Below are 129,430 nucleotides of genomic sequence, written 5' to 3' on the forward strand. Positions count from 1 at the left end.
TGGGTGCAATTTTTTTTTAACATTTAGGTCATTTTTGGGCAAAAATGGCCGGGGGTGAGATTTTGGTAATTTTAGACAATTGTTGGGGCAAAAGGGCCGAAAGTTTTCATCATTTTGGAAGATTTTTGGGCTAAAAGGGCCAGGGTGCGATTTTGGACCATTTACAGGCTAAAGGGGCCGGGGGGGGGGGGCGATTTTGGACCATTTTTGGGCTAAGAGGGCCGGTAATGCGATTTTAGTCATTTTGGACAATTTTGGGGATAAAGGGGCCAGGGGTGAAATTTTGGTATTTTGGGACCCTTTTGGGGTTAAAAGGGCCAGGGGTGCGATTTAGGTGCATTTTTGGTCTAAAGGCGCTGGGGGTGCGATTTTGGAGCATCTTTGGGCTAAAAGGGGCCAGGGGTGCAATTTTGGCCATTTCGGACTATTTTGGGCTAAAAGGCCTGGAGGGGTGCGATTATTGTCATGTTGGATTTTTGGGCTAATAGGATTCAAGGGTTGCCATATTAACCACTTCCCACCCGTGGGATGTCCATGGATGTCCTTGGGTTTCAGTGGTTATACCGGGATGATGCACCTACAGGCATCTTTCCGGTGTCAATCTTTTCAGCCAGAAATTCCCTAATATACAGAAGTGATCCGAGTGGCTAATTAGTCACTCGGATCACTTCTGTGAGTGGCCTTTCCTGGGCTCTCCTGTCCCATCGTGGAGGCCGGTAATGATGTGGCCGGTGGTGATGGCTTCCCTGTACAAAGATAGAGGAACTGATGTTGTTCCCCTCTCTCTGTAACCCCAGAAAGCGGGAGCGATGAGTAGTTCATCACTTCCAGTTCAGACCCTTTGTTCACCTGACCAACAGCGGCCAGGAAAGCAGCCAATCAGACCGATCTGTGTCTGATCGGCTGTATGGGAGGCATAGTAATATATTAACAATTTGTGAAGAGACGTTCACCAACCCATCTTCCTTTTCAATGCCAACATCAGGTACCGTCCAGTTTTATAAAGTTCACTAACTGATTATTCTTTGCTCGCTCAAAAGATTATTTCTGATGGGTTGTTTTGGGTTACTTCCACTATTCATTATTTCATTATTTCTCTTTGCTGGATTGCTAAGCATTTCTAATACTGGTACATTTTTTCAAAGAAACAAGACAAAAATAGAAACAAGATGAAATTGTATTGTAAATAAGATGTAATGTTTAATAAAGTTACATGCATTTAACGTTTTTAAGGAAAATAATGCTTGTTAATTGGAGGCACCCAAGAGAATAAAGGTAATGTGGCCTCTAAAAGTTCAGTTTTTGAAAAACGATCAAAGGCGCCTTTGAAGAATAGAAGAGGTGCCTTCATGGATTCACAGAATCTTATTTACATTGATTTAAAACTCACAAACAAAAAGTCGTTTTTCTGCGCAATTCTCGTCATTCCACTTTCCAGTTTCACGCATCTCCACGCAGTGCTCTTTGCCACGAACATTGTTGGGTTCACCTGGGCCCCAGTTGGAGTAGATGATGGTTCCTCCAGACGGATATCTAAAATCACCCTCTTTCTGCAGGTCGTTCATACCCATGAATGCATGCTTATCAACTTGCTTACGGAGAGAGAAGATGGCTTGGTTTTCTTCGGGGGTCCGAGGAGAGGCCAGCTGACCTCCACTACTGGCACAACTAGCTTTGGCATCAAAATAAGTGGCTTCAATGCCGTTTATAATATAGATTTTGTCACCACTTCTAACAAATCCTTTTGTAAAGGATAAAGCTGTAACAGTGGGAATAAGAGAAAAAGAAAATAGTTTCATCAGGAGACTTTATTGGACATATAGTAGAAAGTAAAATCTGCCACTTTTTGTTAGGTTTAAAGAAATCCTCTAGGTGGACAACTGTGGCAACCATTGACGACCCCCTATACAAAAATTATCATTTAGAAGGCTCAGCTTCCTAAAATCTAGAGATCTAAACTGAAGGCCCAGCAGAAGCTCTTGTGCACTTAAAGCTGAACTCAAGGATCCCTAAAAATCCTTCCTTAACGTAAAGCTGCGTACACATGATCAGTTTTCTCGTCGAGAAAACTGTCATGTTTCCTCTTGGACGAGAAAACCGGCCGTGTGTGTAGGCTCTCCAGCAGTTTTCCCGATGAGAAAACGGCCGAGAATCACGACGAGAAAACGTAGAACATGCTCTTAATTTTTCTTGTCGCGAATCGCGGCGGTTTTTTGCTCGTCAAAACACTGCTAGGGAGCCTACACACGGCCGGTTTTCTCGACCAAAAGAAAACCTGACGGGAAAACCTGTCGTGTGTACACGGGGAAAAAAGACCAAGCCGGTCCTCGGTTTTCCCGTCGGGTTTCTCGGGGGTGTTTTCACCGCAGAGAAACTCGATCGTGTGTGCGCGGCATAAGGCTGTGTCCGCACTGCAAGGGAACATTTTTAGGTTTCCTGGAGTTGGGCTTTAAAGTGGAGTTTCCATCCCAATTTTTTTTTTCATTATTGTGCTCATTAGACCTAAAAAAGTAAAAAAATAAAATAAAACATTTTTTTTTACTCATCTGGAAATGCCTGTTGCTATGCGGTCCCACAAAATCTGCCTTTGAAACCACCTAGGATTCTGACATCATCTCCCTCTAATGCTCCTGGGAAATGTGTGTCATAATTTCCCAGGATGCAGTGCGCTGTCCAATTATCACTCCCCATCCAATACTTCCAGGAAGTAAGTGCTTGTAGGCTTCACAATGCCCACAAGAAAAATGACAACGGTGTAGACATAGTTTTATAAACTATCTTTTTTAAAAATCTATGCGGATTGGCGGCGGATTGTAAAATAGTAAGTGACCAGATTTATATTATAAAAACGCAGGATGAAGGGACATACATTAAAAAAATGCTAATTGTGGTTGGAACTCCGCTGTAAGTTTGTAATTTTGAGCATTTGTATTATAGTAAGGCCTGGAGCGAGAGAAAAATAAAATGAAAGATAGTGCAGGGCTGGCATGACAGCGTGAGAAGGGGTAGCAACTATGGGGTTAAGGATTGTAGGTGGAGAATGGGGGAGAGGTGGATTGGTTAGAGCAACAGGATGAGGAGGGGTTTGTGGTAGTTAGTTAACCACTTGCCAAACAGCTCACGCCGATACACGTCGGCAAAATGGCACGGCTGGGCATATTAACGTACCTGTACATTGCCCTTTAAGACGCGGCATTGTGGGCGCGAGCGCCAGCCACAACCTCTGTGAAACTGACCGCCGGGAGTCCCGCGATCGTCTCATGGAGAGGAAGAATGGGGAAATACTGAGGTAAACAAGCATTTCCCCATTCTGCCTTGTGACATGACACTGATCACCGCTCCCTGTGATTGGGAGCGGTGATCAGTGTCATGTCACACGTAGCTCATCCCCCAACAGTTATAACACATCCCTAGGACACACTTAACCCCTTCAGTGCCCCCTACTGGTTAACCCCTTCACTGCCAGTGTATTTTTTTTTTGCAGCAATCGGTGCACTGATAGCACTGATCGCTGTATAAATGACAATGGTCTCAAGATGACATCAAAAGTGTCCATAATATCGCCGTCATTACTAGTAAAAAAAAATATTATTAATAAAAATGCCATAAAACTTTTCCCTATTTTGCAGACGCTATAACTTTGGCGCAAACCAATCAATAAACACTTATTGCAGTTTTTTTACAAAAAATATGTAGAAGAATACTTATCGGCCTAAACTGAGGAAAATTTTTTTTATATATATATTTTTGGGGATATTTATTATAGCAAAATGAAAAAAATATTGCTTTTTTTTTCAAAATTGTGTCTCATTTTATGTTTGTAGCACAAAAAAAATAAATGCAGAGGTGATCATATACCACTAAAAAAAAGCTCTATTTGTGGGAAAAAAAGGACGTCAATCTTGTTTGGGAGCCACGTCGCACAACCGCGCAATTGTCAGTTAAAGTGATGCAGTGCCGAATCGCAAATAGTGCTCTGGTCTTTGGGCAGCCAAATGGTTCGGGGCTGAAGTGGTTAAGGGATCGCTGGAGTCCCCTGGACAGCAGAGAAGGGATAAGTGACAAGCAGGCAGTTAGCAAACCCACCCACCCTCCCTGTGTTTTGTTTGGTTGGTTTGTTTTATCTCTTTTCAGGTGCAATATGAGCAAAGGACGTCATGGCAGCTGATCGTGTGGCGGTGGTTGGTCTTTTGACGGTGGAAGAAAATACGGTTGAGATGGAAGTGTGGGGGCTCATCTGTTTAATGCACCCCTCTGGTGTATTCCAGTTACTATGATAGCTGGAATATGGTCATGGTTGCACTGCGGGTGTGGGTTGTCTCCGAGCTGGTGTGTCACAGCTGGAGGCCTGGTATGGTAAAAGGTCCCGAAGTGTTACAAGTGGAACAAGTTGAAATTCTGGGTGCCATCATAAGATAAGTTGTTTTTGTTAATAAAAAGGCTGCTATGGCCATTTATACTCAATTAATGTGTGGTCTCATTAATTTAGTTAATATCAAGGGGCGTGGTGAGTACTCATGGTCGGGCAGACACAAAACAAGATGGGACATCTTATCTACACTGCTCATGGGTTAACAGACTGCTCCTAACCATGCCATAAGTTGTGGACTGCTTCTACAGCATAGGATGGGCTTCCAATCCTTTTAGCTTTCCTCCCCTCACTGAAGAGCTCAAGGCAACATCTGCCTACCTACCCATTGGCCCCAAAGACGACATGTACATTACCCAGGTGAAAGTCACCCACATCTAAGGCATCCAGCTAACCTTTTCCATGCTTCTCAAGGTTTGATTGCAGATCTCTCATCCGTCTATCCAAACCAGTCACTTGTAATTTAAGATTTTCGATTGCTAAGAAAAAAGTTGACATGATTAAGGTGTGATTAAGGAATGTAAGACAAGCTAAATAATTAGTTTTTTTCTTTTACATGCTCAGGGCCAAAAATTGTAACTTTGTTTATTTCTCTTTGGTCAGGAAACATTGAGAATTTGAGACAAAACTTTTCATTACAGTCTTCCAATCTGTACCTCTAATTGACTAATGGCCAAATCTAATGAGCATTCCCACCATATTACCCAAAGCAGAAACAATCTATAGACATGTCTAGACTAAAAAAATACCAATATATCACGGACTAGAACAATGCCTCACATCGATAGACAGTGGGATGACGGAGAGTTCTCTCAAACTTAATGGATCCAAAACAGAACTTCTTTTACTTCATGCAAACTGGAAGACAAACTCTAGAACTACATGAACACCACCCCCCATCCTGGGACAAACCATCACCCCAAGCACCAAAGTCAAAAGTCTAGGAGTCACCTTTGACTGAGACATGACCATGGATGCCCAAATAGGATCAGTAGTCAGCAGATGTCACCATCTTCTCCACTTGGACAAAGACTCATCCCCTTCATCCCGGAAGAGGATACAGCGGTAGTAGTTGGAACAATTATCAACACCCAACTCGACTACGCAAACTCTCTCTACATTGGACTACCCAAATACCAGATTTCTCATCTACAAGTTGTCCAGAACACGGCAGCCAGACTGGTAACAGGGAAAAAACCATGGGAATCAATCACCCCGTCCCTCAGGACCCTCCACTGGCTAGCCATTAAGGATCGGGTTACTTTCAAGATCCTCTGCCTCACTCACAAATGTACACAAGGAATCGCCCCTCAATATTTATTCGAGAAAATAAAAAACTACAACCCCAATCGGGTTCTTCGATCAACCAACCAAAACCTCCTCCAAATCCCCAAGTCCAGCTACAAGTCTAAAGGAGAACGAAGATTTGCAATCCAAGGATCACGGCTATGGAACGCTCTACCAACTAACATCCTTATGGAAAAAAATCATCGGGGCTTCAGAAAAAAAACTTAAGACCCACCTCTTCTAAAGGTTAGGAGGACTATGGATACAAAGCGCCTTGAGGCGATTTAGTTTACATTTGTAGCGCTATACAAGTTATTCACTCACTCACTCACTATAAAACTTTTGACTCTTTACTATGGTCAACTATTCCATTTGACTTTTGTGGTTCCCAAGATCTGAGCATTTAATGTATGGACTGCATGTGTTCTTATGCCGCGTACACACAGACAGACTTTTGACCGGACAAAACTCTGTCGCAATTTCCGACGGAAAAAATAGAAAACCTGCTCTCTAACTCCGTTGGAAATTCCGACGGAAAAAGACCGATGGGGCATACACACGGAATTTACCAGATGAAAAGCTCCCATCTGACTTTTTCAATCGGAAATTCCGACCGTGTATACGCGGCAATAGGGCTTTAACATCAGTAGCAGAATTATAAAACCATTTTACAGGTTACTTCTTTTTTATCCCTGAACATAATAATAGTTTCTTCGGCCAGTTAATTGTCAAGCAAAAAAAGAAGGATCCTTGAACCCAAAAGCAATGTCTTGCGTGTTCTGCCAGTGAGATCTCCCTGCCATAGTTCCTAACATAGCAAACAGGTCATGAAGGCTTGACAGACTCTGAGAGCCGCTTGCAGCACCTTGCGTCTTAAACTGGCATGGGATGAGGCCCGAACATTCACCTGGTAGAACTTAAACATGTGAACAGAAGCCCCGCTGCTAAAAATCTCATGAAGCAATAACAGATCTATTTGAGTGCACCTTAACAGGCTCAGGGAGTGTAGCCCAGCCATGGGAAATAATCCCTGTGTATGCCTGGGACAGCAATAGGACACCATGACTGGCTGCAGGATAGCCTGGGAAAAGGTAAGCCTGCCAGTGTAACGCTATTAGCGTTAATTTGTGTACAAGGAGCGCAGCTTTACCTGCAATGACAGCTGCGCTCCATTCAAGAAGACATCCGCGTCACTTCCGGTACGCGGACGTCTGCGCTCCACGCTGGAACGCGGAAGTGCGTTCCAGTGTGTGGCGCTCGGCGTGGATGGGAGACCGGGCTATTTAAACCTCCAGCACTGGCGGCAGGTTGTTGGAATATTCCTGTTGGACCCTGCCGCCACCTGGAGACCCTCCACCAACCCACAGCAACCTTGAAGTTCCCCCTTTGTGGGACACTTGGATCCAAATCTCATTGCTATACTGGATAGAAGGACCACCACCGCTGCATACTGCTAAGGAGATACCATCAGCACCTGTGCTAACTTTCCCAGTCTGGACTACCTCCTAACCGCAAGTATATTCTGATCATATTACTGCATATTGGGATTACCATCTGCTCCTGTGCAAACAGACCTGGTCCACACTACCTCTTAAACTGCATGAGTATATAGACCATATTACTGCATATTTGGAAATACCATCTGCTCCTGTGCAAACAGACCTGGTCCACACTACCTCTTAAACTGCATGAGTATATAGACCATATTACTGCATATTTGGAAATACCATCTGCTCCTGTGCAAACAGACCTGGTCCACACTACCTCTTAAACTGCATGAGTATATAGACCATATTACTGCATATTTGGAAATACCATCTACTCCTGTGCAAAGAGACCTGGTCCACACTACCCCTTAAACTGCATGTGTATATAGACTATTTTGCCACATAGATAGTGTTGCTATCCATACTCAGGACTGTCTCCTTCTCTCTCTCTCAGAATGCATATTAACTATTGAGATACTTGCTCTAATTATATTGGGGTTCTTTCTATGTGTTATATCAAGAGTGCTAATTTTCTACATGACTCAAGTTCACTACCTATATATGCAGAAAGCACCTACTAAAGACTTATCCTTGTTATTTTCTAGATAAAAGATACAACATAGTTTAACAAGTATTAAACTATTACTACATGTTTTGCTCCAATCAGAGGATATGATGATATAGACCCCATACTCTTATAGTTCAGTGAGAGTGAGCTGGCGGTTAATTCTGATAGGCCTCTACAGCTGGAGTCTAAACTTGAGACAGAGTGTTCTCAGAATCAGGGTCGTAACATAATATTCCAACCCTTAAAAAGAAAAAAGGAACATTCAAGATGGATCCAGCTGAACTTGCAAATCATTTAGTTACACTCTCTCAAAGAGTGGATAACCTTACTGCTAACATGAATGAATTGCGTGTTCAGAATGATACCTTACGCAATCTGAATCATGCACAAGCTAGAGACAGACCTGAAGCTAAGGTCTGCCCACCAGAACTTTTTTCTGGTGAAAGGAAGAATTATAGACAATTCATTAGTTCATGCCGTTTGATGTATGAATTACGTCCGCGCACTTATTACTCTGATAGAATAAAGATTCTCACTTTAATTACCTATCTCAGAGGTGAACCCAGAGTGTGGGCTGATACATACATAGAAGAACATGGAGATCTTTTGGGAGCTTTTGATACTTTTATTAATGAGATGTCTCTCTTATATGAAGATCCTAACAAACAGCTAACAGCTGAAAATTCAATCAGAACCCTCAAACAGGGAAAGAGGCCTGTGGAGGACTTTATTTCAGAATTTAAATGCTGGAGCAGGGAGACCCAATGGTCAGATATTGCTCTTAGAAATCAATTTCGTTTGGGATTATGAGAGGCCATGAAGGATGAGCTTGCTCGCGTTGTGCTCCCTGATACTCTAGAAGATCTCATGCACCTATCAGTGACTATTGATCATCGTCTGCGTGAGAGAAAGGCGGAACGTGCAAATACATACCCAGTCACTTCCTTCAGGAGATTCAGATCGCCTTCAAAAGAGTCTCCAATGGAACTTGGAACTATAAGAGGACCTTTGACTCCAGCAGAAAAGCAACGCCGTAGAGCCAATAATCTATGTCTTTATTGTTCAGCTCCAGACCACATTGTCTCTACCTGTCCTCTACTTAAGAAAAACTCTGAAGGTAAATTTTCCCACATTAATAAATTAGACTCATCCCTTTCCACATCTAATCGATATATCTTTATCCTTCTTACTCTACAGTGGGATCAAGAAGAGATTTCCATTGAAGCAATGGTCGACAGCGGAGCCTGCGGCAACTTTATAGATTCAAGTATTGTAGAATCAAATAAAATCCCCTGTGTGTTTAAGCAAAATCCAGTGTCACTCACTTTTATTGATGGGTCCAGTTCAACTCATGGTCCTGTTATATCTCAGACATCTCCCCTAAAGGTTACATGTGCCACTGGTCATTCTGAGACCCTCAAATTTGATATTATTTCATCACCTGTCTTTCCCATTGTTCTAGGCCTTCCATGGTTGCTTCTCCATCAGCCTATTTTTTTATGGTCCACCAAATCAATTTCTTTGCAGTCTGATTATTGTAAAGAGTTCTGTTATTCGCCATGTATCATCTCTTTCTCTGACGCCATTCCACATGACCTACCTGAATATTTACATGACTTCATTGATGTATTCAGTAAGACTAATGCAGATAAACTTCCTCCACATAGAATTTACGACTGTCCCATAGACCTCATCCCCGACAGTCCTATCCCTACTGCTCGAATCTACCCCCTCTCACAACCAGAGCTTGTACATTTAAAGAGTACCTCGATGAGAATCTCAAAAAGGGGTTTATTAGGAACTCCACCTCTTCAGCAAGTGCAGCTCTCTTTTTCGTAAAGAATAAAGATGGTTCACTCCGACCAATCATTGATTATCGTTCTCTCAATAATATCACTATAAAAAATAGATACCCATTACCACTCATTCCAGAACTCATTGAGCGTTTACAGAACGCCAAGATCTATACAAAACTGGACCTCAGAGGTGCATATAATCTGATCAGAATCCGTTCGGGTGACGAATGGAAAACTGCCTTCAAAACCCGATATGGACTCTTTGAGTATTGTGTAATGCCTTTCGGTTTATGTAACGCTCCAGCAACTTTTCAGTGGTTCATTAATGATATTTTTCATGATCTACTTGATATTTGCGTTGTAATTTATTTGGACGACATCTTAATTTATTCTGAGAATCAGGATGAACATCACAAACATGTGCGCTGGGTTCTGGCTAGGCTTAGGACACACTCTTTGTATGCAAAACTTGAAAAGTGTGTATTCAATCAAACTACTATTTCCTTCCTGGGATACCAGATTACTCCTAGTGGAGTTCAGATGGATCGATCTAAGGTAGATTGCATTCTGTCCTGGCCTTCACCACAAACTAGGAAAGCTCTTCAGAGATTTCTCGGCTTTTCAAATTACTACAGAAAGTTCATAAAAAACTTTTCAGCTATTGTGAGACCACTAACCAGCTTAACCAGTTCAAAGATACCTTTTGTTTGGACTGAGGATGCACAGAAATCCTTTGACACACTCAAGAATAGTTACACTTCAGCTCCTATTCTTCAATTGCCAAATCCATCATACCATTTCACATTAGAAGTAGATGCTTCGCATTTTGCTCTCGGCGCTGTACTCTCCCAACAACCAACATTATCAGAACCACTACATCCAGTTGCTTTTTTTTCCAGGACACTCTCCTCAGCGGAAAAAAATTATCCTATTGGTGAGAAAGAATTACTAGCAATAAGAGATGCTCTCTCTAACTGGAGACATTTGCTGGAGGGTTCAACACATACTATCACCATCCTCACTGATCATCGAAATTTACAACACTTAAAATCTTGCAAAACTCTCTCTGCCCGTCAAGTCAGATGGAGTCTATTTTTTGATAGATTCAATTTCGTTATTTCCTACCTTCCTGGTACTCAAAATACTAAAGCAGACTCTTTGTCTCGTATGCATGAAGAACAAACATTGGAGATTCCACCACTTTCAATTATTCCATCCAATAGGATTCTGGGTACTACTATGACCTTTAATAAGTTGCTTATTCAAACCCTTACTAAAGAGAGATCTCATTTACCTATGGGTTTACAACAAGAGTCTAACGGACTATTAACTTTTAACAACAAGATATATGTTCCACCAAAATTGCAACTTATGTTACTAAAACAACTTCATGATGCTCCACTTGCAGGACATCCTGGAATTACTAAGACCCTTCATTTAGTCAAGAGAAATTACTGGTGGCCAAATCTCACAAAGACAGTTCAGGACTATGTTAATTCTTGTCAGACCTGTGCCACCAACAAACATTCTAGAAAACCTCCCTATGGCCTATTAACTTCTATCCCAATACCAAATAGACCTTGGGACATTATTTCTATGGATTTCATAGTTGACCTCCCAAGGTCAAATGGAACAAACACCATCATGGTCACAGTTGATGTTCTAACAAAGATGGCCCATTTTGTACCTTTGAAGAGGTTACCAACCTCTCAAGAGACTGCAAAGGCTTTCATATCCAATATTCTTAAACTTCATGGCTTACCATCTCAGATCATTTCAGATAGAGGCTCACAATTTATTTCTAGATTCTGGAAAGCTCTCTGTCAAACTCTACAAATAGATCATCGCATGTCTACCGCCTATCACCCCCAAACTAATGGGCAAACAGAACGGGTAAATCAAACACTGGAACAATATCTGCGCTGTTACTGCACTCATCTTCAAGACGACTGGTTTCATTTACTTCCACATGCAGAATTTGCTTACAACAACGCCTCCAGTTCATCCTCCCAGTTTTCACCTTTTTACGCAAATTATGGTTTTCATCCTAATAATTTACCGTCTACTTTTCCTTCAACTAATGTCCCTGCTGTTCAGAATCTTTTATCAACCATAAAGGATACTCTAGATACTCTCCGTTCTAATCTTGAAGATGCACAGATTAGACAAAAGAAGTATTATGATTCTCATAGAACAAAACCCCCTTCATATAAGATTGGAGATTTGGTATGGTTATCTACTAGGAATTTACGACTCAAGATTCCTTCAAAGAAACTTGGCCGTCAGTACACGGGACCTTTTCCAATTTCCCACATCATCAATAATAATGCTGTCAGATTAATTTTACCCTCCGATTGGAAGATTCATCCATCCTTCCATGTTTCATTAATTAAACCTTACAAACCAAACCCTTTTCCAAACAGAGATCCACAACCTCCTCCACCAGTTCAAGTTTTTGGTGAGACTGAATATCAAGTAGAGAAGATTTTGGATTCTAGGAGGAGAGGTTCTTCCATTCAATACTTGATTCGTTGGAAAGGCTATTCTCCCACAGATGATTCCTGGGAACGTTCATCAGATATTCATGCCCCTAGACTCATTAAGCAGTTCCATCACAAATATCCTGATAAACCATCTCCTATTAGGCGCCCCGGATGGGCCCCCTTGAGGAGGGGAGTATGTAACGCTATTAGCGTTAATTTGTGTACAAGGAGCGCAGCTTTACCTGCAATGACAGCTGCGCTCCATTCAAGAAGACATCCGCGTCACTTCCGGTACGCGGACGTCTGCGCTCCACGCTGGAACGCGGAAGTGCGTTCCAGTGTGTGGCGCTCGGCGTGGATGGGAGACCGGGCTATTTAAACCTCCAGCACTGGCGGCAGGTTGTTGGAATATTCCTGTTGGACCCTGCCGCCACCTGGAGACCCTCCACCAACCCACAGCAACCTTGAAGTTCCCCCTTTGTGGGACACTTGGATCCAAATCTCATTGCTATACTGGATAGAAGGACCACCACCGCTGCATACTGCTAAGGAGATACCATCAGCACCTGTGCTAACTTTCCCAGTCTGGACTACCTCCTAACCGCAAGTATATTCTGATCATATTACTGCATATTGGGATTACCATCTGCTCCTGTGCAAACAGACCTGGTCCACACTACCTCTTAAACTGCATGAGTATATAGACCATATTACTGCATATTTGGAAATACCATCTGCTCCTGTGCAAACAGACCTGGTCCACACTACCTCTTAAACTGCATGAGTATATAGACCATATTACTGCATATTTGGAAATACCATCTACTCCTGTGCAAAGAGACCTGGTCCACACTACCCCTTAAACTGCATGTGTATATAGACTATTTTGCCACATAGATAGTGTTGCTATCCATACTCAGGACTGTCTCCTTCTCTCTCTCTCAGAATGCATATTAACTATTGAGATACTTGCTCTAATTATATTGGGGTTCTTTCTATGTGTTATATCAAGAGTGCTAATTTTCTACATGACTCAAGTTCACTACCTATATATGCAGAAAGCACCTACTAAAGACTTATCCTTGTTATTTTCTAGATAAAAGATACAACATAGTTTAACAAGTATTAAACTATTACTACATGTTTTGCTCCAATCAGAGGATATGATGATATAGACCCCATACTCTTATAGTTCAGTGAGAGTGAGCTGGTGGTTAATTCTGATAGGCCTCTACAGCTGGAGTCTAAACTTGAGACAGAGTGTTCTCAGAATCAGGGTCGTAACAGCCAGTTGAGTATGGAAGAGGGGGTCAAAGAGTAATAGGGGATTTAGCTCACAGGAAGGTAGATACATTAGTAGAAGAACTATGTGGGACTACAAGCCCCAGAAGTAGGGTGAGCTTGAGCAGCTAAATTTTTTTGGAAACTACCTGATAAGGAAATTCTCAAATGGAGAGCCAGGGCTGCTGAGGCTGGTGACCCTGCTAATTACCAGTTCTTAACTGTGTTACTAGATTGGCACTATGCTGTTACACCTGTCTACAAACCACTGCTGCTAGAGGGACCATTGAGTGTGCACAGAGGACTTTTCTTTGGATGTTTTGGAGCAAGATATAAAGAGGGAAGGAAAATATCCTGCATAAGGTGGAAAGCAGAGGCCGCATTTAGGAAGAAGGTGGACTTATGTTTCAAGATTACTTTGTCCTTGTGCAATAGTAAGAATGCCTCCTTATAGGATAAGGCTGCTAACCCATAAATCATCCAGCTTCTCACATGACCAGTTTAAGACCCTAAATGGACACCAGAAAGTCCACAGATGGAAAAATTTCGGACTAGTCCCTGTACAAAGGTGTAAGAGTCCAAAGGTCTCTGAAAAAGAGAGGCCAAGTCTGATGCCACGTACACACGATAATTTTTCGGCATTAAAAAAAAAGTCGTTTTTAAAAAATGTAATTTTAAATGATCGTGTGTGGGCTTCACATCATTTTTCAGGTTCTGAAAAACGACAAAAAAAAAATTCGAACATGCTGCATTTTTCAACGTCGTTTTAAACAATGTAGTTTTTCGGGTTGTAAAAAATGATCGTGTGTGGGCTAAAACGATGTTAAAAAACCTGTGCATGCTCAGAAGCAAGTTATGAGACGGGAGCGCTCGTTCTGGTAAAACTACCGTTCATAATGGAGCAAGCACATTCATCACGCTGTAACAGACAAAAAAACGCGATTCGTCTTTTACTAACACGGAATCAGCTAAAGCAGCCCAAAGGCGAATGGAACTTCCCCTTTATAGTGCCGTCGTACGTGTTGTACGTCACCGCGCTTTGCTAGATAATTTTTTAAAAATGATGGTGTGTGGGCAACGTCGTTTTAATGATGAAGTTGAAAAACATTGTTTTTTTTTTTCATGCTGAAAAATTATCGTGTGTACGCGGCATGAGATTTGGCATTTGATGGTACTCCAAGCCAAATGCTAATCCAGAAGAGACTGGAGGAAAGACAGGATGCATCACACAGACTACTTTCTGGAATGATAGTTTCTTGACTCTCGCACAAGAAAGTAGGATGACAAAGTCTAAATGGCCCTTGTCTCTCAGGACCCTCACTTCCACAGTCATGCTACTAAAGCTAGTGACTGAGAAGCAAGATGGAAAACTATGCTTTTGGTACAGATGATCCATTCAATGCAATAAGAATCACCAGAATGCCCTTCAACTCAATCCTACAGATTAGATGAGCGAGGATCTAGAGGAAAAGAAAGGCTAAACCAATGAATGTCACCAGAAAGTCCACTGCAAAGGCATGGGGGTCCCTGGACCTGGCAAACACCTGTCCAGTTTGACGTTGAATCTAGACAGTAGCAGATTTATGTTTTGTGTCCACCACCTGTGGCTACAAGCTTGAAATACCTCTGGAAGGGGGGGAACATTCTTCTGGATCCCAATGCTGACAATTGAGAAAGTCTGCCTGGCAAGTTTCCATGACTGGGATGTTTACTAAGAACAAGGTTGAAACCTGCAGTTCTGCCCAAGAAAGGATCAAGCCAGCTTTCTTTTGCGTGGCATGACTTTTGATACCTCTTTAGTGGCTGATGTAGGCCATGGCCATGGTATCATCTTACATTTATTGGGCGACCTCATGAAAGTGGAGACATCTGAATTGCTCTGAGCTCAGGAATTTTAATAGGAAGGCGAGAAACCATCAGAGTAAAGGTTACAAGAGTCCTGAGTAGGTAAACTACCACCAATATTAGAGCTAACAGCTGAGCTTGAGCTATCAAGACCATCTGATCTTTTTTCCTTGCTCTTAAGATCTGCCATGCTAGTGAATATATGGCCCCCAGAGGGGTACTCATTGTAAGGGTTTAAGGTTCTAAAGCTAGTGTCCTTCCTTAACTGTTACACATGATTGTAAGGGGTTAAGACTTTTAGAGCCAGTGTTATTTCACTCATTATTAGTAGAATTCTAAAAGGCCTTACATACATAATTTCTTGTAGTTTTTATCTCTGAACAAAAGATTATACATGCAAAACATTCCTTACTAATTGCTAGAAATGTATCTTTCCTTTTTGTTATTGTTCTCACAGGTGTTGTTTTTATATATTCTATTACATGTGAGACATTCCTTTTTAATTGCTAAAACTGTATTATATATTTTGTATCTATATTTTCCCTATCTTGTACTTTATTATTTAAAATTTAAGGTTCACATGCAAAATATTCCTTACACATTGTTAGGAATGTTTCCTCCTTTCCCAATTATATTATGCAGCTGTTGTTTTTTCACTTACTAAGCTTTTTTAATTAATAGAAGTCTGTTTTTAACGAGTAAGCCATAATATATTATCTTTACAGAACATGTACGTAGTATTTGTATTAACCAATCACATATTGCCAACATAATAATTCTTTATTTCTTACCCAAATTAATGTATTTCGTTTCCTGCCCTTTTTTGTAATGCATATAACTGTCTTAATATTATCAGTAAAGTTAGAAAATGATTTCAGATACATCGTGTTCAATCTTTTTCAATTGTGTCTCAGGGAGACACCTTAAAAGTTTCAGGGAAACTTAATCTCTTTCCAGGAAGGAGATATGACTGGGAGTCTCATTGGGGCAGATTCACGTAGAATCGCGAAAATTTAAATTTCGATGCGGGAATGACGGCCATACTTAACATTGGCTAGACCACCTAGAGGGCAGGTTTAGTTTTATTCCGCATATCTCTACGGAAACTACGTAAGTTTACAGCGACGGGCAAAGCGTATGTTCGTGAATCGGCGTAACTAGTCATTTGCATATTCTACGCCGACCGCAATGGAATCGCCACCTAGCGGCCGGCCTAGAATTGCAGCCTAAGATCCGACGGTGTAAGTCACTTACACCTGTCGGATCTTAAGGAGATCTATGCGTAACCTGATTCTATGAATCAGGTGCATAGATACGACCTTCGTATCTCAGAGATACGACGGCGTATCAGGAGATACGCCGTTATATCTCTTTTGTGAATCTGCCCCATTGTGTTTAAAACCTGCGCTTCTTTTTCTATCGCATAAAGTGTAAGATAATTTGTTTGTGTGATACGAGTGTCACAGACCAGGATCACTGAAATTATTGTTCTTTTGTACTATCCCTTGTTGAGAATGATTTCAGATACATTGTGTTCCTGTGTCTTTACTATTCCTGTACTGAAATCTCTCTCAACGGGGGGCACCCGAACAAACACACTGGGACTGCCTAAAGTCAATCAGCGCCAGTCTGCACCCCTACACTCATGATCTCCACAGCAGTAGAGAAGGATGCCACAGTAACAAATGAAGCATGACAACAACTGCTATATTGTGCCCATAGGAGAAAGCCAGGAGACGTTGCCGTTCCAAAGTCCTACCCAGAAAAAGGAAAAGGCAGGGAGCACAACAACCATAATAACCCTACTGAAAGAAAGACAGCACAGGCACAGCGTGTGCCTAGTTTGCAAAGGCACACTTGGTGCCACAAGGGGGGGATCCAGTCTTAACAATGCCAGTGACTGAAAGGGGCTACTCAGACCACTTCTTACAGGTGTGCAGACATGCTACAAAACAAGTTAAGAAATGCGCTAAAGAAAAGCAGACCAAACATTGCAGATGTGAACCTGGCCTAACCGTTTAATACGGAATGAAATCAATGTAATATGTGATTATGTAAGGAACAAATTACATGGCCTGTTACCTGGAGCCGCGCTGTCTCCTCTTTCCCCTTTCGGTCCTTGGGGTCCTGTCAGTTATAGAACATATTTATTGAAAGAGATAATTAAACAAAACCCATACAGTTAAAACTATAAATAATCTGTGCAGAAAAAGGTCAAAATAAATTGTAGCCTATGAATATCTGTTGGTCGAAGATCAATATTTTAAACAAATGCATTGATGATAGGCTGTCTGTTTACTTTCTGCTAATGGATGTGTGAGGGTGTCTAGGCATTCTTGCACCTACTGCCCAATAACTGTATATCTGCAGTGTGAAATGTAAGGCACTGCTGCCTCTAACTATGTCACCAGGTAGGGAGTGAGATTTGATGATATTACCACTGTGCTACTCACTTTTCTCCTTGCTGAAGGCCCTGCCACAAGAAAGCAAAGCCCTGCCTGTAGCAAGGTGGCCACCTCCATACAGAGACACAGTACAGAACATGGACTGGCAACTCAGTAATGGGGACAATCTTTTGCAGAGAGACCACAGGCCATGCTGGTGATCAATCTTTTGTCCTCTCACTCTCGTTTGGTCTATTACATTTACCATTGAAAGCATTGTGTTATACTGTATCTATTCAATAGGTGCAGATCCCATTTTCTAGAACCCATTTAACCCTAAAGAAAATTGATTTCCCATGACTTCTTGTCATGAAAAGTGAGGGATGAATTTAACTATTAGGGACACAGACAGCAATAAAAACAGAGGCTCTCACAGTGATGATAATAAGGTGTGATGAACCTCAAATTGAGGGGGTAGCTTTTTATCCAAGATTCAAAAATCGGTAAAACAGTCAGATTAGAATATCCTGTTTTCGCTAAGCAGTCATGGAAGGCACATATTTCACAAAGGGCATTCCAGTGCAAGAGAATGCTGAGACATCTGCCTTCTAAGGACTTCTACTAAGGCCCTGTCCTAAAATGGTCCCATTGTATATGGTCTGTTGTGCAGTTTAAGAAATATATACCGTATTTGCCGGCGTATAAGGTGAATGGGCATATAAGACGACCCCCTAATTTTCCAGCTAAAATTTGGGTTTTGGGATATACTCGCCGTATAAGATGACCCCCTCCCCCCCTCACTGTGCCATTGCCTCACCTCACCCCACTGTGCCATTGCCTCACCTCACTGTGCCATTGGCTCACCTCACCGTACTGTGCCATTGCCTCACCTCACCTCACTGTGCCATTGCCTCACTGTGCCATTGCCTCACCTCAATTCGCCGATCTTCATTATGTCTGGCAGAGTGAGTCAGACTGCGGGCGTCCATTTTTTCAAAGCCTCCTCCTTGTGCTGTTCCGTGATAGGTGGAACACTCGGTTTCCCAGAAGAGCCTGTGTTCAGTTCTTCTGGGAAATCACGGAACACCACGAGGAGGCGCCTCCTGCAGTCTGCATCCGGTGTATAAGATGACCCCCCTTTTTTTAGTCATATTTTTAAGTGTAAAAGGTTGTCTCTTATGCCGGAAAATATGGTAACTATGAGGCTAATGTAGTAACCTTTACTGATTTCGAGCTGAACTCCCCAGAACTAAATTTCATAAATTTTCTATCATTTTTACCCTAATGAGGTTCCCAAAAAGTAGTTACATTCATTTAGTAGAGAACACCACTCTCACTACTAGAATGCTAGTAGGACTAATTAGACCTCCTAGGAGAAATATACATCAGATACTGTATACAGCATATCAAGTTGTATCTCTTACAAATCATAAGTTTCTTCTGATGAAGGATATGATGCTTTTCTGACTGTGGAGCATTGTCCTATGAAAATAAAGTATAGACTTACTCAGGACTGTGGGCAATAACTGCCTCCCGCCTACCATATTGTCAAATGATGGGCAGGTAGTGGCTCTCTCGTTCTAGGAGCACATCATATGACGCCCTTCCACTCTTGTCACGCATGTGCGACCATGGAGGCGAGTGGCTCTATGATCGGCGGTGGGTTCTGACCCTGAGACACGGGGCATTACCAATCCCTGTAAAGAACCGATCACAAGGCTCTTTACCCATGTGTTCAGCTGTGTCAAACCACAGCTGATCACATGTAAATAAGGAAAGGCCGATTATCAGCATTCCTCTCCACACGCTGACAGCGTGTGACAAGAGGAGAGTCGTTTCGCGGCATTTCCTTACTGGAGAGATCTGCACAGGAATTGAGGGCACTGATGATCAGTGCCCTGATTATCAGTGTAGCCCCAACAGTGCCCAGCAGTGCATTCTCATCAGTGCCACCAATCAGTGTCCATAAGTTCCACCCATCAGTGGCCATAAGTTCCAGCTATCAGTGCCCATCAGTGCCACCTATCAGTGTCTATCAGTGCTGCATATTAGTGCCTCCTCATCAGTGCCACCTCATCAGTGCCCATCAGTTAAGCCTCATCAGTGCCCATCAGTTAAGCCTCATCAGCACAAATCAGTGAAGGAGAAAATTACTTAGTTACAAAATGTTATAACAGTAACTAAGAAAAACTTTTTCTTTCAACATTTTCATTATTTTTTTTGTTTGTTTTATTTATAAAAAAAAAAAAGAATCCAGTGGTGGATTAAATACCACCAAAAGAAAGCTTTATTTGTCTCAAAAAAATTATAAAGCTTTTGTTTGGGAGCAGTGTTGCATGACCGCAGAATTGTCAATCACTCCAGCACACCTACAACACACCCCTCGGACCTTTTGATTGGGTGTAGTTAGCTTTGCACAAATGGCTGGGGGCACTAATTTTACCATTGGAACCAGACTCTTCTTAACTATTTTTTCATTTTTTAACCCTTTTATTTTACTGTCGCTTATGTCTGTTTTGTAAAAACCTCTCCCCTTCCTAGTTGGGCACTTTCACAAAGGAAGAGCCGTGGGCCGAATACTGGACGCTGCAGTGCTCAGTCCTTCTCCTCAGTAGGGATGAGCTTCGTGTTCGAGTCGAACTCACGTTCGACTCGAAATATCGTATGTTAGACAGTTCGTCGAAATAAGAACGTTACGGGCCGTTCGCGCCAATTTCGAGTGGCGTGTCACGGCCCATAATTCATTGCGGCATCGCAGTGCATTACTGGCTGATGATTAGCCAAGCCTGCATTATGACCCGCATGCTTGGCCAAACAAAACTTGCAAAAAACGGAGAGCTATAATTGGCCAAAGCCAGGGTGTTTAGGACACGCCCCACACTATAAAAGACCGCCTGCAAGTCGGCCTTGTGTAGTGTGTTGCGGCAGTGGTTAAAGATAGAGACAGAGAGAGAGAGAGAGAGAGAGACAGTGTCATTTCAATTGAGTTAGATAGAGCAGGCAGGCAGGCAGGCTAGTCAGTTCGAATTACAGTGTGTAGAGGATATATATGCATCCTAGGTGTTGTATATATATTTATACACTGTATAGTTTAGCTAGATCCGCTCTTCCTAATTTACTGACAGGCAGGCAGGTGATTGTGCTAGCTGCAGTATTCTCACGTGGTGTACTGTCTGTATCCTCTGCAGTGTGCACCTAAAGCTACGTGGTGTGTGTACTGTCTGTGTCTGTGCTATTTTTCTCAATGCTTTTCATCCATATTGCAGGGACCAGACATTACATTAAAGCCGCAAGCAGTTTTAAATTACTTTTTTCTTATAGTAATCTCATTTTGTGCAGGGACAGTTCTAAACACGTGCCACATCACAGGCATACTATAGACACCCAGCAGATACGATATTTAAAGGAATTGTTCAATGGGGTTCTAAATGTTCGCACGAACGTTCGGACTGTTCGACGATTCTGGTGCGAACCGAACGGGGGGTGTTCGGCTCATCCCTACTCCTCAGTGTGTTACAGACATTAAGTACCAGTAGTTCCCTATGGCTGAATTTAGTATTGTGCATGGATTTGTACATATCGAGTAGGGGAAGCTCATTTTAGAGTTTTAATTTTTTTCTAAAGTATGTTTTTTTTATATGTAAATTTAGTGCCTTAGATATAAAGAGCATTTGTTTAATGTATGTTAGCCGAACATTGAAAGAACATTTACATTCATTGGCCCGGATTCACAAAGCACTTGCGCCGACGTATCTCGAGATACGCTGCATAAGTGCAAATATGTGCTGTCGTATCTGTGCACCGGGCCAACAAAACTAAGATACGCCTAAAAACAGGCTTCGTTCCACCGACGTAACTTGCCTACGCCGGCGTAGAGTGGGTGCATATTTACGCTGGACGCATTTGGCGCTCCCATTGATTTTCTATTCAAATATGCAAATGAGGAAGATACAGTGATTCACGATCGTACGTGCACCCGACGCAGGCATACGTCCGGCGTAAAGTGAAGCCCCATAAAGGAGGTGTCACTTAGCAGCATACATGCAAAGGTCTGCACCAGGGAACACAAGCCGACGTGTTTTACGTAGTTTACGTTGGACGTGAATATGACTAGATGTAGGTTACGTTCACGCCGTAGGCAGCGATCCAGCGTATCTTAGGCAGTTGTTCCGACGTATTTGTGAGCATGCGCACTGGGATGAGTCCACGGGACGGCGCATGCGCAGTTGGTGATACGTATCTATCTGGCGCTCGGCCCATCATTTGCATGGGGTCACGCCTCATTAGCATGGCTCACGCCCACTTCCACTTACGCCCACTTACGTCTTGGAAACCCAGCGTAGTTTTGGGAGGAAGTGCTTTGTGAATTCCATGCTTGTCTCTCTGCGCTACGTCAGCGTAGCATACAGGAGATATGCTACGGCGGCATAAATGTGCGCCGCTGACTGTGAATCCGGGCCATAGAATCTAAGTGGCTGCCTGCAACTGTAATGTCAGGCTAACATACATGAAACAAATCCTTTTTTCTATGTAACGCACTAAAGTTGCATATAAACCTCCACTCCACTCTCAAACACGGCCATCCACCGACTGCATTGTAAGCCGAGTGACATTTCTTAAATCAGCAAGGGGCGGGGCCACCCGGTGACATCACATGGTGGCACCGCCCCCTTGTGACGTTACCGACCGTTGCATGCTGGGGGGAGGGGTCTCTGAATGTCAGTTTGGAAATGTGGTCACCCTAGACCAGGGGTCTCCAAACTTTATAAATAAAGGGGCAGTTTACTGTCCTAACTTTAAGGGGGCCGGACTGTGACCAGTGGGGCAAGAAAATGTCCTGGTGTCAGCGGGACTAAACAATGCCCCACCATCGGTATTAGGTGGAAGAATAGTGCCCCATCATCGGTATTAGGGGGAGCAATAGGGCCCTATCGTTGGTATCAGTGGGAGATATATTGCCCTATCGATGGTGTCAGTGGGAGGAATAGTGTCCCATTGATGTTGTCATTGGGAGGAATAGTGTCCCATCGATGGTGTCAGTGGGTGGAATAGTGTCCCATTGATGGTGTCAGTGGGAGGAATAGTGTCCCATCAATGGTGTCAGTGGGAGGAATAGTGTCCCATCCATGGTATCAGTGGGAGGAATAGTGCTCCATCATTGGTTTCAATGGGAGGAATAGTGCTCCATCGTTGGTTTCAGTGGGAAGAATAGTGTCTTATTGCCAGTGGCACGAGTTATGCCCTACTGTTGCTGACAGTGGAGGGAATAATACCTCAAGGGCCGTATAAAAGCATGCAAAGGGCCACATTCGGCCCCGGGGCCGCAGTTTTCAGACTATTGCCCTAGACTGACAATGTGTACCTCACACTGACCTTCCCTTGTTCTATCCAAAGCAAAAGATTTTTTTGCTGAAAGTGGGTTTTGAGTTACAGCAGAGTTTGGTGAGATAGCATTAATGGAAGAAAAACAAGAAATTAGTTTTAATTTCCCTTATGTACACAAACAATATGTTCCTTATTTACCTGAAGGCCCACTGTTTCCTCTTTCTCCTTTTGGGCCTGCTGGTCCGGCAACCCCTAGTGTACCAGGTGCTCCTAAAAAGCCATGCAATACAGTGACCAAATGAATTAAAGATAGAATAATATATAGAAAAATATTTCTATACAACAAAAATATTGCAACAAGGATTGCTAAAATAGTATTTACCAAAAAAACTTAAATGCAAACTACAAATTCCAGGACCCTATAGCAAAACTTTAGTTGCCCCCATCCATACCACCCACCCAACTCTAATTTGGTGGCCAGTAGATAATGTTGCAGATCTAATGATAGCCACCTTTAAAACATTACACCTACAGGGATCGCCAAACTATGGCCCTCAAGCTGTTGCGGAACTACACGTCCCATGAGGCATTGTAAAATTTACAGACATGACTAGGCATGATGGGACTTGTAGTTCCTGAATAACTGGAGGGTCATAGTTTGGAGACCCTTGCCCTAGAATAAGCCCCCCATGAACATCGGGGCCCAAGGGCCTATATTGCAGACCTAGAAATAGCCTACATTCATCTTATTTATTCTAATATGAGACCTCTCAAAATGTTGGTAAACCCTAAAAATGAACTTCTCTTATTTTAATTGCATTTGTAACAGGCCAAACTAAATCAAAGTGTTTTATTATCTGTTCAACAAGGCAAAACAATGCCCATTGATTATGTCAGACATTCAAAGCTGTCCTGTGCACTTTTCCTGTGTTAGTTCAATGAGAGCAATTAGCCCTCCTAGTTGCTAGGGCTAAAGCGGAGGTTCGCCGGTAAAAAGCTGTTTTTACCCTTAGATGTATGCTCATTTAGTCTAGGGGAATCGGCTAGTTGTTTTCAAATCCGAGCATTACTTACCGTTGTAGAGGGCGATCTTCTCCGCCACTTCCGGGTATGGGCTGCGGGACTGGGCGTTCCTTCTTGATTGACAGTCTTCCGACAGGCTTCCGAAAGGCTTCCGACGGTCGCATCCATCGCGTCACGATTTTCCGGAAGTAGCCGAACGTCGGTGCGCAGGCGCAGTATAGAGCCGCACCGACGTTTGGCTTCTTTCGGCTACTCGTGACGCGATGGATGCGACCGTCGGAAGCCTGTCGGAAGACTGTCAATCAAGAAGGAACGCCCACTCCCGAAGACCCATACCCGGAAGTGGCGGAGAAGATCGCCCTCTACAACGGTAAGTAATGCTCGAATTTTAAAACAACTAGCCGATTCCCCTAGACTAAATGAGCATACATCTAAGGGTAAAAGAGCAAAAACAGCATTTATGGGTGAACTCCCGCTTTAAATAAAGATGCTGGAAAAGTCCCTTTTTACCAATAGCTGCCAAATGGCCAATATTGCAGACCTAAAAATATCCCTGATTTGCCATATTATCTCTAATAAGCGCTCTCATAAACACTGATGCCCAAGCGCCTATTTTACAGACCCAGCCTCCATACCATATAACCTGTAATAGAATATAATAAATATTGCAAACACAGTTATACCAGTTCACATCCAGCTATGGTGCATATATTCCTCTCTGTGGTTTCATTTAAAGTCATACAAATCATTCATGTAAGCAGAGAGGGTTCACTTTATTGGGCAAAGTTCCCAGTTACCTGGTGCCCCATTGGCTCCTTGTTCTCCTTTTGCTCCAGTTGGTCCAGAAATTCCTTGTAATCCAGGAGGGCCTAATTAGTCAAGAAAGAGTAAAAGCTTTAGTTTAATCTGCTTGGTTTTTTACTTCCCTGGTTTCTTCTTCATCCCCAACAAGTTTCTAATAGGCAGGGCTGGACTGGGACAAAAAATTGGCCCTGGACTTCATCCAGACTGGCCCACTTTGACAGGTCTCTCCCATGGTGGCAGGACAACTCCCGCACCCCCCCCCCCGGCCACCCAAGCCCCCTCTCACCCTTCACTAGCCACTAGCCGTTCTACTTTATTAGAGTAAAACGGCTGGTACTGGTACTTTTATAGGCAGTACCAGTGGGAAAACTAGACATTATTTCTCTCGGGGCAAAGAATCAGTTTGGTTCCCCCCCTTATGGGACAAGATTAGGCAGAAGTGAGAAACTCCCAGGCCATAGCTGTTGAGTCAGCTGTCTGTCCCCTTCCCCATGCTCCTCTGGTCCTCCCCCTGCTTCTCTGTTCCCCCCAGGTGAGCGCTGCGGGGAGGGAGAGGAGGTGAGCGCTGTGGGAAGGGAGAGACAGAGGAGCGGAGGGGGTGGCGGTCTGCTGTCACTGAAGCTGGCCCACTGAGCCATCGGCCACCCAGGGAAACTCCCGGTAGTCCCAATGGCCAGTCCATCCCTGCTAACAGGACCTGTGGTGCAAATAACCTCTCCTCATAAGCCTTCAAAAGAACCCTACAGTTGTGTAAGCAGTGGAAAGGAAGCGGTCTTTACGCACTAGTGGATACAACATAAATTATGAACAATATATAATGTGCAATGTTATGTGTAGACAATAAAAAAATCAACTCTAAAGTGCATATGTGTGTGTGTTTGTATGTTTGTATTTGTGTGTGTTTTGTATGTTTGTATTTGAGTGTGTGTTTGTATGTGTTTGCATGTATTTGTGTGTGTGTAGAGGTTATGGCTGAGGAGAGGTGCAATAGTGAGAGGTGAATAGATGAATGGATTCTGTACCTAGCGCTCTCTTAAATCCTGCAGCCTGTGTACAACTTACTCCAGAACCCTGGTGGGTGTCCTACATCTACCTGATCATGTGCAATTATTAGCACATATAAATATCACCTTGTGAAAAATAAAAATAAAAATGTCTTTCTTCAAAAGAAAAAAACACATAAATATACCATGCACGTGTTAATGGCCCAGATTCAGGTAGAATTTGCCCCTTTCTTACGGAGGCACAGGGCAGCGTTTTTGCCTGCGCCCCCGCAAATTTACTGCGCTACCCGCGATTCACGGAGCAGTAGCTCCGTAAATTGCGGGGGCGCTGTGTAAACTTGCCCTGCGTAAGGGCGCCTAATGTAAATGATCCCGTAGGGGGCGGGAATCATTTAATTAGGCGCGCTCCCGCGCCGAGCGTAGAGCGCATGCTCCGTCTGGAAACTTTCCCGACGTGCATTGCGACAAATGACGTCGCAAGGACGTCATTTGCTTCAAAGTGAACGTGAATGGCGTCCAGCGCCATTCACAAATTACTTACGCAAACGACGTGAAATTCAAATTTCACGACACGGGAACGGCGGGTATACTTTAGCATTGGCTGCCCCTACTATTAAGAAGGGGCAGCCTTACGCTAAAGACGCCGTACGGAAACTCCGTAACTTGCGTACGCAGGGCCCGCGCAACATTGTGAATCGGTGTTAGTATGCAATTTGCATACTATACACTGAGCACAATGGGATCGCCCCCTAGCGGTCATCGCAAGAATGCAGCCTAAAATCTGCGTGGCATAATAGCCTTATGCCACGCAGATTTTAGGCTGCAGTCGGCGTTACGATGTTCCTGAATCAGGAGCATTCGTAACGCCGGAGCAAGTCAGCAATTGCGCTGCGTAACTATGGTTACGCAGGCGCAATTGCTCTCTGAATCCGGGCCAATGTGTCTAAATAGTGCTCTTTACATTTAAAAAAGCATGCACTACCCTGCCACGGGTTCACAAAGAATATCATGTCACAAAACCACAAACAAATACATATAATAACAAGTAAAAAAATAATAAATATTTGGGGAAGAATTCCTATATGAATCCTTTCATATAGGAATCAGGAAGCTTCATTTGCGAAACGCGTAGAGGCTGCTGATACCCACAGGACAATATGCCGATCGCAAGAAAGGCTCGGGGGAAATACGAGAGAGGTACACTTTTTCTTTCACATGTTTGCATACACGGCTGGAGAAGCTTGGTGCCGGCATACAGGCACAACAAAATGTGAGTGCAATATATGCGTTGTATTTTAAACTAATAAATTCTTTTACCTATTACACTATGAGGGGCACTCTTTTTCTGTGAGCTTTTATAGAGAAAGAGAGACCATACTATGATACCCAAGACATTTGACAGCTGTGGTGACGCATAATAGGAGTGGTTATCCTGGGAATGAACCAAAGGCATTTTTTGAGTAGGATCTGGTGAGTGGCCATTTTTAACGGTGATGGGATAATCATGGAAGTGGTGAAATCGCGTTGTTTTTGAACACCCCACAGGAGGAACATTTATTTCCTAGGAGCACTTGGCTATCACATTGGGACTCTTATATTATACAGTATTAAAGGGAAGAGGATTCATATAGGAATTCTCCCCCACATATCTATTATTTTTTTACTTGTTATTATATATATTTGTTTGTGGATTGGTGACACGATATTCTTTGTGAACCCGTGGCAGGGTAGTGCACGCTTTTTTAAATGTAAAGAACACTATTTAGACACATTAACACGTGCATGGTATATTTATGTGTTTTTTTCTTTTGAGTTAAGAATTTTTTATTTATTTTTTCATATAGATCCACGGTGGATTGTCATTTAATAGTAAAAACTTGTGGTGGAATAGCACAAGGTGATATTTATAGGTGCTAATAATTGCACATGATCAGAGGGATGTAGGTCACCCACCAGGGTAGCGCAATCCATATACTACATTAATTATACTTTGGGCGAGCCACCATAGAGTGACTTGCACATTTTTTTGATTGCAGCAAACCATCCAACATAGGCCTAGTACACACGAGAGGATTTATCCGCGGATACGGTCCAACGGATTTGGATCCGATAGAGTGTACTCACCATAGGATCGAAATCCGCGCCGAAATCCCATCGCGATGACGTGTCGCGCCGTCGCCGCGATGATGACGCGGCGGCGTGCGCGACGCGGTCATATAAGGAATTCCACGCATGCGTCGAATCATTACGACGCATGCGGGGGATCCATTCGGACGGATTGATCCGGTGAGTCTGTACAGACCAGCGGGTCAATCCGTTGGGATGGATTCAATCGGATAGATTTGAAAGCATGTCTTAAAATTTTTATCCGCTTGAAATCCATCCCGGGGGATAAAAATCCGCGGTAACAGATCCGCTGGATTGTACACACCAGGGGATCTATCCGCTGGAGCCGGATCAATTCCAGCGGATGGATCCTCTCGTGTGTACGGGGCCATAGAACAAATTTGTTTTTTCCATTTGCGCCAGTAACATCCGTCCCACATTATTCCAGAACCCACCTTTCTGTACATAGCACACTCCAGAACGCTGCACTCTGTACGTAACAATCCAGAACCCTGCATTCTGTATGTAACACACTCCAGAACCCTGCACTCTATATGTAACACACACCAGAACCTTGCACTCTGTACATCAGACATTCCAGAACCTTGCACTCTGTACATAACACTTTCCAGAACCCTGCACTCTGTAGGTAACACATTCCAGAACCATACACTCTGTACGTAACGTACTCCAAAACTCTGCACTCTGTACGTAACACTCTCCAGAACGCTGCACTCTGTACGTAACACACTCCAGAACCCTACACTCTGTACGTAACACACTCCAGACCCCTGGACTCTCTACGTAAAACATTCCAGAACCCTGAATTCTGTACATAATGCACTCCAGAACCCTGCACTCTGCAGGTAATGCACTCCAGAACCCTTCACTGTGCCTAGCACTCTCCTGCACTCTGTACATAGTGCACTACAAAACCCTGCACCCTGTGCATAACATTATCCAGAGCCCTGCATTTGTACATAGCACACTCCAGATCCCACCTTCCTGTACATACAGTAATGCACTCCAGAACCCTGCACTTTGTACCTAGCACTATCCTGAGCCGTGCACCCTGTGCATAACACACTTCATAACCCTGCACTCTGTATGTAGCACTCTCCTAAACCCTGTACTCTGTACTCATTAAGCCCCTTCCACTGTTACAAGTTTGGCCACACCCACATTTGCCGTTGTGCATGTATAGTGCTGCCAGTCGCTTCCTCCCTTAAGTGACTCTCATTCTGAAGTTCAAAAGTTGGGAGGTATGCAAATATCAGAATTATTTGATGGATGAATGTCAGTCTGGAGGCGTGGATGTTCCTAGGCAGACTGCATTTGCATGCAGACTGCACTAATTAATGTGCACATGTGATGTTGAGCCACAATGATTAAAATAACTGAAATCTAAGGATTGAAAGCGGTTTCTCCTGTTTTCCACCAATGAAAACTTCTATACCATGGATTTAATTTTTGAGTTGGCAGGAAATTTACAGTTCAGAGATTACCTGAAGCTCCTCTCTCTCCTCTTTCTCCCTTTGGTCCTGCTGGCCCCTGCTCTCCTCTTGGTCCAGTTTGTCCAGTTTTCCCCGGTGTTCCAGGCAGACCTAATTATGAAATACATGCAAAGAGCTAATGTGGACCTCCCATCAGATATCATTTTTCAAGTTAAGCAGGGGCATAACTACAGCTCATGGGGCCCCATGGCAACATTTTAATGAGGCCCACCTCAACGATCTAATACACAAAAAATACATTTTAATGAACACAAAGGCAATTTAATTAAAAAAAATAAGATAAAATAAAAGATGAGGTAGTGTCAACTAAATAGATGCTAAACATGTCAAGCCTAAAAACTGCATGCCTGTGAAAGGGCAAAAAAATTACCAAAATCAAATTTATTAATAGGTAACTCTTTAAATGCCTTCACAGCTCAGCAGTTTGGTTAACCATAAATGGAGGACATTATGCATTTTATGTCCCCAAAAGAATATAAAAGTGATTTGACAACTCTATAGAGGTCCAAATCAATTTTAGACAAAAGCGCAGAGTCTGCTGAGCAAAACTGATCCATTTCAGACTTTCAATTTATTAGACATGTCCAAAGAGGTCCAACTATGTTTTTTTTTTTTTTTAACTACAAACATGTATAGATTTTAAGGAAGACTGTGTCAAGATGACCAGAATCCCTGAGGACAATAAACCTACATTACTAAGACAGGCTCTTCCTGTACTTTTGACATCAGCTCTTCTTGATTGAATTTGTCACATACAGGGTCTTGTGTTGGTACTACTTCCAGGGGCATTTACTAGCCTCCAGAATCCACCTGCTGGATTGTGGTCTGGCTTGGGCTACAGGTCTTAAATTGTAATAAAATTGTGTCTATTTTTACCTGGTTCGCCCTTTTCCCCTTTCGATCCATTTATTCCATTCATGCCTGGTAGACCATCCCTCCCGGGAGCGCCACATGTGATGATTGAGTAGGCATTCTCATCAGGGTCTTGGCATATCTGTACACCTGGAGTAACTAAAGCCACATGGAGCAGAAGTAGACCAAGAACCTTGAAGATTGACATACTCCAAATGCAGCCGGTCTACAGGGGAGAAAAAAAAACATTTTGAGGTAATAATAATGGTATATAAGCGATTATACTGCTCTAGGACTACTCTAGGACATCTAAGACTACCCTAGGATATCTAGGGCTAAGCTAAGACATCTAACATGACTCTAGGACATCTAGGGCAGGCAATTGCTTCCCCCGAAGCTTAAATTCACATTCTGTTTGCTCCTCTGCCATACTGTTCACCCACCAGAGACAAACTGATGCTTTTGTTACAGTAGAGTATGGGTCTCATTATCTTACCTTTTATGGCACAATGCTAGGTGCCTGAATATCACCAGGCATGAGCACCATCTGTTAGGCCTCGTCGAGTTTTGGGATGAAGCCGCCGAGGAGCTCGGCGGGCCGCCTTCTCCTATAGAACAACGAGGACAACGAGAAAATAGAGAACATGTTCTCTATTTTCTCGTCGAGTTCCTCGGCGGCTTCATCGAGCCAAAACTGTACAGACGACAGAGTTTCTCGGCAGAATCCGGGTTTTGACCGAGTTTCTCGGTGAATTCTGCCGAGAAACTCTGTCGTGTGTACGAGGCCTTAGGGTTATATCTGTAACCTAGGGCTTATATCAAGGGCTTAAAGCTAAAGTTTCGGTATTGCAGATTTAATTTAGTTACATTGGTCCATCTACTGATCATTGAGAAGAATGTCCCTTACATTGGTGATCATTGGAATGAATGCCCCTTACATTAGTGATCATTGAGAAGAATATTACTTATATTGGTGATCAGTGTGAAGAATGTTCCTTACATTGGTTATCAGTGGGAAGAATGTTCCTTACATTGGTTATCAGACATGTGCACTCGTTTTCGCCTAAATGCATTTTCGTTCGAATTTCGGGTATTTTCGTTATCGTTTTAACAAACGAAAATTAACGCCCAGAATTCGAAATCCAAAAGATCCGTTTTCATTGCTACAACAGTTCGATATAGATGGGATATTCAACATGATGCTGACAATAGAAATCTTGGGTCTATCGAACCTGTGGTCAAATGTGCCTAACCTAACTCTATTAGTCCAAGATTATTCTACATTGAGAGACAGTGTTGAGGTCGACCATTCGACATGAACGACGAAGATTCGACGAAGCAGACAAAATCATACAAATGTTGAATCTGTTATTGAAGGCTTATGGTGTCTGTCGAAAGTTCTAAGAAGATTTGACAAGCAGCTAAACTGTACAACGCCGCAATCGTACATTTACGGTCAAATGCTCGGCTCATAGACTATAGAAGAATTTGAATGTTGGTTGACTAGTAATAATAATTTATAAATATAATTATTACTAGTGTCATACAACATTAGAATTCTACTATAGCTTGTTGGCGGAACATTCCACCGGAAATGTACGATTGTGGCGTCGTACATTTTAGCTGCTCCGTCGAATCTTCTTAGAACATTCGAAGGAAAACCATAAGCCTTCAATGACAGATTCAACCTTAATTAATTTGGATTTTCCGACGAATGCATTTTTTAACGAAACAAAAGAAATAAAAACAAATTTCGAGGGTAACTAAGTAAATTTGTTTTTCAGACGAAAACTAAATTCCGAAATGAAGTATTTCAGTGTGCACATGTGTAGTTATCAGTGGGAAGAATGCTCCTTACATTGGTGATCAGTGTAAAAAATTTACCTTACATTGGTGATCATTGGGAGGAATGCCCCTTACAATTGGGAAGAATTCCCAGTGGAAAGAATGTCCCTTACATTGGCGGTCAATGGAAAGAATGTTCCTTACATTGGTGGTCAGTGGGAAGAATGCTCTTTACATTGGTGGTCAGAATGGCACACTTACCAACAGCTAAAAAAGTTAATTGGCATTATACTGATGATTCTGCCAAATGGCATTGGACATTGTGGCAGTGGACCTGGAACTATAATGCAAAATCAGATGGAAGGTCAATCAGCCACAGCTCAAGAAAACCTCAGCAATCTCTGGAGGAACCCTGGTTGGGCATGGCTGCTCTATACAACTGCTATAATAACAGTTAGTATTTTGTATCACTAGAGGAATAGTCTTCCAGATTAAAGTTAATGGGGGGCCCCTTTATTGGTTTGGCTATGGGGCCTCACCACAAATATCTACAGATTTGGTCCTTGTATAAGCTTCAACCACATCAAATTGGAATGGGCAAAGTATATGTTGACTTTAAGCCAAATTCAAACTAACTAAACCATCTAAAGAATCAGTAAACTAAAAAAATGTGACCGTAAATGTAAACTCAATCACTAAAATATTATAATACATTTCTAAATTTTAATGTAATTTTAAAAGTAATTTTAAATTTTCTCAAATCAGCAGTTTTCCGTAAAATAACCCCTGATGATCCTGCCATGAAGGTCTTTTCTGAAACACTAATTGTTAAGGGTGACAGGATTCATTGCTCCTGCTTTGTAACCCCATCACACAGGCTTCCAACAGAGCATGATCTACTCTTGTCACCATCTGGAAACCATCCCATGTTGGAGTGCATGTTTAAATGGTTAGAAAGAGGTTTCAGGATTTATTCTGTGTTGCAGCTACAGCACGTAGAAATAGAATCATATAAATATAATTCAAATAGTACCTGATCGTGTAATTTTACTCACCGACATACGCAGTTAGAAATCTGAATCAGGTGTAGCACAACATCTCCAACATACCTCTATATATACACTGATAAGTTATTGGCTTACTTGCATAATCCAACTAAACAAAAGACTGTTAACAAACATGATGTAGAAACACAATCTACAAATATTTATCAGGAAATACTCTCTAGTGGATGACATTTCCTATAGAGTTATTGTGTCCCGGTAATGAGGAACACACCCTTTTTCAGGAATGTGTGTAAGAAAAACGAAAGTGAAAATTGTTCTGATCCTTACATGAAATGGATGGCATTAAAGGTCAAGTAAATCAGCAGAGGTAACTAGATACATCCCAAAATAGGTGGACGTACCAACGGGAGATACATTTTCAGTCCAGTAGCTAAACAGCTCTCGTCTAAAAAATAAATTCTCAACCCTACATCCCACCCCCTCTCCCTTACCTTGTAATGACCGATACACTCACCTTTTCCAGTTTTCTTGCCACTGCCAACTCTGGGGGACTGCAAAACCATTTTGACAGTCCCATACTCCCCCCCTTTGATGTCAGTCCTCTTCTGGATCATGACAGGTCCCGACCCCTGGACATCCAATAGGAAGTCTACATAATGAAGGCAGTTAAAAACCCAAGCAGAAAGCAAATAGAAGAGAAGACTTGGGGTTGTGGCAATGCATGACCATAGCTTAAGGTGAGTACAAATGAGCATTTAGATAGGGATTTTTTGTCCAGCAATCAGATGGGGGGGGGGGGCACCCTAAAAAGTATTCAAAATCTCAGTCTAAAATGTAAATGTTACTTATGGGAAACCTGGGCCTGGGACAATGTATAGAACTACCTTGATGAAATTACTTCAGAAGTCCCCTTTACATCAGAGGTCTCCCATCATGTTGGAGGTCCCGCCATCATGTCAGAGTCCCTTCTTCACACCAAAGGCCCCAATCACATCAGAGGCCCCCTCTACATGAGAGTCCCCCATCACATCAGCCCCCCATCCATGCGCCCCAATACATGCCTGATGAAGGGGTCATCTGCGGCTCTCAAATGTTGTACTCTTCTGTTTATGATATGATCGTTCTTCAATAAAGAATCATTTGGACTCAATTTAAGATAAATTTTGTGCTGCCAATTTTTTTCACTCCTCCTTTACATCAGTTCCTCCCAACCACATCAGAGTCCCATCAACACACAGTCCCCTATCACAGAGCCCCCAATCCCATCCAGAATAGAGCCTTTCAATCACACAGTCCGCTCTTCACATCAGAGCCTAAACATTTGACTCCAGTACAGTAAAAAAGGTTGGAGGGTGCAGGAGGCCCTGTATCAAAGTCATAAATTGCCATGGTCCTAGTGAGCTGACCTCCATCCCCATAGTGGCCAATGATGCTGTTTGTCCTGACACATGTTGTTTTAGTGCTGGCAGCTGGCCCACCTGCACCATGGCAACTCATGATGCTAAACCAGGGCAAACTGGGTTCTGTGCTAGCGGCAAACTGGGAAACCCAGGTGGCACCCTGATTGAGAAACACTGGTCTAAAGAAGGTACAATGACCATTTCATGAGAAACTGGCAAGACATACAGTGGTTAGTGAGAAAAATATTAATATGTACTGGGGAAAAGAAGTGGGTGATGAGATGAACACGGTTTGTTTTGAACATATGATCAGTGAAGCACTGGGGAGGAGTTACAAGCACCGATCTCCCTGTATACATTTCAATAAAGCTGCTGACAGACGCTTTTCCTCCTCTCCCTCCTGCGGCTTTCAGGTGATTGAAATCTATACAGGGAGATCGGTGATTGTAACTCCTCCCCAGCACCGCACCGATCACCCCTGACTGTCCAGGTATTGGATTAGGAGCATTGGAGCATTCGCTCTGAGTACAAGTACTCGGGCAAATGCTCGGTATCGGCACCGATACTGATACTAGTATTGGTATTGGAACAACCCCATTTTTGGCGATCACCCTCCGTTTTCCGGTCCCCTTTCATGCTCCTTGGTCCCCCGCGGTGCTCCAGTCCTAAACCATGCTTCTTGGTCCCCCTCTGTGCTCTGGTCCCCCTCTGTGCTCCGATTCCCCTCCATGCTCCTTAGTCCCCCTGTGTGCTCCGGTCCCCCTCCATGCTCCTCGGTCCCCCGCCATGCTCTGGTCCCCCCTCCGAGCACCTCGGTACCCCTCTGTGCTCCGGTCCCCCTCCATGCTCCTCAGTACCCTTCTGTATGCCGATATCGGCATCTGTGTCGGCGTAAGCCCGCCTAATTCAAATGTGGATAATGTGAGTGTGTTTTATGTATATTAACTGTGCCCCCGCGTATTTGACGTTTGTGAAAAAATCCCAGTGCGCATGCTCGAAATTCCGCCGCAAATCGTCATTGTTTCGACGTAAACGTAAATTCCGTCCAGCCCTATTCGCGAACGACTTACGCAAACTACATAAAATTTTCAAAACTCGACGCGGGAACGACGGCCATACTTAACATAGGATATGCCTCATATAGCAGGGGTAACTATATGCCGAAAAAAGCCTAGCGTAAACGACGTAAAAAAATGCGCCGGCCAGACGTACGTTTCTGAATTGGCGTATCTAGCTCATTTGCATATTCCTCGCATAAATATACGGAAGCGCCACCTAGCGACCAGCGTAAATATGCAGCCTAAGATACAACGGTGTAAGACACTTACGCCGGTCGGATCTTAGGGAAATCTATGCGTAACTGATTCTATGAATCAGGCACATAGATACGACCCCGCACACTCAGAGATATACAACGGCGTATCGGGAGATACGCCGTCGTATCTTCTCTCTACCCCATAGTGTATGTTGTTGCCCACTACTTACCCTTCTCCCCAACACATAATGACACTCAGCTTGCTTCTGAGTTCAGTCCAAACCTAAATTCAGACCAAACTCGTGTCATCTCTACTTAACACATGGAATAACTGAACGACTGTTTTGGCGTCCCCGCCCTTTCTCAAGTTCGCCTTACAGATATACCCATAGATATCTATAAGGATGTATATTTTATACAAAATAGCAGATACAGTACTGTACATGTCTTTCACAAAAGTCTTGCTAACCTACAAATATAACACAATTGTCAATTAGCTGGATGGGTGAAGGGTGGTTATTCTTATTGCACTGTTTCTATAGTGCATATATTAAACCTATAAGCCTAGTATAGAGTCATTTAGATCAGATGCAGTGAAATAGTTCCAATATGCTTTTAAATCTACTGATACGTTATTTACTTACTTGCATAATCTAAACTATACAAAAGATTAGCAAATACCTACAAATTCAATATGCAAATATTGACAATGGAATTACCGGTAGCTCCAAGAGGTTTCATTTCTATCGATTGTTTGTCATTTAGCTGAATGGTTGAAGGGTGGAATTTCTCTTGTGCTGTATTTATACCGGGATATCTCTGTGTACACAACCCTCCATAATCCTATTAAAGGTATTCTCCATGATAAATGCATTAGGGTGAAAAGTGTCCTTATCAGAGGTTATTCTAAACATTCTCTATTTCAATTCTAGAAATAGCTTCAGTTGCCACCAGTAAGATCTAAAGTGTTAGCAGAGAACACCATTGTGTTACAAGAGATTGATAGTGTACCATCAGAGTGCTTCTGTGTTACCAAAGAGTTCTATTGTACAATCAGAGTACTGCTGTGTTATATGAGAGTGCTACTGTAATATAAGAGTGCAGTTATACAGAGAGAACTGTCATGTTACCAGTGTAGTGCCCCCTTACTTTCAGTATGGGCACTACGCTAAAGTTAGTGGGGAATGGGAGAGTTAGTTTGCTCCCATTCACAATTTACTAAATTGGGACTTTCTGTCATTCCAGAAATGTCCACTGGGTCAGTCTGTACTCCAGGGATGTGGTGCCATCCCTGGCCAGCAGTTGGCACCAGAGGGGTTCTGGCAGAGCAAGTTTTTCCCCAGCAGCCAATCAGAGGAGTTTTTCCCTCGCGGGGCATGCTGGGGGAGAGTATATCTGTGACAGGTGTCATGTGCTCAAAAATCTTTGCGGGGTCCCAGTTCCAGGTGCAGCATCCACCTTCAGGGTGCGCGCATCCATGGACCCCTCTGATGTGGCCCATCTGGCCAAAATTGCAGGCTACACCGAACCTCATCCGGAGGTAAAAGGGGACTCCAGTGACTTACTGGGTCCTCAGTTCTATTGAGAGGATCACAGGCTGGGTGCCGTTCGATTAGGGTGTCGGCTTGAGGGGAACCCGGATGGCAGGTTGTCCAACAGGGCTTGAACGAACCAATCAGGGATCTGGTGACCGGAATGCTGACAGGTACGCATTGCTGTCATCTGGTGACCTATGCAAAAATCTACTGGGAGGATTCGCTCCATTCATCGATTTAGCTCACTTAAAGTAATTGGCCTGTGGCAGAGGCCCTAGAGCCAGGTCTGTGAGAGAGATCTGTTCCTCCCAGAAATCCAAAGTGACACCTCGGCTGCCAGGCTTACGATAGGGGTCTGTCCGGGTGCACTTCACCCACTCTGTCTAGAGTGGCGACGAATTACAATTTGATACTACTGAGAGCAGGACTGCTCGGTTCATATCCAGGCCTGATACTGCAAGGTTCTCCCTTTCTCTTCATCAACCTTTCCTTCCTAGTTGATGTTGGCCATGTTGGCCTGGAAATAAAGCACTGGAAAACTTTTATTCACTGTCTGGACCTTCGCTCACTACTTTGTTTCTACAACTGCACCTCTGGGCCACATCAAGGTAACTTAATATGCCGATCCCAACAACAAATCAGCGGCTCCTTCGGGGGTAGCGCTACACCAGAAATAAGAGACTGCTATAAGAGCCTGATGCAACTTTAGACACGTGAGGTTTTTATGGCACAAACCTAAAGGACTACTGCCATGTTACCAGAGTCTGCTAAATGGGTTTGCTATGTTGCTACAAGGGCCATTGTAATTTGTTCTGGGAGAAAGCAATGTGAGCTTGCCAAGACTTGTCCATTACTAGAGAGATTTCCATACAGGTAAGGCTGCCATGTTCATAGAGAAACTGCAATGTATCCAGAGACTGTTATGTAAGGCCACCATGTTCCAAAAGACTGATTCTGCCATATTTACCAATGTCATGGAACCCGTTGCGACCTATCTGCAGACTAGTAATTTACCAATGTCATGGAATCCACTTCCATCTGTCAGTAGAATGGTAATGTACCAATGTCATGGAACCCACTTCCATCTATCAGTAGAATGGTAATTTACCAATGTCATGGAACCCACTGCCCTCTATCTGCAGACTAGTCATTTATCAATGTCATGGAACCCACTGCCCTCTATCTGCAGACTAGTCATTTATCAATGTCATGGAACCCACTGCCCTCTATCTGCAGACTAGTCATTTATAAGGCTCCATTCACACCTAGGCGTTTTTACGCCTGACGCTATTGCAGCCTGAAATACACTGGAGGGGTGATTTAACATTGTCGGCTATGGAGATGGTCCACAAACGCCGTACGCCTGAAGCTCAAAACAAGTCCCGGACCCTTTTTTTCAGGCGGCTTAGGCGTTCGGCATAGCCGACAATGTTAAATCACCCCTCCGGCATATTTTAGGCTAAAAAACGACGCGTTTTGTCGCGGCAAAACGTGGGATAAAACACCTCAATTTGTCGCGGCAAATCACGGTACAATACGCCGCGTTCAGGTGTGAATGCAGCCTCAATGTCCTGGAACCCACTGCCCTCTATCTGCAGACTAGTCATTTATCAATGTCATGGAACCCACTGCCAACTATCAGTAGACTCATAATATACCAATGTCATGGAACCCATTGTCAACTAACAGTAGATTCGTAATTTACCAATGTCATGGAACCCACTGCCAACTATCAATAAACTTGTAATTCATAAATTTTATGGAAGAGCATGAATTGTGGTAGTTTGAGACTGCAGCCATACAATGGGACCAGTGGACTATTATTATTTTTATTATTATTATACAGAATTTATATAGTGCCGACAGTTTACCAAGTGCTTTACAACTTGAGGGTAGACAGTACAAATACAATACATTTTAATACAGTAGGAGTCAGAGGTCCCTGCTCATTAGAGCTTACAGTCTATGTACACTACAGTTCCCAGGAGGCACTGAGGAGCAGAGGGAGTGGCGAGACAACTTTTACTGAACTGCCCAGAATAACTTTGCTCTTTTGGCGCCACAGACTTGGGAAGCGAACATCTTCAGGTCCTGACAGACTGTAGCAAGGCCGAGTCCTAGGGAGGACGGGAATCAGGTGGAGGCCCAGGAAGAGAGAGATGCCTTTGCTGTACATCACCTACCACTGTGATAGCACTGTACCATTGCTGTAGAGCAGGCATATCCAAAGTCCGGCCCGCGGGCCGAATGCGGCCCTTGTTCCGGTTTAATGTGGCCCCCCTGATAATTTGGATATATATATCTTTTGCGGCCCCCGGGCTACTAAAGATACATAGCCAGATTCAGGTAGAGCGGCGTATGTTTGAGTCGGCGTAACGCATCCCATTTGCACTACGCCGACATAACATAGTAAGGCAAGTACTGTATTCACAAAGCACTTGCCTCCTAAGTTACGTCGGCGTAGCGCAAATGGCCCGGCGTAACCCCGCCTAATTCAAAGTAGGCATGCAGTGGGCGGGCTACATTTAAATTACCCGTGACCCCATGTAAATGAGGGCCGTTCGTATGGCGCATGCGCACGCATGCTCAGAATCACGTCGCAAAAACTCCTTACGTCATGACGTCGGCTCAATGCTTTCGACGTGAACGTAACCTACGCCCAGCCCCATTCACGTACGCTTACGCAAACGACGTAAAATACAACGGCTGTTCCGTCGTCCATACCTTGCATGGGCTGCACCATCTTTTTGGTGGTTTATCTTTACATCGGCGTATGTCTTACGTAAACGTCGTATCTTACTGTGACGGGCGTACGTACGTTTGTGAATCGGCGTATCTTGCTCATTTACATATTTGACACGTAAATCCACGTACACGCCCCTAGCGGCCAGTGTAAATATGCACATAAGATACGACGGCGTAGAAGACTTACGCCGGTCGTATCTTAGCCAAATTTAAGCGTATGTGGTTTCCAGAATATGCTTAAATATACGACGGCGCGCATTCGGACTTACGACGGCGTATCTACTGATACGCCGTCGTAAGTCTACCTGAATCCGGCTAACATACTGCATTTATCAGCGCTACCTCAGAGGGGACAGGGAGGGGGCATAACAAGTGTTTACTCAGCGGCATCTGTACTAGGAAGTTCTGTCTCCTGGGCTGTCATTGGAAGACTGTTCTGTCTATCATAGAATGTAGGACTTGCTATTAAAAGACGCCGCTGAGAAAACAGGAGATTCTCCTGCATGTAATCTGTTAGCGCTCGTCCCGCCTCCTCCCTGTCCCCTCCGAGGCTGCAAATGGGCATGGATCAGGTTGCACTGATGGCAATAGTGAGGCTGCATTCATGGCAATGGGGAGCCTGCATTGATGGGGACTGACCCTTATTTTTCTTCACAGTTCTTAATTTAAAATTGTTTTTTCCCCCTGAAACTTCCCTCTTAAAGTGAAGGTGCGTGTTATACACCGATAAATAAGGTATACATAAAATAACACTCCCGAGCTCATCCTTAGTCTTGAGTGGCGCTCGGGGATTCATTGGGGCCACAAAAGATATATATCTATATAGATATCTATATCTACAGATAGATACAAATAACACGCCCAAGCTCAACTCTTCACCACACAGCCACAAAGGCAGGAGAATTCTTATTGGGCTGTGTATTAGTGCTCGGACAAACACACTTAGAGCAAATTTTAATAGTTCAAAGAATGTCAGGCAAAAATGGTCGGCCCTCACGCATGTTCACTTCATCAAATCTGGCCCTGAAAAAAGCTTGGACACCCCTGCTGTAGAGGGACCAGAATGTGTGCTCACCTGCTGCTTTTCACCACTGGATTTCAGAGGCATTTCCAAGGGAGAGAGTTTTTTCAAGCAAAGCTCACAGCCACATTACAGAGACTGGTGAGGGGTCTCATTGCCTGTCATTCAAACTATTAGCAGGAACTAAGTCATTGGAGCAAGACATTAAATATATCACATCCACACTGCTCCTGTGCTTTGTCTAATCCGCAGTTATACACTACGTCTGTGCCATATACTTTGCACTATTAAAGGAGTAATCTATGCATTAAGGTGAAAAAACATCTGATGCTGCCGAGCCCCCGTTATACTTACCTGACCCCTCGAAAGTCCCGCGCGGTCCGATATCCTCTTCGCCGCTCAGCCTGGCCACTGATTGGCTAGAACGGATGGATTGAGAGCAGCGCAGCCATTGGCTGGCGCTGCTGTCAATCACATCCAGTGATGAGGCACGCCGAGGGGCGGGGCCGAGTGATACAGTGAGCAGCTATGGCCGCTCGCTGTATCACGGGAGCGTATACGCAATTAGTGACCACCATGCGAGCTCTCGCATGACTGTGGTGACTAATTGCGGGGAGGACCAGAGACAGCCGCCAAGGGACCCCAGAAGACATGGAGGTTAGTATGACATGTTTGTTATTTAAAAACAAAAAAAAAATTCCTTTAGTGACCCTTTAACACCCTATATAGTATGCTGGTTGGTTAGGATGACAGATAAGTGCACCAACGCTTCCTAAAGGGCTCCAATGATAGCCAGCAGAAGAATAGTTTAAAAGACTGCCCCTTGTGTTTAATCATCCTACAAGTCCCTTTGTGTTCCCCTTTCTACCATTTCTCACTTTCAGTGAATACCAGTCAGTCTAGGCCTACTATAACTGTTGATAATGCACTATGGCAATATAATTCCTGTATTTGCTAGCTTAAGTTTTATTACTGTTTACTGCTGCACCTAATGTGGCCTTGCTACTGCTTATGGTGATCTGGACACCAAACATTATCTTAAGCTTGGTCCTTGCCACGTATCATTTTGTATTCTAAAAAGTGTTATTACCATTGTTGATTCAATTTAATACTTGCTTTGTTTAGTGACAATATACCATGTTTGCTTTTACTAGCTTGCCTAGTGCCTGCTTCTTTTTACAAGGTACTACTGCTGAGTGCCAATTGCTATTTAAATGTATTTGCTGTGCTATTGCATGTTTATACATTCAACCTAGTGTTTAAGAAGGGCTGAGGCTCTTGAGGAGGTCAAGTAAGGAACAAACAACCAGCAGCTCTTATGAGAGTAGTGCTACACTCACATCTTGTTTAATGTCAACGGTTCAGTAAGTAAAGGAACATATACTAAACAAGGACACAAACAGAAATGAAAACCCAACACAAATACTATTCCATCACCCCTCTGTCCAAAACTTGAAACTAATATTTTGGTTTTGTGATGGAAGCATCCAGCACCCAGCTTGGGCGCCTCCGTCAAGATATAGCTTCCTCCAGTCTGGACCCAGGAACTGGGTATTGTAGCTGAGCACCCAAGACTAGGCGACACTAATTTAGATGCAAACTGGATTTCACTTTATTGAAAACTCACACAGAATTTATAGCACAGAAGATCAGGTAGAACTTAATCACATTACCCTAACAATGCAAACTGTAAACAGGAATATAATGAACATAGCTAAGAAACAGACAAAATGAGCAAACTACATTGAAGTCTATAGGACCAGAACTTGAAAAATCAAAAGTCCCCATTTCTAAGGCTTATATGCAAATTATGGATTTTAGGGGAACCTCACGCCAAAGAAAATGGCGTGTGATCCCTTCCAAAATCCATACCAGACCCTTATCCGAGCATGCAGCCTGGCAGGTCAGGAAAGGGTCGGTCAGTAGGCAGGGGGATATCGGACCCCCCGCCATGTGAATAAGTTTGGGGTATATAGTACCCCTACACATTCACCAAAAAAGTGTCAATTCCTTTATTAAAAACAAAACAAAAAAAACAATGTCCCCCGATGTAGATCCATTATCAATCACGACGCATATATGTGAACCCAGCCTTATTGTCCTTATACAGAGAATTAATCCAAGCCTCATGTAAAGAATAATCTAGTTTCTCCATGGGCCATAATTAGTGGGTAAGAAGCTTGCTCCTAGTCCCCTTTAAAATCCTCTGTCCCAGTTGGGTTTGTCACAGGCATATTTCCCTTCACACATTTAGGCCCATAGTGAAGTCAGTGCACGGTCACTGCAAAATATGCATTCAGCCTTGCCAGTCATGAAGAACTGCGTATCTATGGAGATCAATTCATAAAGATAATACATTTATTGATAATCCATCGGGTAAATAAAGAATTTGCCAATGGCAAGTCAAAACAAATTATTTGACAATCACAGGAAATTCTCCATTAGCTTGTCCGTAATCTCTGGCAAGATTGAAGGCTTCATTAATTAAGTATACATTCCCAACAGTGTTTAATGAATTGTATTTACATGCCATCATACCAAGACAAACATTTATCAAAAGATAATAGAAAAGTTTATGGAGTGCCCATTGTATAGAATGGTGTTATGTAGTTACATAGTTAGTCTGGTTGAAAAAAGACACAAGTCCATCTAGTTTAACCAATAAAAAGGAAAAATAAATCCTAAAATATAATCCCATATACACAATCTTATACCCACCGTTGATCCAGGGGGAAGGCAAAAAATCCCAGTAAAGCATGATCCAATTTGCTACAGAAGGAGAAAAATTCCTACCCCAAGAGGCAATTGGATATTCCCTGGATCAACTTAACCCCTAAATGTCAGTATGCATTTATATTTTGTACATTTAAGAAAGAATCCAGGCTTTTTTTTAAAGCAATCTCTACTGAGCTGGCCAGAACCACCTCTGGAGGAAGTCTATTCCACATTTTCACAGCTCTTACTGTGAAGAAACCTTCCCGTATTTAGAGATTCTGGGGTAGATTCACGTACCTTTAGGCGGGCGTATCGTATCTCCTATACGCTATGCCGCCGTAACTTTGAGAGGCGAGTATGGTATTTTCAAAGATTTTGCCGCCGAAGTTACGGCGGCGTAGCGTATTAGGGTCGGCGTAAGCCAGCCTAATTCAAATGTTGAAGCTGTGGGCGTGTTTTATGTATATTAACTGTGACCCCACGTAAATGACATTTTGATCGAATGGCGCATGCGCCGTCCGTGGACGTATCCCAGTGCGCATGTTCCAAATGACGTCGGCAAATCATCATGCTTTCGACGTGAACGTTAATTTACGGCCAGCCCCATTCACGGACGAGTTACGCAAACGACGTAAAATTTGAAAAATTTGATGCGTTCCGACGTCCATACTTAACATTGGCTGCGCCATCTTTTTGGTGGTTTATCTTTACGCCTGAAAACCCCTTACGTAAATGGCCTATCTTTACTGCGACGGCTGGGCGTACGTTCGTAAATAGGCGTATGTAGCTGATTTACATATTCTAGGCGTAAATCAGCGTACACGCCCCTAGCGGCCAGCGGAAATATACAGTTAAGATACGACGGCGTAGGAGGCTTACGCCGGCCGTATCTTAGCAACATTTAAGCGTATCTCAGTTTGAGCATACGCTTAAAGTTGCGACGGCGCGGATTCGGACTTACGACGGCGTATCTACTGATACGCCCGTTGTAAGTATTTGTGAATCTACCCCTAAATCTTTTTTCCTCTAGACATAAAGAGTGCCCCCTTGTCCTTTGTGTTGACCGTAAAGTGAATAACTCAACACCAAGTTCACTATACGGACCCCTTATATATTTGTACATGTGGATCATATCCCCCCCTTAATCTCCTCTTTTTAAGAGTGAAGAAATTAATTTCCTCTAATCTTTCCTCATAGCTGAGCTCCTCAATGCCTCTTATCAGTTTGGTTGCCCTTCTCTGCACTTTCTCCAGTTCCCCAATATCCTTCTCCGATATGAATTTGGTGCTGTAAAAACATCTTACATGGTCTTTCACACATGGATTGCATTGACATTTCTTGAACACGACAAACTCTATCAGAAGTTTGGCCCCCTCCTCCTTTCCCCACAGCCGGACCATTCACGTGATTCGCGCATGTGCATTAGGGAACCGGCTGTGTGCCGGTTTCCTATAGTGGAGTTGGCGGCGGCAGCACCCGATAGCCGATTAAAAAAATGGCTTAAGTGAAGACACTGCTGGATCCCTGAACAGGTAAATGTCCTAATATTAAAAGCCAGTAGCTACAGTATTTGGATTTTTTTTTTCTGAAGGAGCCTGGATATAACATAAAATCTTTTCTTAATTAAAGTGTTACTAAACCCACAACAGTAAAATCAGTGTGTATATGCAGTAAAGCATGCGTGTTATACTCACTGTGGTACCTAAGGGGTTAATCTTCTGCATTGTGTAAAAAGGCTGTTTGGTCCTGTTTTCTCTGATCCTCCCCTCCTTCCACTGTCCCCTAATAATTTCCTGATAACACAGAGTCTATGAAGTCAGGCTGCGCATGCTCAGTTTGGTGTGTATTACTAGAAAGCAGTGGCGGGTGGTGCTCAATATTTTGAGGGGGGGGAACCAATGGCACCCCCCCGGCAGGGGAGCGGTAGACCCTCCCCCATCCCACCCCCCCAACGGGAGAGGGACAGATCTATCTGAGGCCTCCTTGCCTTAGATGATGAGTCCTGGCTGGGATGACACGCTGATCTCCCCTCCTCCTCTCTCCACTGTCCGAGCCAGGGAGTGCTGGGTGTGGCTTTGAGTGAGCCGTTGCTGAAGTACAAACTCTGGGGGCCTTCGCTTCTCCTTCAGGCAAAACAGGAAGTGGGCCCTGGTCAATCGGGTATTAGGACCTTCTTCCTGATTGGCTGGGAGGAGAATCAGTAAGACAATTGTGAATATTAATTTGCTTTTGTGATGCAACTGGGTAGGCTCAGGGTGCAGTGCTCTACACCCTAGCCCACTCTTTTTTTAAGCCAATTGGAGCCTCCAGGCTCTAATCACGTGCTTAAAAAAAAGGATTGAATCCATGTGTCCGGGACCCTGCATGTAGATTACGGGCCGGGAGCATGGGTTAAGAGGGCGGCGCCCCTGCACCCCTTATAGACGGGCCGCCACTGCTAGAGAGGTTTTCGTTTTTTTTTTTCTTGGGATGCATGTGATCAGCACAGGGCCAATCAGCACTGTCCAGACAGAGGGTCAGGGGTCTCCTACAAGCTTTAACCAGTGCTTGGCTGGACACTGAAAGAAGTCACAAGACTGCTTTATACTGCTGATGAGAAAAGGTTTTTATCAGTTTATATTTACTAAAATAATTGAATTTCCATGTTCTGTGTACTATGGGAGACCAGACATAGTGAATGCAGGTTCTGGGTTTACTAACACTTTAAATTGGAAATAGAAAACTTCTGAGACTGTAGATGCTCCTATACTGACGGTCAATAATGCACTGTGCATTGAACATGAGACATTAAGTGCAAGTGCACCTAATTTTAGTAAATGTGAAACATTGCATACAAAGTCGCATGAATTGTTAAGGCGCACAGCAGAGACATGCATTTAAATCAGATGTGAATATTTACAGTTATTTCCTTTAATATTAGGTGCTATTGAATTATAATGGTGTAGAGGTGGTTAGCACTTACACCTAGCAGCAAAAGGACCACTGGTTCAAATCCTTACCACACCACAACACTACCTGCCTGGAGTTTGCATGTTCTCCCTGCGCCTGCGTGGGTTTCCTCTCACACTCCAAAGACAGGCTGGTAGGTTAATTAGCTCCTGTCTAAATTGGCCCTAGTATGCATCACTCCCAACTGTCTCTGATTTGGAACAAAGTCCCTCATTTTGGTCTGATCTATATAGTTTTAATAATAAAATGCATGTTTTATCTTTCAAAAAAGTGTTTCCCAGTGCTAAAAAGGTGTATTTAGTACCTTTGTAAATTTCATAAAGCCAGTTTAAAGGAATAGTATTGTTAAAAAAAAATCACTTGTGGGTTTAACCAATCATTTTGTGTTTAATTCGCTAACAGGGTTGACAAGGGGTGTGTCCTATATTTACATATTTTTGATAATAAACAAGAGAGTTTCACCAGATTTTTGCCAACATCCCGCTATTGCACATGTAGAAAAGCGCCCTCCATAAAGGGTTGGGACTTTACCGGCAATTAAAGGGGTTGTAAAGGTAATTTTTTCCCCCTAAATGACTTCATTTATTTTAGTGCAGTCCTCCTGCACTTACCTCATCCTTCGATTTTGCTTTTAAATGTCCTTATTTCTTCTGAAAAATCCTCCCTTCCTGTTCTTCTGTCTGTAACTACACACAGTAATGAGAGGCTTTCTCCCTGGTGTGGAGAAAGCCTCTTGAGGGGGCAGGGGGCGAGCAGGCAAGTCAGGACACTCTCTACTTTGCAGATAGAGAAAGGAGCTGTGTGTTAGTGGGCGTCCTGACCCTCCTGCTCACCCCCTCAAGAGGCTTTCTCCACACCAGGGAGAAAGCTTCCCTTTACTGCGTGTAGTTACAGAAAGAAGAACAGGAAGTGAGGATTTCTCAGAAGAAATAAGGACATTTAAAAGCAAAATGGAAGGATGAGGTAAGTAAAGGAGGACTACACTAAGGTAAAGGAAGCTATTTAGGGAAAACAATGTTTTACCTTTACAACCCCTTTAAGTGTGAACTTCAAGAACGTAATGTAAATATAACAAAAGGTTTTTATTCAATTTCTATTAAAAAGTCAATGGGCCAGATCCACAAACGAATTACGCCTGCGTAATTTCAAAGTTCCCGCGTCGTATCTTTGTTTTGTATCCACAAAACAAGATACGACTGAATGAGGGATCGTAGGTGCATATTTACGCTGGTCGCCAGGTGGCGTTTCCGGCGAATCCCGCGTTTAGTATGCAAATTAGCTAGATACGGCGATCCACGAACGTACGTCCGGCCGGCGCATTTTTTTACGTCGTTTGCGTTTGGCTTTTTCCCGCGTATAATTACCCCTGCTATATGAGGTGTATCCTATGTTAAGTATGGCCGTCGTTCCTGTGTCGAATTTTGGAAATGTTACGTCGTTTGCGTAAATCGTTCGCGAATAGGGCTTTGCGTAGAATGACGTCACCGTCGTTAAAACATTGGCTTGTTCCGGTTTAATTTCGAGCATGCGCACTGGGATACCCCCACGGACGGCGCATGCGCAGTTGAAAAAAAACTTAATTTACGTCGGGTCAAGACGTATTTACATAAAACACTCCCCCATCACATCCATTTGAACCCTTACGCCGCCAAAGTTACACTACGCCGCCGTAACTTACTGCGCGCATTCTTTGAGGATACAAAAAAAATGTAAGTTACGGCGGCGTAGTGTAACAAATACGCTACGCCCGACAGAAATATGCGCCAGGGTACGTGGATCTGGCCCAATATGTGCATACATCACCCTATTCGACTAGTTAAGAACAATATCAAATACAGTGGATATAGTATAACAGTGAATGAGTTTCGTTTGCAGAAATTAAACCTGACGCATTTCAGGATTTTGTCCTTTCATCTGGGGCATATCTTTAAGGAGAAAAAAACTTACTGTACATCTATAACAACGAAACAAAATATCACTGAGAACAAGAATACAAAGACAGGAAATGAGCATAGTTGAGAATGGAGAAGAAAACACAAACCCACCATCTGTCTAGATACATAGCATACCTACTGTCAGATATAGGTAGAAAAGGACTGTAAACTGAATGGTATCGCTCACTACTATCTACAAGGCGAACGTAGAGTCAGAGATCTCACATCACCGGGCTACGGCAACCCGAGAGTTAATGGTTCCAATCTAAACTGGATACTAGCTGTATTCATGTTCTCAGTGATATTTTGTTTCTTTGTTATAGGTGTACTGTGATGGAGCTAAATAAAATGTCTATGTTATCTTTCTCTTTTAACCACTCAAATATTACTTTCCTTTCTTTTATTCTTTTTTTTATATTCTTTTCTTTCATGTTGCGATCTGTGTGTATATATATATATATGTGTGTGTGTATTTTAGTATTCATGTGACAAGACAGTGGTATTTGTCTTGACCAAGATATATATAGATGAAAAACAGATGTTCTTTTCAACCCCCTCCTTTTTCCCCCACTCCTTAAACCATTCCTCCCCCCTCCCACTGAGCAAAGGAATATGGCGACTGAATGCTTGCCTCGTGGCCAGGAACAGATGTAACAAGAGAAGACCATACGTGGATGAGCCAATCAGATGCACCCATATGTGATGACGTTTGCTTATGTCACTTTGGCTATAAAAGCTGTAACCTGAATAAAGGGTTGCCTGTTGGAGTTGATGATGGAGACTGAAGCAGTGTGATTTCTTATACATGCATGTATGCTCACATCATCATGGATTTGGCTCAGTGGCAGAATAGAACATGTATCCTGGAATTGGACCAGGGATAAATCTATTACAGTACGTTGTTTTCTCTTTAAAGAAATGCCCCTGATGAAAGGACAAGATCCTGAAACGTGTCAGGCTTAATTTCGGCAAAGGAAACTCATTTACTTTTATACTATATCCACTGTATTTGATATTGTTTTTAACCAGTTGAATTTGGTGATGTGTGCACATATTGACTTTTTAATAGAAATTTTATAAAAAAACTTTTGTTATATTTACATACGTTCTTGAACTTCACACTTAGTTTCTTTTCCTTTATGGGGGGTGCTTTCCTACATACTTTTGATAATAAATGTCCCTCGTCCCCTTCTCAAAAAGTTGGGAGGTATCCTAGCATGTGTATGAATGGGAGTTACGGACCGTAGATTGTAAGCTCCTTGAGGGCAGGGACTGATGTGAATGTACAATATACAGTATATGTAAAGAGCTGCGTAAATTGACGGTGCTATTCGGGTTGCCACTTTTTCTTCAAGTCAAACAATTTAGCGACCCAAAGGGGACACCTGCGGACAGCATCGCTTATCAGCTACAGCAGACCAGAGGCTGTTCCAGGTCTTCCAGCGACGCCTACACTTCAGATCCAGGTAGGCCGTGGCGGGGTGTGACGGGAGTCAGATGCCATTCCCAGAGCCAGGATAGAGAGGGAGTCTTCATTATTACCTGCATCACTGCCAGAAGCTTCTGTAACCAGTGTGGTGAGTGGAGATTTTCCAATTTAGTTCTTTAAGACACTGCATATAGACATCACTTATTTAGCCCAGTTTCCTAGTACTTGTGGTGCTACTGGAAGCCAAGCTTATTCACTTCACTGAACATTGTATGCATACAGTACATCTGTGCCCTATTTGCGTCCTTATTGTATCTCGTGTAGCGCTCACCCCCGAAGGAGCTGCTGGTTTTTGTTTGGGATCGGCCTATTAAGTTACCTTCTTGACCTGGTCTAGGGTGATAGCTGTGAGTGTGAGTAAAGAGCAAGTTTCCAGGCGTCAATTGAGTTTTCAATGCTTTATTCCAAGGCCCAACATGGCCAACATCAACATGACACACAGTAGAGAAAGGTTGATGAGCGTAGAGAAACTTTAGTATCAGGCCCTGGATATGAAAGAGAGAGCAAGCCTGCTCTCAGCAATAATGTAACCCAATTCGTCGCCACCACAATCAGGGTGGGTAAAGTGCCCCCGGACAGGTGTTTATCACAGGCCTGTCAGCCGGAGCGCCACTTAAGGATCACTGGGAGGAAACAGGCCTCTCTAAGTTGGGATGAGGCTCCGCATGTTGCGTGACCTCAGTAGAGCAGGCCACGGTGGCGGGGCCCATGGATGCGCGCACCCTGAAGGATGATGCCGCACCTGGAACTCGGGCCCCGCACAGAACAGAACGGCCCAAGGGCGGTTGCCCAGATATATCCCCCCTCCCAGCATGCCCAATGAGGGGGAACTCCTCTGATTGGCTGCTGGGAGAAGGTGGGTCTGTCAGATACCCTCTAGCGCCAGCTGCCGCCCGGGGGTGATAACGCACCCCCCCGGAGCGCAGACTGACCCACAGGACAAATTCTGAAAATGGCAACAGCCTAAACTTCCATAAACCGTGAATGGGAGTAAGTTAATCCTCCCATTCCCCACTAACTTTAGCGTAGCGCCCATACTAAAAGTAAGGGGGCGTTACACTTATTTGTAATCTTACTAGATACAATCATACATAAGCCATATAGGAAGAGTTTGAAGTGAACAAGGATAGACCACCGATCAACTCAATTTGCTCTACCTTACCATTAAGGATTACTCTATTCTTAATCCTTCAAAGATAGCTGAAGATTTACCGGATTCCAAGGAGTTATGCCGCGTACACACAATCATTTTTTTCGGGATGTAAAAAACAAAGTTTTTAAAAAATGTAATTTAAAACGATCGTGTGTGGGCTTCACATCATTTTTCGGGTTCTGAAAAACGACAACATTTTTTTTTTCGAACATGCTGCATTTTTTAACAACGTTTTAAACTATGTCGTTTTCCGGGTTGTAAAAAATGATCGTTTGTGGGCTTAAACGACGTGAAAAACCCGCGCATGCTCAGAAGCAAGTTATGAGACGGGAGCGAGTTATGAGACGGTAAAACTACCATTCATAATGGAGTAAGCACATTCATCACGCTGTAACAGACTGAAAGCGCGAATCGTCTTTTACTAACACAAATCAGCAAAAGCAGCCCCAAGGGTGGCGACATCCGCATGGAACTGCCCCTTCATAGTGCCGTTGTACGTGTTGTACGTCATCGCGCTTTGCTAGAGCATTTTTTTTTACCGATCGTGTGTGGGCAACTTCGTTTTAATGATGAAGCTGGAAAAAAAAGTTGTTTTCTAGAGGCTGAAAAACTTTGTTTTTTACAAGCCGAAAAATGATTGTGTGTACGCAGCATAACATGCAAAACCTTTTTATTCTCTCTTTATTTGCTCAAGTGATGTAAACTGTTGGCGCTATATAAATCCTGTATAATAATAATAATAATAATGATAAATTGCCTCTCTGATTTACTATGTTATGTTATACACTTGCATGTGTTCCTTTTACTACAGTAACCAAACTTGAACTGTTTCACTGATATTGTGTAAGCTTCTTGTTATTGGTGACAGTCGGTAAAGACATAGCTCATTTATCTTTATAAAAAAAACACTCTCAAACCAAGTTACTCTCAATCCAAGGTTTTACTGTACCATAATCTCTGAACGATTGTATCTGTAATAAAATTTAATTTTCCAGCATGCACACATGTATTATCTTTATCTGTGCACAGTATTACATTTTATTTTTTGCATAATGCTTGCTCGGGGGCCATGTTATTTTTTTAGTGCGCTTGTGTTGTTCTGGGCATGCTCAGTGACTTAAAGCGGTTATAAAGGCAGAAAGGCTTTTTATCCTAATGCATTCTATGCATTTAGATAAATAACCCTGTTTGCAGTAGCCCCCTCAGCCCCCCTAATACTTACCTAAGCCCCATCTCAAACCGGCGATGTTGCACCAGAGAGGAGAGACTCTCTCTCCTCCATTGGCTCCCACTGCTGTCAATCAAAGTCAGTTAGTTAATGAGGAGAGAGAGGGGGTGGGATCGGACTGCGGTTCCGTGTCTGAATGGATACACAGAGCAGCTTGCTGTGGGGGCACTTAGCAGGAGGGAGGAGTCAAGAGCACCGACGTGGGACCCAAGAAGAGGAGAATCGGGCTGCTCTGTGCAAAACCACTGCTCAAATAAAAAAAAGGGACTGTATTTTTCAGTGTGCTTGTGGTGTTCTGGGCATGCTCAGGGACTTAGCCATTTTGTGTTTGTGTTGTTCTGGGCATGGCGTATCCTCAGAGACTTAGCACATACTAAACAGGTATTGCTATGCGGAGACACAGGAGAAATATCATGTTGGTGTTTCCTGAACTGTGCATGTGTAGCTGATTGGCTTATTAGCAAGACAACCTGTTGTACAAAGCACTGAAATATTTTGGATAGCTTTGTCCGAGAGGAGGCCTGATTGTTTGCTTGTTTCTTCCTTGATGTTTGTAGCACCCTGGTGTTTAGGCAGGGTTGCTAAACTTGCTAACAAAATTAGTTTGCCAGGTAGTAATTGTCCTGGCTAATTGTTAGGAGATCCACTGATTTCCCCCTAATTCTGAAATTGCTGCACTTTTCTCTTCTGTCACTAGGTGGCATTGTGGCTGGTGACATTAGATCGACAAGGGCCTAGCAAGGACAGATTATGAATGGATATGGTGTCTCAGCCAATAGGCAGGGGTTTCTTTAGTCTCCTGGACTGCTGGGAAAGCCTATTTATTTGGTTGGAGTCGGTGATCAGGGTTCTGTGCCACCTGGACAGCTGTCTAGGTGGATGTGTCTTATGTCGCCCCGGGCTGCTAGGTCGGAAGCCTGAGGCCTCTCCTAGGGACACCTGGTTGCTAGGCGGCCTGATCGAGGCCTATCGAGGAGCAGGAGAAGCAGTGTAGGGTTGGGACTGCAGGATTTGAGTCCAACCGAGTTGTGAAGGTTCAGCCAGACAGGGAACCAATTGTGGTCGGAGGTAAAGGGGAAGCAGTCGCCACTATGGGACCATCAACCTTATTACCGGAAACTACAGTGAGTAAGCTTGACAACGTACCAGAGCAGTCTTCTCACCAGCCGGGGACGGTGAAGAAGTCGGAAAGCTTCAGCAAGTGCCAAGCCAGGGATGAAGCAGGTTAGCAGAGGTGACTCTTGATGAGTATGCAAGCAGGATAGCTGTGGAAGAGCTTAGGAGATTCAGTGACGACTGGAAGCTCAGTGATTGAAGACCTACAGTGGAATACTGTGAGATACGAAAACGGACTGTTCTGTGTTACCAAGAGTTATGTGCTACTACCTTTAGTGACTTTTAGTTCAGTTAAGTGCCATAGGAGACAGCGGTCCTACCTATACAGAAGTGCCATCTGGCTGGTGGCCTTTCGGAGTCTGCCAATTACCATTGCATCTACCTAAGGGTGTCCTGGCCCTAACCCACTCTCCCACAGATCTTGTTGAGAGACAATAAATCTCTCATTCGCATTCAAAAAGTGACTGGCGCCCATCATTTTATCGTGCATTACACTCATCATGCCTGGTAATCCCCTTTATAAGGAAGGATGCCAGCTCTCCCTAAATCTTGATGTCACCATTAGGCCTCTGGGGGGCCCGGAACTCTGCTACAAATGGTGCCCAACGTGGGGCAAAGGTGTTATTCCAGCAGCTAAAAGTAAATGTGGGTGATTCTGTGCAAAGGAAATAGACAAATGCAAAAAAAGGGAGAAAAGAACTGCTGCCCCTACGGTTATTACCACCTGAGTGGCGTACAGATAATTGGTTAGGGAAGGTGTAGGTATGGCGCTGTTCCTCTAGGATCTTAAAAAATGTCTGTGTGGTATGGCCACAATGTTTGTGGGAGGATTGGGGTATTTATTACTTTGACAGGTGTTTAAATGGAAAAAAACATATGGTATGCGATAACCTTAAAATGAAGTACAGTGTACAATCTAGTGGTCCAGTTGTGAGGCTAAGAAGCTTGGTTCACTAAATGACTGTTCAACTTTTTTTTTTTTTTTTTTTTTTAAGTGTATTTTGTGCGTGTACTCGAGAGAGGAGCCGGACTGCAGGAGTTGGGAGTAGGCAGGCCTCCCCCAGAGGCAATCTGCCATCTTTCTTCATGCCCCGGGTGGCAATGGCGGGTGCGTGAGGGGGTCCTCCCACACAGCCCGCCCTACCTGCTCCGCTTTGAAGCCCAACGGGGCAGAGGGACACCCTATAAGGGAGTGAGAGGATCTAGCCCGCTCAACCAGCCCCCTTAGTCCTTCGCCTCTCTTTTTAGAGACCACGTGGTCAAAGTGCGTGCATGTTAACCCAATTTCGAGTGCGTGTAAGTGTGGTGGTTTTTGTGGGAGGGGGGTGGGCGTACTAAGCGCAGGCTTACCTCGCATAGCACACCCACCGGGAGCCGGGCTGAGACCACCAAACTCAATTCACATGTAGCCGAGACCGGGATCCGAACCCCTATGCGTTGAGCCACCGCAGCTCCTACTGTTCAACTTTTAATCAAGATTGATTCACCTATTGGGTGCCTCTCAGGATTGATGGACGTTTTCTTTGCTACTCAGGTTATTTAGGTGCTGCATTTCTCCGTTTCATACTTGTACATTGTTGCCGACAATTTATGGTAGCTGCTGTCCGTCTGTCGTTTTTAAGCTGAGCGCAGTATTATCTATTTTTAAAAGCCACACACAAGGGACCAAATTCTTCTTGTCCTCACCTTTCATGTGTAATCCCACTATATCTCATAACTTCTCAGTAGCCTCCACTGAAATTGATGGTAGTATAGCAAAGGGTCCTTGCAACACGTCAACCAGCAGCACACCACTAGCTGTAGAGTATGGCAGGTGAATTTCTCTGCCCCGGCTGCAGCAGCACAAATAAAAAAAAATACACTCCCTGCCACCCACATGCACAGCTTGTCAAAATTTCTGGCTTTACAACTCCAGCCTTTCCATCTGGTGGATTCTGCTTTGGTCATTGCACTGCTTTCCATAACCAACCAATCACAGGTACACACCCACCAGACTATTTCTATTGAGCCCTTTTTTTTTTTACCTAAGATGCCCAACAATGGTAGGGGCAGGGCTTGAACTCCTTATCTATGATACACCCAACCCACTACTCTGGGGACCTCCAGCAGCTCTTACACTTAGGCACTTGCGCTGCCTATCCTTTACTACAGGGTTCTCAACCCTAACTATGGTGATATCTGGTGGCCAATTTTGGGGGACTAAACTGGATACCCTCCACCCTAAAGAACCCCTTTCTTTAAGGCCTCGTACACACGACCGAACAGTCCGCTGAAAACGGTCCGCCGGACCGTTTTCAGCGGACATGTCCGGTCGGAGATTTCTGTCTGATGGTTGTACACACCATCAGACAGAAATGAGAGACAATCCGTGCGGACAGACAGCGCGGTGACGTGTCTGCGCAATCGCCGCGACGATGACGCGGCGACGTGCGCGGCGCTGAAAGGTCAATGCTTCCATGCATGCGTCAAAGTCATTCGACGCATGCGAGGGATGGCGGCCGGTCGGACATGTACGGTGAGTCTGTACAGACGACCGAACTTGTCCGACGGACAGGATTCCAGCAGGCATGTTTCTTAGCATGCTAAGAAACATTTGTTCGCTCGAAAACGGTCGGGCGGACAAATGTACGCTGGAAACCTGTCCGCTCGGCTGTACAGACGACCGAACATGTCTGCTGAAACTGGTCCGCAGACCAGTTTCAGCAGACATGTTCGGTTGTGTGTACGGGACCTATATATATAACTAAATATAACTAAATATTATCAAGAGTTTATCACCAACCCATTTTTCCCCTCAATGCTAAGATCAGGATTGCTCCTATTTAGTAAATTCAGTAACTGATTAGTCTTTGCTTGCATTATCAATATATTATTACTGATTGGTTGTTTTGGCTTACTATCACCATCTATTATTTCCCTTTGCTGGGTTTCAAAACTTTTCTGCTAGTGGTACTTATTCAGAAGAAGCATCAAAACTGGAGATACAACAATAAACTGTAAATAAGATGCTATTTTTAATATAGTTACATGTATTTTAATGTTTTTTCAATAGAATACAGTAACTGAAAACAATCATGAACATATATTAAAGTGGTTGTAAACCTGTAATAAGAAATATGAACAAAGCAAATCCCTCTAGAGCTAAAAAAAGGTTATGGAGAGGAAGCTCCAGCACACAGCCTGTGATTAACAGCCTCAGCTTGGTTCCTGTGTGTTGTGTGAAAGGGGGGGGGGTGTGCCTTCCCTCCAATGAGTGGCTTCCCTCCACTTTGAACAGTTGTAGAGAAAAGAAGGCTGCAAATAATCAGGTATAATTTATGTAGGAGGATTTGTTTAATCTCTGTGTATCATCTGAGGTCAGTCACTTCACTGGGTAAACATAATGGTTTACAAGCACTTTAATGCCTGGTAATTAGTGGTGCACAAGAGAATACAAGGAATGTAGCCTTAAAAGGTGCATTTAAAGAGGTAAATGGCTTTTTTGCTCTAATTTAAAACTCACAAAGAAAAAAAAATTTGGCTATGCAATTATCATCATTCCACCTTCCATCTTCCCACATAACCACACAGTCCTCGTCGCCAAAAGCGTTGTTGGGTTCACCTGAGCTCCAGTTGATATATTTGATGGCTTCTCCAGACTGGTCTCTAAACTCACCCTCTTTCTGCAAGTCATTTATACCCATGAATAAGTTACGATTGGCCTGCTTGCGGAGGGAGAACATGGCTTGGTTTTCTTCGAGGGTCCGGGGTACAGCCAACTGAGCTCCGTCATTAATACACTTGGTTTTGGCCTCGGAATAAGTGGCTTCAACACTATTTAAAATATAGAATTTGTTGCCACTTACAGCGATAAATTTTGTAAAGGAAAGAGCTGTAATAGTGGAAAGAATAGGAAAAATATATATTTTCATCACAAGACTTTCACGGAACACATAGCAAACAGTAACATCTGAGACTTTATTAGGTTAAAGGAATTCTGTAGGTGAACAACTGTGGGAGCCATTGATGATCTTTATCTAATAATTGTCATTTAGAGGGCTCCACTACTTAAAATCCAGATTCATGTACTTTTACGGCGGCGTAACGTATCCCGTTTACGTTACACCGCCGCAAGTTTTCAGCGTAAGTGCTTGATTCACAAAGCACTTGCCTGTAAACTTGCGGCGGCGTAGCATAAAGCCGTCCGGCGCAAGCCCGCCTAATTCAAATGGGGCGTGTACCATTTAAATTAGGCGCGTTCCCGCGCCGAACGTACTGCGCATGCTCCGTTTTGAAATTTTCCGCCGTGCTTTGCGCGAAATGACGTCGCCCCGACGTAATGTTTTGAACGGCGACGTGCGTTATGTCCTTTCGTATTCCCGGACGACTTACACAAAAAATTTGAAATTCGACGAGGGAACGACGGCCATACTTTGACATGGGCTGTCTATTTTTACACCACCTAAATAGCAGCTGTAGCTTTGCGACGGGAAAAGCCGACTAGCGACGACGTAAGAGAATGCGACGAACGCGCGTACCTTCGTGGATCGCCGTAAACAGCTCATTTGCATACCAGACGCGGAAAATGACGCAAACTCCACCCAGCGGGCGCCGAAGTATTGCATCCTAAGATCCCAAGACGTACGAAGCCGTACGCCTGTCGGATCTTAGCCAAATGCCGTCGTATCTTTGTCTGTGAATTCAAAATAAAGATACGAGGCGGCAAATTTTAAAGTACGCCGGAGTATCAGCAGATACTCCGGCATACTTTTTCTGTGAATTTGTCCCCAGATGTCTAAACTGTAGTCTTGTTCATCTAAAAATGCACTCCAGGACACCTTAAAATCATCTATTGTAGTGGGCCTGCAGGGGTAAATTCTTGTTTATGACAAAAGGACTTGGTAAAACACTTTTACTAACCTGATCCTCCACTCCTGCAGATTCCTTTGCATTGCTAGAGCAGTCCTGGCAGCCCTTTCTCTCCTATACTTCTACAGTCTAAGGTCTTTTGACCAGTGGTGGCCCTTCCATAGGGGGCGCACGGCCCTTTTACCACTTGCCTACCGCCGTATTGTAAAATGATGGTGGCAGGAACCCTTCTTCCCTCCGGGCGGACATCATATAACGTCTTTGTCTTCCCGGCATTATGGAGAGCGCCCGCACGCTCGTCGCATCACTGGGGACCCGATGCACGTGCCCAGCGGCCGTGATGTCCGCCGGGCACCCGCGATTGCTCATCACAGAGCAGGGATGTGGATCTGTGTGTGTAAACACACAGATCCACGTCCTGTCAGGGGAGAGGAGAACTGATAGAATGTTACTTGTATAGGAACACCGATCGGTCTCCTCCCCTCATCAGTCCCCTCCCCCCACAGTTAGAATCAATCCCTAGGACACGCATTTAACCCCTTCAGCGCCCCCTAGTGATAACCCCTTCCCTGCCAGTGACATTTATACAGTAATCAATGCATTTTTATAGCACTGATCGCTTTATAAATGTCAATGGTCCCAAAATAGTGTCAAAAGTGTCCGATCTGTCCACCGGACATGACATAAACCTATCCCCTATTTTGTAGACGCTATAACTTTTGCGCAAACTAGTCAATATACGCTTATTGTGATTTTTTTTTACAAAAAAATATGTAGAAGAATACATATCCTAAGAAAAAAAAAATGTTTTTTTTTTTTAAAATTTGATATTTATTATAGCAATAAGCAATTTGTCATTCAAAGTGTGACAGCGCTGAAAGCTGAAAATTGAACTGGGCAGGAAGGGGGTGAAAATGCCCTGTATTGAAGTGGTTAAAAAAATAGAAAAAAGATCCTTTAGTACAGTGTGTTCCGGCACCGGACACAGTGCACTATGGGAAGCGCCACGTCTATGCAATCACAACATTGCAAACAAGGCGCTTCATTTGCAGGCTTTAAACCTGCCTTTTGGCGCTATCTGTTGCGTTGACATCTTCTGCCCTATGGCTGGGTGCATTGATTGACAATGCACCGCCCTGGGACATGGGCGGGGCTTTCCATCTGAGTTACAACATCACTTATGGTTTTCCCTGTGCCAGGAATAAAACTGAATTGATGTCAGCAGCTCCATGGAACGTATGGCCCAAGCGGAGCACTCTGCACTTTGCATATCTGACAGTCACAGTTCTGATATCAGACAATTTGTGATCGGCTGATATCAGAGTACTCAGAGTCTGTATCTCACGCTGCTGCTCTCCCCCTCCCCCTTCAGGCAGACTGCTATGGCTGTCTCTTCTGCACGTGCAGTAACTCATGGCATGGCAGCTACTGTGTGGGACTCTGACTCTGTGATAATAAGATGGGTGAGTTTTACAGCAACAGGTTGTTTTAAAATGTGTCAAAACGGGCATTCAGGCAGGGAAGAAGTTACCAAACATTACTGTATGGGAGGAGAGAGAACATGGTCTGTGGGGGAGGGTAAGGCCCCATACTCACGAGCAAACATGTCTGCTGAAACTGGCCCGCAGGCCAGTTTCAGCAGACATGTTTGGTCGTGTGTAGGCGCGAGCGGGCCGAATTCCAGCAAACATTTGCCCGCCGGGCCTTTTCCCAGCAGACAAATATTCCTGGACTTGTTTTAAAACAGTCCGCTGGAATTCTGCCCGCTCGGACATGTACGGTCGTCAGTACAGACCTACCGTACATGTCCAGGCGCCCGCCGTCCCTCGCATGCGTCGAATGACTTCGACGCATGCGTGGAAGCATTTTAAAGGCGGGCCGCCCACGTCGCCGCGTCATTGTCGCGGCGACACCGCGTCATCGACGCGGCGACACCGCGGACACGCCCCGCGTATTGTTTACGCGCGGACTTCTGTACGATGGTGTGTACAACCATCGTACAGAAGCCCTCTGGCAGACATGTATGGTGAAAACGGTCCGACGGACCGCTTTCACCATACATGTTTGGTCGTGAGTACCCGGCCTAAGAGTAAGAACAACATGCCAACTCCATCCTATTACAGGGTAATTCATCCTCACTGACTCAGGTGCTAATATAATTAATGTGAGTGTTGCTGGATCCCCTCCACCTCTGTATATAGTGTGCTCTGTATGTATTGTATGTATTGTGTGTTCTGTGTTCTCTGTATGTACTGTGTTTTCTGTATGTACTGTGTGTTCTGTATGTACTGTGTGTTCTGTATGTACTGTATGTATTGTGTGTTCTGTATGTACTGTGTGTTTTCTGTATGTATTGTATGTATTGTGTGTTCTGTGTTCTCTGTATGTACTGTGTTTTCTGTATGTACTGTGTGTTCTGTATGTACTGTGTGTTTTGTATGTACTGTATGTATTGTGTGTTCTGTATGTACTGTGTGTTTTCTGTATGTATTGTATGTATTGTGTGTTCTGTGTTCTCTGTATGTACTGTGTTTTCTGTATGTACTGTGTGTTCTGTATGTACTGTGTGTTTTGTATGTACTGTATGTATTGTGTGTTCTGTATGTATTGTGTGTTCTGTATGTACTGTGTGTTCTGTATGTACTATGTGTTTTCTGTATGTATTGTATGTACTGTGTGTTTTCTGTACGTACTGTGTGTTTTCTGTATGTACTGTGTGTTCTGTGTATGTACTGTATGTATTGTGTGTTCTGTATGTTCTGTATGCTCTGTATGTACTGTGTGTTCTGTGTGTATTGTGTGTTCTGTATGTTCTCTATGTATTGTGTGTTCTATATGTACTGTGTGTTCTGGGTGTATTGTGTGTTCTGTATGTACCGTGTGTTCTCTGTATGTTCTGTGTGTACTGTATATTTTGTGTGTTTTGTGTGTACTGTGTGTTGTGTGTGTGTTCTCTGCATGTTTTATGTGTTCTCTGTATGTATCTCTGTATGTATTGTGTGTATTGTGTGTTCTGCATGTACTGTGTGCACTGTATGTATTGTGTGTTCTGTGTGTATTGTGTGTTCTGTGTGTATTGTGTGTTCTGTATGAATTGTGTGTTCTGTATGAATTGTGTGTTCTGTGGGCTCTGTATGTATTGTGTGCTCTGTATGTATTGTGTGCTCTGTATGTATTGTGTGCTCTGTATGTATTGTGTGCTCTGTGTGCTTTGTATGTATTGTGTGTGTACTGTGTGCTCTGTATGTATTGTGTGTGTACTGTGTGCTCTGTATGTATTGTGTGTGTACTGTGTGCTCTGTATGTATTGTGTGTACTGTGCGCTCTGTGTATAATGTGTTTGGGTATTAGGAGCCGTAACAGCCGAGGATGGGTAGGTGAGGACCTGGAGGAGTTTTTATCACCAGCCGCCACTGCTTCTGACTTTAAAAAGACCAATGCAGGGACCATACTGTAGCTCTGCAGTGGACATAAGGACACTGAGGAACAGTCCACTGCCAGTGCATGGGCGAGCAAAGTGTTGGGTAAGCAAACCTTGGGCTTAAGGCTTGCTGCACTAATTGTAAGCATTTGTATTGTTTGGTCTGTAGACTGCTCCTGACTATGAGCTGTGATCTGCTTCAGCACAGCAGAGATTGGACCTCCAATCCTTTTAGCTCTTCTTTTCCTGCTGAAGAGTCCAAAGCAACTATCTCTTCTCCCTACCTACCTATTGCCCCCAAACACAAGATATACATTACCCAGGTAAAAGTAACCTCCATATAAAGCATCCAGCTAACCTTTTCCCTGCTTCTCAAGGTTTGATTGCAGATCTTTTATCCGTTGATCCATACCAGCCATTTGCAATTTAAGATTATCGATTGCTAAGAAAAGAGTTGACATAATTAAAGCAAATATATCACATGCTAAATCATTAGTTTCTTTCTTCAATATGCTCAGGAGTAAAAATGTTTCTACTTCTTTTTGGTCAGGAGACATTGAGAATTGAGAAGAAAGGTTTCATTTCAGTGTCCCAGTGATTGGAGCTGGCACCATAAAAAATGTGCCTTTAATTGACCAATGGCCAAAACAAAGGAGCATTTCCACTATATTACTAAAAGTAGAAACCTTCTACAGACAAGTCTAGTCTATCGAACATTGACTAATGCCACATACACACGATCGGAAATTCCAACAACAAATGTTCGATGTGAGCTTTTGGTCGGATATTCCGACTGTGTGCTGTTGGAATTTCCGACAACAAAAATTTGAGGTCTGGTTCTCAAATTTTCCGACAAGAAAAGTTATTGTCGGAAATTCAGATCATCTGTATGCAATTTCTGACGCACGAAATAACACGCATGCTCAGAATCAAGCAGAGAGCCAAACTGCCTATTGAACTTCATTGATATCGACTCATCGCACATCACTAACGTTCGTAATTTCTGACAAGATTTGTGTGACCGTATACAACACAAGTTTAAGCCAACATTCCGTCGGAAAAAAATCCACGGTTTTGTTGTCGAAAATTTCTGATCGTGTGTACATAGCATTAAGTCAACTATTCCATTTGACTTTAGTGGTTCCCAAGATTGACCATTGTATGTGTTCCGATTTCAAAATTAAGGATGATGAAAACTGTAATAAAAAAAGAATAAAAAAAAATGAAAAATATTGAAGATGAGCATGCACCTGTGTATGTGTACAGTGTACCCATATATTATATAGCATATAATGAGCATATATATATATATATATATATATATATATATATATATATATATATATATATATATATATATATATATATATATATATATATATATATATATATATATCTGACAACATAAAAAGATAAAGTGAACATCAATAAGATACCGATGACTAATGAATCATAAAGACTATAGAATAGTGCTAGTTTCTAATTTCTCGTTCAAGCCATTAGGTGCAAGGATATCAAGGTTATATATCCAGAATGCTCACATAGCTTGGAGAAACGTTCTGCTTCAGATAGATTATTGGGGATGACTTCTTTGATCCAGACCTGGAGACCTATTGTGGATTTATTGTGAAACTATAAGAAATGTTATGGGAAGCTATGTTTATCATAGCCCTTTTAAATGAACAGCGGTGTTTGTCGAAACCTTGTTTCAATGGGCAGATGGTTCATCCCACATACAACAGCTTACAGGGACACGTGTGATAATATACCACATTATCATTAGAACAGTTGTAGAAATTGGGGCAGATCCACAAAGATCTGCCCCGGCGCATCGTATCCGAGATACGCTACGCCGCCGTACGTTACCTGGCTTTAAATTTAAATCGAATCCTGGAAGAATTTGCGCGGTAAGTTACGGCGGCATAGTGTATCTCTGGCGGTGAAATTCAAATCGGCGATTAGGGGGCGTGTTTCATTTAAATGAAGCACGTCCCCACGCCGAATGAACTGCACATGCGCCGTCCCTAAATCTCCCGCCGTGCATTGCGCTAAATGACATCGCTAGGACGTCATTTTTTTTAACATAGACGTGAATTACGTCCATCCCGATTCACGGACGACTTACGCAAAAAAAAAAATTCAAATTAAACGCGGGAACGACGGCCATACTTAACATGGCAAATCTAACTATACGCCGCAAAACACTAGCTTTAACTATACGCTGGAAAAAGCCGACTAGAGATGACGTAAAAGAATGCGACGGCCGCGCGTACGTTCGTGGATCGACGGAAATAGCTAATTTGCATACCCGACGCGGAAAACGACGCAAACTCCACCCAGCGGACGCCGAAGTATTGCATCTACGATCCGAAGGCGTACGAAGCCGTACGCCTGTCGGATCTAACCCAGATGCCGTCGTATCTTGGTTTTAGGATTCAAACTAAAGATATGACGCAGGTAATTTGAAAGTACGCCGGCATATCAGTAGATACGCCGGCGTACTCGCTCTGTGGATCTGCCCCAGAGTCTATAAATTAAGGTCTTATCCTTGTGTGTAAAGTTTTTTTGCACAAAGCCTTATGGCAATGGTACATCCCTTTAAGGGGAATTAGACATAAAGGATTGTTATCCTTATCCTCCTTTAATCTGGATGGGTGCTATTTAATTTTTTAGCATAGGGCCTCTCCTATAAGTACATTTTGGCCTATCACCCAGGATAGACTAGAGATGAGCATATTGCCTTAAAATATTCCAATATTTAGTTATGATCTTTTCCATTCTTTTATGTTGACCACGATACCTGGTGATGAATCCGACTGGAGGGTTTTTTGGAGGTTTTTCAGTTTTGGGTGATTTACCAGAAAGAAAGCTATTATAGGCTTGTCAACCAGTTTTTCTGGATATCCTTTTTCAAGGAATTTACACTTAGGATAGGTACTCTGAGTAATATAGTCACAGTCTCTAGTACAGCTTTGACTTAACCGGATGGTGTGTTTGGTATGTTTTTGACCCACTGCCGGTAATGGCAACTTTTAATATGCAGATACGAGTTGCCTGCAGTGGGTTTTTGTGCACTTACGGGCAAAAATCTGATCACATTCATAGCCTAACTCAAGGTCTAAAAAAGCCAGACTGTCTTTGTTCCAAACTGAGGTAAAGGAAAGACCCAAATGGTTGTTGTTGCAATGTGCGACAAATGACTCTATCAGGGTGGAAGGACCATCCCAGATGATGACAATGCCATCAATAACAATAACAAGTGTTAGGCAAAAGGGTTATTTTTCCAAATGAACAAATGTTCCAATACCCCTTGGTAAGATTAGCAAATGAGGGCGCAAAATTGGCCCCCATCGCAGTTCCGTGGGTTTGTAAATAGAACTTGCCTACAAAATGGAAATAATTATGCTTGAGGCAGAAGAAAGTTGCATCCAGAATAAGGATGTTTGTTTGGGATTTAGCATAGGGTCTTGTAGCAAGAAATATTGTATTGCTAGCATGCCAATATCATGGGGAATAGAGGTGTAAAGTGAATTTACATCAAGAGACAACCATAAATAGTTGTCTTCCCATGAATAGAGAGACAGAATTTCTAAAAGGTGTATAGAATCTCAAATGTGAGATTGGAGGTTCTGGGCTAGGGGCTGTAGGAAAGCATCAATTTATAGAAAAAAAACACTAGTGATACTATTGATGGATGCCACTATGTGCCTGCCTGCAGGACATTGTAGATCTTTGTGCACTTTTGGCAAATGGTAGAAGTATGGCGTGCTATAAAACTTCTTACATATAAAGGATGCTATCTTTAGCTAGCAAGGCCATCTGCACTATTTCCTTGCGCTTAAGATCTGCAATGCTTGTGAATATATGGCTCCCAGAGAGTTATTCATGATCTCCACAGAAGTAGAGAGGAAGTCCAAAGCAACTCAGGAAGCATGATAACTGCTATATTGTGTCTACAAGAGAAAACCAGGAGATGTTGCGGACCAAAGTCCTACCCAGAAAGAGGAAGAGGCAGGATGGGCAACTGCAGTAATTCTATTGAAAGGAAGTCAGGGGAGGTACAGTGTGTGCTCGGGTCATGCAGAAAGCACCTAGTTTGGGAAGGCACACTTGGCACCACAAAGGGGAGGCATCCAATCTTAATAACTCCAGCCACTGGAAGGTAATACTCAGACCACTTCTTACAGGTGTGCAGACGTTAAAAAATGCACTAAAAAGCATACCAGATAGGTGTGATCCTTGCCTAACAGTTTAACTTTAATACTGAATTAAATTAATGTAATATGTAATTATGTAAGCAACAAATGACATGGCCCGTTACCTGGAGCCACGCTGTCTCCTTTTTCCCCTTTTAGTCCTGGTGGTCCTGTCATTTTTAGAACATATTTAATGAGAGAGTTAATTACACAATACCCATACAGTTAAAATGTTAAATGACCTGTTGGTTGAAGATCATTATTTACTTTTTTGTTGTTTACAAAAGTTTTTATTGTCTTAAAAAGGTAAAATAAAAAATAAATAAAAAATCATACAATCATGTAACAATGTACATCATAAAATTGACATCCAAAGCATAACATTAAAAAATGTAAACAAGGAACAACTCTTGGTTTTTTCAAGGTTCCCATCTACAATCGAACAGGTGCATCCTAGCCTGTAGTGTATATAAAATCCTTTCCATAATGATCACCATATCAATTCTGTCTTGGATAGAGGATAGGGGTACAACAGGGGACTTCCAGTAAAGAGCAATGACCCATAGAGTAGATATACAAATAGTGTGTATGAGACATTCCACCCTGCAGAGGATCCCTGGGATTGTTGCTCAAAGTAAACACATTGGGATTTTGAGCTTCAGAGAAGTTCCAGATATTGCAGAGGCAACAACAGTCATCCTTCTCCATATCGAGGCAAGGAGCTAACAATCCCAAAATATGTGTTTGTATGTGCCCAGCAGCTGGCAGCCTCTAAAGCACAATCCAGACGTTCCTGGGAACATTACTTAGAGTCTGGAAGGAGTGTAGTACCATCTGGTCATTACCTTATAGGCCGTTTCCCTAACCACCAGTGATTTAGTGGCCTTACAAAGGTTTGCCAGCATGGCATCCCAATCCTCCGGAGCAAACTTCATTACAGTCAGTCTCCCATTTTATCCTATATGGAGGTTCACCTAAAAAAAAGCGAAGCTCGTAAGAGGAGGAGAAAGGGGTAAGACTACAATGGGAGATATAAAAGTGTCTTATTTTCATAAAATGAAAATATTCCCGAAGTGGAATTTGTTTTTGTGTGCGGAGGAGATCAAACGTAGTGAAAGTATCTCCAAGCTGGAGGTTCGCTAAGGTAGTCAAGGAGTTGGATTTCCACCAAGTGAATCTCTCAGGGTGATTAAACGCTGAGGCAATGGTTCCCCAAGAAAGGACAAGCCTGGAGGGGTGGGTGAAATTAATCCAAGTTTGCTTTTATAACAGTTCCAGAGGGTGAGAGAATGGTAAATGATCGAATTGAGGGGAGTAAGCTTATGCATAACGTTGGTGGGTGACGATAATATGGACAGGAGGCAATAGGGTTTAATGGAGTCGGATTCAAACCTGACCCAGGGTACTTTTGATTCCGGGATATTCCACTGCGCTATCTGGGAAAAACAGGCAGCCAAGAAGTAGAACCAAAGGTTAGGTAGACCCAGACCTCCGGCGGATTGGGATTTATAAAGAATGTTTTTTGAAAATCTGGGGTGTTGATTCTGAGAAATTAATCTGTTAACATCCTGTTGTAGCTTGTCAATAAAGGCTTTGGGGATATTTATAGGGAGGGAACGGAATCGAAACAAAAGTTTTGGTAATAGGGTCATTTTAACTGCCATGATTCTACCCAAGAATGATATGCGGTAAGAACTCCAAGTTTTAAGCAGGCTTCGTAGTCGAGACACACACATTTTGGAGCAGAAAAGATCAATGAGAATTGTGGTGTGATGAAGATGCCAAGATATATAATTTTGTCGTTCAACCATTGGACCTCGGAGTGTTTCACACTGGGCAGAGGGTAAATTAATGGGAAGAGCTGTGTGTTTAGTTGTATTTACCATAAGTCCAGAGATAGAGGCAAATTTACTCAGTATAGTGAATAAGTTAGAAAGGGAGATTTGGGGTTGGGTCAGAAAGATCATAACATCATCTTTATATATACAGAGTTTAAAGTGGGATCCCTTGCTCCCTTATCCAGATTTCCCCAGATTTCCCCTGTGGCGGACAACTTGCGGTCGGCTATGTTATACTCCGAAGCTGTTTTAGTGAAATCTAAACAGCGGTTATCGGTGCTTGTAACTCCCCCCAAAGCCGCACCGATCACTGCTGACTGTCCCTGTATCCTCCAGTTCCCCCATCCATGCTGCTCTCCCCCTCTGTGCTACTGCTGTCCTTCTCCGTTATTCTGCTCTCCCCCTCCGCGCTCCGTGTCCCCCCTCTGTGCTGCTGCTGTCCCCTTTCTTGCTCGGTGTCACCCTCCATGTCCCCCTCTGCACTCCGTGTCACCCTCCATATCCTCCTCCCCCTTCAGGATGGAGAGCAGAGGTAGGAGCCGCTAAACCTGGCACCTACTTTTTCCAAATGAACAGAGTCAGTGATCTCTGACTCTGTCCATTCATATAACTGAAACATCGTAACCTGTGTTTACGATGCTTCAGTTTATGAACGGAAAGGAGCCTCTGTCTCCTGTCCATTAATTTTAAGTGCAGCTGAGAAAGGGACTGGGGAATCTGTGTCCTTGGTCCCTTTCTCTGTCAGAGGGGAGATGTCAGAGGTCTGTTAAGACCCATGATATCTCACCAAAGCCCCCCAACAGGGCTAACAAAAAATTGCAATAAAAAATTAAAAATAAATTAATTGTAAAAAATTTAAATAAAAAACACACTCACACCATCCACTCCCCCCCCTCAAGAAATCATTGTAAACAAAACATAACGAAAAATAGTAAAAAATAAAAATTGTAAAAAAAATACTGACACATACCACTGTCCCATGACATAAAAAAAAAGTATCGGTATTCGGTATCGGCGAGTACTTGAAAAAAGTATCGGTACTTAAAAAAGTGGTATCAGGACAACCCTAGTTTCAACCAATGAAAACCACTACTGTACACCTTATAGCATGGAGTCAATTCCTGAATAGGCAGGAAATCTATTATGTTTTTCTACAGTTCAGCGATTACCTGAAGCTCCTCCACCTCCTGTTTCTCCCTTTGGTCCTGCTGGCCCCTGCTCTCCTTTTGGTCCAGTTTGTCCAGTTTGTCCCACTGGTCCAGGCAGCCCTAATTAAGGAATACATTTTAAGAGTTAAAACTGACCTCTCATCAGATATTTTTTCATGTTAAGCAGGGGAGTAACTACTATTCATAGAACCCCAGAGCAAAATGTTTATGAGGCCCACCAGCAAAATTTTGATGGGGCCCCCCAGAGACCTAATACACAAAATAAATTTTAGTGCACACAAACACAATTTAATCCATATCTATTTTTTACAAAATGCAAGATGTACTGTCGAGTTAATAGATACCAAACATGTCAAGCCTAAAAATTACGAAAGCCTTTGAAAGTGTAAAAAATGATAAAAGCCAAAATTATCAGTAGGTAACTACAGCTCATAAGTTTATTAACCATTAATGAGGAACCTTGTGCATTCTATGCTCTGCAAGAACATAACCGTGGTCGGACAACTCTACAGCTGCCCAAATCACTTTTAAACAAAAAGCTCAGAGCCTGCCGAGCAAAACTGAAACAGTTTAACCACTTCAGGATTTGGATGTACTGGACATGATCCAAAAAGGTTACATTTTTTTTTTTTTTTAAGAACTACAAACAGCTCTCAGTTTTAACTGAGGAGACACTCTAGATTACTTTTTTTTACCAGGAAGACTGCATTAGTCATACAGGGTACATTTCAGTGCTGGTCAGAAGCTCTGTGAACAATAAACCTACACTACAAAAAAGGTAGTCAAATTCTCCTTACTGTACGACCTGCATGGGCGTAGGAACCGGGGGGAAGACGGAAGAAAAATAGGGTTTTCTTCCGTCTGCAAATGCAGGTCTTTGCGGAGGTGGACAAATTATGGGTGTCAGCGGATGTTCATCCGCTGACACCCGTAATCACATAGGGACCCATGTATGTCCCGTTTTCATCCGCAAACGGACGGATGAAAATGCAGACATACGGTCCGATAGTGTGAAAGGGCCCTAAGGCTACTTTCACACTGAGGCATCAGCAGTAAAGTGCTGCTATTTTAAGCGGCACTTTACTGTCGTTTTGCAGCGCTATTCGCCTGCTAGCAACTCCCAGTTTACTGGATAAGAATATACCTGGCGAGTAAAAATGCTGTCCCCCCCAGATTTGTAAGGGTTCCTACACCCATGACGACCTGCAAAGGGGATCTGTGACAGATAACAACAATTCTGAAGGCTCTTCCTGTAGTATTGACATCAGTTCTTCTTGATTGGAAATGGCTATTGTTAAATGCGAGCCTGCTAAATAACGTGTTGGTAAAATACTAAAATAATAATAATAATAAAAGACGAGTTCCCAGACCTCCAGAAACCACCTAGTACAGTATTGGGCTACAGATTTTTTTTTTTTTATAAGCCGCAACATGCCGAAGACTTGGTAGAGTGGATGACCAAGCCGTCCTCATCCTCCTCATCCTCTCTCATCCAGGTTCAGGGTACTTTGTCTGGCAAAACAGCTGCCAACGCGGCCTCTTCCCTCGGCTCAATGGCATCAGTCACTCCTTCCCTAGCCCCACCATGTCGTCCTGAGGAGTCCCCCGATCTGTTTGACCACAGTGTTGGATACATGCTGCAGGAGGATGCGCAGCGTTTTGAAGGCTCCGATGATGGTACCCAGCTAGAGGAAGGCAGTAACGTGAGCCCAGAGAGAGGGGGTGCCCAAAAAGGACAGCAATCTGGCAGTCATGTTCCCCCAGCTGCAGCATACTGCCAGGTTTGCTCCAGTGATGAGGAGGGAGGGGATGATGAGGTCACTGACTCAACGTGGGTGCCTGATAGGAGAGAGGAGGAGGAGGCACATCTCCAACAAGGCAGGATGCCCTCCAGGGGCCAGCTTAAAGAGGTTGTAAAGGAATATTTATTTTTTCCTTTAAAATAACAAACATGTTATACTTATACCTCCACTGTGCAGTTCGTTTTGCACAGAGTGGCCCCGATCCACGTCTTCTGGGGTCCCTCAGCGGCTGTCTCTGGTCCTCCCCACAAGTACTGACCACAGTCATGCAAGAGCTTGCATGGTGGTGAGTAATTGCGGGCGCGCTACCGTGATACAGCGAGCGTCCACAGCCGCTCACTGTATCACACAGCCCCGCCCCTCGCCGCATCACTGGATGTGATTGACAGCAGCGCCAGCCGCTGCTCTCAATCCATCCGCTCTAGCCAATTAGCGGCCAGACTGAGCGGTGAAGAGGATCTCGGGACCGCGCGGAACTTTCGACGGGTCAGGTAAGTAAAACGGGGGCTCGGGGGGGGGGGGGGGCGGCAACATCAGATGTTTTTTCACCTTAATGCATAGATTGCATTAAGGTGAAAACATTTTTTCATTTACAACTCCTTTAATGGCAGCACACTGACTGCATCACACCGCAGAGCTCTGCATGTGCAGGGCACTGCTGTCTCTCCGTTATTCCAAAAGTTCTTCGGTGTGGGCCTTTTTTGAGACGAGTGCATCAGATCGCACCACTGCTATTGCAACATATGTCTCAAGCGTATCTCGTGTGGCCAAAACATCACCCGCTTGGGCACCACATGCTTGACCAGACATATGTCAACCGTCCAATGCAATTTGTTGGCAAGCATACCTAAAAGACCCACACCAAAGAACAAAGCGGACCTCTACTTACTCCTCATCAGTTGGGATCTCCAACCCCACTATACCTTCAGTCCTCTCTGAAACCTGCACTGAGAGGAATGAAGGTGTAGAATTAGGACTGAATGCCTCAGCAAACCTACGCTGCATGGCCTCCCTGATCCTGCAAAGCCTGCGGAAGGAGCCTCATATTCGTGCTATCAAGGAGAGGGATCATTACTGGCTGGCAACCCTCCCTGATCCACGTTACAAGGGTAAGGTTGCAGACCTTTTCTTGCCGTCGCAGAGGGAGCAGAGGATGAAACATCTTCAGGAGGCCTTGCAGAAACGTCTGTGCAACACGTTCCCAGAGATTAGGAGGTTAAAAAATCCTGGTCCTGGACAACGTGTTGCTGAGGCTTCGGTCAGTCAAAAAACTAGCGGTGGAGAAGGTGGCCGTCTGACCGATGCGTTCAGACAATTTTTTAGCCTGCAGCCCCAAGGTATGATCAGTTCCAGCAACCATCGCCAGCGTCTGTTTTACATGGTGCAGGAATACTTAGGGGCAAGATCAGACTTGGACACCTTTCCCACCAAAAATCCTCTGGGTTACTGGGTCTTGAGGATGGATCACTGGCCAGGGCTTGCACAGTATGCAATTGAGGTACTAGCCTGTCCTGCATCCAGCGTTCTTTCGGAACGCACATTTAGTGCTGCTATAGGCTTTGTAACCGATCACAGGGTGGGCCTGTCCACCGACTCGGTCAATCGACTGACCTTCATAAAAATGAATCCGTTTTGGATCACCACCAGCTACCAAGCACGAATATTTTTTTTTTTAAATGTCAGATCCCTTCAAGACTGCCTATCCTGTTATGCTGAGTGACTATCCTCTTCCTCCTCAATGATCATGCTGAAAGCTTGTAAGAACATTTTTGGTTCTGGGCACCGCCACCAGTAACTAAGGTCCAATATTTCTGCCCCTGTGTAATTACAATTGTTGATGCAGTGCCTTGCAGCAGGGCTCATTCCTGCGCTCCAACTAGAGTATCTGTGAGGGGTTGCTGTGTTGTGGCACCAGTGCCTAAGGCCCAATTTTTCTGCCCCTGTTCAACAGGGGCATGTAATTACAATTCTTGATCTAATATTTCACAGCAGGGCCCATTCCTGCGCCCACCAAGAGTAACTGTGAGGGCTTACAGTGTTGTGGCAACACCACCACCATCACCAAAGGCCCAATTTTTTTGCCCCTGTTCAACAGGGGCAGAAACCCACCAAGAGTGAGGACCTAAAGTGTTGTGGCACCAGCACCACCACCACCACCACCAAAGGCCCAATTTGTCTACCACTGTTCAACAATGGCATGTAATTACAATTCTTGATATAATAGTTCACAGCAGGGCGTTTCAGTGCCCACCAAGACTCACTGTGAGGGCTTACAGTGTTGTGGCAACACCAACACCTAAGGCCCAAATTTCTGCAGAGTATATACGGCAGGCCCCTACTTTAAAACATCCAACTTACAAACAACTCCTACTTGCAAACGGAAGGAGACAACAGGAAGTGAGAGGAAATCTACCCCTAGAAAGGAAAATTCTCTCCAGTAACAGTTAATATGGGGAAAAGGTGTCTCCTCTCCACTGATGCTTTGTCACCAATCCTTGTTTCACAAAAAAAAAATCCAAAAAACATTTTTTAATTGGGACAGAAAGTGAGGTGAAATCTTTTGAACAGGTGCATAGAGAGCAAAACAAATGTTACAGGGGTGATAATCCTTCCCTAGGTTTTCCAAAAAGCTTAAAAATAGATTTTTTCGGCTGGAGCTACACCTAAAAAATGTACCAGTTCAAAATTACAAACAGATTCTAATTAACAACAAACCTACAGTCCCTGTCTTGTTTGCATCGCCTGTATACTGCTGTTAAGAGTACATAGGGCCTGGGGGCCCCACACCTTTCCTTTATTTTATTTGGGTGTGGGGTTCCCCTTAATATCCATAAAGACCCAAAGAAGCTGGTAGTGGCCTGGGGGGGGGGGGGACCCATGCAATTTTTTTCTCAATGATTTTTATCCATATTGCCTGGGACCAGACATTACATTAAAGCCGCAAGCAGTTTTAAATGACTTTTTTCCTATAGAAATGTCATTTTGTGCAGGGACTGTTCTAAACTCGGGAAACACGTGCCACTTCACAGCCATACTATAGACACCCAGCAGGTACGATATTTAAAGGAATATTTCACTTTTTTTCACTTTAAGCATCATTAAAATCACTGCTCCTGAAAAAACTGAAGTTTTTAAAACTTCTTTTTGCATTGATACATGTCCCCTGGGGCAGGACCTGGGTCCCCAGACCCTGTTTAGGACAATAACTTGCATATTAGCTTTTAAAATTATGACTTTAGATTTCGAACGTTCGAGTCCCATAGACTTTAATGGAGTTCTAAAGTTCGCACAAACTTTTGGTCCATTCGCAGGTTCTGGTGCTAACCGAACCGGGGGGGGGGGGGGGTGTTCAGCTCATCCCTACTGATGGGCACTGAATGGCAGCACTGATAGGTGGCACTGGTCGGCATTGATAGGTGACACTGGTGGCCACTTATAGGCAGCACTGATATGCACTGGTAGGGGGAACTGATGGGCACTGCTTAGCAGTAGTGGGTGTCCATGTGCGGGACTGCTGTCCCTCTGACAGAAGCCGGTAATCAGCTTTTTTTTTACTTACGCTATCAGCGCGAGGCATAAAAAGCCAATTACAATCTTCTGTTTACATCACGTGATCAGCTGTCATTGGCTGACAGCTGATCACGTGGTGAAGTCTCATTGACTTGCTTGCTGATCACAGAGTGTGCCACGCGTGTCCCGCGCACCCCACAGGGGGCGTGCAGGCAGTTAATGCACAGGAGGATGTACATGGATGCCCTCCCATGAATTTAGGCCCTGTAGCAGTCTTTCAGCTATTTTGTGGGCACATGGAGGTAAATTATTTTTACAAACACTTTTTTCTTTCTTTCTTTCTTTCTTTCTTTAGGCATCATTAAAATCACTGCTCCAGAAAAAACGACCGTTTGTAAAACTTTTTTTCCATTGATACATGTTCCCTGGGGCAAGACCCGGGTTATCAAAGACGTTTTACGACAATAACTTGCATATTAGGCTTTAAAATTAGCACTTTTGAATTCATACGTTCGAGTCCCATAGACGTCAATGGGGTTCTAAATGTTCACGCGAACGGTCGGTCCGTTCGAAGGTTCTGGTGCGAACCGAACGGGGGGGTGCTCGGCTCATCCCTAGTGCCTGTATGTACTTTCAATACAAGAAAGGAGACTGTGCAAATTTCCAAGACTGAAGGTACTACTAGAGTTCAGCTTTAACTGCTTTACTAACAAAAGACTCAAAATGTACACACATGTGTGAGTCAGATCAGCTGGGCTCCTTCCCACCAGGCAGCTCTCTATAGAGTTTCAATCAGACAAAGAGTCTGAAAGCAAACATATCCTGCTGTACTATTTTAGTTATAAAGACCCATAGTGCTTTAGGTCAACAGTGTCAGGAGTAAACTCTGTTTAGATGTTTTATTTTAAAACAAATATTTTATATACACAGTGAAAAAAAGTTCAGATATAAAACTTTGCTTTTAAAAATTGTAAACCAAAATTTAGAAAATGAAAACTAATTTGACCTAAAACCATTATAGTTTCCTATTACTGAATATCTTGTCGTGTTTCACCAATTGGTTTTCAGCCAATGAAGGCCACTACTGTACACCTTTTAGCATGGAGTCAATTCTTGAATAGGCAGGAAATCTATTATGTTTTTCTACAGTGATTACCTGTGGTGAAGTCTCATTGACTTGCTTGCTGATCACAGAGTGTGCCACCCGTGTCCCGCGCACCCCACAGGGGGCGTGCAGGCAGCTAATGCACAGGAGGATGTACATGGATGCCCTCTCAGGAATTTAGGCCCTGTAGCAGTCTTTCAGCTATTTTGTGGGCACATGGAGGTAAATTATTTTTACAAACACTTTTTTCTTTCTTTCCTTCTTTCTTTCTTTCTTTCTTTCTTTCTTTCTTTCTTTCTTTCTTTCTTTCTTTCTTTCTTTCTTTCTTTCTTTCTTTCTTTCTGGAACTAGAAAGATACATTGTATCCTTCTTCTCCATCCACAGAAAAAAAACAAAAAAACAAACACAGGGGCGGGATTCACAGTGACTGATCAATGTGGTAGCCAATCAGATGATACCACAGAGATCAGGTGATTCAGAATGGGGAGATCCGGGTCCAAATCATTGGTACAGGGCCTGGGGCTCTCAGTGAAATTTCCAGCACAAAGGGAGAGATTCATATATGAGGCCGCACATAAAAAAAGTCCAGTGCAGTGGGGCCACATACATAGGCGTGAAGGGGTTAAAGGTCAGAATTGCAGCAGTGGATTTTTTTTTTTTTTGTCAATTTGTAGCTTTTGCTTCTGTACATATTCTATGAACGTCCTGCCTGAGAATAATACCTTAATTAATAAATGGCCTTCTGTATAGTAAGAATCCATACTCCCAAAGATTGTTGTATTGAGTCACCAGTGCCTGTTAGGGATAAGCTTCGTATTCGAGTCGAACTCATGTTCGACTCGAACATCGTATATTCGATCGTTCGTTGAATTACGAAAGTTTTGGGCCGTTCGCGGCATCGCAGTGCATTGCTGGCTGATGATTGGCCAAGCATGCACTATGACCCGCATGCTTGGCCAATCACAGCTTGCAAAAAACGGAGAGCCATAATTGGCCAAAGCCAGGGTGGCTTTGACCAATTATGGCTCAGGGGGTTTAGTACATGCCCCACACTATAAAAGGCCGCCTGCAGGTCGGCCTTGTGTAGTGTGTTGCGGTGGTTAAAAGAGAGAAGACAGAGAGAGAGTGTCATTTTTAGTAGCTAGATAGAGCAGGCAGGCAGGCTAGTCAGTTAATGTTACAGTGTGTAGAGCAGGGATATGCAATTAGTGGACCTCCAGCTGTTGCCAAACTACAAGTCCCATGAGGCATAGCGAGACTCTGACAGCATCAAGCATGACACCCAGAGGCAGAGGCATGATGGGACTTGTAGTTTGGCAACAGGTCCGCTAATTGCATATCCCTGGTGTAGAGGATATATTTGCATCCCAGGTGTTGTATATACATTTATACACTGTATAGTTTAGCTAGATCTGCACTTCCTAATTTACTGGCAGGCAGGTGATTGTGCTAGCTGCAGTATTCTCACGTGGTGTACTGCCTGTGTCCTCTGCAGTGTGCACCTAAAGCTATGTGGTGTGTACTGACTGTGTCCTCTGCAGTGTGCACCTAAAGCTACGTGGTGTGTACTGCCTGTGTCCTCTGCAGTGTGCACCTAAAGCTACGTGGTGTGTACTGCCTGTGTCCTCTGCAGTGTGAACCTAAAGCTACGTGGTGTGTACTGCCTGTGTCCTCTGCAGTGTGCACCTAAAGATACGTGGTGTGTGTACTGCCTGTGTCCCCTGCAGTGTGCACCTAAAGCTACGTGGTGTGTACTGGCCGTGTCCTCTGCAGTGTGCACCTAAAGCTACGTGGTGTGTGTACTGTCTGTGTCTGTGCTATTTTTCTCAATGATTTTCATCCATATTGCAGGGACCAGACATTACTTTAAAGCCGCAAGCAGTTTTAAATTACCTTTTTCTTATAGTAATCTCATTTTGTGCAGGGACAGTTCTAAACATTTTCCACTTCACAAACATATTATAGATATCCAGCAGGTACGATATTTAAAGGAATTTTTCTTTTTCTTTTTTCACTTTAGGCATCATTAAAATCACTGCTCCAGAAAAAACGACCGTTTATAAAACTTTTTTTCCATTGATACATGTTCCCTGGGGCAAGACCCGGGTTGTCAAAGACGTTTTACGACAATAACTTGCATATTAGGCTTTAAAATTAGCACTTTTGAATTCATACGTTCGAGTCCCATAGACGTCAATGGGGTTCTAAATGTTCGCGCGAACCGTTCGAAGGTTCTGGTGCGAACCGAACTGGGGGGTGCTCGGCTCATCCCTAGTGCCTGTATGTACTTTCAATACAAGAAAGGAGACTGTGCACATTTCCAAGACCGAAGGTACTACTAGAGTTAAGCTTTAACTGCTTTACTAACAAAAGACTCAAAATGTACACACATGTGTGAGTCAGATCAGTCTGAAAGCAAACATATCCTGCTGTACTATTTTTGTTAGGTCAACAGTGTCAGGAGTAAACTCTGTTTTAGATGTTTTATTTTAAAACAAATATTTTATATACACAGTGAAAAAAAGTTCAGATATAAAACTTTGCTTTTAAAAATTGTAAACCAAAATTTAGAAAATGAAAACTAATTTGACCTAAAACCATTACAGTTTCCTATTACTGAATATCTTGTCGTGTTTCACCAATTGGTTTTCAGTCAATGAAAGCCACTACTGTACACCTTATAGCATGGAGTCAATTCTTGAATAGGCAGGAAATCTATTATGTTTTTCTACAGTTCAGCGATTACCTGAAGCTCCTCCACCTCCTGTTTCTCCCTTTGGTCCTGCTGGCCCCTGCTGTCCTTTTGGTCCAGTTTGTCCAGTTTGTCCCACTGGTCCAGGCAGCCCTAATTAAGGAATACATTTTAGGAGTTAAAAGCTGACCTCTCAGATATTTTTTCTTTTCATTTCCTTTTTATTGAGATTTTCAAAAAGAACAACAGATTAAGGAACATTACATTGCAATTCAAAGAACAATGTTCAAAGTAGAAAAAAGAGAAACTACGTAATAATGGTCTAAAATTTAACACCAGCATGTACAATTTTCTGCAAACTATCGGGCACCGCGCATCCTACTGCACAATGTGGAGCCACGGCACCCTTCATAGGTAAGGCACTGGCGTATATCCTAGACTTATTTAGTGTACCACCGTAGAAAGTAGGACATGCGCCATTGCAGTTCTAGGTAAATGAGAAACTACCATTACAGAAGATATGTCATAAAACGATTCATTCTTGCATCAAAGAGACAGAATGGTCCTCAATTCCATATAAAGGAGAGAAACAGTCGAATAATAACAATACAGAAAAAAAGACAAAATACTAATTAAACAACAAAAAAGAAAGAAAAGTGATACTATACCATGATTGCACAAGGAAGGTAAAATGCTAATATAATGCTTACTCATCATTCAGGAAATTTTGAGGTCCAATTTAACCATTGGGTCTTAAAAGATTGACTCAAATTAGACTGATCTGCAAAATATTTTTCATATAGGTATTGTGTAGAAACTTTCTGGATAACCTCCCTAGTATTGGGGGCTAAGGTAGATTTCCACTTAGAGGTTATGGTCAGGCGAGCAGCTATCAAGACATGAATGACTATGCTATGAAATTGAGGTGGGATATTATTAATATTGACATTAAGAAGGGCTAGCGGAGGAGAAGGTTTTAAAATAAACCCTGTAACGGATGAAATTAGTTTAAATACAGCAGACCAGAAACTACGTAAACTTTTGCAGTCCCATAGAATATGAGTAATATTGCCCTTGGCTCCACAAAGCCTCCAACACAGAGGGGTTTCTGATGGGAATATCAATGACATTCTGACTGGTGTTAAATAAGATCTGTGGAGGATTCTCATCATATTATCCCAGTGGTTGGTACAGTGGGAATAATTGTATATAGCTTGAATTGAAGATCGCCACTCAGAATGGGAGTGGGAAGTACTCCAGCCCCTTTCCCAGTTGATCATACTAGATACTTATCTTGTAACAGGGAGTAGAACCAGGAAAGGCCTTTAAGTTTAAGGCAAGAAGTGCGGAGATAATTCCACACATCTACAGGTAATGCATACTTTGTCCCGGATTGGGTCAATTGAAAATGTTTGATTTGAGTGAAGGAATACGTATGCACAATAGATTTACTGTTAAGAATCTCCTGGATAGTAGTTAAATTATCCTCCCGCCAGGAGATCATGTGCAGATCTGGAATCAGGTGCTCAAGAATTTGAATTTGAGTTACTGAGTGGCAGGTCTTAGTTTTGGGATCTAATTTTGATTGGATATTACTCCAGACTGAAAGAGTTGCCTCAACTGATGGCAACAAGGGGCCTACTAATGGCAAACTAGTCAATTTGGCCAATAGTAAGGAGGGAAGATCTCTGTTTTTTAGCGCAAGCCTCTCTATCCTCACCGACAACTTAGTTGAGTCTGGTTCAAACCAGGCCTTCATTTGATCCAATATAGCTGCTGTATAATAGTTACGGAGAACAGGGAAGCCCGGTCAACCAGCAAACCTATGCCTTTGTATAGTGGAGAATGTAACTTTAGGCATCTTACCCTGCCATTAGATATGTGCATTCCCGTTCGTACGAATTTTATTTTCGTACGATAATGTTCATTTTCGTACCCGCAGAATAATGTGTACATACGAAAAAATTAAAGCACCAAAATACGAAAACGATGGGATTACGAATGAGCCGCATAACGAACAACCGCAAATACGAACGATCGATCTGACGAAAATACGACAAAACGAAAACGGCAAAAGAACGAAAATTACATCTATAACAAAAGATTTGCATTCTGTATCCTGTTTGAATCCCCTCTCTGCTCGTATCCTCAGCCACATGTCCACATGACACCTACAACAAAAGATTTGCATTCTGTATTTTGTTTGAATCCCCTCTCTGTTCGTATCCTCAGCCGTATGTTCACACGACATCCACAACAAAAGATTTGCACTCTGTATCTTGTTTGAATCCCTTCTCTGTTCGCACCCTCAGTCGTATGCTCACACGACATCCACAACAAAAGACCCGCACTCTGCATTTTGTTTGAATCCTTTCCCTGTCCGCATCCCCAGTCGCATGCTCACACGACATCCACAACAAAAGATTTGCATTCTGTATCCTGTTTGAATCCCCTCTCTGCTCGTATCCTCAGCCTTTTGTTCACACGACATCCACAACAAAAGATTTGCACTCTGTATCTTGTTTGAATCCCTTCTCTGTTCGCACCCTCAGTCGTATGCTCACACGACATCCACAACAAAAGACCCGCACCCTGTATTTTGAATTCCTTTTTTCTGTTCGTATTTTGGATTCAACAGAATGCAAATCTTTTGCCACAGATGTCACACGAACACACGACCGAAAACACCAAAAGAAAAAGGACCCAAAACACAGAATGCAAATCCCTTGCCACAGATGTAATTTTCGTTTTTTTTGAATGGGCAGTGAGTGTAGTTAGTAAAGCAGCTTCTCTTTTGTGCTGAGTAGTACAGTAAAGCCAAATAAACTTTTCTGTGGATTTTCATCTGAAGGGAGATCAGTTGGCCAGTACAAAATGACGAAAATCCTTTTTCTGATCGTATCTTCAGTCGCATGCCCACATGACATCCACAACAAATTGTCATAGATGTCACACGAACACACAACCGAAAACACGAACAGAAAAAGGAATCCAAAACACAGAATGCAAATCATTGACGAAAATTCACGAAAATTATTGTCTAACAAGTAACGAACATGAATTAAACAGAATAACGAACCATCACGCATGTACGAAAATAAAACGGTAACGAAAATACGAAACGATCGGAATACGAAAAAATCTTGACGTACGAAAAACGAACGGGAACGAACAGGAAAACGGGCGTCTTACGAAAAACGAACGGAAACGAACCTACGGAACGATACGAAACAGAACAAAAAAAAACGAATTTTTTTTCTGTGTACATGTCTACCTGCCACACAAATTTCCTGAAGAGCTTATCAACACTGACAAAAAATGAGTCAGGTATATGAATAGGGATAGTACGATAATAATAAATGATTTTGGGTAACAGGAACATTTTTAAAGCAGCTATTTTCCCCAGCCAGGACAATTCAAAGGTAGAAATGTGTGCCAAATCGGCTTTAGTGGTATCTAAAAGAATGTTAAAGTTAGTATCAAAGGTGTTAGAGGAGGGGGAAACTATTTTAATGCCCAAATTAGATATTTTTTCATGTTAAGCAGGGGAGTAACTACTAATCATAGAACCCCAGAGCAAAATGTTTATGAGGCCCACCAGCAAAATGTTTGATGGGGCCCCCCAGTGACCTAATACACAGAATAAATTTTAGTGCACACAAACACAATTTAATCCATATCTATTTTTTTACAAAATGAAAAATGTACTGTCTAGTAAATAGATACCAAACATGACAAGCCTAAAATCTATGAAAGCCTCGGTAAAAAATTATAGAAGTCAAAATTATCAGTAGGTAACTACAGCTCATAAGTTTATTAACCATTAAAGGGGTTGTAAAGGAATTTTTTTTTCCATAATAAGCATCCTTTACCTGCAGACATTCCTCTTTTCACATCCTCATTGTTCGTTTTTGCTCAGAAGTTGCTCTATTTTTTCTCTGTTCTGTTCACTTCCTGCTTGTCTGATTTTACTGACCACCGTGACGTGCTCACGCCCTCCTGGGAACTACATCTGTGCGGCAGGATGCTCTCTACGTGTTAGAGACCTCAAGGAGGTGTGAATTACTGGGCGTGCCACAATTCATACTGGGAAATGTAGTTCTTACATGAACGAACGATGCAAACCAGGAAGTGAATGAGAGAACAGAAACTAGAATGCCGGAGGTGAAATAGATGAAGGAATTTAATAGGTATTTACTCGTTTTTTAACAGAATCATTACACTATTCTGTCTGTCTACCTTGCAGACATTAATTTTAGGCAAAAAATGTGTTTCCTTTACAACTCCTTTAATGAGGAACTTTGTGCATTCTATGCTCTGCAAGAACATAACAGTGGTCAGACAACTCTACAGCTGCCCAATCACGTGTAAACAAAAAGCTCAGAGCCTGCTGAGCAAAACTGAAACAGTTTAACCACTTCAGGATTTGGATGTACTGGACATGATCCAAAAAGGTTAAATTATGTTTTTTTTTTGTTTTGTTTAAAGAACTACAAACAGCTCTCAGTTTTTAAATGACAAGCCACTCTCTAGAAGCTATGTGACCAATAAACCTACACTACAAAGATGCAAAAATGGGACCAGATGAATAAAGGGTGAGGGCTGCTAGTACCGTCTAACCCGTAAATGAACACCAGTCAAAAAGGAGTTGACTTGGACTTTTCTGGGTACTGATAACACAACAAAAAATAAACATAAAAAATATTTATTGACATAAATAAATGTACAATATTAAAAACATTTGAGCAAACCCCAACCATAAGAAACAGCATAATGATAACAGAGATGTATCTGTTAAGGTGGAGAAGGCCAAGACCTCGACCGGTTTCGCGGTACTACCGCTTCTTCAGGATTATCTGTATGATATACAATACAGTTTACAAAATTAGCAACAATGCATACAAACAAAGTAAATATATAATTACAACATTTTAACATGAAAACAGTCAATTGTCAAAAACAAGTGTCTATCTGCTCACCATATAGGGTTCATGGACCAGGCTTCGGCTCAAATAGATACCCCTCTTGGCAAACGAGGGGGAAACATGTGACAAGCTCTAATAAGATAAATAACTTTATTAAACAGTGCTAATTGGTCTAATTAGGGCCACCACGTGCATATGGGCAAATGGGCATATGGGCAGGTGAAAAGGGGAGAAAAAAGGGAAGGGAAAAAAGGGGGGGAAGAAGAAAGGGGAGAGGGGGAAAGGAAGAGAGGAGAGGGAAGGGGAGGAGAAAAGAGGAGGAATGAACAGGAAGGATTGGGGTGTGGGAGCCGGGAGGGGTTAGGAGGAGGGAAAGGAAAGGGGAGAGGGAACCGCAGGGGGAGGGAAGAGGAGAGAAAGAGGGGGGAGGGAAGGTAGAGGGGGGGGAAAGGTGAAGGAGAGGGGAAAAAAAAGCAAAGAAGGGGAACAAGAGGAAAAAAGGAGAAGGGGAAAAAAGAGGACGAGAGGGGAAGGGGGAGGGAAAAGGGGGAGAGCGGAGAAAGAAGGGGGGAGGGAAGAGGAGGAAGGCAGCGGGAATGTGCAAGAGGAGAGAAGGAAAGAAAAAACAAAATGAAGAAGAAGGAGGGGGGAGGAGAAGGGAAGGGAGAAGAGAGAGTAAGATGCAGAACGAGAAAGAAGAAGTGGGAGTAGTGTGGAGAGGAAGAGATGAGAAGAGGAAGGAATGAAACAAAAAAGGGGGGAAAGGGAGGACCTGCACCACTATATAGACAGTCAAAAATGTGGGCATGGATCTTACCGAGATAAAAAGTAGTCAAAACTAACATTACTGGGGCAGAGAAGCAGGAGTGAGCAGTAGGGCAGAAGTGGTAGAACAGCGCGTTGGAAAAGGCTGTCACCACCAATTGCTGGTAAAAAAGAAACAAGAAGGGAAAGAAACGGGCACTGTTATAGAATCCTACAAGTGAGTCATTAGCATAAGCAAAATAGAACATACCTCTGTTAGACTCCTGCACAGAATAGCCCCAGGGAGAGGATCGGTCACAGCTCACAACAGGGCTCGAGAGAGAGCCGTTTAAATATGAGATCCCCGGCCGCGTCATGCGTCACGCCGCTGGGTATGCGGCACGTGACGCAGGCGGGGCCAGCCATCCACACTGCGCAACATAGGGACCTAGTGCACACGTGCACAGCGGCAAGACCCATTGGCCTGAGGCCAGGTCAGCCACTGCACGTCTGGAGCAATCATAGAAGCTCCAGACCCAGATGTGCGCTCTTCGCCAATGGGGTGAAGCAAAGAACCTCGACCAAGGTCACATCACAAGGAAGAGCAGATAAACAATAACAAAATCTGCTGACAGGTCTACATCAACATAATTAGAAGCTATGAAGAGGTAAAAAACACTCAAAATTGGATTGAGGATATAAAAGGGGGAATATACAGAGGGGGAAAAAAGAGACAGGAGGTCCCATACGGCACTGTGGAACAATATGAAAGTGAATGCATACCAGCCACAAAGGGATCTCAGCAGCAGGAGTGTGGCGAACATAAAGAGAACAAGGGAAAAAGAAGAAAAAAACCCATAAAATATATTAAAGAAAAGGTTTGTATGAATTCATCTCGTTCAAGCCAGGGGGTGTGGTGGCGTTGAGACGTTCTATCCACAGGGTTTCCCTCTGTAGGATAGCTCTATCCCAATCACCACCACATAGGCTTGGTGGGATAACCTCCAGTACCAGGAACCGAACTACAGATGAATCATAGCGATCGTAAAGACCGATGTGGTGTCCAATGGTAGTAAGTTTACCACAATCGGAGCAATATAAATGGTCGCCAATGCGCTGTCTGAACTCCCTGATAGTTTTGCCTATGTAAAAGGCTTGGCATTTGCATACTATGAGATAGATGACGCCCATGGTGCCACAATCGGCATAGGTAGAGGGACAGAAGCATTCACCATTTGGAAAGATAAAGCCTCACCCCTCTAGCACCCAGGGGCAACGGGGCACTTACCACACTGGAAGGTACCATTAGGTCCATGTTTAGGGACACTTTGAGATGAATAATGACTTTGAGTGAGACGGTCTCTTAATGAATGAGCTCTACGGAAAACAAGTTCCGGATTAGGCTTTAACATGTTTCTGAAGGGTGTTATGTTCAGTGAGTATGTGCCAGTGTTTAGTTAGAATACCTCGAAGTGTGTTATGATGAGCAGAGTAAGTGGTGATAAATCTGACTGACTCTTGGGTCGATTTAGGTTTAGATAAGCCATATAGCAATGAATGTCTAGAATGAAGACAAGCCTTATTATAGGCTTTCTTGAGGTTGGTACGTGAATAGCCTTTTAACAATAGTCGCTCGTGCAGAGCATTAGCCTGGATCTTAAATTCGCTCTGCAATGTGTAATTCCTACGGATGCACAAATATTGTGCAAATGGGATGCTACGGATCAATGGTTTAGGGTGAGCACTTGTTGCGTATAACAGGGTGTTAACTGCCGTTGGTTTACGGTAGAGGTTAGTGCTTAGAGTGCCATCCAATTGTTTGATGATGGCCAAGTCCAAAAAAGGGACCTGGGCATCATCGAACTGTACCGTGAATCTTAAGTTAAAGTTGTCATCATTGAGTAAATGAACAAATTCTAATAATAGTTCAGTGGTCTCAGTCCAGACCAAAAACAGATCGTCAATATATCTGTACAAGACTAGTATGTTTTCCAAAAATCCTGCATATTTGTCATCAGCATTTAAGCATCGTTCCCAACCACCCAAATAGAGATTAGCATAGGCAGGGGCACATGAGGTTCCCATCGCGACCCCTTGGGTCTGCAAAAAGAGTTGATTGTTAAAGGTGAAGTAATTCTTGGTTAAAATAAAATATAACAACTTAAGAATAAATTCATTTAGTGGCCATGATGTCCTCTCCTGCTTATGTAAGAAGGAAACGGCCATTCGGATGCCCTGCTCGTGGGGGATGCTCGAGTACAAGGCCTCGACATCAATAGCCCCGAGCAGGGCATCCGGATGGACCTGGATCCCCTCAAGGTGTCTCAACAGGTCAGTGGTATCCCTGATGTAGGAAGGCAAACAGTCATGTACCAGGTGTGACCAGAACTGTGTTGCTAGCAACAGAGGAACACCAAACACATATAAGTGAAAATATAATGATTTATTTAGGTAAGTGAATAATATAAATACAACCACCTCCAATATGACACAGTGCAACAAACCAACCAACAGACAGAGACCCACAAATAACAATAGACAGATATGTACAATAAATGGGAAATTCCAGAATCATAAACAATAGCCAGGCCAGGGTCATACACAGCAGATTGGCAGATGGACAAAGGGATATTCCAGAAACATAAACGTTAGCCAGGCCAAGGTCATACACAGGGAGATCAGCAGATGGGGTAAGGAACACAGGACAGGGAGAGGATGGATGGTCAGGACAGGGAGACAGGATCAGGAACTCAGGTAGCAGATTTCAGGAACAGGTTCAGATAATCAGGCAGTAGGTACAGATCAGGGCACGAGGACGATACCAGGGCCAGGTATGTGTGCACTTGCCGGGTATTTATAGGAATGCCTGTAATTGGCCTCAAGTCACACCTGAGCGCAAAAGGTGCTGTCTGCTCCACACTGCCAGGATCCATCTGCTGGTGGATGCCGGTACTGCGGCCCAAGGATGACATAACACCAGTAGGGAGAAGTTCCCCTGACAGTTCAAAACTGCCAGGAGACACCTGCTGGTGAACCTCAGTACTGCATGCCAAATGATAGATATTACCAGCGGATGGAACCTTTCCTGACACAAACTAACTACAAGTTGCATTAAAAATGCATCGACAAACTTGCTAGCATTATCTTTAAGATATCCCATTCCTGATACGTCTGGTTGACCAGGGGGGTTTGTGAGGTTCTTGTGGGTCTTGGGTAAAGAATAAAAAGAAGGGGTACGAGGAAATTTGGGGATTAAGAACTCAAGTGTGTCCTTGTCAATGAGGCCCAAGAATAGGGCCTCAGTACAAAGGACCTGGAGTTCAGAAAAAAAGGTTGAAACTGAAGAATGTGAAATAGGGGTATGCCAATCAGAATTATTTAGAATAGAGAAACACATGTTTTGATAAAAATCATGTGTCAAAAGGACGATATTACCGCCCTTATCTGATTCTTTAATAACCATATCTGTACATTTGCGTAAGGACTTAGGGCTTTAGTTTGATTGGTAGTCAGATTGGGGGAAATGTTCTGCCACTCCTGTCGCTTAAGATCTCGAATAGTGGCCTGAACAAACTCCCAAATGGCGGGGCATGTCATTAAATCAGGGAACATCCGCGAACAGAGTCGAAAAGGTTTGGATAGCCGATTCGAAAAAGTAGAAGTGTTGGGGGAACAGGCTGTGAGGACCCAGGCTCCTCAACACCTCAGATTTATAATATTAAGGTGGGTGTTGGGTTGAGAATAAGCTGGGGTGGGGGGATTGGTAGTGGCTGGGTGGTCTTGAGGACAAAGGTGTCTATACTATAGACACCCAGCAGGTACAATATTTAAAGGAATTTTTCGTTTTTTTTTTTTATTATTATTTAGGCATCATTAAAATCACTGATCCTGAATCTTTAGGTGCAAACTACAGAGCACACGGCCAGTACACACCAAGTAGCTTTAGGTGCAAACTACAGAGCACACGGCCAGTACACACCAAGTAGCTTTAGGTGCAAACTACAGAGCATACGGCCAGTACACACCAAGTAGCTTTAGGTGCAAACTGCAAAGGACACAGGCAATAAACCACGTAAGAATACTGCAGCTAGCACAATTACCTGCTCGCCAGTAAATTAGGAAGAACTGATCTAGCTAAACTATACAGTGTATAAATATATGTACAAAACCTGGAATGTATATATATCCTCTACACACTGTAACTTTAACTGCCTGCCTGCCTGCTCTATCTACTTGCAAAAAATGACACTCTCTCTGTCCTCTCTTAACCACCGCAACACACTACACAAGGCCCACCTGCAGGCGGCCTTTTATAGTGTGGGGCGTGTACTAAACCCTCTGAGCCATAATTGGCCAAAGCCACCCTGGCTTTGGCCAATTATGGCTCTCCGTTTTTTGCAAGCTGTGATTTGCCAAGCATGCGGGTCATAGTGCATGCTTGGCCAATCATCAGCCAGTGATGCCGCAGTGAATTATGGTCTGTGAAACGTAACTCGAATTTGGCGTGAACGACCCGTTTTGTTCGTATTTCGGCGAACGATTGAACATACGATGTTCGAGTCGAACATGAGTTTGACTCGAATACGAAGCTCATCCCTAGTGGCGATTGGGATAGAGCTATTCTACAGAGGGAAACCCTGTGGATAGAACGTCTCAACACCACCACACCCCCTGGCTTGAATGAGATGAATTCATACAAATCTTTTCTTTAATATTTTTTATGTTTTTTTTTTCTTCTTTTTCCCTTGTTCTCTTTATGTTCGTCACACTCCTGCTGCTGAGATCCCCTTGTGGCTGGTATGCATTCACCCTCATATTGTTCCACAGTGCCGTATGGGACCTCCTGTCTCTTTATTCCCCCTCTGTATATTCCCCCTTTTATATCCTCAATCCATTCATGGCGATTGCTTAGGGGTTATTTCTCTAATGACATTATTACTTACAATTATGAGTGTTTTTTTACCTCTTTATAACTTCTAATTATGTTGATGTATAACTGTCAGTAGCTTTTGTTATTGTTTATCTGCTCTTCCTTGTCGGCGAACAAGCGCACATCCGGGTCTGGAGCTTCTATGATTGCTCCAGATGTGCAGTGGCCTCATGCCAATGGGTCCTGCCGCTGCGCACGTGCGCACTAGGTCCCTATGTTGCGCAATGTGGATGGCTGGCCCCCGCCTGCGTCATGTGCCACTTACCCAGCGGCGTGACTCATGACGCAGCTGGGGATCTCATTTCTAAACGGCTCTCTCTCGAGCAGTGACTGATCCTCTCCCTGGGGCTATTCTGTGCAGGAGTCTAACGGAGGTATGTTCTATTTTGCGTATGCTAATGGATCACTTGTTGTAGAATTCTATAACAGTGCCCGTTTCTTTCCCTCCTTGTTTCTTTTTTACCAGCAATTGGAAGTGTGTGCGCCAGGGGTCAAGTCCTGGGGAAAAAAGTGTGGGAACTCCCACCCAAGATCCACTCCCCCACCAAAAAAAAAATGTATACGCTCATATGCATAATTACTAAACTTTAAGCAATTTCCTTCTAAATCCAGTGATAACTCACGGCAGACCTCTGCAATGTCTCGTGGGAACAATGACAAAAGCTCCCAGGAGACATTGCAGCATTGAGGAAGTGACGGAATACTCGCACACTACCCGATGAATCCATATACAGGAAGCGGCCAGTAACATAAACTAAGGTTCACCTGCCCCTGACAGTGACTCGAGCTGGGCATTGCCGCTTAGTGAAGGATTGGCTCGGGCGGCTCGGCTGCTCTAGTCCTGCAAAGGGAACGGAGTTCCTGCTGTGAAAAAAGTGAAGGAACTCCGTTCCCACACGTTCCTGCAGGACTTAAGCCCTGGTGTGCGCCCTTTGTGGTGCTTGTGGTGACAGCCTTTTCCAACGCGCTGTTCTACCACTCCTGCCCTACTGCTCACTCCTGCTTCTCTGCCCCAGTAACGTTAGTTTTGACTACTTTTTATCTCCGTAAGATCCATGCCCACGTTTTTGACTGTCTATATAGTGGTGCGGGTCCCCTCTCCCCCCCCTTTTTTTGTTTCATTCCTTCCTCTTCTCATCTCTTCCTCTCCACACTACTCCCATTTCCTCTTTCTCATTCTGCATCTTACTCTCTCTTCTCCCTTCCCTTCCCCTCCCCCTTCTTCTTCCTTTTGTTTTTTCTTTCCTTCTCTCCTCTTGCACATTCCCACTGCCTTCCTCCCCTTCCCTCCCCCCCTTCTTTCTCCACTCTCCCCTCCCCCCCCTCTCGCCCTCTTTTTTTCCCTTCTCCTTTTTTCCTCTTGTTCCCCTCCTTTGCTTTTTTTACCTCTCCTTCCCCTTTCCCCCCACCCCCCTCTATTTTCCCTCCCCCATCCTCTTTCTCTCCTCTTTCCTCCCCATGTGGTTCCCTCCCCCCTTTCCTTTCCCTCCTCCTTCCCCACCACCCCCAATCCTTCCCGTTCATTCCTCCTCTTTTCTCCTCCCCCTCCTCCCTCCCTTTTTCACCCCCTTATTTGGTGAGCAGCTAGACATTTGTTCTTGACAATTGACTGTTTTCATGTTGTTAAAATGTTGTAATTATATATTTAATTTGTTTGTATACATTGTTGCTAGTTTTTTAAACTGTATTGTATATCATACAGATCCTCCTGAAGAATCTGTAGTACTGTGAAACCGGTCGAGGTCTTGGCCTTCTCCACCTTAACAGATACATGACGGTTCTCTGTTATCATTACGCTGTTTCTTATGGTTGGGGTTTGCTCAAATGTTTTTAATATTGTACAGTTTTTTATGTCAATAAATATTTTTTATGTTTAATTTTTGTTGTGTTATCAGTGCCCAGAAAAGTCCTAGTCAACTCCTTTTTGACTGGTGTTCATTTACGGGTTAGACGGTACTAGCAGCCCTCGCGTAAATCTATGGAAGCGCCACCTAGCGGCCAACGTAAATATGCAGCCTAAGATACGACAGTGTAAAAAACTTACGCCGGTCGGATCTTAGGGAAATCTATGCGTGCGTAACTGATTCTATGAATCAGGCGCATAGATACGACCGGCCGGACTCAGAGATACGACGGCGTATCTGGAGATACGCCGTCGTATCTTCTCTCTGAATCTACCCCTGAATGTGTATGTTATTTGTTGTTTGTAGCTGTGGCACACCCAGAAGCAACAGTGCGCATTTTGCTTCTTTTGTTTTCCATCCTACCTAAGGCCTTGTACAGACGAGGGGATCTCCGCTGGAAACGGTCCGCCGGACCGTTTCCAGCGGAGATTCCTCCTCCGGATTTTGATCCGATGGCTTATACACACCATCGGATCAAAATTCGCGCGGAATACATCCGCGGTGACGTGTCGCGCCGTCGCCACGCCGATGACGCGGCAACGTGCGCGAGGCTGGAAGGTAAGTACTTCCACGCATGCGTCGAATCATTACGACGCATGCGAGGGAGGGGAGCGGACGGACTGATCCGGCGAGTCTGTACAGACGACCGGATCAGTCCGATGACACGATTCAAGCAGATAGATTTCTTAGCATGCTAAGAAATTTCTATCCGCTTGAAATCGATTGGCCGGACGAATCTCTGTGGATAAATATCCGCTAGGCCGTACAGATGACCGGATTTGTCTGCTGGAACTGATCCGCGGATAAATCCCAGCGGATAGATCCGGTCGTGTGTACGAGGCCTTAAACACACCGACACTAACTGACATTGATGTTAATTTAAAAAAAAATATACAGACCCTGACCTTGACCCAAACAATAAACCTGGCACTGACCTAGATTAAACCTTGATCTAGTTTTATTTTTATTTTTTATTATTTGTTTATTTTAACCACTTGCTTACTGGGCACTGGGTTTACCCCTTCCTGCCCAGACTAATTTTTAGCTTTCAGCGCTGTCACTCTTTGAATGACAATTGCACGGTCATGCAACACTGTACCCAAACAAAATTTTTATAATTTTTTTTTTACACAAATTGAGCTTTTTTCTGTGTGGAATTTAATCACTGCTGGGTTTTTTATTTTTTGCTAAAAAAAAATACCAAAATTAAAAAAAAAATAAAAACAATTTTATTGTTTGTTATAAAAAATTTCAAACAGGTAATTTTTCTCCTTCATTGATGGGCACTGATAGGCTGCACCGATGGGCACTGATAAGGTGGCACTGATGGGCACTGATGGGTGGCACTAAGAGGTGGCACTGATGGGTGGCACTGAAAGGCACTGATAGGTGGCACTGATGGGTACTGATGGGTGGCACTAATGGACACTGGTAGGTGACACTGATGGGCAGCACTGATAGGTGACACCAATGGGCATTGATAGGTGACACTGGTGGCCACCTATAGGCAGCACTGATATGCACTGGTAGGTGGAACTGATGAGCACTGCTTAGCGGCAGTGGGTGTCCATGTGTGGGACTGCTGTCCCTCTGACTGAAGCCGGTAATCAGCTTTTTTTTCTTCTTGCGCTATCAGCGAATTACGATCTTCTGTTTACATCACGTGATCAGCTGTCATTGGCTGACAGCTGATCACGTAGTAAAGTCTCATTGACTCGCTGATCACAGAGTGCACCACGCCTGCCCCGCAGGGGGTGTGCAGACAGCTAATGCACAGGAGGACGTACATGGACACCCTCCCAGGAATTTAGACGGCACATGTAGGTAAATTCTTTTTACAATTTTTTTTTTTTTCTTTCTTTTTTTCAGCAAGGAACTAGAAAGATACATTGTATCCTTCTTCTCCATCCACAGAAAAAACAAACAAACAAACACAGGGACGGGATTCACAGTGACTGATCAATGTGGTAACCAATTGGAGGCTACCACAGCGATCAGATGACCCAGAATTGGTAGATCTGGGTCCCGATCATTGATACAGGGCCTGGGGCTCTCAGTGAGGCCTCGTACATACGACCGGATCTGTCTGTTGGGATTTATCCGCGGATCAGTTCCAGCAGACAAATCCGGTCGTGTGTACGGCCTAGCGGACATTTTTCGGCAGAGATTTCTCCAGCCGACGGTTTTCAAGCGGATAAAAATTTCTTAGCATGCTAAGAAAACTATCCGCTGGAAACCTGTCCGTTGGACTGATCCGGTCGTCTGTACAGACTCACCGGATAAGTCCAAGCGATCCCCATCCCTCGCATGCGTCAAAGTGATTCGACGCATGCGTGGAAGTATTTACCTTCCAGGGTCGCGCACGTCGTCGCGGCGACGGCGTGGCCACGTCACCGCGTATGTTTTCGGCAGGGATTTTCTCTCGTGTGTACAGGGCCTGAGGTTCCCAGCACAAAGGGAGAGATGCATATATGAGGCCCCACATAAAAATGCCCAGTGCAGTGAGGCCACATATGTGTGTTACATTGGCGTGAAGGGGTTAAAGGTCAGAATTGCAGCAGTTGATTCTTTTTTTTTTTTGTCTATTTGTAGCTTTTGCTTCTGTTCATATTCTATGAACGTCCTGCCTGAGAATAATAGCTCCAAATGGCATTCTATGTAGTAAGAATCCATACTCCCAAAGATTGTTGCATTAAGTCACCAGTGCCTGTATGTACTTTCAATACAAGAAAGGAGACTGTGCAAATGTCCAAGACTGAAGGTACTACTAGAGTTCAGCTTTAACTGCTTTATTAACAAAAGACTCAAAATGTACACACATATGTGAGTCAGATCAGCTGGGCTCCTTCCCACCAGGCAGCTCTCTATAGAGTTTCAGTCAGACAAAGAGTCTGAAAGCAAACATCTCCTGCTGTACTTTTTTTTAAAGACCCATAGTCAACAGTGTCGGGAGTAAACTCTGTTTTAGATGTTTTATTTTAAAACAAATATTTTATATACATAGTGAAAAAAAGTTCAGATATAAAACTTTGCTTTTAAAAATTGTAAACCAAAATTTAGAAAATGAAAACTAATTTGACCTAAAACCATTACAGTTTCCTATTACTGAATATCTTGTCACTTTTCACCAATTGGTTTTCAACCAATGAAGACCACTACTGTACGCCTTATAGCTTGAAGTAAATTCTTGAATAGGCAGGAAATCTATTATGTTTTTCTTACAGTTCAGCGATTACCTGAAGCTCCTATGTCTCCTGTTTCTCCCTTTGGTCCTGCTGGCCCCTGCTCTCCTCCTGGTCCAGTTTGTCCAGTTTGTCCCACTGGTCCAGGCAGACCTAATTAAGAAATACATTTAGTTAAAAGCTGACCCCCTCATCAGATATTTTTTCATGTTAAGCAGGGGAGTAACTACTAATCATAGAACCCCAGAGCAAAATGTTTATGAGGCCCATCAGCAAAAATTTGATGGGGCCCCTCAGTGACCTAATACACAAAATACATTTTAGTGCACACAAACACAATTTAATCCATATCTATTTTTTACAAAATGAAAGAGGTACTGTCTGGTAAATAGATACCAAACATGTCAAGCCTAAACATTACGAAAGACTCTGAAAGGGTAAAAAATTATAGAAAAATTATCAGCAGGTAACTACAGCTCATAAGTTTATTAACCATTAATGAGGAACCTTGTGCATTCTATGCTCTGCAAGAACATAACCGTGGTCAGACAACTCTACAGCTGCCCAAATCACTTGTAAACAAAAAGCTCAGAGCCTGCTGAGCAAAACTTAAACAGTTTAACCACTTCAGGATTTGGATGTACTGGACATGATCCAAAAAGGTTAAATTATGTTTTTTTTTTAAGAACTACATACAGCCAGGGGCATCATTAGGGGTGGGCTGGGGAGGCTGGAGCCCCGAATGGGTAGCCGAAAAGCCCAGAGTCTCGGGCATGCAGAAGTTAATTACGAGCCCCGAGCGAGTGCCGTGTAGCCGAGAGACACAGCAGGTCTCGCCTTCTGGAACCTGCAGCGCCTATGATGGACATGTGACGTCCATCATAATCGCTGCAAGCTCAGAAGGCGGGAATTACAATTCTGCCCGGCGCACCATGATGTCACATCCATCCGCATTCGGCTCTCCTCTCTACCACGGCTGAGGTAGGTTAGTGTATGTAGGTCAGTGATTGTGTATGCAGGTCAGGTCAGTGTATGCAGGTCAGGTCAGTGTATGCAGGACAGGTCAGTGTATGCAGGGCAGGTCAGTGTATGCAGGTCAGGTCAGTGTATGCAGGTCAGGTCAGTGTATGTAGGACAGGTGAATGTATGCAGGTCAGGTCAGTATATGTAGGACAGGTCAGTGTATGCAGGTCAGGTCAGTGTATGCAGGACAGGTCAGTGTATGTAGGTCAGGTCAGTGTATGCAGGATGGGTTAGTGTATGCAGGATGGGTCAGTGTATGCAGGATGGGTCAGTGTATGTAGGTCAGTGTATGTAGGTCGAGTCAGTGTATGCAGGATGGGTCAGTGTATGCAGGTCAGGTCAGTGTATGTAGGATAGGTCAGTGTATGCAGGACAGTGTATGTAGGACAGGTCAGGTCAGTGTATGCAGGTCAGGTCAGTGTATGCAGGTCAGGTCAGTGTAGTCAGGTCAGTGTATGCAGGTCGGGTCAGTGTAGTCGGGTCAGTGTATGTAGGTCAGGTCAGTGTATGCAGAACAGTGTATGCAGGTCAGGTCAGTGTATGTAGGACAGGTCAGTGTATGTAGGACAGGTCAGGTCAGTGTATGTAGGACAGGTCAGGTCAGTGTATGCAGGACAGGTCAGTGGTGTATGTAGGACAGGTCAGTGTATGTAGGACAGGTCAGGTCAGTGTATGTAGGTCAGGTCAGTGTATGCAGAACAGTGTATGCAGGTCAGGTCAGTGTATGTAGGACAGGTCAGTGTATGTAGGACAGGTCAGGTCAGTGTATGTAGGACAGGTCAGTGTATGCAGGTCAGGTCAGTGTACGCAGGTCAGTGTATGCAGGTCAGGCTAGTGTAGTCAGGTCAGTGTATGCAGGACAGGTCAGTGCATTTAGGTTATGTCAGTGTGTGTGTATACACACACACACACACGTAGGTCAGGGTATGTGTGTCAGGTAGGTCACCCTGCGGCACTCTGACTGCGCCCAAACACTCCCCCCCCCCCCCGGGTGCTAGCTTGGCTTCGGGCTGAAGCCCCTGGTCTTTTTGGCACCTAGCAACGCCCCTGCATACAGCTCTCAGTTTTTAACTGAGCAGACACTCTAGACACTCTAGACTGCATTAGTCATACAGGGTAAATTTCAGTGCTGGCCAGAATCTCTGAACAATAAACCTACACTACAAAGAGAGGTAGTCAAATTCTTCTTACTGCACGACCTGCAAAGGGGATCTGTGACCCATTCATGCTGGGTTTTGTGTTTTTTGCCAAAAAAATACCAAAATTTGTAAAAAAAATAAAAACAATTTTATTGTTTGTTATAAAAAAATTCCTTCTTTTCTCCTTCATTGATGGGCACTGATAGGCTCTGATAAGATGGCACTGGTGGACACTGATAGGTGCCACTAAGAGGTGGCACTGATGGGCGGCACTGATAGGTGGCACTGAAGGGTACTGATGGGTGGCACTGATGGACACTGGTAGGTGACACTGATAGGCAGCACTGATAGCTGACACTGAGGGGCACTGATTGGCAGCATTGATGGGCACTGATAGGTGGCACTGGTGGGCATTGATAGGTGACACTGGTGGCCACTTATAGGCAGAACTGATATGCACTGGTAGGTGGAACTGGTGGGCACTGCTTAGCGGCAGTGGGTATCCATGTGCGGGACTGCTGTCCCTCTGACAGAAGTTGGTAATCAGCTTACCACGTGGTAAAGTCTCATTGACTCGCTGATCACAGAGTGCGCCACGCCCGCCCCACAGGCGGGGTGCAAACAGCTAATGCATAGGAGGATGTACATGGATGCCGTCCCAGGAATTTAGGCTCTATAGCAGTCTTTCAGCTATTTCACGGGCATGTGGAGGTAAAAAAAAAAAATTCTTTCTTTCTTTCAAAAAGAAACTAGAAAGATACATTGTATCCTTCTTCTCCATCCACAGAAAAACACAAACACAGGGGCGGGATTCACAGTGACTGATCAATGTGGTAACCAATCGGAGGCTACCACAGCGATCAGGTGACCCAGAATTGGGAGATCTGGGTCCCGATCATTGGTACAGGGCCTGGGGCTCTCAGTGAGATTCCCAGCACAAAGGGAGTAACGCATATATGAGACCCCACATAAAAAATCCCAGTGCAGTAGGGCCACATATGTGTGTTACATTGGCGTGAAGGTCAGAATTGCAGCAGTGGATTTTTTTTTTGTTTTGTTTTTTGTTTGTTGTCTATTTGTAGCTTTGCTTCTGTTCATATTCTATGAACTTCCTGCCTGAGAATAATAACTTAATTAATAAATGGCCTTCTGTATAGTAAGAATCCATACTCCCAAAGATTGTTGCATTAAGTCACCAGTGCCTGTATGTACTTTCAATACAAGAAAGGAGACTGTGCAAATGTCCAAGACTGAAGGTACTACTAGAGTTCAGCTTTAACTGCTTTATTAACAAAAAAAATAAATGTACACACATATGTGAGTCAGATCAGCTGGGCTCCTTCCCACCAGGCAGCTCTCTATAGAGTTTCAGTCAGACAAAGAGTCTGAAAGCAAACATCTTCTGCTGTACTTTTTTTTAAAGACCCAAAGTGCTTTAGGTCAACAGTGTCAGGAGTAAACTCTGTTTTAGATGTTTTATTCTAAAAAAAAATATTTTATATACATAGTGAAAATAAGTTCAGATATAAAACTTTGCTTTTAAAAATTGTAAACCAATATTTGGAAAATAAAACTAATTTGACCTAAAACCATTATAGGTTCCTATTACTGAATATCTTGTCACTTTTCACCAATTGGTTTTCAACCAATGAAGACCACTACTGTACACCTTATAGCATGAAGTCAATTCTTGAATAGGCAGGAAATCTATTATGTTTTTTTTACAGTTCAGCGATTACCTGAAGCTCCTCTGTCTCCTGTTTCTCCCTTTGGTCCTGTTGGCCCCTGCTCTCCCGTTGGTCCAGTTTGTCCAGTTTGTCCCACTGGTCCAGTCAGACCTAATTATGGAATACATTTTAAGAGTTAAAAGCTGACCTCTCATCAGATATATTTTTTCATGTTAAGCGGGGGAGTAAACACTAATCATAGAACCCCAGAGCAAAATGTTTATGAGGCCCATCAGCAAAATTTTGATGGGGCCCCCCAGTGACCTAATACACAAAATACAATTCTCTTTTCGTCCATGGACGGACACAGTCTTCACAAGTCTTGACATATGGGTTATGTTCCTGTTCGTAGGAGAGGACTAGGCAGAACATGTTAGATTTTTAAATACGTGTTACTTTAACATAGTTGAACAGCCCTGCCCAGGGGGCGGTCCCTCTGGACATAACCCCTTCTCCCTGCAGCATGCAGCCTCAGTTTTTTTCTGCCTAGCAGAGGAGAAGTACATAGCTCCATTTGGGCACAGCGCCCTGAAGAAATTTTTAATTTTAATGTATTATATTTTATTTTTATTTTATTTGATATTCTTCTATCAACTGTCGACTGGGTGACAGGCTGAATATATAGATCCTTGTAGTCTCCTCAGTCTGGCCAGCGAGTGTGAGCACACTTTAGCTAAGGTCTGTGTCTACTACGACATACCCCATGACTCCTGGGGTGGCCGGTGGGCTTGTTGCTCCAGGGTCCACACATGACTGGGCTGTTGTGTTGTCTCACTCACAGTGGACCGGGCCAACAGCTACTACAATGCTGTTTTATGCCTGTCAGGAATGCACCAGCGGGTCATTGCATGAATGGGTAAGTACAGTCCTTCCTGCCTCGGCGGGTCGGAACGGCTAGGCATTCCTGGGGTTAGGGGGTTCTCTTATCCTCACTTTCCCTGCTCTCTGTCACATTTCCCTCTGCTGCGCTACCGGGGTGGACCTGTGGGGTGGCTTCATTTCCCACTGGGGGACTGTGGGGTGTCTGGGCCTGTTTTTATCTGTGGGGGTGTGCTTTGCCTCAGGGAAGCCCCATCTGGCCTTCTCATCCACATCGCAGCGCTTTGCGTTTTGCGACCACAGCGTTTTGGCGGCGGCATTTTTTTTTGCAGTCTGTTGTTTACAATTGAATTTCCCATTGGCGGCCATTTTGTCGTAATCGCGCTATGGCGCAGCTTGTTATTGCGGTTGGCCATTTTATTGTGTTGTCGCGCCCTGTTATCTCTGACACGTCTGGCGGACATTTTTTGTGGGGTTTTGGCCTCTAGTGCTGGCTTCTGAACGACGCGCAGCACAATTCTCCTCACAATTCTCCTCACAGATCCGTTCCTCACAGTTTTTCCTTACAGCTTTTGCCTCACAGCACACACTGTGTAAAGAGGGCGGGCAGCAGCGCTGAGCAGTTTCTTGCTGGGTTGGTGAGTCCCCTGGGTAACCTCCCCGGTCAGCGCAGCAAGGAGGGTGGACTTTCAGGTCTTGAATAGGTCCCTGAGAGCTGTTTATGTTATTGAGTCAGTATCTGGTCCTTCTTCCCCAAACAAGCTGGTGCTCTTGCACCTGCGGATCCCATGGACACTTTGTCAGCAGTCCTGGAAACATTTGTTGCCAGGGTGAAAGCGGAATGCGGGCGAACGGGGGGTACAAAGCGCCCCCTCCCTCCGCCATCTGCTGGGGATTGCTCTGACTCAGACCCGGGTCCGGCTGCGGCGAAGGACACCGGTTCTGGGTTGTCAGAGGATGTGGACCAGGACCATCATTGTGAGGAAGACCCCTCACCTGGGTCATTGCAGGACAGGGCACTTGTTAGTGCACTTATCAGTGCTGTGAGGGACTCCCTTAAAGCGGGAGTTCACCCGAAAAAAAAATGTTAACATTAGATTCATGCTCATTTTGTCAAGGGGAATCGGGTCGTTTTTTTAAAAACGAAGCAGTACTTACCGTTTTAGAGAGCGATCTTCTCCGCCGCTTCCGGGTATGGTCTTCGGGACTGGGCGTTCCTATTTGATTGACAGGCTTCAGACGGTCGCATACATCGCGTTACGAGTAGCCGAAAGAAGCCGAACGTCGGTGCGGCTCTATACGGCGCCTGCGCACCGATGTTCGGCTACTTTCGGAAAATCGTGACGTGATAGATGCGACCGTCGGAAGCCTATCGGAAGACTGTCAATCAAATAGGAACGCCCAGTCCCGCAGCCCATACCCGGAAGCGGCGGAGAAGATCGCTCTCTAAAACGGTAAGTACTGCTTTGTTTTAAAAAAAAATACCCGATTCCCCTTGACAAAATGAGCATGAATCTAATGTTAAAAATTAGCATTTCCGGGTGAACCTCCACTTTAAGCTGGATGGTGCAGCTGAGGCATCCACTAAGTCTTTTTTTCCACAAGTTGGACCGTTCTGTAAAGGTTTTTCCTTATGTGTCCTTTTTTTTGACAAGTTCATTAATAAGGAATGGGAAAAGCCGCAGAAGTCCTTTGTGGTTCCCCAGCGCCTGGCGGTCCGTTACCCTTTTGAGGACAGCATTTTGAAAAAATGTGCTTCTCCTTCGGTAGTTGACCCCTGGTTGCCTGGTTAAATAAGGTAACCACTCTCCCTATAGAAGGGACCCCTGCTTTCAAGGACCATACTGATAGAAGGTCCGAGGCGCTGACCCACTCCATATTTACCATGCTGGGGTCTGCATTGCAGCCTATTTTGGCTGCAACTTTGGTGTCTCAGATACTCACTGAATGGGCAAAGGTTTTGCACCAGACTGTGGAGGAGCACCAGCTCCCTCCTGAATTTATTAGACTGGCCGACCAGTTGGTCCAGGGCCTTGTATATGTCTGTGATGCTACCCTGGATGCAGCCCCCTTGATATCCAGAGCCTCTGTTTCAGCGGTGGTACCTCGCTGAACGACATTATTAAAGATGTCACTGGAGGTAAGAGCACTCTCCTCCCTCAGTCCACCAAGGGGAAGGAGCCGTGCCATAAGCCGGGTCCTTCTTTTCCCACGCAGAAGCGGTATTTTCGTCAGTCAGGGCCCGCGGGTAGACACTCCCAGGCTGACAAAGGCTCAGTGCGTGTCATGGGTGGGGGGACGACTTTGCAGGTTTACAGCTCGGTGGACCTCCGTGCTCTCTGACCAGTGGGTCTGCAAGGTGGTCTCTTCGGGGGAAAAAAGACAGTTTCTTTCCTGTCCACCGAACAGATTCTTTCCCTCAAAACTCCCTCTCCTTCCGGCTCGTCGGTCTGCCCTATTGGGGTCAGTGCAAGACTTGCTAGGTTTCGGGGTAATTTTACCTGTTCAGCAGGACGTGAGGTTTCAGGGATTTTATTCGAATCTGTTTGTGGTCCCGAAGAAGGATGGGGTCCATCCAATCTTGGACCTCAAAGCCCTAAATGCCTTTGTGAGAGTACGGAAGTTCTGCATGGAATTTATTAGCTCGGTGGTGGCTGCACTCCACCCTGGGACTTTCTGGCATCCTTGGACATCAAGGACGCATACTTGCATGTCCCAATTTGCGCAAGACACCAGAGGTTTCTGCGCATTGCAATCGGCGAAGACCACTATCAGTTTGTGGATCTTCCCTTTCGCCTAGCGTCAGCACCAATAGTTTTCACCAAGGTGCTCGCACCGATCCTAGCTTTCCTGAGACCGCGAGGCATTGCCATCGTGGGCTACTTAGACGATCTTCTTCCGAGAGCAGCTTCTGGCTCAGAATTAGGGGTGGATGTGACTATAGCCAGCCAGACCCTCCGAGAATTCAGGGGGGGTGTTAAACATCCAGAAGTCCGTCCTGGTACAGACTCAGCGTTTGGAATACCTGGGGTTTATTCTGGACTCCGTGGAGGCGAGAGCCTTTCTTCCCCTGGAAAAATTGCAGACTCTTCAGTCTGCGGTGAAGCCTGATTGCCTGAAGTTCCAGGACATTGATCAGCAGACGGGATTCCTGTAAAGTCCAGCAACCCTGGGCCGACTGGACCCCCCAGACGCCCCCCAACCTGTGAGGCTGGCGTCCTTCGTAATCACTTTCCACTGGAAGGGAAGGAACGACTTCCCGGACCGAAGAGCCGGGGATCTCAGCAACAAATTCAGAGAGACTCTGACTAGGTGGCTTACCTGAACCTGGCGATCCAGAGACAATGGAGATCTGTTCCATTTGGACAGGATCTCCTTCTGCAATACTCGAGTGTGGAACTGGGCATACGGTACAGCTTCGAGGGAGGCTACCATCAGAGCCAGGACATGCAAAAACGGAGAGACGACCATTTGCGGAATGCCAACAGCTCCACCGCAGACTGAAGAGTCTGCAATTTTTCTAGGGGAAGAAAGACTCTCGCCTCCACGGAGTCTAGAATCAACCCCAGGTATTCCAAACGCTGAGTCAGTACCAGGACCGACTTCTGGATGTTTAAGACCCACCAGAATTCTCTGAGGGTCTGGCTGGCAATAGTCACATCCACCTCTAATTCTGAGCCAGAAGCTGCTCTCAGAAGAAGATTGTCTAAGTAGCCCATGACGGCCATTGCCTCGCTGTCTCAGCAAAGCTAGAATCGGTGCAAGCACCTTGGTGAAAACTCTTGGTGCTGACGCTAGGCCAAAGGGAAGAGCCACAAACTGATAGTGGTCTTCGCCTATTGCAAAGCGCAGAAACCTCTGGTGTCCTGCGCAAATTGGAACATGCAAGTATGCGTCCTTGATGTCCAAGGACGCTAGAAAGTCCCCCGGATGGAGCGCAGCCACCACCGAGCGAATGGATTCCGTGCGGAACTTCCATATTCTCACAAAGGCATTTAGGGCTTTGAGGTCCAAGATTGGACAGACCCTGTCCTTCTTTAGGACCACAAACAGATTCAAATAAAATCCCTGAAATCTCTCGTCCTGCGGAACAGGTAAAATAACCCCGCAACTCTGCAAGTCTTGCACTGTCCCCCAATAGGGCAGACTGACGAGCCGGCAGGAGAGCGAGATTTGAGGGAAAGAATCTGTACAGCGGACAGGAAAGAAACTCTATCTTGTACCCTGAAGAGACCCCCTCGCAGACCCACTGGTCGGAGAGCAAGGAGGTCCATCAAGCTAAACCTGCAAAGCCATCCCCCCACCCATGAGTCGGGCGGGGGCAAAACTTCAAGGCCGTGGTGGGTTTGGATTCTGGTTTGTTCGGCTTACGCACCCAGGGACGTTTCTGTCCCCCAGATGAGCCTTCATCAACCTGGGAGGGTCTACCCGCGGGCCCTGACTGATGAAAATACCGCTTCTGCGCGGTCCAGAAGAGCGGAAGCAGCCTGGGGAAGAAGCTCAACGGAGGAAAACCACATAATTTACAAACTAATTACTAATGCCGCGTACACAAGATCGGTCCATCCGATGAGAATGGTCTGATGGACCGTTTTCATCGGTTAACCGATGAAGCTGACTGATGGTCAGTCGTGCCTACACACCATCGGTTATAAAACCGATCGTGTCAGAACGCGGTGACGTAAAAAACAACGACGTGCTGAAAAAAACAAAGTTCAATGCTTCCAAGCATGCGTCGACTTGATTCTGGGAATGTGTGGATTTTTAACGGATGGTTGTGCCTACTAACGATCGTTTTTTTCCCATCGGTTAGGAATCCATCGGTTAAATTTAAAACAAGTTGGCTTTTTTTTAACTGATGATTTTATAACCGATGACGCCCACACACGATCGGTTTGGACTGTTGAAAATTGTCCATCAGACCATTCTCATCGGTTTAACCAATCGTGTATACGCGGCATTAGGAATTTCACAAAGAAATCTTTAAACCAAAAAAATATAATTTTTCTAATAGCCTCGCAAAAGCCCGTAACCACCCCCGCAAACTCTTTAACTTAGTCACTCAGAACCCAGCCTGCTTAGAGGCTCCGAATTTTGAATCACAAGAGTTTTGCAACGAATTATCGGATTATTTCATTAACAAAATTGGAAAAATCCGTGAAATTATTCAGCAAAAGAGAATCTCTAGCGAATGGGCAATAAAATCAAAAAGGCAATATTTACACTAAAATCAATCTCCATCGACACTACCAAAAATATCATTGGTACCCTGCAAGACAGCACATCACCTAATGATATCATTCCCACTAAACTGTTGAAAGAATGTGCCGATATTTTGGCACCGGCTATCACGCACCTCATAAACCAATCATTTAAGGAAGGCATGGTGCCGACCCCCCTGAAACAAGGCATAATTAAACCCATTCTAAAAAAAAACACCCTTGACCCCAAAGACCCAAACCATCATGGACCCATAACAGGCCTAAACATTCTCTCCAAGGTAATGGAGAAAGCAGTAGGGCAACAGCTACAACATCATTTAGACACCCACAAACTACTGGATCCACTTCAATCAGGTTTCCGTCCTGGCCACAGGACAGAAACAGCACTTCTCAAAATATGGGATGACGCTCTCGAAGCAGCAGATGAAGGAGAATCTTGTCTTCTGATACTCTTGGACCTGAGTGCAGCGTTAGATACAGTAGACCACAAATTGTTGCTGACCCGCCTAGCTGAAGTAGCTAGAGTGGCAGACTCTAATCTACCCTGTTTCTCCTCCTTTCTGGAAATCCGATCACAGATAGTGAAACTAGGTCCTTTCACTTCTGAAAAACGCACGGTGTCATGCGGAGTCCCTCAGGGGACTCCTTTGTCGCCCGCACTATTCAATATCTATCTCCGCCCTCTCCTCAAAATCATCAGTAACCAGAATTTACCATTCCTATGTGGATGACACCCAACTCTACTTTCGTATCAGCAATAAAAAGGATCATTATCTCGGACTAGAGAAATGCCTTACTCTGATAGAAAATTGGATGACGGAGAGTTACCTTAAACTCAATGGCTCAAAAACAGAACTTCTTCTGCTCCATGCCAACCGGAAGAGACTGGCTACGACAACATGGACACCCCCACTCATTTTGGGACAAACCATCACCCCTAGCACCAAAGTCAAAAGTCTCGGAGTCACCTTTTGACTCCGACATGACAATGGATGCACAAATAATTTCAGTAGTCAGCGGATCCCACCATCTACTGCGCCTGCTAGGGAATCAATCTCTCCCTCCCTCAGGGCCCTCCATTGGTTGCCCATAAAAGATAGAATTACGTTTAAGGCACTATGCTTAACACAAATGTGTTCAAGGAAGTGCGCCCCAATATCTATGTGAAAAATTTAAATTTTACAACCCCAATAGCGTTCTCCGATCCACTAACCCAAATCTACTCCAAATACCCAAGGCCCGATACAAGTCCAAAGGAGAACGAAGATTTGCAGTCCAAGGACCTAGACTATGAAACGATTTACCAACCAGTATCCGAATGGAAGTGAATCACCTGGCCTTCAGGAAAAAAATCAAAACGAATCTATTCTGAAGGCAAAGTACAGTAGGAAATAGATACCAAGTGCCCTGAGGCGATTCAGTTCGCATGTGTTGCGCTATACAAGTTTCTCACTCACTCACTCACTCGCAGAAACAGAGGCTCTGGATATCAAGGGGGCTGCATCCAGGGTAGCATCACAGACAAATACAAGGCCCTGGACCAACTGGTCGGCCAGTCCAACATATTAAGGAGGGAGCTGATGCTCCTCCACAGTCTGGTGCAAAACCTTTGCCCATTCAGTGAGTGTCTGAGACACCAAGGTTGCAGCCAAAATAGGCCACAATGCAGACCCTAGCATGTTAACATGGAGCGGGTCACTGCCTGGAACCTCCTATCAGTATGGTACTTGAAAGCAGGGGTCCCTTCTTTAGGGAGAGTGGTTACCTTGTTAAACCGAGCAACCGGGGGGGGGGGTCAACCACCAGAGGAGAAGACCATTTTTTCAAAAGGCTGTCCTCAAAAGGTTAACGGACCACCAGGCGCTGAGGGACCACAAAGGGCTTATGCGCCGTTCCCATTCCTTATCTATGAACTTATCAAAGAAAGTAACATAAGGAAAAACTTTCACAGAGCGGTTAGATTTGTGTGACCCAAAGGAGACAGACCCCTCTGTGGAAGTCATAGCTGAATTTTCCAGCTTAAGAGAGAGTCCCTCACAGCATCAATAAGTGCACTCACAAGTGCCCTGTCTTGCACTGACCTGGACGAGGGGTCCTCCTCACCAGGGAGGTCCTGGTCCGCATCCTCTGACTACCGGAACCGGGGTCCTGAGCCGCAGCCAGGCCCGAGTCAGAGCATTCCCCAAAAAAATGGCGGGGGGAGGGGGCACTTTTTACCCCCCTTACACCCTTACACCGCTTCCACCCTGGCAACAAATGATTCCAGGACTGCCGGCAGTGTATCCATGGAAGGTGCAGGGGCATCGTTTGCAGCCTCTGCCAATGTATGGGGAAGAAAGGCCAGCTACTGACTCCATTATCACCCACTGACAGCCCTCATAAACTAAGTGAAAAACACTTAAGAAGTCCACCCTCCTTGCTGCACCAGGGGACTCACCACCCAGAGGGAGACCGCTCAGCACAGCTGCCCGTCTTCCTTGAATACACAGCGTGTGTGAGGTAAAAACTGTGAGGCAAAATCTGTGAGGTAAAATCAATGAGGTAAAAACTGTGAGCTGTGCTCGGTTCAGAAAGCCAGTGCTAGAGACTTCCCAGGAGACAGACCCCCCCTCACAGAAAGCGGACCCCAGCGCCCCACAGGGACCCGGAGCCCCCCCACAGGTACACCCTGGTTGGCACCGGGCCCTAGGGCAGGAGGGGAAAGGGCGACAGAGAGCAGGGAAAGGGAGAACAGTGATATGGATACCCCCTGGCACAACTCCAGGGCATAACCCATTCTGCCTCTGAGCCAAATTTTATAATAGTAAAGTACGCAGACAAGAGGGAAATTCAGTCTACATCCTCCACCATCCCAACGTAGCTTTATAGCCAGAGTGACATAGCAATCATCATTCATATGGGTACATCTGATTTGCTAATCCATATATGGTCTTCTCTTGTGACATGTCCTTTTTTGCCATGAGGCACACTCATTCCAGGCTTTAAATCGCCATATTTGCTTCTTCAGTGGGAGGGGGGACGAGTAGCAGCTGATTAGGAGTGCAGTAGAAGGGGGGTTTGGAGACATCTGTTTTCACTTTATCACTTCTGAAGGGTTTTAACTCTATAATGACTATTTAAATAATTTTACAGTGAGTACAAAAAATCCTATTTTTAGTGCACACAAACACAATTGAATCCATATCTATTTTTTTACAAAATTAAAGAGGTACTGTCTAGTAAATAGATACCAAACATGTCAAGCCTAAAAATTATGAAAGCCTCTGAAAGGGTAAAAAATTATAGAAGTCAAAATTATCAGTAGGTAACTACAGCTCATAAGTTTATTAACCATTAATGAGGAACCTTGTGCATTCTATGCTCTGCAAGAACATAACCGTGGTCGGACAACTCTACAGCTGCCCAAATCACTTTTAAACAAAAAGCTCAGAGCCTACTGAAACAGTTTAACCACTTCAGGATTTGGATGTACTGGACATGATCCAAAAAGGTTAAATTATGTATTTTTTTGAAGAACTACAAACAGCTCTCAGCAGAGCTTTTTTTCTCAGAAAATAGGTGCAGGAACTCAACCACGACCTCGTTCAGATTTCAAAAACAGTAGAAGGGTCTTAAAGGGGCATTAAATACCAGGATTGCATTACATACAGTGCAGAGTTCAGGGGGGTTACATACAGAGTGCAGAGCTGTCACTTGTAAACACAGAAACCAGACTTCTGTGTTTACAAGTGATTGTGATGAGCAGGCACCAAAGGGTCTGAGCCAAAGGTGGTGGAACTGAGTTCCCCCAAGTTCCCCCTGAAAAAAAGCCCTGGCTCTCAGTTTTTAAATGAGGAGACGCTCTAGATTACTTTTTTTCCCAGGAAGACTGCATTAGTCATACAGGGTAAATTTCAGTGCTGGCCAGAAGCTCTGTAAACAATAAACCTACACTACAAAAAAGGTAGTCAAATTCTTCTTACTGTACGACCTGCAAAGGGGATTTGTGACCGGTAACAACAATTCTGAAGGCTCTTCCTGTACTATTGACATCAGCTCTTCTTGATTGGAAATGGCTAATGTTAAGTACAAGTCTGCTAAATAACGTGTTGGTATAATACTGGGGAGTTACCAGAAACCACCTGGTGAAGAATTGGGCTACAGATCTTTAATGGTATTAAAAGTGTGTTTAATTTTACCTGGTTCACCCATTTCCCCCTTTGCTCCATTTTCCCCATTCATGCCTGGTAGACCGTTCTTCCCGGGAGCTCCACATGTGATGATTGAGTAGGCATTCTCATCAGGGTCTTGGCATATCTGTGTTCCTGGAGTCACTAATGTCACATGGAGCAAAAGTAGACCAAGAACCTTCACAATTGACATATTCCAAATATAGCCGGTCTGCAGAAGGAAAGAACATTTGCATTGTTGGATCATCTCCCTTGTTTATTGCTATATTGCACCTTTTAATTGCTGACAAATATATTTTTAGTATATCAAAGGATTTTGTATATTGTTATGGATATGTTTTAATGATATGTATATACTACTTTTTAAAGACAGGTTTACTTGTTGTATGACATATCTCTTTAAAGGTATGACATATCTCTTGTTTGCCTGAGTGTATTTACAATGACCCGGATTCAGGTAGATTTGCCCCTTAGTTCCGGAGGCGCAGGGCAGCGTTTTTGCCCTGCGCCCCCGCAAATTTCCTGCGCTACCCGCGATTCACGGAGCAGTAGCTCCGTAAATTGCGTGTGCGCTGTGTAAACTTGCCCTGCATAAGGGCGCCTAATGTAAATGATCCCGTAGGGGGCGGGAATCATTTAAATTAGGCGCGCTCCCGCGCCGAGCGTAGAGTGCATGCTCCGTCGGGAAACTTTCCCGACGTGCATTGCGGCAAATGACGTCGCAAGGACGTCATTTGCTTCAAAGTGAACGTGAATGGCATCCAGCGCCATTCACGAATCACTTACGCAAATTACGTAAAAATCGAACGTCGCAACGCGGGAACGACGGGTATACTTTAGCATTGGCTGCCCCTGCTATTAGAAGGGGCAGCCTTACGGTAAACACGCCGTACGGAAACAACGTAAATTGCGTACGCAGGTTTTGCGCAACATTGTGAATCGGTGTTAGTATGCAATTTGCATACTATACACTGAGCACAATGGGAGCGCCCCCTAGCGGCCATCGCAAGAATGTAGCCTAAGATATGCGTAGCATAAAAGCCTTATGCCACGCAGATTTTAGGCTGCAGTCGGCGTTACGATGTTCCTGAATCAGGAGCATTCGTAACGCGGGGGTAAGTAAGCAATTGCGCTGTGTAACCTATGGTTACACAGGCGCAATTGCTTCTTGAATCCGGGCCAGTGTTTTTAGGGACTGAAATATCCCTGTTTCATGCACATAAGCCACTTTCTATACTAGGTGAATTAAAAAAAAAAACATATTTAATGTCCTGATCCGCACACTGCGTCACCATTTTGTTGGGTACCGGAAGTCATTCAGTGGCTATGTAATTTCCAGCTTCCAATCTTTTTAAGTGGGTTTCCTATTAGAATGGTCCACTCTTGTCACCATCTTGAAACCTATCCTGAGAAAACGCCATGTCGAGGTGGCTGCAAAGAGGCTGCAGAAATTATTCTGTGTTGCAAGTGAATAGAAATGAAATCATATAAATATAATTCAAATAGTACCCAATAGTATAATTTTACTCACCGACCAGCACTTAGAAATCTGAATCAAGTGTAGTACAATAGATCCAACATGCCTCAATATATACACTGATAGGATATTGGTTTACTTGGCAACTAAACAAAGGACTGATGACAAAAATGCAAATATTTGTAAGGAATTATGTTGTAGAGGAGGATATTTATTGTGTTATTGTGACCTGGTAATAAAGATCACATCCTTCTCCTAAAAAACGTTTGAGAACAATGAAAATGAAAATTGTTCTCCTAATTACATTGAATAGATGGCATTATACTGTAAGTCAAGCAAAGTTAACTAAATACATTCCAAACTGGGTGGACACACAGAATACATTATATGTGAAATGACCAATAGGAGATACATTTTTAGTCCAGTAGCTAAACAGTTTAACCAGTTAACAACTGGGCCATAGCCGAACGACGGCTACAGCGTGGCTCGATAAATTCAGGAGGGTGTACAATGACGTTCTTTCAGAATCACGCTCACGAGTCACGGTTCGCTGTAAAGGGCAAATGACAGTGGCCCTTTACCACGTGATCGCGCTGTCCAATGACGGAGCAATCAATTTCTGGGTTCTTTCCGCTGCTCACACGAATTGTGTGAGCAGAGGTGAGAGAAGCTGCAGCGTGAGGCTGCTACAGGTACTTTTCGTATAGTGCCAGTGTTCTGTGCCAGATCAGTGCTCCAATTTCTGCTATATCAGTGCCCAGCAGTGCCATAATCCGTACCATATCAGTGCTCAGCAGTGCCATATCAGTTTCCCAATCCATGCCATATTAGTGCCCAGCAGTGCCATATCAGTGCTCAGCGAACAATTTGGGGTGTTCAGGGCAAATTCCAAAAGCCGCGGAACACCCTTTAAAAGTCTATGGGAGGAATCAAAAGTGTTCATTTTGAAGGTTAATATGCAAGTTATTGTCATAAAAAGTGTTTGGGGACCTGGGTCCTGCCCCAGGGGACATGTATCAATGCAATTTCTTTTTTTAAACAGATGTTTTTTCGGGAGCAGTGATTTTAATAATGCTTAAAGTGAAACAATAAAAGTGAAATATTCCTTTAAATGTAAAGAGGCAAGTGTTTCCCGTGTTTAGAACTGCCCCTTCATAAAATGTCATTTCTAGAGGAAAAAAGTAATTTAAAACTACTCGTGGCTATTAATGATTTGTCAGGTCCTGGCAATACAAATTAAAGTCATTGAAAAAAACGGTAGGGGTTTCCCCCCAGTCCATTACCAGGCCCTTTGGGTCTGGTATGAATATTAAGGGGAACCCCGAACCAAAAAAAAAGGGAGGGGGGCCCCCAAATTCCATATCAGGCCCATTAGGTCTGGTATGGATATTAAGGGGAACCCCGCGTAATAAAAAAAAATGGCGTGGGGTGCCCCTTAAAAATCCATACGAGACCCTTATCCGAGCGTGCAACCTGGCAGGCTGCAGGAAAAGAGGGGGAGACGAGAGTGTGCCCCCCCCTCCTGAACCGTACCAGGCCATATGCCCCCCACATGGGGAGGATGCTTTGGGGGTCTGTGACAAGGACCTCAACCCCACAACCCTTGCCCGGTGGTTGTGGGGGTCTGCGGGTGGGGGGCTTATCGGAATCTGGAAGCCCCCTTTAACAAAGGGGACCCCCAGATTCCGGCCCCCCATGTGAATTGGTAATGGGGTACATCGTATCCCTACCATTTCACAAAAGAAAGTGTAAAATGTTTTAAAAACCACACAGATACAGTTGGGAAAAGTCCTTTATTAAAAAAAAAAAAAAAAAAGAAATAAAAAAAAATCATTCCAGCGATGTAATGCAGTCTGTCCAGCGATGATCCATTCTCTCTCCAGCGATGCGAGTCTCTCCAGCGAGGAATGACGCACATCTTCCCTGCACCGGAGCCCCCGACTAATGATGCGCAAGCAGTGTTTGACAGTTCTTTTATAACCCAGGTCGGGGCCACCCGTGACGTGAAGTGTAACCCCGCCCCCTCTAAAGTGTCACGGGAAACCCCCGTGACCCGTTAGAGGGGGCGGGGTTACCCGTCTAGTTCCCTCTAACTCGTCACGGGACAATTCTAAGCAAAACAAGGAAACACGCGCCACTTTACAGGCATACTATAGACACCCCCAGGTATGAATATTTACTTTTATTGTTTCAATTTAAGCATTATTAAAATCCTTACTCCCGAAAAAAACGTTAGTTAATCGCGATTAAAAATGTTAATCGTTTGACAGCACTACTTATAACATTATTAAAATCACTGCTCCCGAAAAAACTTCAGTTTTTAAAACTTTTTTGCATTGATACATGTTCCCTGGGGCAGGACCCGGGTCCCCCAACACTTTTTAGGACAATAACTTGCATATTAGCCTTTAAAATTCACACTTTTGATTTCTCACGTTCGAGACCCATAGACTTTAATGGTGTTTGAATGTTCGCGTGAACTTTTTTGACATATTCTTGGGACCAATGTCATTTTCACAGCAAAAAGTGCTATAAAAATGCACTGATTACTGTGAAAATGACACTGGCAGTGAAGGGGTTAACCAGGAGGGGCCGCTGTAGGGGTTAACTGTGTTCTAAGGGAGTGTTCTTACTGTGGGGGGGCATGGCCATGCATGTGACATTACTGATCGTCGTTTCCTAACACAGGGAACAGACGATCACTGACAGCCACACTAGGAAGAACGGGAAAGGTTTGTTTACACTCACCTCTCCCCGTTCTTCCTCTCTGTGACCCGATCGTGGGTGCGGTCATAGAGGACAGGACCGGGTCGCGAGTGCGCTGCCGGTGGCACGATCGCGACCCACAGCTGGGCATCTTAAAGGGGACGTACCTGTACGTCCATGTGCCCAGCCGTGCCATTCTGCCGTCGTAAATAGTGAAAATAGTAAATAGTAAAAAAATAATCTTAAATTTGCAAAGAATTGTGGGAAAAGATTACAACATGAAAAAACTTACCATGCCTCTTACTAAATACTAGGGATGATTGATGTTTGAGTCGAACATAAGTTCAACAGGGTGTTTGCCCGTTGGCCTAACAGCGAACATTATGGGACATTCGCGGCAAATTCAAGCGAGATCGCAGTGCATTGTTGTATGATGATTGGCCAAAGCATACACCTGCGCAAAAATAATATTCAATGTTACTGAATTCCAAAATGTGTAGAAAATGAACACCAGCAAACATATATGAAATAGTAAACCTAATATTATGGAGTGCAATAATATACAGAATAGAATGCACCATGTATCAAATATTAACACCAATCAAAGAGTAGAAAAACAAATGATGCAAATTGTCCCACTATAAGATGGAAATCAAGTAAACACATTTTATGACAATAACTTGCATATTAACCTTTAAAATTAGCATTTTTGATTTCTCAAATAGACTTTTAAAGGGTGTTCCGCGGCTTTTGAATTTGCCGCGAACACCCCAAACTGTTCGCTATTCGGTGAACGAGCGAACAGCCAATGTTCGGGGTGAACTCATGTTCGACCCGAACATAAAGCTCACCCCTACTCATTTGTAACATGCCCACCAGGTGGAACTCAACGTTGGTAATGCTGCAGCGGCTGCACACGCAGCAGAGGGCCATCAATGTGTGAGTATGGCACCAGGACAGGGTCAGGGGAGCTTGGCTTATTTTTGCCACAACAGTGGCTGCTGATCAAAGATGCATGCACTGTGCTGTCACCATTTGAGGAGGACACAAGGATGGTGAGCAGCAACAATGTATGCATCAGTGATACTTTCCCTCTTGTCTTCCTTTTGGAGCACACACTTCATGGAATAATGGACACGGCACTTGAGGCAGAACAGCGGGAGGAAGAGGAGCGCTTCCTTACCTCTCAAGGCCCCCTTTATTTATTCCTGTGGGCCCGCCAAACACACAGGAAGAAGAGGAGGAGGATTGTGTCAGCATGGACGTGGAGGATAACACTCAGCAGCAGTCTTCAAGGGATGGTTTTCAGTCCCCAGAAACCCAAGGAGTTGTAAGTGGCTGGGAGGAGGTTTTTATGGATCATGTGATCCTTAGTGACCCAGAGGAATCCGAATGGAATGCCTGCATGGCCTTCCTGATTCTGCAAATCCTGCAAAAGGACCCTAGGATTCGTGGTATCAAGGAGAGGGATCATTACTGGTTGGCAACCCTTCTTGATCCACATTACAAGGGTAAGGTTGCAGAACTCATCCTGCCTTTGCAGAGGGAGCAGAGGATGAAACATCTTCAGGAGGCCTTGAAGAAAGGTTTGTGCAATGCATTTCCAGACCCTGGGAGGTTACAATTTCCTGGTGCTGGACAACGTGTTGCTGAGGCTTCGTTCAGTCACAGGAAGAGCGGTGGAGAAGGTGGCCGGCTAACTGATGCCTTTAGACAATTTTTCAGTCCTCAGCGCCAAGGTCTGATTAGTTCAAGCAACCATTGCCAGCATCTGCATTACATGGTGCAGGAATATCTAGGGGCAAGAGCAGACTTGCAGACCTTTCCAATAGAGCACAGGTGTCAAACGCAAGGCCCACAGGCCATTTCATGTGGCCCTTGCACCTCTCCTGCAGCCCTTCTCTGGTCCTCTTACAGACCCCTACTTTTTGCGTTCAACGTCTGATGGTGGGTTGGCTCTTGACATCTAAGATATGGGGAGGGGATGCGCTGGACATCTTTCTGAACGCACATTCAGTGCTGCTGGAGGCGTTTTTAATGGATCATAGAGTGTGCCTGTCCACAGACCCTGTAGGTAGGCTCACATTCATAAAAATGAATCAGTCTAGGATCAGCAGCTATTAAGCACCTGATGCTGATGTAACTGAATGAATTTTCTATGGGTGTGGAATCCCTTGAAGACTTCCTATACTGAGTGACTATCCTATTCCTCCTCAGTCTTGATGATGCTTGCTTCTAACAATATTTTTAGTTTAGGGCAACAGCATCACTGCCTAAGGCCCAATTTTTCTGCCCCTGTTTAACAGGGGTATGTAATTACAATTCTTGACATAATATTTCACAGCAGGGCCCGTTCCTGAACCCACCAACAGTAACTGTGAGGTATTACAGTGTTGTGCCACCACCACCGCCACCACCAAAACCCCAATTTTTCTGCCCCTGTTTAACAGGCATGTAATTACAATTTGTGATACAGTATTTCCCAGCAGGGCCTTTTCCTGCACTCACCAAGAGTAGCATTATTAAAATCACTGTTCCTGAAAGAACGACCGTTTTTAAAACTTTGTTTGCATTGATACATGTCCTGGGGGCAGGTCCCGGGTCCCCAAACACTTTTATGGCAATAACTTGCATATAAACCTTTAAAATTAGCACTTTTGATTTTTCATGTTTGTGTCCCATAGTCTTTAACGGTGTCCGCATATTCGAATGAGCTTTTTGCCTGTTCGCATGTTCTGCTGCGAACCAAACCAGAGGGTTTTCCGCTCATCCCTATTTACAACCCCTTTAACAAGGAGCTGGAAATCATTACCATCCTTTAGGCTGGGTCACACTGCAGCACGGAACGACTCACAGCAGTGGTCTGGTGTGAACCCCTTTCACCGTTTCAAGTCCGATTTCAGTCCGAATATTTGGCTGAATTCGGACCTGAAATGGACTAGAAGATGCACAGGACTCCTGTGCACTTCGCACCTGAGCTGCTCCGGAGATGTGTGAACCGGCTCCAGGGGCGTGGGAAGGGTGTGGCTAGGGGGGCTGGAGCCCCGAATGGGTCCCTGAAATCACAGAGTGTCAGGAATGCAGCATCCAATTGTCAGCCTAAGCGCCACCAGCCGCCGCCGAACAGGAACCGCTATGATTACGAACAGTGCTGAGTGTGGCCAAGTGATATTGCAAGTCCTGCCTTCTGGAGCCTGCAGTGCCTATGATGGACGTCCCACAGGTCCAATGCTGGGACCGTGGGACGTGTGGCGTCCATCATTGGTGCCGCATGCTCCAGAAGGTGGTAATTACAATTACGAGCCACATCACTGTAAGATCCCGGCTCGGGCGGGCGGCTCCCCTCTCCTTCTCCTTTCTGGCTGGCTGCCTGCCTACTTGCCTGCCATGCCATGCCGTGCCACATGATGGGTGCGCCCCCGGGATGAGAAGCACAAGATGGCGCCGGCGAGCAGTACACTTGCACATGTATGTCAGGTAGGTGAATGTCAATTAGGTCTATGTATGTCAGGTAGGTGAAGTCAGTGTATGTCAGGTAGGTCTATGTATGTTGGGTAGGTGAAGTCATTGTATGTCAGGTAGGTCTATGTATGTCAGGTAGGTGAAGTCAGTGTATGTCAGGTAGGTCTATGTATGTCAGGTAGGTGAGGTGAGTGTATGTATGTCAGGTAGGTGAGGTCAGGTAGGTCAGTGTGTCAGGTAGGTGAGTTTAGTGGTCATTGATGGGCACTGGTAAGCCAGGCAGCAAGTGAGGTTACCCTCTGCCACACAACCCCACTGCCCAGCCAAAAAAAAACGTGTCACGACCACCCCGGACCCCACCCCCCCCCCCCCCCCGGTGCCGGTTTTTGGCTGGAGCCCCTGGTCTTTTTACCACCTAGCAATGCCCCTGACCGGCTCCATAGAGAGTCGGTCACAATCTCCTGACATACGAATTGGATGCAGTGAAACATGCATTCAATTCACAATAGTGTGAAACTGAGCCTTAATAGGCCGGCTATTTGGAGAATAAAAATGATAGTTGTATTTTTGTTCCTTGTCTACCATATCCATTTAACAATAAGAAGGTATTTAGTTTATACACACACACACATACATATACACAGCTTGTATAACAGTGTAAATGTGCTGTTCTCTCAAAATAACTTAACACAGCCATTAATGTCTAAACCGCTGGCAACAAAAGTGAGTACACCCCTAAGTGAAAATGTCCAAATTGGGTCCAATTAGCCGTTTCCCTCCCCGCTGTCCGCTGTCATGTGACTTGTTAGTGTAACAAGGTCTCAGGTGTGAATGGGGAGCAGGTGTGTTAAATTTGGTGTTATCGCTCTCACTCTCCAATACTGGTCACTGGAAGTTTGACATGGCACTTCATGGCAAAGAACTCTCTGAGGATCTGAAAAAAATAATTTTTGCTCTACATAAAGATGGCGAACCTTGGCACCCCAGATGTTTTGTAACTACATTTGCCATGATGCTCAACTACACTGTAGAGTGCATGAGAATCATGGGAAATGTAGTTCCAAAACATCTGGGGTGCCGAGGTTCGCCATCACTGGCCTAGGCTATAAAAAGATTGCCAAGACCCTGCAACTGAGGTGCAGCACGGTGACCAAGACCATACAGCTGTTTAACAGGACAGGTTCCACTCAGAACAGGCCTCACCATGGTCGACCAAAGAAGTTTTGCGTGCATGTGCTCAGCGTCATATCCAGAGGTTGCCTTTGGGCCTTTGGGAAATAGACGTATGAGTGCTGCCAGCATTGCTGCAGAGGTTGAATTTGTGGGGGTCAGCCTGTCAGTTCTCAGACCATACACCATTGCATGGCTGTCATCCCAGAAGGAAGCCTCTTCTAAAGATGATTCACAAGAAAGCCCGCAAACAGTTTGCTGAAGACAAGCAGACTAAGGACATGGATTACTGGAACCATGTCCTGTGGTCTGATGAGACCAAGATAAACTTATTTGGTTCAGATGGTTACAAGCGTGTGTGGCGGCAACCAGGTGAGTAGTACAAAGACAAGTGTGTCTTGCCTACAGTCAAGCATGGTGGTGGGAGTGTATTGGTCTGGGGCTGTATGAGTGCTTCTGGCACTGTGTAACAGGCGCTCCTCGCACCGTCTGTTTACTGTAGTGCGTTCCACACTGGAATGCATTACGCCGACCGCGCAATGACGTCATCACCCGGCGCCGCGTGCGTTCCACCGTGGAACGCGGAAGTGCGCCGTGAATCATGGCAGTATCTCATGCACCTGTCTTCTGCCTATAAAAGGCATTCATTTTAAATAGAAACTTTGTTCTATTTTTGTCAGCCTTAGCTCGGCCACGCTACAATCAATGGTGCCATCGCTCCCCATGCTGCACAACTTCACCAAGCTGCAACTCCAGAATTTTCTGCTGTTACCTTGGCTACTTCAGATTGCCATTGCTAGGACAGCCTTCAAGACCTTCCTTGCTGACACCCTACACTACGGAATCCATTGTTGCTACACTCAAGCCCTGCAAACGGATAAGTAGCAATTGTTTCACTACTAGTACTATAGAAAGATCTGCTGCATATATTCCACCTAAAACAATTGCTATTATTTATTATGGCTTGTAGCTATTAACATACTACTTGGGACTAACTGTTGTGTCCATGGCTGTTTTCTGAGGAACATCTTAAAGGGACATCTACTCGCAAATTTTCCTGAGCTTTATTTGCCTCTTTTATGCAACTATTAGTTGTCTCTACAACTCCTATTTACTACGTGCTTGACATACGTGTTACTTGTCTAAGGGCCTTGCCCTAAGTTGCTGAACATGTTCGCTCTAACTTTTCTACGCTAGGGGTTGAAGGTATTTCATACCAACTCCCTTAGTGTCCTAATGCATTTCTTTATGCTTAAGTAGTATGATGTAGAGAACCCCCAAACTCCTGTTTGTGTGGAGTGATGCCTGGGGTCCCGTACTGATAATCACTTGCATATAGAAGTGCATTGGAATCTTCAAGTGCATGCTATAATTTTTAAACGTTAAGCTCTGGTCGCATGTTGTAATACGTCCAGGCTTAGTAGCTCAATGCCTTTCTTTATGTGAGAGAGAGATGATGTAGAGAACCCCCAAACTCCTGTTTGTGTGGAGTGACGCCTGGGGACCAATACTGAATTCTCACATAGAGAAGTACATTGAAATCCTTGCTAACTGCAGTTGTGGTTCACTCCCATTTACCAGAGCTGTTACACACTGGGATGCCAACACGTACTGTGACATACTGAAGCAGAGAGTGATCCCCTCCCTTCTGAGACTGGGCCGCAGGGCAGTATTCCAACATGATAGCAACCCCAAACACACCTCCAAGACAACCACTGCCTTGCTAAAGAATCTGAGGGTAAAGGCGATGGACTGGCCAAGCATATCCCAAGGTACCCATGCCGTTTTTCTCAATAATTTTCATCCTTATTGTCGGGACCCGACATTACATTACAGCCGCAAGCAGTTTTAAATGACTTTTATTCCTTTAGAAATGTAATTTTGTGCAGGGACTGTTCTAAACACGAGAAACACGCGACACTTTACAGGCATACTATAGACACCCCCAGGTACGATATTTAAAGGAATATTTTACTTTTATTTTTTCACTTATAACTAGGGCTGTGCGTTAAACGCGATATTAACGGCGTTAACGCAAACCCATGTTAACGCCGTCAATATTTTTATCGCGCGATTAACGCAGGAGCCCTCGGGGTGGACGTGCAGAGTGTGCAGCGGCGCGGCGCGGCTTACCTTCTCGCTGGATTCACAGGCAAGTTACTCACCTTGTCCCTGGATCCAGCGATGCCACCCCGCTGTGTGATCGAGCGGGTCCTCCTCGCTTGGCGGGTCCTCCTTGCTCGGCGGGTCCTCCTCGCTCGATTCACAGTGCCTGTGTGCCGCCGATCTCCGCTCCCTGCGACGTTACGACGCACGGGAGCGGAGAACGGCGCCAAATTCAAAAAAGTAAACAAACACAATACACATACAGTATACTGTAATCTTATAGATTACAGTACTGTATGTAAAAAATACACACCCCCCTTGTCCCTAGTGGTCTGCCCAGTGTCCTACATGTACTTTTATATAATAAAAACTATTCTTTCTGCCTGAAAAACTGTAGATTGTCCAAAAGTGTCCCTTTATGTCAAAAATGGTTTTAGATCAGCTAGAAAACAGCGATCATAAATTATAATCACTTGCAGAATTGTGCGATATTTGTGGGGAAATTCGTCATAAATTAGATAGATTAATCGTGAGTTAACTATGACATTAATGCAATTAATCGCGATTAAAAATGTTAATCGTTTGACAGCACTACTTATAACATTATTAAAATCACTGCTCCCGAAAAAACTTCAGTTTTTAAAACTTTTTTTGCATTGATACATGTCCCCTGGGGCAAGATCCGGGTCCCTAAATACTTTTTAGGACAATGACTTGCATATTAGCCTTTAACAGTGTTCGAATGTCCCCGCAAACTTTCAGTTCGTTTGCATGTTCTGCCGCAAACAGAACCGGGGGTGTTCGGAAGAGGTCGACCGATATATCGGCCGATATTTGGTGTTGCGATTTTGCTGGGAAAGAAAGCTGATTAAACTTCAGCGCACGCGACTTGCTAAAAAGCTTCTGTAAAAGAAGTCAATGCAAGTTGCCTGAGAAGTTTCCCCTGGAAGCGACTTCTCCCTCCTGGGCAGCCTGCCAAGTCAGAGATAAGAATACAATGTTTCAACTTCAATGAACTAAAAGTGTAGGAGAGTTCTCAGTTTAACCATTTAAAGACTAAGGCCCAAATTCACAGAGAGGTGGACGGACATTACGCCGTCGTAACGCAAACGCCGTACACCACGCCGACGCAGCGCGGAGAGGCAAGCACTGCATTCAGCAAGCTATTGCTCCCAACGATGTGCCAGCGTGGCGTGGGATTCTATTGTATAAGCCGGCGTAGGTGGAAGTGGGCGTGACCCATGCAAATGAGGCGTGACCCCATGCAAATGATGGTCCGAGCGCCAGACAGATACGTATCACGAACTGCGCATGCGCCGTGACGTGGATGCATTCCCCTGCGTATGCTCACAACCACGTCGGAACAACTGCCTAAACTACGTACGGCATGAACGTAACCTACGCCCAGCCAGACACACGTCCAACGTAAAATACGCCAGCTTGTGTTCCCTGGTGCAGACCTTTGCATGTCTGCTGCTGGGTTGCGCCTCCTTTATGGGGAATAACTTTACGCCGGACGTACAACTTACGAGCACCTCGCGTAGCCTACGTCGGGCGCACACAGGTTCGTGAATCGCCGTATTTCCCTCATTTGCATGTTTGAATGGCTAATCAATGGGAGCGGCACCATGCACCCGGCCTAAATGCCCACCCTACGCCGGAGTAAGCAAGATACGTCGGCGGGGTGTAGCCTGGCTTTAGGCGCATATCTGTTTGTGGGTCTGGCGCAGAGATACGACTTCGCACATTTGCACTTACGTCGGCGTAACTTGTTATACGTCGGCGTAAGTGCTTTGTGAATCCGGGCCTTTATCTTTTTTGACACTTGCTGCTTACAAGTAAAAATCCTGTATTTTCTGCTAGAAAATCACTTAGAACCCCCAAACATTATATATTTTATTTTAGCAGAGACCCTAGGAAATAAATTTGCGCAGCGGTCTTTCAAACCAATTTTTTGGGGAAAAAATAAACTTTAACAAATAAAAAAAAAACTAAATAGTAAAGTTAACCCATACTTATTTATTTTTTTTGTCCAAAAGTTTTGATTACCTGTTTTTGTGTATTTAAGATATATATATATATATATATATATATATATATATATATATATATATATATATATATATATATATTTATCTAAATTATACATACAAGTGCACTGATTGGAGGCTTGTTGTGTTTAAAATAAATGTTTAAAAGTAAGACATTTTCTGTATCACTTATTACTTAGCGGAGTAATAATGGAACTTCCGCTTTTCGTAATCCTCTCCCCCTCCAGTGTCACATTTGGTACCTTTCAGGGGGGAGGAGGGAGCAGATACCTGTGTAATCCAGGTTTTTGCTCCCTCTTCCGGGCATAGATCACTGTGGTGACTGGAGTAACCTACGCCACATCTGGAGCCTACTCGGCCCCTCTCGCTGTCTTCTGGGATATGCACATGTCCCAGAAGACAGCAGGGACCAGTGGGATCGCGGAGCGCGACTCGCGCATGCACAGTAGGGAACCAGGAAGTGAAGCTGCAAGGCTTCACTTCCTGATTACCTTACCGAAGCTGGCGGCAGCAGCACCCGAGGGAGAGTTTGGCTTCGGGTGTTGACATCACGTGCGCCCGGGACAGGTAAGTGTCCATATATTAAAAGTCAACAGCTGCAGTATTTGTAGCTGCTGACTTTTAAAAATAAAATCTGCAGAACTACGCTGCTTTCACACTGGACTGTCATTCTAGTGGCGCTATTTGGCTGCTAGCGGGGCGCTTATATCCCAGCTAGCGGCCGATGAAGGGGTTAAGTTCTCTTGTGTAGCGCCACTGCAGAAGCGCTTTGCAGGCTCTTCGGCAGCGGTGCCATTCATTTCGATGGGCAGGAGTGGTGGCGGAGCGGTATACACAGCTCCAAAGATGCGGCTTGCAGCACTTTTTTTTAACATCCTGCCAGTCAGGGGCGGACTGACCATTCGGGCACTCGGGCACTGCCCGAGGGCCCAATGCCACTTGGGGCCCCACATGGCCGATCCTAGGGTCACAGGCGCCTGGGTGCAGAAATATTTTTGGCGCCCCCACATGGGTGTGGTCATTTAACTAACTCCTCCCCTTTACACACTCAACCACAGATATGCTCTCCCACAAAATCTTCATTAACCTGGGATCCTTACATGATCTCTTAACAATAAACAAAATACAGGAAGAGAAGCAGAGTAGTTTATGCAGACAGAGTACTGGAGACGATTAGAGACTGCAGAAATAGTACAGGAGACGATCAGAGATTGCAGACACAGTACTGGAGATGGTCAGAGACTGCAGACATAGTACAGGAGATGGTCAGAGACTGCAGACATAGTACAGGAGATGGTCAGAGACTGCAGACATAGTACAGGAGATGGTCAGAGACTGCAGACATAGTACAGCAGATGGGCATTGGCTGTGTATCCAATGCAATCTATCATGCCATAAAACATCTGGAGCAGGGGCAGCCCAGAGCACATGTAAAGGGATGCTGGGGATGCCATCCCCCAGCACACAGCACACTGAACACTGTGACTCACCTCGGTTCTCTCTCTGTGCAGCCCAAGATAGAGATGGGAGGGGGAGGCATTCGAACTGGAGTTGGTGGAGACAGTGCGGGATCCAAGACTCCCAGTGTGAGGAATTCATTCCTGCACATCAGCACTCAGCAGCCACTAAAAACTAGAACCCTCGTGTCAGGAAGAGGAGCGGCCCCTCCCCCAAGCACTACCAGGCTGGACGGGCTGCCCTATGCTCACACATCAGTTCTGAAAAGACACACACCTATGCTCAGAACACTAGTTCTGGACGGACACAAACTAGGAGAGAAGGAGGGAGGGGAGAACTCTGGCACTTCGGCGCCCCCACCTCTGCAGGCTCCTGGGTGCAATGCACCCTGTGCACCCTGCCTAGGATCGGCCCTGGGGCCCCATCAGGGTTGCCACCCTCAGTAAACCCAGGGACAGTATGTAAAAAGCTGTGTTTTTTAAAAAAAATCCCAAGATTATAGCTGCCCCGTCTCTCCAGTACATTTTCAGTGTGTGTATGTGTATTCTATGTGTATGTATACTGTGTGTGTACTGTATGTGTGTATTCTGTGTGTATGTATACTGTGTGTGTATGCTGTGTATGTATACTGTATGTGTGTGTATACTGTGTGGCACCATAATCTCATGCCGGGGGCCTCATAATCTCCTATTGCCTGGGGGCCCCATAACCTCCTATTGCCCGGGGGCCCCATAATCTCCTGTTGCCCGGGGGCCCAATGAGTTGTCAGTCCGTCCCTGCTGCCAGCGCACCGCCTCAGTGTGAAAACACTCGGGCTTTCACACTGAGACTGCAGGGGAGCCGTTTTTGCAGGCACTTTACAGGCGCTATTTTTAGCCCAAAAGCGCCTAAAAAACGCCCCAGTGTGAAAGGGGTCTAACTGTTAGATTTTAGGAGATGAAGGGGGGGGGAATTAAAGTTTGGCCTAACATATCGGCCCAAAAAATCAGCATCATATATCGGCCATCGGCCGCTGAGATTTCTAAATATCGGCCAGAGAAAAACCCATATCGGTCGACCTCTAGTGTTCGGCTCATCCCTAGTGTGCAGCCCCACCATTGGCCAAGCTTCTCGATTCTAAATAGAGGATTTCTGTATTGGGCCACAGATAATTACTGTATTATTGTAGACTTCTAAAAATGATTGGATTTTAGTTGATTAAAGTTATTTTAGTGCTTGATCTCAGTGTGCTATATTTTGTTTTATTACAGTATTGTCTTTTCCAAACCACTGAAAGAGAGCTGCAAGACCTGTGTGATGCATTAAATGACCCCTTTGTCTTTTGGATGTATTTCATCCACTCTGTTCATTTATAACAAAGGGCAGAATTGTTTTCATGCTTAATAAGTCATTATGCATTGTTCTTTTAGATTGTACATGAGGATGTTTATCCGGGTTAAAACAAAATGAAGGTCGTTATGCTCTAAGTTTACTTCTGTAAAATGAATTTTGCTGAAATTGGGTCAATTATGTGCTCCGTTTACATCTGTGATGATGTGTTGTTCTGTGGAAAAATGGGAATATGTTGTCAGCTAGCATAATTTTTCATGTCTAATCTATGTGTAGCACCCTGGGGGCAGATCCACAGATATCTGCACCCGCGCAGCGTATCAGAGATACGCTACGCCGCCGTACCTTACCTGGCTTTAGTTTGAATCCTTAAAGATTTTGCGCCGTAAGTTACGGCGGCGTAGTCTATCTCTGGCGGCGTAACGGCGCGTAATTCAAATCGGCGATTAGGGGCGTGTTTCATTCAAATGAAGCGTGTCCCCGCGCCGAATGAACTGCGCATGCGCCATCCCTAAATTTCCCACCGTGCATTGCGCTAAATGACGTCGCAAGGACGTCATTTTTTTTAGATGTGAATTACGTCCATCCTGATTCACGGACGACTTACGCAAAAAAAAAATTCAAATGAAACGCGGGAACGACGGCCATACTTACCATGGCAAGTTTAACTATACGCCGCAAAACAGCAGCTTTAACTATACGCCGGAAAAAGCAGATTAGAGACGACGTAAGAGAATGCGACGGCCGAACGTACGTTCGTGGATCGTCGGAAATAGCTAATTTGCATACCCGACGCGGAAAACGATGAGAACTCCACCCAGCGGACGCCGAAGTATTTCATCTAAGATCCGAAGGCGTACAAAGCCATACGCCTGTCAGATCTAACCCAGATGCCGTCGTATCTTGGTTTGAGGATTCAAACCAAAGATACGACGCGGGAAATTTGAAAGTACGCCGGCGTATCAGTAGATACGCCGGCGTACTCTCTTTGTGGATCTGCCCCCTGGTGTTTAGGCAGGGTTGCTCCTAAATTTACCTGCCAGGTATAACTTCCTTGGCTTATTGTTGAGGATCAATTGATTTCACTCTAATGCCCCGTACACACGGTCGGAATTTACGACAACAAATGTTCGATGTGAGCTAGTTGTCGGAAAATCCGACCATATGTATGCTCCATCGGACATTTGCTGTCGGAATTTCCGACAACAAAAATTTAAGAGCTGGTTCTCAAATTTGTTGTCGGAAATTCCGAATGTGTGTACACAATTCAACGCACAAAAATTCTACGCATGCTCAGACTCAATTTGACGCATGCTCGGGAATCATTGAACTTCATTTTTCTCGGCTTGTCGTAGTGTTGTACGTCACCGCGTTCTTGACAGTCGCAATTTCTGACAACATTTGTGTGACCGTGTGTATGCAAGACAAGTTTGAGCAAACATCTGTTGGAAAAAAATCCACGGTTTTGTTGTCGGAATGTCCGATTGTTTGTACGCGGCATAAGTCTGTAATTGCTGCACTTCTCTCTTTTGCCGCTAGGTGGCCAGGTATCTGGTGGCATTGGATATGAGAAGGGCACTGCAGCGTCAGATTGTGGGTATATGGGGTGTCTAAACCAATGGGCAGGGGTTTTCTTGAATCCCTTGACCTGCTGGGAGAACCTATATATTTGGTGGAGTGAGGTGATCACTGTTCTGTGCCACCTGGACCGCTGTCTGGGTAGACGTGTGTTGTATTGCCTGGGCTGCTAGGCCAGAGATTGGGTCTATCCTGGGCACATCTGGCGATTTGCCAGCCAGACATCAGTGAGTTGTGTGGGTCAGCAGTAGGGTGACCACGTGTCCCGGATCGCCCAGGACAGTCCCGCATTTTGCAGGTCCCAGGCACCTTCATTCCAGGACAATACAGTGTCTTGGAATGAAGCTGACACAGCCACCCCCCCTACCCTCTATCTGTTGCCACCAAAAAAGGCCACCACATCGCCGCTTTACTCACTGACAGCACTTGTCCTGGAGAGGCACAATCCTCAATCCATAGATGTTTCACCTGATGAAAGTCCTGTCCTGGTGGAAGAGAACAGGTCAGCTGAAGCTTCTACAAGCACAGCAGTGGGAACTGACACTGTTGGGAAGACTGCAGGCAGGGCTGTCTTAATGAGAGGGCACACCTGGGCACTGCCCAGAGGCCACAGCTGCATGGGGGGCCTCTACCCTTTCCCCAAAGCAGCTGGTCGTTGAGCCCGGGCTGCCCCAATTTGCCCCTCTACATCCCAGATATCCCCCCAGCACTCTGACCCCTCTTCCCCCTAGATATTCCCTACCTCCTACCTACTTGATTTCTGTTTACCTGCACTGTTTCCATTGTAGGGGCCCCAGAGCATTACTTTGCCCAGGGGCCCATGGTGCTATTAAGACGGCCCTGACTGCAGCAACTGTGAATATTCCAGAAAGTATTAAGAATGACAGTAATGATAAAACAATAAATGTGGTGGGTGGTGGTGAAGGGGTTAATACTGCTGGGGAAAAAATAAAATGACATTCCTCCCCCTGCTCAGCAGAGGAAAGACTCATCGATTGTGCAGACCAAATCTGTACAATCATTATCTGCTAGAAATTTGTCAGATGGTTCAAAACACACAAATGGTTTATCTGCTGGGAGGAATGCGGGAGTTACGCGTCAGTTTTGGGGAGTCACACCAAGGAGGGTGGGGGGATTTTGTTAATACTAGTCACACTTTGGGGAGGTTTGGTAGTGGGATGCTTAGTGGGTACAGGAGGAGAAATGTGGTTCAGTTGACGTGGGAGGGGACCCCACCAGTAAGGGGGAGGGTGGCCGAGCTGGTTCTGGAAATGGGGTTTAAAGACTCAGATATATTTGCTTTGATTTGCCCAGTGGGTACTTATGAGTTTGAGTTGTCCTACGCCGATATGGTGAGGTCCTCGCTCCACTGCGGAAGGTTCTTGATCTGCATGGGATCTGGACAGTGTCACTAAAATTGGGGGTGCTTGGAATAGGCTTACCATTTTTTACCAAGGTCAGCCTAAAATCTGTAATAAATGTGGTGAAAGGGGCCATTTTGCATCTAACTGTACCCGTAAGAAGTGTTCACTATGCCAGGATCTGGACCATTTGGTTAAAGCGGGAGTTCACCTGAAATTATTTTTTTAACATTAGATTGAGGCTCATTTTGTCAAGGGGAATCGGGTAGTTTTTTTTAAAATCGAAGCAGTACTTACCGTTTTAGAGAGCAATCTTCTCCGCCGCTTCCGGGTATGGTCTTCGGGCCTGGGCGTTCCTATTTGATTGACAGGCTTCCGACAGGCTTCCAACGGTAGCATGCATCGCGTCACGAGTAGCCGAAAGAAGCTGATTGTCGGAAGCCTGTCAATCAAGTAGGAACGCCCAGTCCCGCAGCCCATACCCGGAAGCGGCGGAGAAGATGCATCTCTAAAATGGTAAGTACTGCTTCGATTTAAAAAAAAACACCCGATTCCCCTTGTCAAAACGAGCCTCAATCTAATGTTAAAAAAAAAAGGTTTTTGGGTGAACCTCCACTTTAAGGATTGTATCGAAATTCGGTGCAATTTGTGCCAAAAGCTCGGTCATCCTTGTAGTCAGTGCCCGGAGGCATTACATAACTTGCCAGGATTGGAGGCTGAGTTGCAGAGGCTAGATAAGGAGGATGAGGCCGCTGAAACTGCTGTTGTCCCTCCTGTGTCTGTGACATCTGTTGTTTCGGATTCTGTTTCCCCTAGTAATGTGGTCCCTGAGTCTGTCCCTCCTGTGGTAGTCCCTAATCCTCCTTTACATAGATCCTCCAGACTAGCAGAAGCTGCTGGGGGAGCAGGTCTCCAGTCCCTGTGCCTCAGCAATGCAAAGGTGGTCAGGGGAATGTGGGGGTGCTGGATGGGGGTGGGGCTGATGAAAGGGTGTCCATATGCCATGTCTTACCCTTTGTTGAGGGGGATTCAGTGGATGAGGGGTGGGAGAAGTTTAGGAGGAAAAAAAAGAAGAAGAGGAAGACAAGTAAAGTGGTAATTTCTTCCTCAGAGTCGGACCCAGGAGGGGTTCCTCTTGGCAACACTTTTTCAGTTTTGTCAGGTGATGAAATGTCTGATATATCTTTCTCGTTATCATCCATGGATGAGGGGGAGTCACGTAGTCTAAAGAGAGCTGTTTCTGGTGATGAGAGTGTGGTAAAGGTCTGCAAGAGCTTGTGATATTGCCTTATTTTTGCTTAGCGAGTTTGATGCTGAGATTTAATTTTTGCAAGAGACCTGGCTTAATACTTTGGCCGATGTCCATCTGGCAAAAAGGGAGTGGAGATGCAGTCCCTCCTTTTGGTCTCTTGCGACTGAGCCCTGCAGCGGAGTTGCGGTCCTTTTTAAAACTGATATGGTAATGTGCCAGCTGGTAATTGAGGTATAAATGGTGAGATACATGGTCTTGGATGTCTCTGTTAGGGGGCAAGGCCTGCGCCTGATCAATATCTATGGACCGCAGTCAAAATGAGGCAGAAAATGCCTCCTCACAGAGATCAACCCTTCCTTTTTACGTCCCAGCAGGTTGTCTTTGGAGGTGACTTTAACACCATAATTGGGCCTGAAGACAGGACAAGCTCCATAGACAGGCTGGGTTACGATAGTGTTTTTCTTAGAGATATGGTGAGACAAGCAGGCCTGGTAGATGTGCATATTAAAGGGGTTGTAAAGGAAAAACAATTTTTTCATAATAAGCATCCTTTACCTGCAGACATTCCTCTTTTCACTTCCTCATTGTTCGTTTTTGCTCAGAAGTTGCTCTATTTCTTCTCTGTTCTGTTCACTTCTTGCTTGTCTGATTTTACTGACCACCGTGATGGGAGGCTTTACTGCGGTGGTCAGTGACGTGCTCACCCCCTCCTGGGAACTACATCTGTGTGGCAGGACGCTCTCTACAAGTTAGAGACTTCAAGGAGGTGTGATTTACTGGGCGTGCCGCAATGCATACTGGGAAATGTAGTTCTTACATGAACGAGCGATGCAAACCAGGAAGTGAATGAGAGAACAGAAACTAGAATGCCGGAGGTGATATAGATGAAGGAATTTAATAGGTATTTACTAGTTTTTTAACAGAATCATTACACTATTCTGTCTGTCTACCTTGCAGAAAATAATTTTAGGCAAAATATTTGTTTCCTTTACAACTCCTTTAAGCACTGCCCTGGCATCACATGATTTACATTTCAGAGAGGAAATAGTCAGAGTAGGATAGATAGTTTTTTTGTTTGTTTTTTAAAGGAGAACTCTACTTTCTCAGCTCCTGAGTTGAGGGCAGTGGAGTTCTCTGACCACTGTATGCTGCCTCTGACTCTGACTCTGAATGCCTCGGACACGCCACCCAGGGAAAGGGGTACCTGGAAACTGAATTCTCTCTCCTGGAAGATGTAGAGGTAAGGCGATACTTTGAGGATTTGTATTCTGGACTTTCGCAGCAGTAAATCAGAGTGGTGGGAACTTGTGAAACAAAGGGCAATTGGACTTTTCAAGGCCATAAGTAAGAAGAAGCAGCTTGGTATGTACATTGCCTACCAGCATTTGCTGAGGAAGCTTGATCATCTTGTCTCGTATAGAGGGGATCCAGGGGAGATCTCTGAGGTGAAGTTTCTTCTTAGGAAGTGTCAATACGACCGGCATGCCTCCTTGGTTCTGGAGAGGGATTATGGAAAATATCACTCGCCTGATCCTTACCAGAACTTTTCAGAACTTTAGGACGGTCATAGGCCTGCTGAAAGATAGTGCAGGTTCCCTGGTGGAGAAGTCCAGACCAGGGATCCTGGAGATCTTCAGGTCATATTACACAGACC

The 129,430-nt window shown here is 44.4% G+C and overlaps 3 protein-coding genes across 3 annotated transcripts; all 3 read right to left on the reverse strand.

Moving 5' to 3' along the window:
- Window positions 1–1,175: 1,175 nt before the first annotated feature.
- LOC120909334 (pulmonary surfactant-associated protein D-like) lies at window positions 1,176–33,071 on the reverse strand. Its single transcript, XM_040321088.1, has 8 exons — window positions 32,969–33,071; window positions 30,153–30,354; window positions 29,268–29,366; window positions 24,646–24,717; window positions 23,024–23,095; window positions 17,199–17,243; window positions 4,765–4,848; window positions 1,176–1,759 (listed from the first exon to the last, which is right to left on the reverse strand). The coding sequence occupies exons 1-8, from the start codon at window positions 32,972–32,974 to the stop codon at window positions 1,380–1,382; spliced, it is 960 nt and encodes a 319-aa protein (XP_040177022.1). The 5' UTR covers window positions 32,975–33,071; the 3' UTR covers window positions 1,176–1,379.
- A 23,169-nt stretch (window positions 33,072–56,240) lies between these two features.
- LOC120910727 (mannose-binding protein C-like) lies at window positions 56,241–62,385 on the reverse strand. The gene is made up of 2 exons (XM_040322465.1): window positions 62,088–62,385; window positions 56,241–57,331 (listed from the first exon to the last, which is right to left on the reverse strand). Exons 1-2 carry the CDS (start codon window positions 62,284–62,286, stop codon window positions 56,952–56,954), a joined length of 579 nt encoding a protein of 192 aa, XP_040178399.1. The 5' UTR covers window positions 62,287–62,385; the 3' UTR covers window positions 56,241–56,951.
- Window positions 62,386–62,863: 478 nt separating this feature from the next.
- LOC120910464 (collagen alpha-2(I) chain-like) lies at window positions 62,864–109,407 on the reverse strand. Its single transcript, XM_040322221.1, has 8 exons — window positions 109,358–109,407; window positions 107,836–108,037; window positions 97,629–97,727; window positions 93,782–93,880; window positions 78,097–78,195; window positions 68,933–69,031; window positions 66,051–66,095; window positions 62,864–62,925 (listed from the first exon to the last, which is right to left on the reverse strand). Exons 2-8 carry the CDS (start codon window positions 108,017–108,019, stop codon window positions 62,864–62,866), a joined length of 687 nt encoding a protein of 228 aa, XP_040178155.1. The 5' UTR covers window positions 108,020–108,037; window positions 109,358–109,407.
- Between the last annotated feature and the right edge of the window lie 20,023 nt (window positions 109,408–129,430).

Source organism: Rana temporaria, chromosome 8 (assembly GCF_905171775.1).
Source record: "Rana temporaria chromosome 8, aRanTem1.1, whole genome shotgun sequence".
Lineage (NCBI taxonomy): Eukaryota > Metazoa > Chordata > Amphibia > Anura > Ranidae > Rana > Rana temporaria.

Coding starts and splice junctions, on each gene's coding strand:
- LOC120909334 (XM_040321088.1), bottom strand. Junction 17,244..23,023: donor AGGAAACAGTGGGCCTTCAG/GTAAATAAGGAA, acceptor TATAACTGACAG/GACCCCAAGGACCGAAAGGG. Junction 4,849..17,198: donor AGGAGACAGCGCGGCTCCAG/GTAACAGGCCAT, acceptor CTTTTTTCTTAG/CAATCGAAAATCTTAAATTA.
- LOC120910727 (XM_040322465.1), bottom strand. CDS start 62,286: ATGTCTCCTGACCAAAAAGAAGTAGAAACATTTTTACTCCTGAGCATA. Junction 57,332..62,087: donor CCTTGAGAAGCAGGGAAAAG/GTTAGCTGGATG, acceptor CCACTATTACAG/CTCTTTCCTTTACAAAATTT.
- LOC120910464 (XM_040322221.1), bottom strand. CDS start 108,019: ATGTCAATTGTGAAGGTTCTTGGTCTACTTTTGCTCCATGTGACATTA. Junction 97,728..107,835: donor GGGGGAAATGGGTGAACCAG/GTAAAATTAAAC, acceptor TTCCATAATTAG/GTCTGACTGGACCAGTGGGA. Junction 62,926..66,050: donor AGGAGACAGCGTGGCTCCAG/GTAACGGGCCAT, acceptor TTTTTATTACAG/TTTTCATCATCCTTAATTTT.